This window comes from Antechinus flavipes, chromosome 4 (assembly GCF_016432865.1).
Source record: "Antechinus flavipes isolate AdamAnt ecotype Samford, QLD, Australia chromosome 4, AdamAnt_v2, whole genome shotgun sequence".
NCBI classification, from domain to species: Eukaryota; Metazoa; Chordata; class Mammalia; order Dasyuromorphia; family Dasyuridae; genus Antechinus; species Antechinus flavipes.
The window spans coordinates 187,751,880-187,896,058 of NC_067401.1; the positions used below are offsets into that span (position 1 = coordinate 187,751,880).

At 35.7% G+C, this 144,179-nt stretch overlaps 3 protein-coding genes and 1 pseudogene across 3 annotated transcripts in view; 2 read left to right on the forward strand and 2 right to left on the reverse strand.

Moving 5' to 3' along the window:
• Positions 1–9,953, forward strand: part of ZNF3 (zinc finger protein 3) — an 11,082-nt gene extending 1,129 nt beyond the window's left edge. The window contains exons 2-7 of the mRNA XM_051996063.1: positions 963–1,050; positions 4,715–4,834; positions 6,143–6,234; positions 6,503–6,629; positions 7,125–7,238; positions 8,064–9,953. Of these exons, the coding sequence (XP_051852023.1) occupies positions 4,780–4,834; positions 6,143–6,234; positions 6,503–6,629; positions 7,125–7,238; positions 8,064–9,142 (1,467 nt within the window). The 5' untranslated portion in view covers positions 963–1,050; positions 4,715–4,779 and the 3' untranslated portion in view covers positions 9,143–9,953. The remainder of the gene's footprint in view (positions 1–962; positions 1,051–4,714; positions 4,835–6,142; positions 6,235–6,502; positions 6,630–7,124; positions 7,239–8,063) is intronic.
• Positions 9,954–49,230: 39,277 nt separating this feature from the next.
• Positions 49,231–81,497, reverse strand: ZSCAN21 (zinc finger and SCAN domain containing 21). The gene is made up of 5 exons (XM_051996671.1): positions 81,466–81,497; positions 67,627–67,711; positions 61,559–61,933; positions 59,832–59,991; positions 49,231–51,051 (listed from the first exon to the last, which is right to left on the reverse strand). The coding sequence occupies exons 1-5, from the start codon at positions 81,495–81,497 to the stop codon at positions 50,276–50,278; spliced, it is 1,428 nt and encodes a 475-aa protein (XP_051852631.1). The 3' UTR covers positions 49,231–50,275.
• A 9,728-nt stretch (positions 81,498–91,225) lies between these two features.
• On the reverse strand, positions 91,226–111,958 carry ZKSCAN1 (zinc finger with KRAB and SCAN domains 1). The gene is made up of 6 exons (XM_051996056.1): positions 111,838–111,958; positions 104,606–105,121; positions 104,159–104,306; positions 103,043–103,131; positions 102,635–102,761; positions 91,226–100,465 (listed from the first exon to the last, which is right to left on the reverse strand). The coding sequence occupies exons 2-6, from the start codon at positions 105,029–105,031 to the stop codon at positions 99,576–99,578; spliced, it is 1,680 nt and encodes a 559-aa protein (XP_051852016.1). The 5' UTR covers positions 105,032–105,121; positions 111,838–111,958; the 3' UTR covers positions 91,226–99,575.
• LOC127561004 (40S ribosomal protein S15-like) lies at positions 94,834–95,249 on the forward strand (annotated as a pseudogene).
• Positions 111,959–144,179: the final 32,221 nt, after the last annotated feature.

Genomic DNA, 144,179 nt, shown 5'->3' on the forward strand with positions numbered 1-144,179 from the left:
CTCTGATCTCTCCCGTTTGCCTCCCCTATTTCTCTCCTCTTTTTCTTTGTCCTTTTCGTCTTTCCCCAACTCTTGGTGCGCACTGCCTTCCTTCGCCCTCCCCCGTGTAACTGTGGGGCTAGAGGAGAAGAGCCTGGGTGAGAGTTTTGCTGGATGAACCTTCAAAATGATATCTTCTTTGGGCCTCTTTTCAGAAATAACAGCGTTTAAAGAGCTATAATAACAATTAGTTTACAACTTCCAATACTGGTAGGAACAATAATAATCATTTTACAGGTCCATACTGGTGTAATAACAATTATTTTAAGATTTACAAAGCATTTTCTTTACCAAGGCCTTTGGGGAGGTAAGTTAAGCAAGTATTATTCCAGTCTGGATTTATAATGGAAATTATTGATAATAATGTAGAAATTGAATCTTGAGAAGCTATTTGACTTAAAGAAGCTCACAGCTAGCAAATAAATGTCAGAAACGAAGGTTCTAGCAACTCCTGACTTCTTTCCACATTTACACGATGATGGTAATTTAGGAAAATACTTCATTTTCTCATAAACTATTTGAGACCACAGAATCATGTCATGATAATAATTGCTTAGGGGGACCTTTTAGATTGTCCAATCCAACTTCATTTATAATTGAAGAAAACAGAGGGGGGAGTTAAAAAGCAATTAGTCAAAAAAAGAACTTTTTAAACTGTTGGATAAAAGCCTTGAATGTAACTTTACATAGGAGCACAGTAAGATGATTCCTGAATTCCAGCACTCGTTGAAATCCTGTTTTACATAAAGCTGGTTAGTTCTCATAAAATGATTAAATTTTAAATGAGATATAAATTATTATATAAAATGAGATAATATTTGTAAAGAACTTTGCACAGTGCATGAATCATAGTAGTTGCTGTAGAAGGGCTTATTCCTTTCCTCTCTTTTAACTGTATAAATACTGTTTTTCTTCTCCCCCAGGATTGTAAGCTACTGGAGAGCATGGATTTTCTATTGGTTTGGTTTTGAAATATCCACTGCAGCTAGTACAGTGCCTTGCAAAGAACAGGTGATTAATAAATGTTTGTTGAATTGAATTTCTTTGTAACTAAGATGGACACATCTCTAACAGTCTTTGTACCATAATTTTCTCAATACCAACTAATCCCTAATTCAATTAACAAGGTACTTACTCAACAGCTATGAAACCTGACATGACAGAGGTGTAATAGATACTTAATGACACTCAGTTGAAAATATACCCCCCTTTCCAAAATGACTAAAATTAGTTGATGTCTACTAGATACTATGTGACTTACTGATTAAAAATGAAATTAACATGACCTTTAATTTAGTTTGTTCTTACACAGCATATATACCAAACAGAATGAACATTTCTCAGGTAAAAGATTGGGTTTTGAATTTAGCATGACAGATTCTTTGGCCCCTTAACATCTGTCTAGGGGAAAGGTGTCAAAGGAAAGTATTGTGTACTGTTCTTGCTATCTGGTCATAATTCTCCCTATATTCAAGTATTGGGGATTGGGATTGGTAGGTGTATTTGGATCTGTACTCTGATCCCCCATGAAGATTCTTTGAGGCAGAGTATAGGTTCCCAGCTATTGGGATACAATCCATACTTTTGCTTCCATTGGAAAGTGGTGATTGTGACAGTGTAATGAGGAATGTATCAGAACTTTATTCTTTTATCTTAATGGGACTGTCAGCTTGAAATAATTGTTTTTGCCCTGTTCAAATCTCTAGATTTGTATCTCAGTTCCTCGTTTCCTTTTATCATAGACCCTTCTCTTTAAAGGATTTAACATTTTTTGTGTTGAAGTAGCTTTAGAAATAGAAGTGAGTAATGTAATGGAGCAGGCTGCAGGTTACCAGACAGGTAGCAAAGATTAGTTTTGTTTACCTTCTCTTTTAGTCCTGTGTGGAGCCTAAAGTTCATCACCCCTATTATGGTGGGAAGATCTCTTTAGCATGATGCTTCACTGGTATTAGAGAATCAGAATAACATGATGGGTAGAGTCAAGAAAATAAAGACTTAGATTCTGCCTGAGATTTAATGGCTATGTGGCCTTTGGCCTGTCAGAATCCTAATTTCCTTATCTGTAAATTATCTGCAATAATCCTTATACTTCCTACTTCAAGAGATGCTATGTGATCTTTGAACTTTGCCGACTTTAAATGATTTTGCAAACATGAGGTGTTATCCTAGTTCCCTGTCTAAATTAGGATATAAAAAAGAATTCTGTAAAGTAGATACCAAATCATCTCCTGAATATTTTTTCTCCTTTTGATGCTACATTAGGGGCCAGCAGATTGTAATGTGGAGGTAAAAAGTTTGTTTCTTCATTAAAAAGGAAGGGGACAGAAACTAGATTTCATTGTTTTTGGTATTTTTCACTGAGATGGCTGCCAAACCTGCTTCAGGTCCCAGTCCTAGCTATTAGGATTAAAATAAAAGACTCGGGTATAAGGGCAAAAGGCAGTCACGCTGAGTTGTAGCATACAAACATCTAGGAATAATCTTCCTTCAGGACTTGACTACCATTCCAATCTGGAATTGGAGGCTCTTGGAGATTGAAGCTTTATTCTGACAAAACATTTAGTAGTAGATAGGAAAGAAATTAATAGGGACCTAACTAGAAAAGTGTAGAGTCAGATATTGAATTCAGTAATTCAGAATAATCATTCCCAATACAGCTGTCTCTGGCACAATTTATTAGCATCAGCTAATACTCTGACACTGAAAAATTTGCGGTGGAGAAAGAAGGAAGATTAAAGGAAGACTTTCCCAACCAAACAAAAGTTATCAGAAAACTTTTTGCCCGAGAAGAAAAGGCTAATGCTGTTGTCCGTGGAATCTGAAAAGATCCTGTCATGTTTTGTATTTATGGTTGGCTTATAAAAGGTGGTTTGAATCCAAAGCTAAATTTAAAGGAAGATTCTTTAGCCCTTGGACCAGAAGTGGTAATTAATGAACTGAAAAAACAGGAACTCATAGAGTTCAATTCTAAACCCTTAATTCTAACATTTGTTAGAATTCTTGTGTAACCTAGAAAAGTGGTGGTGTTTTTAAAGTTATAACCCAAAATAACTTAATGAGGGGAAAAAGCTGATGAAATTAAAGAATTGATATCATTCTTTGTTTACATTTCAATGTGTGCTTGTTTTTACTTAATTCCACATAAACATTTTCATACATAGACACACTTTTTTTTTTAAATAGCTAGTAGTATAGTGTTTGTGCATTGGGTTGTTTATGATTTTTTATTCATAAATAATATTTTAAGTGGGAGTAGTGTGAAGCACACAAATCTCTTGGTACTTGGAATTGAAAAATAAATCAATTACTATTGATTGCTTTTTACTTTTAGTTTTAATTATAGGATTTAACTCCTTTCTTTAAGGAAAAGCTAGCTACAACTGCTAAGCCAGACTAACAAAGTCCCTTAAGTCTTGGTTACCTATAGATTTAGTGAATATGTAGATTGAGAAGATTTTATTTTTTAGTAGCAGATAATTTAGAAAAAGACATAATAAAATAATAGATTAACTCTTTTTAAAAGCTATTTTCCTTTCTAGCAGAAGCAGGGGTTGACCAGAGGCTAAGTTCCTTTCTAGCAAGTAGAGAAGGATTAGCTGGAGATTAAGTTGGTTTTTCTAGTTTTAGTGGATAAATTGCTTTTTTTTTTTTTTTTTTTTTGAGCTATTGTGCGTTGAATAATTGAATCTTCTAATGAAGGAGGGGATGGGGAAAGTGTGACAGCTAACTACTGATCATAAGTTCCTCTTTCCTAGTACACTTTCTGGTAATAGAAGGCACCATCTGTCCAGAAAGCACTTCTGGATAGAATTAAGAAAACTTGGGAGAAGCTAACAAGTCAGGTGACCTGCTTTGTCCAAATGAATTATGTTCAAAACAAGTTTTTTTTTTTTTTTAAATAATATATTTTAACCAAAAACACTAGTCAACTTGCAGCTTCCCTTTTCCTGACATTTTTGATATAGTGAAAAATAGTAATGAATTAGAAGAGTTGCACAATCTCAGAATTAGAAGAAATTGGAGAGGCAATTTAGCCCATTTGATAACTGAACAGAAATACCCTCTATAATATAACGAAAAGTGGTCATCAGGTCTTTTCTTGGAAGACCTCCAGTTAATCCTTTTGAGTCAGTGTGTCCTACTTTTGAATAGCTCTAATTGTTAGGAAGTTTTACAATACATCAAATTTTAAAATTCCCCCTCCCCCCATCATTTACCCATTGCTTCTAGTTCTAATCTCTGGGTTTAAACAGAATGAATTTACTCCTTGTAATAGTTTTCAAATACCTGAAGACAATTATATGTCTATTCCTCTTTAAGTTTTGTCTAGGCGTTCACATTTCCTTCAACTAATAATCATGAGGCATGGTTCTAAATCTTTTATGCCCTCCTGTGGATGTGCCTTAAATTGATAACCAAACATAGTACTCTACTAGTGGATTCAGCTGAGTTTGATTCCTTGCTCTGTAACTTGGCTATTGTGTAACCTTAAGTAATCAATTAATCTCTCTGAGCTTTCAATTTTCTTTTTTGCAAAATAAGTGATATCTATTTTATAAAATTATGCTGAAATGAAATAAGAATATAATTGTAAAGTATTACATAAACAAAGTATTCTGGAGGCGTCTCCTGTGATTGTCTTTCCTTAAACTTCTTTTTTCTATTTTTTTCCTAGTGTCATTAAAGAGACATTTCTTGTGTATTGTACTCTGGTAGAAGACAGCAGTACCAGAGCATCCCATGGAAACACAAGCTGATTGTGTATCTCAGGAACCTCAGCTCCTGCTTGAGAGTGGTGAGGAGCTTGATTCCGATAAGAGAAAACTTTATGCAGTATGATGAAGTAGAGAACAGTGGCAATGCAGAATAAAGGAGACCTCCAGGAATGGGCATTGAGAAGGTCTCAGCAGCAAGTATTTTAATTTAGAATTAGTTAGAATTCTAGGGCCTTCTTTTTATGAGATCTTGATCTTTTCTATTTGAATTAGTTAAATTAGGGAGCTGGAATCAAAAGAGAATCATTAGCAAATCCTGCTCCTTATGCAATCCTGCCCACTTCATTTCAAAAGAAGCTTGTGCTTTTAAAGAGCTGGATTCCTGAAATATGTAGGATTATTCCTTAAATTTACACACGAGTAGGAAATAGTTGCCACAAGTGTATTATGTTGAGTTTTGCCTACCGTGTGGAATATAAAAAACTCAGTTTTCATCTTAAATTGGTATAATAGTATTTACCCCATGGTGAACTTTTTCTTGTTTCCTTATTCATCATAAAAAAGCATTGTACAAAACCATAATGAGCTCGTATGTAGAGGTTTATAATCTAACTCATTGGAATACATGTGAATCTAGAAATTATGGAATAAAAATGGTGAATCATCACATAAAGTTCAAGAAATATTTGTATTGTATTACTCTTTGGAAGAAGAAAATTTTATATCTCATCCAGGCCTGGGTTAGTTGAAACTGTTAGCTTTCCTCTTTGGGAGTGGAAGAGAGAAAGATAAATGGGATAATCAGAGTACTTGGCAGAGCTTGAGATAGACAGAACAGAAATGACTTAAGAAAACTAAGGAGCATTGAACTGGTTTCTCTAAAGAACAGGCTGGGGAGAGAATAGAAGAAGAGAAATGAGATGGTCCAGGTGACCTAATAAAAATTTAGTATCCAAGGGCGTTTTTTTTGGACTTTAAACCTACTCCCCATCAGTTCAGGAAACAGTCACTGTAAGGACCTAAGTCAAAGCAGAATTTCCTTACCTCCTTGAGATATAAGAAAAATGATTGCATTACTCTGTATGTTGAAGAAGCAGTACAAAAGACTAATGGAAGTAATATAATCTTAATCTTTTGTTAGGACATAAGAAACACTAATGATAGTATTGAGTGGAAATAAACTTAAGAGGATAATTGAGGGATAGAACAGTCACATTTGTGCACTATATGTACTTTATAAAAGCTAGTTGAGGATTTAAAATGCATTACAAGTGAAATATGTAGGAAGAGAGATGTGGTCCCAATAAATTTCTTTATTTAGGTTGGGGAAGTGGCAGGGCAAAAATGACATAATAATTACTTCTTTCTTCTTCTCCCTCTCCCCCCAGCTTCACCTCCTCCCAAAGTTTCTGCTTCTCTTAGTAAAGGTAACCTGGGAGACCAGATGTTGGCAGCTGCACTTCTAAAAGCCAAGTCCCAGGTGAGCTTGGTTTATCTGTCCCACTCTTATCTAAAGGTGACTTCATCTTTTATTGAAAATTTTCTATCAAGTAACATCTCATTTTGGTTCTTGTTCAATGAGAAAATTCTGTATTTTGTGTTTTTTGATTCTTTTTCTGGATTTATTTCACCAATGTTCACTTTACCACTTTACCCTATCTAGAACTCTTTACCTAGTATCTCACATCATAATGCTTACAGTGTTATTCCATTACTTTAGAATTACATAGAGAAACATGTTTTTACAGGAACTGGTGACATTTGAGGATGTAGCTGTGTATTTCATTCGGAAAGAATGGAAACGTCTGGACCCTGCTCAAAGGGACCTCTACAGGGATGTGATGCTGGAGAATTACGGGAATGTATTTTCACTAGGTATAAAATGTTTCCCTGAAAAAAAAAAAAAGAGTAGCTTTCAAGTCACTGGAAATACTAAACAGAGTATTAGTTTAGTACCAATTCGAATCTTTCATCTTAGGGTCCTCCTAGAAAAGTTAAATATTAAAGTCCTTTAAAAAATGAGAAGGGCGAATCCTTTCCATGTGAAAATACACTGAACATTATTAGGCTCCAGCTAATTTCTTAACCTTCCTCATAAATCTGATTGCCTATAGGAGAACTAAGTCATCTTGTTCTGCCTCTAATATAATTGTCTCTACTTAAACACTTCCTACTAGAGATAAACTTAATCCTTGTAGAACCAGATTATAAACTTGACCTTACCTCAATTTGCTCTTGATTACATACACTCAGTATCTATATAAATTTTTCTGCCATCTGCTCGCTTAGGTAATGAGAATAGGATTGAATCCTGGGACAACCAGTTTGAACATCACAAATTTGCTATCAAATTTCTTTCCTTATGGGCAGGCTTTCCATTCCCAAATCCTGAGATAATCTCTCATCTGGATGGAGAAGAACAACCATGGGTCCTGGATTTGAATAGAGCTGAAAGCCAGGGACTCCAAAGTGCCTCTTGTATAGGTGAGTAAAGGATCCACAGTTACCCACATTTTAATTTTTAAAACAATTTATAGACCTAAAATGCTAATTAGTTCATTCATAATTGTCTCCTTTGCATTAAACTTCCTGTAAAAATTTCATGGTAAAAAAAATAAAAATAAATACAGAATGTAAATCATTGAAGTTTCTACCCTGACAGGTTTAGTGTACCCTTATAACCAGCCTTAGAAATAGACATAACTATCTTTTTATCACCCCTTTGTTTCGTATATATGGGGTGGAAAACTGCAAGCAAACCAAAGACCAGGTTTTGCAGTAGAGCTTGATCTTCCTTGGTACAGTTTCCCCATTTCTGCTTCTTATTAATTTCTTTATCTCTAGGACCCTGTGATACTTTTCCTTACTACTTATTAACTACTTTTCCAGTTACAGCCTCCCATAATCATTTCTCTATTCTTTTTGATTCCTCCCCTGGGTTATTCCTACATCTTGATAGAGTCTTCATTCTTTTTTCCAGTTTGGCTATTTGTCCCTTGGCTTCTCTACCTAATAGTTTCATTAGTGTAGCCCACTGCCCATTCATTTCCATTTTTGGGTTGGTTTTGTGTGCTCATATAGATACTTCTGCACTTTGGCAGCCTTTTCCATCCTTATTTTCCTTATCCCTGAATGTCCATATCACTGTTTTGCCCTATCTCCCTATCTCTTTTGTGAAACTTTTTGACAGACACATAAAAGCCATATATGTTCCTGATCCCGCATATATTGACACCTGATTTTTCCTTTTCTTCTCTTTTAGTTTCCATTCTTTTCACTAAAAAGAATGTTTTCTGTTTATTATGTCAGATGGTGAGACCAGAACTAGGAATGATCAAGAAATTTCTGAAGCTGCAGAATCACATGGGGTGATACTGGGAAGATTTCAAAAAGATGTTCCTTCAAGTCTCAAATTTGGAGAAACTTGTGAATGGCAAGATGATTTAGAGAGGCAGCTGGGAAACTCCGTGGAGGAAAGATTGAGGAGAAAGATGGGAGATCTTAGACAAGTGATAGTTGAGGATCAGAAAAGTCCCACAGGTGAGAGAGTCCAACAGTACAAAGAATTTGGGAATAGTTTTAGTCTTAACCCAAATCTTGTTATACATCAAAGAGGTTCTATGGGAGATAAACCCCATAAGTGTGATGAATGTGGTAAAAGCTTTAATCGAACTTCAGACCTCATTCAGCATCAGAGAATCCATACAGGGGAAAAGCCCTATGAATGTAATGAATGTGGGAAAGCCTTCAGTCAGAGCTCACACCTTATTCAGCACCAGAGAATTCACACTGGAGAGAAACCTTATGAATGTAATGACTGTGGGAAAACCTTCAGTTGTAGTTCTGCCCTTATTCTACATAGGAGAATCCATACTGGAGAGAAGCCCTATGAATGTAATGAGTGTGGAAAAACTTTTAGTTGGAGTTCAACCCTTACTCATCATCAGAGAATACATACTGGGGAAAAACCTTATGAATGTAATGAATGTGGAAAAGCATTCAGTCGGAGTTCAACTCTTATTCATCATCAAAGAATTCATACTGGAGAGAAGCCCTATGAATGTAATGAATGTGGGAAAGCCTTTAGTCAGAGTTCTCATCTTTATCAGCATCAGAGAATCCACACAGGAGAGAAACCCTATGAATGTAGGGAATGTGGTGGAAGATTCACCTATAGCTCAGGTCTTATTCAGCATCAGAGAATACATACAGGTGAGAATCCCTACGAATGTAGTGAGTGTGGAAAAGCCTTCAGGTATAGCTCAGCTCTTGTTCGTCACCAGAGAATCCACACAGGAGAGAAATCTTTGAATGTGGTGACTATGGGCAAAGGTTCCATCAGAGTTGCTGCATTAAATATCAGAGAATCCATCCATATGAGAGAGTGAGAATCTTGTGCACCACTAAACACATTTAATGCAGAAAAATGTTTGGTTAGAGCTTGTTCTTAAGAGTCCTGACAGACTCCATCCTGAGGAATATTCTTTGAACAAGAAAAATGTGGAAAGTTTCCTCTTAATTGGAACTCTTTCACTGTAAAATAAAGCGTATTGGGCAAAACAACTCAACCTTAATCCCATCAAGGCCAATGAAGAGAGGCCAGCTATCTAAGTAGCTTTCCCCAGGATTGGTCTCAGTAAGTAAAACTTCCCAAAGAATAGTTGGTTGAAGCATAGAAGAGGGCTCTGATTCTGATATTGCTTGGAAAGGAGTTTACCATTCACCTTTATATATGTATAAATATACAAGAGAGGAACTATTTTGGAAGATTTCATGGTCTCATTTTGGCAAATAGATTGTAGAGGTAAAGATATTGATATTGGGAGGGGGGTGATAGGCTGTATCTCAAAAGCTAGTTTTTCTAATAATTAAAAGGATTTCCTGCTATACCACTAAAGGAAGTAGGGGGAGGGTAACATAGGTCCTGAGGAATATGGTTATCACCATTCAGAGAAGAAAAAGTTTGGGTTTCCTTGCTCCTTTGGGGGAATATGGAAGCAGCTCTTTTTCTTGAGCCAGGATGGCTTTCCAAGCTAACTAGATTGTTTTCCCTCAGTACAAATGAAATGCTGTTTCACTTTTTCAGTCTGTTGAAACATGTTTCAGTGTGATTGGATGAATATGAATACATTTTTATTGAGGATTCAAGGATTTCTTCCCTTGCTGCCCATCCTCCAAATAAATAAGAAACTTTTACTACCTGTGGCTATGGATTTGACCTTTAAAAAAATTAATCCAGTTTGGCCATATTCATTGTCCCTCATTTCTTTATTCCTTTTCAGACTTCCAGCACCTGTCATTTGTTTCTTGTGTTGTGTACAGAGCATTGTGTGGGCATTGGGAAATGTAATCAAGGTTAAGTGAGCTATCACTAGCCCTGGAACTTAGCCTTGTAGGAGAGAGAACTACATAACTATAATCTGTGAAGAAGTTACCACATAATATACTTGGATGTTTGCAAAGTACTTAATATGATCTCAGATTCATAACAGTCCTCTGTGGTAAATTGCTCTGATTGAAAAGGAAGAAATTAGCTGAGAGAAGTTTTAGTGTTTTGCCTATGGTCACATAGCTAGGGTCAAAGAGAATTTCAAGTTGCATTTATGTCATGTGCTATGTTCATATGCTTGCAACAAAATGCTATAGAATTGGGGCTAAAGGGAAAAGCATCTGGCAGAGAGGTGGAAATGAGAATCCGGATCAGAGAATTTGTCTAGGAAAGGTGGCATTTGAATTGGGCCAGAAAATCTGTGTAGGATTATAACAAGAAAAAAGGGCAGATAGTCTAGGCATAGGAAATAGCATTAGAAAGGTACAAGTGGGAGTTCCAGAGAGTGCTGAAAAAGTAAGATTGCCGAGTTGAGTATCGCTTCAAATGCCAAACATACAAGGTTGAACTTTGGGGTCAGAGAGAATCACTAAAAACTTGATGCAGCCAAATCTATGCACAAGCAAATATTTTAGCAGAATTACAAACAATGGGTTAGGGTGGGAAATAGTCTGGGTGAGTTGGTGAGGGCCTATAAAGGTGGCCGTGAACATAGGAAATGTATTTGCAAGGTATTTCAGAGATAGGATTTGTAAGACTAAGTAACTAATTAGATGTAAAATGGAAGGGAGAGAAAAAAACAGAAAATGAAGTTCTGAACACTAGAAGCTGCAGGAATAGGGGTTCTACAGATAGAAATAATGAAGCTAAAGAGTAACTAGGGGAAAGAATAATATTCTAAGAATATTAGAATATTCAAATTTCAATATTTTGAATTTGAGGTATTTGTAAATACCTTGTAAGAGCTACATCTAAAACTCCCAGATCAGAATCAGAAATAGAGATGTATAGATGTGGTAACTGAAACAGAGGACGTTGAAGGTAAGTGTTTAAGGAGAATCAAAGTAGGGAATATGGAGGTGGCAATTGGGGTTAAGTGGCATGTCCATTATCAGGCAAGATTTGAACTCGGTCCTCCTGACTTGAGGGCCAGTGCTCTCATCTACTGTACCACTGTTCTGTCTGACTTTTAAAAGAAAGTATTTTAATAGCTTATAATTCGATTCCTTTATAATTCTGTTTTATATATTTAAAAACAAGGGTCCATAGATTTTGCCACTTTCAGACTGCCAAAAAAGGGATCTGATGATGATCAAAAAAAAAAAAAGGTAAAAAACCTGCTTTTAAGGGATGGAGTCAGGAGTCAGATAAGGACTGAACAAAGATTATTGATTTTGTGAATAGCAGTTCTTTGGTAACCATTAGAGCTTATTTCCAGGAAAGTGTTGCTTTTGGAGAACATTGGGAGACTTTGAGCAAGTAGATATGTTTTGAGAAAAGATGACAGAAGAACATCTAGAGGATAGGCTTTTTTTTTTAATTTTAGGATTTATAAAGATTGATTTTCAATGATTATGATAATAGGTAGCTGTGGATAAAAATAAAGGTAGGCAGTTTTGAAGGAGTCACTAGAGAAAGAAGCCAAATAAAGATTGGGCGGGAGAGATGGGTTAAATTTTGGAAGAATTAGAAGGAAGTGATAAGTAATACATTTCTATTAAAGGTTTGTTTAAAAAGTATTTTCAGTCTGTCAGGTTGAGGATAATACAGACTTTAATAATTCATGGAAAAAATTGAAATAGCAGGTCATACTGAAAGGCTTTTCACAGCCTTGCTGTGGTTACATGGTACTTATTTTCTTAGATCTTGACTCTAGGGTTAGTGTAGAGATCATCAAAATTGTGACCCTAAGAGGTCTTAATTGGCATCCTGGGAGACTTGTTAGTACTTCTAGTTCAATCTTTAAAAGAGAGATGAAAGGGGCAGCTAGTTGGTGTAGTGGATAAAGCACTAGTCCTGAAGTCAGGAGGATCTGAATTCAAATCTGTCCTCAGGCACTTAACACTTACTATCTGTGTGACCCTGGGCAAGTCACTTAACCCCAATTGCCTCAGCCAAAAAAAAAAAAAAAAAAAAAGCTTATTTCCTTTATTATTCCTTCAGGAAGGTTAACCTATATGAGCCACAGGACTTTTGATTGAGAATATCCATTCAAAACCACTCTTTAAAAAGAAGCTTCCTTTTTCGAAGGTCACCCAGTTTAGTCCTATCATAGAGATTGGAATAGAACCTATATCGCCATCTCATTCCAGTGCATTCCAAGATACCATCTGTACATTCAGGGGCACTAGGAAAGGGGAATCTAATAGCCAGGCTGTGCCTTATGTTGGTAGGGAGTATCATCTTATCAGAGGCATCCTAGGCCTGTCTTTAGATCCCACTCAACATTTTGATTGTGGATGGAGTGTGAAATATCACAAGACAGATTGGCCCTAGACATGGTCCTAACCATGCATTTACAACCTAAAGTTGTAAATGGTTTCCTGTTGAAGTACATGATTTGTAGAATTGGAAGTGCAAGTGAGTGAATCTCACTTTTTAGGGCCTTCCTCTTCCAATTAAGACTCCTGGCATAGTAGGCACAGTACTAAGATAAGATGTAGAATGAAGGGACATTTTCGCCATTACTGTGTTCCTACCTTGAATTTACACCTCCATTGTGGAGTGGGGGAAAGAACCTAGTTGATCCCACAGTTCTCAGAATTCAACCATACAGTGCACTGGGTTGGAGTGGGCTACTTTCCCAGCCCATGAATGAATGTGAGATATTTGGTTTCATGCAGGAAAAGTACGGCAGCTTTTTGAGACTAAGTGTAGGCTGTGAGAGAAGAGAATTAAAGATAAGTTGGGAAGATAAAGGAAAGAATTTTTTGCGATTACCATAATGCCTCTTTCTCCTTTCTTGACACTTTCTTGACACTCTAGTGCAGACCATCACCATCTCACATTTGAAGTACTGCAATAACCTGCTGGTGGATCTGCTAGCCTCAAGTCTCTCTCTACAATCCATCCATCATTCAGTCACTATGGTGATTTTTCTAAAGCCAGATCCATTCACATTACCTTCTGTCTTTGTGCCCATTCACTGAACTCCAGTGGCTCTGTTGTTTCTAGGGTCAAATACAAAATGTTCTATTTGGCATTCAAAACCATTCATAATCCAGCTCCCTCCTAGCTTTCCATTTTCTTACACCTTACTCTTGACATATGCTCTTTGATCTGGCAACACTGACTTCCTGGCTATTCCATAAACAAAGATGCTCCATCTCTTGGCTCTGAGCATTTTTTCTAGTTGTCCCTCATGCTGGAAATGCTCTCCTTTTTCTGCTCCAACTAGTCACCTCCCTGGGCTCCTTTAAATACCAACTAAAATGACATCTGTTATAGGAAGCCTTCCTAGACTTTTCTAGAGCTTTCTGTTAACTCCTATTTATTCTACGGATAGCTTGCTTCACATACAGTTTGCATGTTGTCTCCCCCATTAGACTGTACAGTCACTGAGGACAGGAACTGTCTCTATCTCTATTTAGTACAATGTTTGGCACATAGGTGCTTAATATTAATTGATTGATTGAATTTCTCTGAATATGAAATAATGTTCCCTATCCAATATCCCAAGTGTACACCGAATATAGGAATTGCAGGTACTATTATGCCTAGTGGGTTTTGTTTTATCTATACACAGTGATAAGAATCTCTTGGATAAGGATATATATGGGGTGTGTTTCACAGAGAGGAAAATACATCTCAGATGCTTTTCAGAGAAAAACGTTCCAAATTCCAATCAGTCAGTGTACTATTCAGCTCTCAGATTGGTTCTATAGATGCAGTCATGAAGGGTGTATTCAAAATTTTTTCATAAATTCCCACAAATACAGAATCAATCTATTAATTAGCTCTGAATCTTTGTCTTGATTTATTAACTGCTCTCCCATAAATTCTCCCAGTATAATAGGCTCAAATATCAATGCTACTGGTAATGTTAATTGTAACAAATAGCACAAACATGCACAATTATATCTTATATAGGCATATATGTTACCTATATAAGATATGTAACTGCTGACTTCCTCAATGATCAATGAACCACAGACTAACCCAGTTTTTTCAGGATAGCAGTTGATGTTTCTTTTCTCATGATGTGTTTTCCATAGAATAAGTGTCAAATTCACTTCTCTCAAAATGTTTCATCAACTCTTTCTTTATAATAGCTTTTTGTTTTTCAAAATACATGCAAAGATAGTTTTCAACATTCACCCTTGAAAAATATTGTGTTCCAAATTTTTCTTCCTTCCTCTCCCCATCAAGTCATATTAACATATCAATATATAATATAATATGTAATACATATACATAATATATATAATATTAACATTAACTCATATTAACAATATGAGTTAAATATGTGCAATTCTAAACATTTCCACATATTATGCCTCAGTTTCCCTGAATTATTCTGCCTCAGTTTCCCTAGTGGCAATACCCCCCCCTCCCCCTTCCTGGCCATTAAGACTGAGATAATTAGGGCTGGGGAGCTCTGTCCACTCTAGCATTCCAAAGAATCACAAAACTCCAGATGGCTTAACTCAATGTTTAGGCATCTTTCTGGCTCGCACATCCTGTGTCCTAGCTTCTTCAATCTCAACAGAATTTATGATCCTTTCTACTTATCCCCAACCTGTCAGAACTGAATTTATGGTCCTTCCCTGGAACTTCCATCCACCCAGTGCTCTGCATCTGCTGCACTACCACTACCACCACCACCACCTTCCCAACCCTCTACTCCCGCTTTTGCTTCTCTGACCCCTGGAGTCCTATGTCTCTGAAATCCCTTGCTCGTCGTTGAAGGCTTTGATGTAAGGGTCCCAACCGGCCAGCTGGCTTTACCAGTCCAAACTTTCCACTATTAAAATATTAAAACCCTCTAATTTCTGTCTTGCCTCAGTTTCTCCAGCATTACATTTCCATGCACCAAAAAATCAGCAGATTAAAAAGGAAAAAAAAGATTAAAAGGAAAAAACAAGCAAGGAAACAGTAAAGGTGAAAATACTGCGTTGTGTTCTATATTTAGTCCCCATAGCCCTCTTTCTGGATTCAGATAGTTCTCTCCACAATATCAATTGGAATTGCTCTGAATTACCTCATTGTTGAAAAGAGCCAAGTTCACAACTGATCATCAACATACTCAAACTCTTTCTCCTTAGGAAAATTATCTTAGTCATTTCTCAGGAGCTTCTCAAACTCTAGTCACAAGGACAAGATTCTGCCCTTAAAATCAAGTATCCAAGTCTGTGGGAGTTACACATACACATTCTGGAAACTGCACCCTAAGAGACTTTTCCAGGGTACTTCAGATATGTGTGAGATGCCCTTTCCCAAATTAATCAGAAACATTTTTAGATAGAAAGCATTTATTTAGTCCTTGCAGGGAAAGGCGCAGCACATTTAGGAGGCATCCCATCTCCACCATGTGCTTGACCTGCCCAGCAGGAAGTAGAACACCCAATTAAATAGAAAAAGGCCCAAGCCTTTTTAATTGGATAGTATCAGCTTCCTGTGGGTCACATCACTACCTATAACTTCACTAACTTCCTGCCTCCCAGGGTTCAAGACCTCATCTTCTGGCTCTGGGAATAGGGATCATGTGACTTAGTCTCAAACTGAGAAAACTCCATCCATTCAGTCCCATTCAGATGAAAGCACCAAATTGAAAGGAAATAGGACTGAGCCCAGAGTATTTGGCAGGGAATAGAGGGGCTGGTTATAAATGGATATTTCATCTCATCAATACAATTACCATATTACTGCAGACTGTGACCTATCATGCCTTCTCTGTTAATCTTGTTCATATTCTCCTATAGATAATTCCTAAAGGATCTATATCCAGGGTGCTAGAAATTTTTAAATTTCATGTCAGCACATCAACTTCCTGTCTGTTATGCTTTAACATTCAGTGCATGACCACCTTTTCCAATCATACATGTCCTTGACTATATCACTGACATAAAATTATACAGCATTACCAGGAGAGCATATGTATTTAAAAGAAACTAGGGCTTTTGTGCCAGAAAATAGCGTGGGATTGTAAGAAACAAAATATCTTACCAAGAATTCCATTAATGCATAAGATTTATTTTACATTCTTGCAAGAATGGGTGCCTAGGTGAGTAGCATTTTATTTCCTGTCCTAAGCAAAAGTCCCCATTTAATTTGGATGTTAATAGAAGTTACTTCACATGAATCTCTACCCCTTGTTACATAGCCAGTCCCTGCCCCTAAGGAACTTCCATTCTGGAAGGGGAGAAGTTAATATGAAGAGGACTAAGGGCAAAGAACAAAAGATTCTTTTCAAATCTCAGGCCACCAACCCTGATTACAAAAGTCAGTCCTTGTCCTGAAGGAGCTTATGTTCTTTTAGGGGAAGATAACATCTATCCTTAATTATTCCTTGATGTCCTTGGGGGTTTCAGTTTTCCAAGTTTTATTACTCCAATCTAATTTTCATGATGTGTGGGACAAGACCAATGACTCAAATAAATCAATAAGATTTCTTAAGGTAATGGAATACCTGGGTGAGAGAAAATACAGGACAGCCAAAATAATGTAAATTTAAGAGCGTTTATTCTAGCTATCCAGTTATTAAGCCCCTCCAGAACCAAACTAGGAGAGTCAGCCCGGAGCAGTTTCAGAGACATATTTAAAGGAAGAAAAAAAATCCACAAAAAATACTCTGAAACATTTATCACAGTAAAAATTCCATTCCAGACAGGCGGCAAGGTTAACAAGGAGACAATATTTAAGTTTTATATTTGTCAAGTTGTCAAGGTCTTAAGGCAGCATATCTAGGGGCTGTGTGTGCCTGCAATTGGAAACAGAAATTACCACCTGCGTTAGGGAGTGAAGAGCTGGCAACATAGTTCTGACTGCAGACAGAGCTGAAACCAAAATAATGTTCTCATGGTTTCAGGAGTGTATAAGCAGGTTGGGGAGAACATCCATTTCACTCTTCCCTTTTACTTGTGACTTTAGGAACTGGACTCATCAGAGACCAGAGGGGAATAAGCGGTCCTGGCAACAACTTAACGGCCTGGATCCTCTTCCTGATACACGTGGCTAAGCAATCAAACGAGGGGCAATTAGTAGAGCTAGCAGAAATAGAGTAAGGGGGTCTATCAGGGAGGTTATGAGAGGTCACCCAGGGGGACCAATTAAAAAGTGACTGATACCAGGACATCAATTGTAATCAGGTGGTCCTAGATTCTGACTGTAAATAGAGACTCCCTTACCACCCCAGAGTTGTTAGCATAAAAATGGCTAGCTTTCCGGAGGGCCATACATAGCCCTCCTTGTTTAAGATAGAGCAAATCCAAGCCCTGATGATTTTATAGGACTACCTCTGCTAAGGAGTTTTAAGGAGTTCTCCAGGAAGGATATTTGATTTTCTAGGTCCTTTATGTCCTAGTGCAACCATTACCATGGATCAAGGCAGCTGTCTCAACAGCCATGCAACCCGCCATTCCTAGTCCTTCTAGAAGGGAGATAAGAATAGGAGCAGCTCTCCTTGCCCTATCCAATAGACCAAAATATTCTTCAGTCCCTTCCTCAGGGTATAGCTAAACCTGAGGGAGCATGTACACCACTAAGCAAAGCTCAGGGGAGTCTTCCAAAGCCAAAGTGTATTCACTGATACAAAGGGTTAGTTCCATGGTACATACAAGATAGGACCCTGTTGGGCCCGTATTAGGGAGTTTACAGTGTTTTTGTATGGGAGAACCTCAGTAACCACTACACAGTGCTTTTTGTATGGGGAGTGCTCCAGATTATAACCTTCAGATTTGATGCACCATGCCTCACCCTGCACCCCTCTCAAAGTTAACCTGGGAATGTGGGCAGTGCACTCTTGGGGCAGGTTCTCGACTGAAAGTGAAAGATTCAGGATGGAGTGGGCCTCTATCCCCCAGGTGGCACCTATGCCCACAAAGTAGGGGGGGATGGGTCCAGGCAGAGCCAACAGCTTGTGGTGAGGGTGGTGCTGATCAGGTTAATCAGCCAGTATATTCCATCAAGGGCTGACATAAAGATCTTATAGGGAGACAGCGATCCTCCGGAGAGTGGAGGCTGAAGGGATGTGGGGACAAATGTCGTGGTTTCCCCTCCCAGATGAGAAGTGGTCATGGTTGGTTTCAAGGGTAAATGATGGGGATTAATAACTGCATTAGGGCCTATGGGGATACTTTCTCTCGGGAGGGTCCTTTGGATTGTGAACAGGGCTTCAAAATCTCTTCCTGCCACATAAAATACTCCAGGTCCTTCCCAATTCCCAGGCCTCATTATACCATCCTTTCATTGTGACTGCAATGGGATTGCAGGTGCCTTCCTTCTGACATTGTGGTGGTGGTGTTAATCTATGTACCTTAATGGAGGAGTCCTTACCTCCCTCAGCCAATCTGCTATGATCTCACAGCTCCATGATCTACAGTGGTACTGGCCCAACCCCTGACACTTAGATGGTCCATCCGCTGGGTACATATAGTACTGGGTTTTCCCCAATCCTTTCTCCATGCTCAAGGACTCACATCTGTATGAGGGGAGGACCCTGTTCCCACACTCCCTTCCCTTAACTTGGAGGGACTGGTTTTTCATGAGTGTTGTAAAACAATGTCGGTGGAAAGGGGGAAATTCCAAAAGCTTCCCAAGAGCTGGGATAGGTCCAGATAGAACCATGGCTGCCTGTAAGTCTCATTTCAGGCCTCCATCTCCCTCCTCCCCTCCCCCCCCCCAGTAGTTCTTATTAGGTTCCACACATATTTATGGGGGAAGTAGTGCCTGGGCTTCCCCAATAGGGCAGGGAAAGCTAGAGGGAAGATATGAAAATACCCTCTTCCTGAGTCGGGTCCTGCAGGTGTGTTGGGAGCAGGGCAAGGCCTTACATGCGAGTGACGGATCCATGCCTTACGGTCGGCCACCTTCACTGCTGAGGGATTGGAGAGGATTGCCTGGTGAGGGCCGGTCCAGTGCGGTTCCAATGTAGAGCCATGAGGAAATTTTCTGGCCAGGACCCAATCACCGGTTGGAGGTCTAGCCAGCGGGCTGGGGTGGGGGAGATAGGAGAGAGGCTCGATGGAGAGCTTTGACCGCTGCCCAGGTGTCCTGGAGTCTGTAGGGACTTGAAAAGGGAATCATTAGTAACATCATAAGAGCCGTCCTGCCTCATGGGAGTAGAGCTCCAAATAGGCTCCTACCCAGGTCTCTTCAGTTCCCAACCAGAGCTCAGAAATGTGCTCTTTAAGTGTCCTGTTTTTTTGCCTTCTACCTGACCCGAACCCTGTGGTCCATAGGCACAGTGCAGGAGCCATTTGAATCCGAGAGCTTGTGCCAGGGACTGAACAACAATAGAAAAAAAGCCCAGCCATTGTCAGACCCGAGGGAGAAAGGGGGTCCAAACCAGGGGATAATTTCAATCACAAGTTTCTTGGCTACAACCAAAGCAGATTCAAATTTTACAGGAAAGGCTTCGGGGCCAACCTGAGAAGGTGTCAACAAAAAGCAAAAGATAACAATGTCCTTGAACCTAGGTTTCTATGTCTGTGAAATTGACTTCCCAGTGTTTGCCAGGTGTGAGTCCTTGGGGACGCAGAGCAAGCACAGTGGGGGGGTGGGCAGAGTTCGCTTTGGCACAGGTCAGGCATCAGCAGGCAGCAATCTCAGGGATTTCATTCCAGGCAAGAAAAAGAAACAGCAAAGCAGATCATATAAGGGAGTCCCCCCCCCCTCCCCCCCTCCCGAATTAGAGAGTGCATTTTTTAAATAAAAGATAGCTCAAGGCTTTTGAAAGAATCACACATTCTTTTGAAGGGTGCCGCCAACCCTGGCCATCAGCTGGGCCAGGAGGATCTTGAGGTCTATATGAGGGTCAGTTGCCCATAGATTTTATTGAACTCCCCCTTATCTTGAGTTTGCATATTTACAATTTATAACCTTAAATTATATCAGTCCTAATGAACAGGAGCAAGGTTTGCAAACAGTGGAACTGAGGCAGAACAATTCAGGGAAACTGAGGCAGGATCATTTAGGGAAACTAAGGCAGAACAATTAAAGGGAACTATGGCATACCATTCCACACTTTCTCTTCTGAATATTCAAATCATTGAATTACCTTCCCCTAAATACATGGAAGGTCTCAGTACCATAATTTTGACCAACCCTATTTGAGGCAAATAAACCAAAGTAGAACTACAAAAATGCAAGGACTTATATGGCAAGGGCAAGTCTCTCCCTGACAACCCCAAAGGTTCCCCGTTGCAGCATGACAGATGGAACACCATCTCAGCCAGAGAATCCAGTTTGAGATAGACAGTTCACTGTGTTAGGTGGTCTACAGTCATTTGTGCACTTAACTCAGTCTCTGCTTATATAGGGAGTAGTAGGGGTCACAACAATCGTACTGCCCATTCAGGGGGGCAATCCGCTCCAGGGGAGAAGAGTGAGGCTTGGAGTAGCTCCACCTGTCCCTGCCCAGAGGAATAGATAGGGCTGCTACTAAGATACAGATTTCTGAGCAGAGTTATGAGAGTATGCACAGTTAGACCATCAAGGCAGGCAAACTCCGAAATTTTAGAGGCTTGAAACGTCCTTTGAGAAAACTGAAATACTAATTAAGAAACTGGGGTTACAGGACTGGAAACTGCCAAGTCCCAAGGTGCCTGATTTTTGGTGGTTTTTTAAAAAATTAGTCCCCAAAACTGAGTCTGCCAGGGCAATTCCAACAGAAAAAGGGGTTTCAAAGTTAAAACATAACTAGCAGTCACATCCCAGTAGGTTTAAGCAAAAAACTGCTTAAAGAACTTCCAGTTCAATCTGAACTAGTGAGATAGGGAATAGGGCAGAGTGAACAGGAAACTAGGGGTTCCCATTCTTCCGGGTATTTTTGAGAAAAATCCACCAGTTTCCCCAATTTCCTATCTCTTTCTCCCTCCTTTTCTTTAAGGCAAATTGAATCCTCCAAAAAAGCAAATAAATTGTCAAATAACTATCCCACATATAAATCCCAAGAGTGAATTCCTATACATATCATAGAGTTTCCTAAAAAAATCTCTCAAACATGAAAGCAATAGTTAGACAATTTTAACAATTTCCACACCAAATCGTAAACACACAGTAATAAATAACCCAGTCAGGGTTTAACAGTTATTCATCAACCATTTTTCAATTCCACATATCAGTCTATCAGAAGCAGGGGGCAAAGCTTCTCATTCAAAAACTGCTTTATGCTGATAAGGGGCGAAGACAGTCTGAGGCAGAAAGACTGGTCCACAAGGATTGCTACAAGATGTGGGGAGGCCAAAATAGAGTGGCCAGCAGTTTCCCATGTCTTTACATAGGAAACATGCTTGTCTCACAGGACAGGCAAACAGCTGTCAGCTATAGTCCCAATAAAAACACAGGTTTCACAGATCACTGTTAATTGTCCTCTCATCATTTAGAAACCTTTAAAAACCTCAATATCCATGGACACAAATATCCAGTAATAGATAGATGACCAGGCTAAGTACTCATTTGCCTAAGTATTTAGGATATAATGATTACATATAACCAAATTGGAAACTGCAAGGTTTAACATAATTGAATTGCATTAACAAATTCTATTGACCATTGGCTCTGATTAGGTACAGGAGAAAAAAAAAAACCCAGGGATGTGACAATAATATAATATGAAAACTGATTCTTCAGCACATACAGGACACAGCATAAAGCCTTATGCCTTAACCCAGTTTTACTCCAGTAACTGTCCCAATCAAGCATTAAAACTCGCAATAAAAATTACAAACTCAAGAAATTTTATCTCCAATAACAAATCCCATTAACCAAAGTTTCAGATAAATCTCAAACAGGACCTTATATTGATAACAGTAAGAAATTTGTCCCAGTAAGTTCACAACTCATCTTTCATACCTAAGTAGGCAGTGTCATAAGTCTAACACTTTAATCATTTTGCTTTAAAATACTCAATACATAGAAAAATTCCAAATTGCATATTGCCCATAATAGAAACATTTTCAAAAGGACAACAAAAAAACTATTATTTTCAAAAGCCCTTTTTAAATGATGGGTATAATCTCAGGATACAATCAATACAATCAATTAAAACTTATACAGAATATCCTATACAGGAAATCCTAATACCACATAAAAGAATCTGAAAGATTCTTTAAAATATCAATTAAACTTTTAGAAATAACTACCAAATTATAGATCACATCTAGACCATATATTCCTTAACCAAGGAAACCATTACATATCTAAAAAACCCAAATATTCAATCAAGTTAAAAGTAGGCCTGTCTCTTTAATATCACAGTTTGCTCCTTTCAGCCAAGAACCAGCTGGCTGCAACTTGATAAAAACAAACAAACAAAAAACCAGGCTGAAACACACTTAATGGAGTGGGGTTGGGGGGTGGGGGGTGGGAGGGAGGTTGAAGAGGGAGAAGGGAAGGCAAGCTAAATCTGCACAAAAGATTCCCTCCTGTTTCCCACTCAAGTTTCCCCACAGAAATCCTTCCATTAAAATCTTTACTTTTCCTCTTCTTACTTAACTCTTTCCCCCTCAGCTACATATTTTAAACAAATTCTAACAACCTTTCTAAGTAGATGCTCCATTGATAAAGTAGCAGAAGCAATGTGGAGAGGGAGGTGAGTTGAATCTTTACCTTTGAAGACAAAAGATCCTCTCCCATTTCTCCCTCCCCCACCTCTTCTCTTCCTTGTTCCTAAAACCCTTCAAACCTATACGTACTCCTACAAATCAATCTTTTATAAATCACTGTCATTCTCTTTTCCTTTTCTCTTCAAACGTTTTAAGGTTCACAATACAGTGAATAGCTAAATAACTACATAAAACCCACATGTCCAGCAAAGCATAACTTATAATGTTAACAAAGTACCCAGTGTTTCAGAAGGTAGTACACTGAAGCAAACCAAATACAGTTTTTTCTTTTAAGTTTTTCTTCCTTTTGCCTGAGTGTTTCAAGGCCACTATAAAGTTTCTTTTCCCCAAGTGGCTTCAATCACATAAGGTTTTTATTGTCATTCTCTCTAGCAGGCTTTGAAAACCTGCTTTTCAGGGGAAAACTTCCTTACCAGTTTAAAATAACCAAGCTTTTCTGCTCTTTTACTTACAAATTAGTACAATAGGTTAAAAAGTTTAAAATCAAAAGCAAATTTTTATACTAAGCACAGTTGCAACATTGAAATAACCAATTGCCTAAACTAGGAAAACATTTTTACAGTTAAAGGTACTGATAAAGGCCTCATTTCCAAATTATATAGAGAATTGACTCTAATTTGTAAGAAATCAAGCCATTCTCCAATTGGTAAATGGTCAAAGGATATGAATAGACAATTTTCAGATGATGGAATTGAAACTATATCTACTCATAAGAAAGGGTGTTCCAAATCACTATTTGTAGAGGGCTGAAACTCTGAATCAGACAAGAGAGCACTTAAGGCTACTTATTTGATGTGAGACAATGGCTTTATTTGCATATATTTGGATCATGGATCTCCTCACCATTGGTGTTTGCTGAATGTTTGGTAGTAAGATAATCATAGGCAAGGATTGGAGACTGGAGGGAGAAAAGTGAAAGACACTTGGCAGCAGGACGAGAAGGAGAGAGGCTGGAGATTCCAGACTCCAGAATCCAGGTCACATCTTTGGCAAGCCACCTGGCAGCTTGCCTGCCTCCTTCACTTCTCCCCCTAAAGACCAAGGACTTTGATTTATTCTGTCTCTGGCTGATCCTGAGGCTCTCCAGGGAGCTAGCCTGTACTTTACAATTATTGATCAGAGAAATTCAAATTAAGACAACTCTGAGATATCACTATACATCTGTCAGATTGGCTAAGATGACAGGAAAAGATAATGATGAATGATGGAGGGAATGTAGGAAAATTGGGACAGTGTTGGTGGAACTGTGAATGGATCCAATGGATCTCCATTCTGGAGAGCAATTAGGAACTATGCTCAAAAAGTTATCAAACTGTGCGTACCCTTTGATTCAGCAGTGTTATTACTGAGCTTATATCCCAAAGAGATATTAAAGAAGGGAAAGAGACCTGATTGTGCAAAAATGTTTTTGGCAGCCCTTTTCATAGTGACTAAAAACTGGAAACTGAGTGGATGCCTATAAATTGGAGAATGGCTGAATAAATTATATGGTATGTGAATGTTATGGAATATTATTATTCTATAAGAAATGACCAGCAGGATGAATACAGAGAGGACTGGAGAGACTTACATGAACTGATGCTAAGTGAAATGAGCAGAACCAGTAGATCATTATACATTTCAATAACAATACTATATGAGGATTAATTCTGATGGACGTGGCTATCTTCGGCAGTGAGAGGATCCAATTCAGTTTCAATTGATCAGTGATGAACAGAACGAGCTACATTCAGAGAAAGAACACTGGGAAATGAATGTGGAGTGCTTGCATTTTTGTTTTTCTTCCCAGGTTATTTTTCCCCTTCTAAATCCGATTTTTCTTGTGCAACAAGAGAACTGTATAAAAATGTACACTTATATTGTATTTAAGATATACTTTAACATGTATAACATGTATGAGACTGCCTGCCATCTAGGGGAGGGGGTAGAGGGACGGAAGGGAAAAGTTAACAGATTGCAAGGGTCAATGTTGAAAAATTACCCATGCATATGTTCTGTCAATAAAAAGCTATTAAAAAAAAACTATATATAAAAAAAGAAATAACCAATTGCCAAATTTCTTAATCATTGTTCTTAAAACTTAACAGAGCTCTTTAAATCAACACAACAGACAGACAAGTCACAAACACAGAACACAAATCACACAGAACACAAATCACACAGACATAGGGGGCACAATTACAACATTAAACAAAACATTTACATATATATATACATATGTGTATATATGTATATACATATACAAATTAGGGGCTATTCAGAAACCTTAGAATAAACCTGAGGGAAGTTGTTGCAGCTCGAGAGTCTTGCCTCCCAGAATCCAAACGGAACCCCTGTTTGGTGCATTTCTCTGCCTTCATAGAGAATGCCCAGAGAACCAGAGAGTGCAAAAAGGCACTCAGAACCAGAGTTGTGCCACTGGCATACAGAACCAGATAGACACAAATACCCTTAAACACAAAGAGACAGTAGACAAACAATTTCGGAACACAACAGACAACCAATTAGCCAGGGCACTCCGACAGCATCCTGTGGAAGTTGGTAGGCATTACTATTGTTGCATCCAACAGAACCACCTACTATCCCAGAGTACTCACCCAGAATTGAACCGGCTCCCAAAATGCTTGAAGCCAATTGAGTCAAATTTATGTTTCCTAACTCAGTTCACAGAAGGAGGTTACTGTGGTCTGGGGCCAAGGACCATCTTCTCAATGGCCATCCCCTAGAGATGGTAATCCCCATCTCCCTCCAGGGAAAGGGACTGGCTGTTGAACAGAGCCAAAGACTCTCTTGCTGGGGAGCCTCCAACTGAAATACCCGGCAAGAGAAAATATAAGACAGTCAAAAAAATGTAAATCTAAGAGTGTTTATTACTAGCTGGCCAGCAACTGAGCCCCCCAGAACCAAACTAGGGGAGTCAGCCTGGAGCACTTTCAGACACATATTTAAAGGAAAAAAAAAAAACCCACAAAAGTTGCTCTGAAACAGTTATCACAGTAAAAATTATATTCCCAGACAGGTGGCAAGGGTTAACAAAGAGAAAATATTTCTTTAAATTTTATGTTTACCAAGTTGTCAGGGTCTTAAGGCAGCACATCTAGAGGCTATGTGTGCCTTCAATTGGAAACAGAAATTACCACCTGCATTAGGGAGTGAAGAGCTGGCAACATAGTTCTGACTGCAGACAGAGCTGAAACCAAAATAATATTCTCACGGTCTCAGGAGTGCATAAGTAGGTTAGAGACAGTGTCCATTTCAGTAAAATCAGAGAGGAATTTTATTATGATCTCGAGATACTTCATGAGCAGTTAGACAAGGAGAGGTGAGGCCCAGTTAACAGACAAAAATTATATAGGGGCCTGGGGTACACTCTCTATAGGCTGGATCTTTGCCCTGATTAGTCAGGACAAAAGTCAGTCACATTCTGTCATAAATGAGAAAAAAACTTCTAACCCAAACACATCTTTAGGATAACTAAATTACCTTATATGGGAGTGTCAATGCCCAGGTAGCCCCAACTTAGTCTCACAAAAAAAGGGGCTACTCCTTATAAACTACATGATCTCTGGAGAAAGAAACATGCCCCTGGGATACAGCTGACCTTCACTCAATTTTTAGAACTCTTGTTCTAAACAAGAACCATCTTGTGAGATAGCTTTCACAGTTCACTTCAATAACTGGAAACAAATGCATTTTTCACAATTTCCCCCCTTTTCCCTTTTTTAATAACTTGATTTCCACATCTTTTTCAAACCCCTCAGATGTGGCTAATTTTTATATCCCGTCTCATAAAAGTTTATTAATCCCTACATATATCTCCGCTAATTCTTTTGATAAGGCTGTACTGAAGGAGTAAAGCTTCTAGGGTCGACAGCACTAGGGAGATCCCCCTGACCTTGGTGGGACTTCTGTCCTAACAATCTGTCAGTGATTCTAAAGTCTTCTGGCTTTGGAATCTATTATCCCGAGTCCCCCCCAACCTTGGAATGCTATTGTTCTGGTAATTTGTTTGTCAATGACTGTAAAGGTCCTCTGGCCAAAGAATATAATAATATTTCTTCCCTTTGATTTTAGGGAAGATATCTTAGTGATCCTGAGGCCCTCTGACTTACAAATGCTATTGTTCTAACAAGCTGTCAATGATTTCAAGTCTTCTGGCATTAGAATAGTTCTACAAACATTACTGACTCTCTGTTGGTCAGTGATAACCAAATTCCTAAGACCACTCTTCAGTTCAACTTTTGGGTCATAAAATTAGCACAGCAGTGACATGAAGAACTGGATAAAAGGGTCTTCTTTCTCTTGGTTCTTAGCTAAATTCGTTTGAAACTTAGCCTGCTTCAATTGGCATTACAATTATAATAAACTTTGCCCCTTGACTTGGATATGGGTTCAAGCCTGCAAATTCTTTTGAAACATCTGGTGATACCAGTCTGCGACCTTCAATCTTTTGGGATCTCTTCCCCAACCTTAATAGTACTATGAGTGTACTCTGGTGTAATTTATCCATAATATTTACTCATAAAAGTAGGAATGACGCAAATCCAAAAGTAGATTTCTAGTCTGGAATTCACTTACTTTCCTTAACTTAATTCTTCCTAATTTTTTTTTTAATTTTTTCATTGAATAAAGGTAAAAGCAATAGCCAATTGGGTCGGTGCACAGGTACCCACTCAGTTCCCAAGGCAAAGCAGATTTGAGAGTGCTGTCTCCACAGTATCCCCCAAGGTTTGCTTGGGGTATGTTCATCCCTGAGAAATTGCCAGAGCTACTCTCAGTTACATTCCAGACATGGATTATTATATGCTTAGGCCAAGGAACTTTTACAATCATTGACAGATTGCCAGAAAAATAGTATTCCAAGATTGGTGGGGAAGGCAGAGACCTCAGATCATAGATTCCAAAGCCAGAAGACTTTAGAATCACTGACAGATTGTTAGGATAGAAGTCTTTCCCTCCCCCCAAGGTCAGGGGGAATCTCCCTAGTGATGTCTCCCCTAGAAGCTATACTCTTTAATTCCCCCTCTCAATCAAAATTCCCCCAAATTCATTTGGGATGTGCCACTACAATCCCTAGATTTTGGAATCTTACACCCTGCCAGGAGAGGTAAGCTGATTGATCTCCAGAGTAGTATAAGCATTGCTTATTTTGGGAACAGGAGGAATTCACTCTCATGTTCTTTCATACCCAAGAGAATGGAACTATCTGGGTGTGAGAAAACCTGTAGCATAGATGTAGAAATTATTTTTTGTTCAGAATCTTTACAAAGTCCTTTATCAATTCTACCCAGGCATTGGGGTCTTATCACTTGCCTTAAGTTCTTAACTTGATTCCAAATCTTCCTAAGAGATCTATATTTACTTATTACCAAATTACTCTTTGATCTGCTTTTTCTAAATATCTAGCTCTTATAGCAAATCAAACATTATTCCAAATTGGACAGTCAATTCCATAAATCTTCTTTTTCTCTATCTGGACACAAATACTTATTGTACCTACTTATCTATGGTTAGTCAAGCTTCTATAATTCCATAATTTGAAAAGCATTGTATGGAGTAGTATTGACAATTAAAACAATCAGAGACTCTCAGAATAAGAAAAAGCAAAAAGGGGGTTATTAGGATCTCATGAAAAAGGGTATTTCCCATCTGACAATGTGTTAGCAAAAAAAGTACAAAGCATAAATTGCAAAATAGCAGATTAAACAGAATAGAACCCTCATCCCCCACCCCTTGACCTTTTCTTCCATTGTTTGGTAGAGTCCAAATTTACACCCTAAACCCTGGGAAATCTATCTCAGAAACAAAAGAATGCAATAAACTCTTAAAATTTCCCTGGAGAACTGCTATACAAGCAGATATCCTTGGATAAAGGAATTCAAAGCCATCATCATCTTTAAAAGAAGCACTTAAATATCAAATTAAGAAGTGGTGGGAAACAAGAGGTGACAAACACCTGCAACTTTTTTAGCTATAGCTCTTTGTTATTATAAAGCCTGTCACAATATGATATAATTTAAGGCTGTAATCCCTGAGAGTGTCTTCAGTTAATTCCACACAGCATCAAAATGAATTGTGGGGTATGTTTTCCAGTGATATTAACCCAAATCTTAACTCAATGTTTCCATTCTAAGCCCTGAATATTATCGTAGCAGGGAAGTAGTATTAAGAACCTCCCCCCTTTACAGGACTGATGGATTCTTTATAGGGAATCTGCTCAGACACTGGGTAATTTGGGATTTATTCATCAATCAGTTCCAGTTCCTTCCTAAACAAATGGGGCCTAAAGTCCTTTGGGATATGGTGTGATATCTTCTGAAACTACTTCCTGCTGAGAATAGATGTTGAGCTGGTTCATTATAGAGGGCCAGGAGGTAAGAATCCATTCTAGATCTTAAATCTTAGAGTAACTTGGCTCACCAACATCTCTTTTCTTAATAGCAGAAACATGTTTGATAATACTATAAAATGAGATTCTAGTGAGTGAAACAAAATGCAAACACTACTCAATAGACTAAAGATAAACTTTGAACTTAGGGCAGGAAAGAATGTCCAAAAGGAGACTAAAAGCTTTTGGGAGAAGAGTACCTGAGATAATGGTATAATAAATTTTACACAGATATGTATCTCAACTATTTACATCTCTAAGTAATCAAGATTTTGTAGTAGATTTTGTTAGACTATAAGAATTTTTTTTTATAATAACTTTTTATTGATAGAACTCATGCCAGGGTGATTTTTTTACAGCATTATCCCTTGCATTCACTTCTGTTCTGATTTTTCCCCTCCCTTCCTCTACCCTCTCCCCCAGATGGCAAGCAGTCCTTTACATGTTGAATAGGTTACAGTATATCCTGGATACAATATATGTGTGTAGAACCGAACAGTTCTCTTGTTGCACAGGGAGAATTGAATTCAGAAGGTATAAATAATCCGGGAAAAAAAACAAAAATGCAAGCAGTTTATATTCATCTCCCAGTGTTCTTTCTTTTTTGTTTTTTTGTTTTTGTTTTTTCTTTTTTTTCTTAGAAGCTTTATTTTTATTTATTTATTTTTTTAATTTTAATATCTTTTTATTGATAGAACGCATGCCAGGGTAATTTTTTACAGCATTATCCCTTGCATTCATTTCTGTTCCGATTTTTCCCCTCCCTCCCTCCACCCCTTCCCCCAGATGGCAAGCAGTCCTTTACATGTTGAATAGGTTACAGTATATCCTGGATACAATATATTTGTGCAGAACCGGACAGTTTTCTTGTTGTACAGGGAGAATTGAATTCAGAAGGTATAAATAACCCAGGAAGAAAAACAAAAATGCAAGCAGTTTATATTCATTTCCCAGTGTTCTTTCTCTGGGTGTAGCTGCTTCTGTCCATCTTTGATCAATTAAGGTTCTCTTTATCGAAGAGATCCCCAGTGTTCTTTCTTTGGGTGTAGCTGCTTCTGCCCATCTTTGATCAACTGAAACTGAATTAGCTCTCTTTATCGAAGAGATCCACTTCCATCAGAATACATCCTCAAACAGTATCATTGTTGAAGTATATAATGATCTCCTGGTTCTGCTCATTTTACTTAGCATCAATTCATGTAAGTCTCGCCAGTCCTCTCTGTATTCATCCTGATGGTCATTCCTTACAGAACAATACTATTCTATAACGTTCATATACCACAATTTACTCAACCATTCTCCAATTGATGGACATCCTTTCATTTTCCAGTTTTTAGCCACTACAAACAGGGCTGCCACAAACATTCTTTCACATCCAGGTCCCTTTCCCTTCTTTAGTATCTCTTTGGGGTATAAGCCCAGTAGAGACACTGCTGGATCAAAGGATATGCACAGTTTGATAACTTTTTGAGCATAGTTCCAAATTGCTCTCCAGAATGGCTGGATGTATTCACAATCCACCAACAATGTATCAGTGTCCCTGTTTTCCCATATCCCCTCCAACATTCCACATTATCTTTCCCTGTCATTTTAGCCAATCTGACAGGTGTGTAGTGGTATCTCAGAGTTGTTTTAATTTGCATTTCTCTGATTAATAATGATTTGGAGCATATTTTCATATGTCTATAAATAGTTTCAATTTCTTCATCTGAGAATTGTCTGTTCATATCCTTTGACCATTTATCAATTGGAGAATGGTTTGATTTCTTATAAATTAGAGTCAATTCTCTATATATTTTGGAAATGAGGCCTTTATCAGAACCTTTGATTGTAAAAATGTTTTCCCAGTTTATTGTTTCCCTTCTAATCTTGTCTGCATTTGTTTTGTTTGTACAAAAACTTTTCAATTTGATATAATCAAAATTTTCTATTTTGTGGTCAATAGTGATCTCTAGTTCTTTGGTCATAAATTCCTCCCTCTTCCACAGGTCTGCGAGGTAAACTATCCTATGCTCTTCCAATTTATTTATAATCTCATTCTTTATGCCTAGGTCAATTTTGACCTTATCTTGGTGTACAGTGTTAAGTGTGGGTCAATGCCTAGTTTCTGCCATACTAATTTCCAATTTTCCCAGTAATTTTTGTCAAATAGTGCATTCTTATCCCAGAAACTGGGGTCTTTGGGTTTGTCAAACACTAGATTATTTAAGTTATTGGCTGTTTTGTCCTTTGAGCCTAACCTATTCCATTGATCAACTTAGACTATAAGAATTTTAATAATGTACTTTGTATCAAACCTATAAGCATTTAAGGCATATATATTTGTGGTCCCGATCAATTATATTGAAGAGTTCTAACTGAATTCTTTCGCCTAGCCTCCTGATTATCACACTCTTTATCTCACTAAAAGAGCTGGACTTCAACAGGTCATCCATCCTACAAGATCCCATTTGATGAAGTTTGAACTAATTGAAGATGTAGTGAGTTGAGTCAGATCCCTGAATGTGGTCAATACAGCTGTCTAATGCTGGTCATTTGAAGGTGAATTGCTCAAAGTCTAGAGGAAAGCAAGCTTAACAGAACTAGAAAGAGAGAGGGTGAGAAAGCACTAAGAGCAGAATCCTCATTCTTGGGAGGTGTGCTTGAAAATTCTGTAAATAGCTAGTCAGGCATCATCTCTTTTAATAGAGATTATACCCCAAAAGCAATTTTTAGAAAGGAGGAATCCCATCAGAATAAAAGAAGTAATCACAAAGTCCTTCATGAACAGGTCTTATACAAAATAGTGATAGAGATTAATCCCAGACTTCTGCATGAGGCATACGTGTAAAGCCTCTGCCAGTATTTTTCTTTTCTTTTTAGGTATTCCCCTTCTTTTGCTAAGATCTGTTGTAGAATGGATTGGGAAAGTATAGATTGGCCAGCAGCTTTTCAATATAAATTATTCAAAAGAAAATGATGTAAATTGCATCCCCTTTAACTTTGGGGGGGCCCCAGTGTAAACTGTGTCCCTTTTGGGTGAAGGGTGCTCCTGATTCTCAAACCCTCCCAGCCTCTGGGACAACTCCCAAAAAAATTAATCTCATTCAACTGGAAATCTTGACTTGGGGCATAGTCACTCAAACTGCTCCCCAGGTCCAGGCCAAAACTAACCCAATATAATTAAGGATTTGTCAACCCTTCTTTGCTAAATGCCCTTCTGGACTTAGCCCACTGATGAAGATATTTTCTTCTCAGTGTAAAGCCATCTTTGCTAAATTCCAAATGATGAGTTTATCTGATAAGAAAGTTGTCTTCTTAATGCAAATAAATCCCCTTTTGCCACAAATTTCAGGTTTGTGAATTCTTCCACAAATAATTTGCAACATCAATAGAGGGGATCAATTCTCACACCTCATCAAAAACACTATGCAAACAAATGTTATTCCCACATTGTTACTGATGTTTATAAATAAACAAATAAAAGTGACTTTCTCTTTGATGTAACAAAATATTCCATAAGTTACATCCCTCTAAGGAAATTTGAGTGCAGTTTCAATAATCAATAAAATAATAGGTCCCACAGACATTTGTATCAATTGTTTTTGCATTTATACAAGGTTCTTTGAGGACCTTATTTCATACAGACATATATTTAAGCAACAGATAGATGACTAAGCCACATTATTCATTTATCTAATTATAAGATATAATGACTACATGTTTTTCCTTCCCTTCTCCCATCCTATATTGACAAAAAGTATTTTTTGGAGAGGGAAAAGTCACCACAACTATTTGATACATTGGAAAAGTCTGAAAAATGAGCACTATGTAACATGTGAATATCTCACCTCCACAAAGTGGTAATTGAAGGTGTTTTTTCACATCTCTTTGAGTATTAAGTGATCTTTATAATTTTATTATGTTTTTAAATTTTTAAATGTCAATTGTTCTTTCCACTTAACATTATTGTAGTTACTGAGTATACTGTTTTCTTGGTTTTGCTTATTTCACTCTGCATTAGTGGTTGTATAGATCTTTTCATGCTTTTTAGTATTTATCACATACATCATTTCTTACAGCACAGTGGTAATCCATTACATTCATGTACCACAATTTGTTTATAGACATTTCCCAGTTGATTGATAGGAATCTATTTGTTTTCCAATTCTTAGCTATCACAAAAAGTGTTGTTATAAATATTTTGAAATATGGGGACTTTTTTTTTATTGATGGTGAATGAAATGGAGTGAGATCTCTCAAGACAGTTGTGAAAATCAATTTCCTTCTAGCCGAGTTGGAGTAGGTCTGAACAGGTCGTTGGGCATTGACTCAAGGACATATCTAAGTCTCCTGGGTAGTTCCCTCGTTTAGAATGTAAGACCCTCAGCCAATGAGGATGAGGGTCAGGTGTGGGAAAGGTAGGTATTTGCCTTAGGGACTATTTAAAATGTCAAACCTGTCCCAAAAGGTGCCTCCTCCTTTTGACTGCTTGTTCAACTGGAGGGACACCTGCTTCTTGTGAGAATGTATAATAACGCTTCAATTTTCTCCTAGAGATATCTCCAGCTTTTTTTATTAAATGGTGATCACTCATTGTTCTGAGCCACACAATAGCTTCCTCAGGTTATAAATTCTAAAATGGAGTCTCAGATTCAAAGATTATAGACATTTCAATCATATTTATTATTATTTTATAATTCAGTTTTATTTGCATAATATCAAATTGTTTTCCAAAACAGTTGTACCATTTTATAGCTCCACCAACATATTAATGTGCCAATTTTTCCACAACCCCTCCAATATTGACTATTGACATTTATTTATTTATTTTTTAATTTTCAGGGTATAAGGCAAAACTTTAAAGCTAGTTTGATTTACATTTCACTTATCATTAGTGATTTGGAGCAATATTTTTCATGTGGTTGTAAATCCTTTGTAATTCTTCTTTTGAGAGATGTTTCTAACTTTTTGATTTTCAAATCTATTAAAAAATTAGCTGTTAGCCATAATATATACATATGTATGTGCGTGCGACAGTGACCCTTACTCAAATTAAAATCAGAGACTCTCAAAGTAAAAAAGCAAAAAGGATTTATTATGATTTCATGGGAAAGGGCAACTCCTAACAAAGTGTCTTCAGTAAAGAAGTACAAAGCTGCAAAACACAAAATTTATAGACACTAAAGGCCCTTCCCCCTTTTCTCTCATTGTCTGGCTGAATTCAGGTTTACACTCTAAACCCAGAAATCTATCCCAGAAACAAAAGGATACTAGTAAATAATAAACTCTTTACCCATCAAGTACTTAAATGCTAATTGGGAGGTAGGAAATATCTTTATCCAAGACAATCCAAACACCAGCAGCTTTTTAGCTATAGTCAACTTGTCATTGCAGTCTCAAGTCACAATTAGGGCATAGTTCAAGACCACATTCCCATGAGAGGTCTTTACTCAGTTTATCTCATTCATATGTATATATTTGTGTATGCATGTGTATGCGTGCATGTGTATGCGTGCCAGTGTTTATGTAGAGAGAGAGAAGGAAGGAGGGGAATAGATAGGGATAGATAGAAAAATATCTTGTTACCAAACCATTGTGAGATAAATCTAATCATTTAATCACTTCCTTTCTTATCAACATTAGTTTTGTGTCTGCAGAAGCTTTGTATCAAGTAATCAAAATTATCTATTTTATCATTTATAATTGCCTCTAACTCGTTTGGCCAAGGATAGAATTGTGAAAGGTTTTGTTTCTCTTCTTATTTTTTTTATAGTATGATTATTTTTTATTTTAGCAAATTTCATCAAATAAGTGTGTGGGTCAGAAACCATTAATAAAACAACTGGATAGATCTCTAGAAGCAAAGCAAAGTTTATTTACGTTCTCGCGAGAATCGGGTGTCTCACCATCGAGCAGACAGTCGAAGGGAGGAAGCACCGTAGGGGGTAGGGTCGGCGCTTTTATCCCTAACGCAAATTCCCCCTCCCACCACTGACCCTCATCCTTATTGGCTAAGGATCTTACATTCTAAACACGGGAACTATCCAAGAAATTGAAATTGACCAACAAGTACATAGTTGCCCATATTTGGCTGAAATAGGGAGGATAACAAGAAGGGGACTTAAGTATGCCTTAGGGGGCTAACAGGGAGGGGATAGCAGGAAGACTAAGTATGTCCTTAAGATAGCAGGGAGGAGACACTTTGCAGGGAGGAGACACTAAGTATGCCCTTGACCTTAAAGTCCTTCAAGCCTACTCAAACTTTGAAATAGATGAAGCCTTACTCGATTTTCACAACTGTCTTGAAAGATTTCATTTTATCCCGTTCATAAGGGATTTTTCTTCTTCTTCTAGATAAATCCTCCTCTCCTCTCCCCCCCCCCTGCCACTTGATCAAACTCTAGATTATTGAGTTTTGTTATTTCTGAATTTCCATTTAGAATTTTTCATTTTTATCTCTTTAACCAATACCAGATGGTTATTTTATAATATAATCGGAGGTCTGGAAGTCTCCCCTTCATTCTTTCTTCTTTTCATTGTTTTCCTTGGTAATCTTTGATGAGGTCTTCAATGCTAGGTGTGGTTAACCACACCTGATTGATTCCTGAAGCAAGCAGGAAGAAGGCTCTATTACTGAGAGATCAGTTTAGCTCCATGGTCCCATCCTTTGGGGAGATCTAGTCTAGTATAAAAGTCAAATTCCTGAGACCCACCTTCTATAGAGGTTTGGAGCAATCTCATCTTCTGAGTCAGGAATCCCAGTCATGCCCTTGAGGTTAAATTTTCTCTATAAAATCTACCTATGGGCCATCCCAGGTGACTACTCTCCTTTGGGTCAGTCTGCCACAACACTCTACTTCACGGTGTCTTTCTCCTTCCCACTCCCTTCCCACCCCCATGCCCTATGATATTTCTCCTCACTCCACTATGCTTCTCAATCCTGCTTCTCACCCTTATAGCGAACATTTTCAGGATGTTAAGTCCCTTTCAGGATTTAGCCTGCCAGCTAAGGGCATGCCCTAACCTGATGGGATGCTCCCTTTCTGTTGGGTAATGGTGAATTTCACTGAGGAACTTGTCATTATATAGTCTCCCATTCTATTTCACATTTATCATTCCTGGTGTCTATTGTATCCGTTATTTTATCTGTAACCTATTCCCCTAAATAAATCTACCTTTTGCCAAAGAGAATGGCCATTGTGAATTCTTCACAAGATGAAATTCCAGCTTTTGGTACCTAACATCATCTATTGTCTACATCAACATGTTGGTCCTCAAACCACATCAATGCTTACATAGATGCTTTTTATGATATTAAAAGAAATGTCTCCATATGCCTATACTTCAAAAGGTTTTTTCCCTGCATCTATAGAGATAATTATGTAATTTAGAATGTTTTGATTTGTAATATGATTAAATTGATTATTTTCCTATTGTTGAACCATCCCTGGTATAAAGTCCACTTGATTAAAATGAATGATTTCTTAGATATATTTTGACAGGATTTCATTGAACATTTTTGAGTCAATGTTCATTAATGATGTTGGCCTGTAGTTTTCTTTCTATAGTTGCCCTATGATGTTTTATCTTTCTTTTGTTTAAGTATTAGGATTATATTTACCTCATAAAAGATTTTGGTAGGATTCTTTCCCAATTATTCCTTTTATTTCTTCTAGTTTTATGGTGATTTCACCTTATTCATTTCTTATTTTATTGATTTTGAATTTCTGCTCTCTTCTTTCTAATCATATTAGTTATGAATTTATTTTGAGGATTTTCAAAGAACAAGGTTTTTAGTTTTATCATTTCTATTTAAAAAATAGAAATTTTCCAAAATATCTATTTCTCCTCTAATTGTTAATATCTTCTCTTTTGTGCTTATTTTAGGTTTCATTCATTGGTTTTCTGGTTTTTAAAAAATATATATTGAACTCATTCATCCTCTTGCTAATGTATGATATAATTTTCCCCCTAAGAACTCCTTTAACTACATCTCAGAAATTGTGCTATGTCATTTCATTATCATTTTCTTTTACATTGTTATTAGTTGTTTCTGAGATTTATTCTTTAACTCACTTGTTTAAGATTTCATTAAGTCTCCATTTGGGTCTCTATCTTTTGTCCCTGAACCAATTTCTATTTTTATTGTATTATACTCTATAATTTCTGCCTTTTACATTTATTTGCAATGTGTCTGTGTCCTAGTCAGTTTTTGTAAAAGTAAAAAAAGAAAAAAAAAAAGATAGGAACTCTAACTAGTTCTAGCTTGGAAATTCTAAATCAGTTTCTTCTCAAGAATTGCTAAAATGAGCCAATCCTGTTCTTATTATTAATCATATAATCAGGTCTGTTCTCCCAAACAATCCTTTTTGTATAGAACAATGTGAAGCCAAAGTCCATTGTTAATCCATTTACTGTCTTCAACCTCTGAGACTGTTTTGTTAGCATATTTGAAACAACCTAGACAGAAACTCAGTTTTCGCAGGATGTTTTTAAGACAGTCTCTTGTCACTTTCTAGATCTCAACTTTATTTCTCCCTCCACCCTCTGAGTTATAAAAAGTCATGTTTCCCCAAAAGCAAGTTGCTTAAGCATTTAACTCTGCCTTCCGTAGTTGTTGGTAAGCCCATGAGCAATTTCAAGTAAATAAATGACAAACCTTTGTAACCTGTGATGCATATTTATGTCAAGATTGTTCTGTGTTGCTAATCACTATGCTCTCCCAAATCTATTTCGTATTGATACCATGGTGCCTTTATTTTCAAATCACAAAGAAATATATATGCTTTTTTTAAAAAAAATAACTTTTTATTGATAAAACCCATGTCAGGGTAATTTTTTGCAGCATTATCCCTTGCACTCACTTCTGTTCCGATTTTTCCCCTCCCTCTCTCCACCCCCTCTCCCAGATGGCAAGCAGTCCTTTACATGTTGAATAGGTTAGAAATATATATACTCTTTTGCTGTCCCACTTAGATGGCACTTTAATTTTCTAGAAACCTTTAAATTTCTTTAGAAATCTGTTCAATTCCACATTTTTCTTGTTTTATTTTTTGTTAGACAACTCCAAAACTGAGAGGAGATCAAAGTCTTTTATCACTACTGAGTTGCTAAGTCTTCTTGAAGCTCAGATAATGTTTCTTTTATGATTTTATGTGGTAAGGCTTTGGAGGCTGTTTATTATTGTTTGTGCTTCCTTTTGATATAATATAGCTTCTAGGGGAAACAGCAATAATTTTAAGGTCCTTTGACCTTAGGGGGACTTCTAACAAGCTGTAGTGATTCTAAGTCCTCTAAATCTGAGACTCTGACATCCTCCATCCCCAACTTACTGTTTTAACAATCTAACAAACATTACTGTTGGTCAGCGACAACAGTCTGTAACACCCAAACTTTTGGGGTCCCTTCTCACCTTCAACATTTAGTGGCCTGGTATGGGGAGAGTCTGGCTATTTCTGGATTGATTCCCTCCCAAGGTAAGCCCCCAATTTTTTTTCTCTCCCTCAATCCTATAGCTGGGACACCCCAAGCCACTGGGAGAAAGCTTGTCTGGGTTGTAGTGAGTTTTATGCTCAGGAAGTTTTTCTTGACTGGGGCCGCCCATGCTTGGAAATTCTTGCAATTTTTGGCAAAGTTCCTAGAAACAAACCTCTAACTTCCAGCCTCCTTTGCATCTTCTTTGTTTAAAGACCCAACATTGTCTATCAGTTTGTTAATCACTCCGTGAACTGTTGTGTACTTTGCTGGGCATGACAGGATTTTATACCTAATATTAATTATTGCCAAGCTCCTGTATGATTCTATTCAAGGTTCTGACACAATTGCCCTCTAATGGGGGCCCTGAACAGGCCAAGGGGAACAGGCTTGCAGATTCAGCTGTTCATGCTGCTGCCATTTGCTCGTACTATGGCACCTTTAATTCCTCAGTTCCCTGACTCTCACACCCCTTTCATATAGCTCTTGGTAGAAGGAAATGAATATATTCTTTTCTCCTCTGGGTGGTTTCAAACACTCTCAGGACAGCTTCTAATCCCAGGGGCAAGTCAGTGGAAACTTCTCTTTGGCTTACACCAAGCTATTCACTTGGGAAAAAAATGTTCTCCAATCCTTTGAGAAAACTATCTTCACTGTTCACAAGCTGGAAGAAACAATTAAAGAGATCTGTCACATATGCCCAGTTTGTGCCCAAGTAAATTCTGAAAAGGCTGTTAAATTCCCTTCCCTCTCCCCAACCCTGAAGCCTGTCTGGAGCAAGGGTGCATATTTGGGGAGGACTGACAGATTTTACACATATACCCCCTTTCAGAAGGCTTCAAACTGCTTTTGTTTTTTGTTGATACCTTTACTACTTGGATAGAAGCCTTCCTATGCAAGGCTATTCAGAAAGCTCAGGAGATATTAAAGTGTTTGCTAAAAAAATCATACCTCACTTTGGTCTGCCCAGCCCTTTGCACAGCCACAATGGCCCAGGGTTCACTTCTTAAATAACTCAAAAGTTGGCTGAGGCTCTTAAAGGTGACCTATGGCCTCTACTCTGCCTGGTGGCCTCAGTCTTCTGAAGGTGGAAAAAATGAACCACACTCTCAGGCAAGTCCTTACTAAACTGTGCCTGGAGATTCGAAAGAACTGGATGCAAACTCGAAGGTTTGTCCAGCTGAACTCATGTTTCTTGAACTAAAAATGCTATTCCTGTTACTTCTTCTCCCTCAAAAGTTCCTGAATATTCCATAGAGGACGTGAAACTAGTCTTCTGCAGGTCTCCTAGAAACATACTGGATAGAGAGAAGGGTGAAATTATCTGTGTCTTTCTTTTCTTCATTTTCTTTCTTGTTATTTTCCACTTTTTCCAGGTGTACACTCCAAGGATGAGAGGTTTCTCTTAGTATTTTCTCTCCAGCTCTCTTGGTGTCATTCTGTGGGCTCCTGCCAGTGGGGAGATAACTTCTTAGTGTTTAGTCAGGCTAGGGAACTTTGTGGGCAGTGAGGGCATTCAGGACTGTTGGGTGTGCCCTCAGCATCCTCAAGGTGGCCCATACATGTAACTTGATGCATTATTTGCAAAAGCCTTGATGCAGATAGTGTTCCCCTTGAACTTTTGGGGAGATGGGAGGGAAATTCTGAGGAGTTCTCCTCTAGGATAGGCCTGCCTCAGGGAATCTAGATAAGTAGTTTCATTCTGTTATGTTGGTGGGACTAGCTGCACCCTCTAATGAGTAGAAAATTAGCCCAGGACCATTCCTACTTAGCTTTAATTTAAGTGGTCTCATTCAACTGGGAATCTAGGTCTGGGGGCAGTAATCTTATTCAATTGAAACTTCAGTCTCAGATTTCCTATTTAAAAATGCAATTTTAAACTCATAACTTGCAAAGGTCCGAAGTGGCACAGCTGCCTACCTGGACCCTTACCCACTGTGAAGAGACACGCTCTTCTCAGTGTTAACACCTCTGTTTATTCTCTGTGCCAATAAAATTTCCTTTTTTGCCACTAATATTTTAGGTTCATCAATTCTTTCACTTTGAACTTCCACCAACCAGAAGGGGATTCTCACATCTCAATTCTCTGCACTACCACTAACTGTATTAGCCCCATTCACAAATGTCACCATCCCCACCCTAGATTCCACTCTTTTGTACTAGTATCTCTCCAGGGGAATAACTTTAACCTATCTCCTGTCTTCCTGCTAGAAAAGATCTCATACCCACATAATAATTGTAGGATACCCATTCCAAGATTATTCTGGCAAACTCACTCATAATGCTTCTATACTGTTACGCCCCTATGAACTACTCTATCCTGGTAGCTCCTCTTTGAGCTACTCTTAATGCCCGTTCATCAACCGCACAGCTAGGCCACACTTACCCGTCTTCGGGCACCAACCCAGATCCCACAGAGACAGACCACCAGGAGGTAGGGGTGAAGCGAAAGAGAACTTTATTCTTAGATAGCACATATTTATACCCCGCTGAGGTTCTGGGGGAAGGGGAGGTCCTCTAGGAACTAGGACAGGCAGGTCATAACAGGATTGGCCAGAGAAGGAGGGAGGCATGCTAGGCTTTGAGAGCACTAAGGAGGGAGAAGTGGTACTTGGGGTCAGACACCACCTCCTGGGGCTAAGTCCCACCTACACATAGGACTCACCTGCGCCTCTGAACCTCTCATCCCTCAGGTCCTCCCACATGCCTTGAATTGCATTCCTTGCTTCTAGAGGCTTTTTAACCCTTACACTACACCAGCTTCTTTAAAGCTTCTTCATAACCTCCTGAAAATTAACATTCCTATTGGTAGATTTATTTCCTCCAGGCTCCAAGCTATGAACTGCCAACTATTTATTCCCTATGAATATCATTGCCTAACTGATTCTGACACTCGGCACCCCTCTGAATGCTGCTACCATCTTCAAGTTACATGTCTCCCCTTCTCAATATGGACCCCATCAGGCAGAACCAGTTCTACACCCCTTATCAGCATGAAGCAGCTCCAGAAGATGAGATCTCTGTTGCTTTGTCCCAAATGAATTTGGGATGCAACTTCTTAAGAGGATATATGATGTAATATAGCTTCTAGGGCAGACAGCAATAATTTCAAGGTCCCCTACTTAGAGGGCTTCTATTCTAACAATCTGTCAGTAATTCTTAAATCCTCTGGCTTTGGAATCTGCCCTGAGGTCTCCCAACCCCCAACCTATTGTTCTAACAATCTGTCAACAAATATTACTGTCTGTTGGTTAGAACCAAATTCTTGAGACCATTCCTTGGTCTTAACTCCTAGGACATAAAATTAGCCTATAACATGAAGAATTAGATAAATATGTTGCCTGTATGTTTGCTAAATTCTCTTGGAATTTAGCCTGCTTTAATTGGCATTAAAATTACAATAAACTTTGCCTCTTGACTTGGAAATGGGTTAAAGCCTGCAAATTCTTTTGAGATACCTCGTGACACCAATCTGTTACCCCAACATAGACGAATAAAAGTAATTCATTTAACTTAAGGCAGCAATCAAATGGTGTTAAATATTTGTTACCAAATTTCTCAGGTAAAGATCTGATATACACACATCATTCCCTAATATATTTCCTAAGAAGTCAAAGGATTAGACTAAGCAATTTTCAAAAGAAAAAATTAATAATCATATGAAAAAATCAATCAATAACAATATGTGAAATGTACAAGCCAATTTATCCAACACTCGATGAGAATAATTAGGTTGTGAAAAGACAAGTAGTAAAAAAAAAAAAAAAAAAAGCCTCTTCTATCCCCAAAGAGTAGTGTTAAATGGCTATATGCCCAGAATTTATAGAACTCAAAAAAGACTTTAAAAATCAAATGAGATTTCTAAAATATATAGAGAATTGAATCAAATTTATAAGAATACCAGCCATTCTCCAATTGATAAATGGTCAAAGGATATGAACAATTTTTACACAAAGAAATTAAAACCAATTCATATGAAAAGGTGCTCTAAATCATTATTGATCAAAGAAAGGCAAATTAAGAAAACTCTTGAGACACCACTACACATCTCCCAGATTGGCTAAGATGACAGGAAAAGGTAATGATAAATGTTGAAGGGGATGTAGGAAAACTGGGCACTAATACATTGTTGGTGGAGTTATGAACTGATCCAACCATTCTGGAGAGCTATTTGGAAAAGGCTTATCAAACTCTGCATACCTTTTGATCCAGCATTGTCTCTACTGGGCCTATATGAGGAAAAAGGATCCATATGTGCAAAAATGTTTGTGGCAGCTCTTTGTGTAATGGTAAGGAACTGGAAAGTAAATAGATGCCCATCAGTTGGGGAATGGCTGAATAAGTTATGGTATATGAATGTTATGGAACATTATTGTTCGGTAAGAAACAATCAGCAGGATGATTTCAAAGAAGCCTGGAGAGACTTACATGAAGTGATGCTAAGTGAAATGAGCAGAACCAGGAGATCATTATACATGGCAACAAGATTATATGATGATCAATTCTGATGGACATGGCACTCTTCAACAATAAGATGATTCAAACCAGTTCCAATTGTTCAGTGAAGAAAAGAGCCATCTATACCCAGAGAGAGGATTGTGGGAACTGAGTATGGTTCACAACATAGCATTTTCACTCTTTTTGTTGTTGTTTACTTGCATTTTATTTTGCATCTCTTTTTTTCTTGTGCAGCACAATAATTGTACAAATATGTATGCATATATTGGATGTAACGTATTTCTACCATGTTTCACATATACTGGATTACTTGCCATCTAGGAGAAGGTGTGGGGGAAGGAGTTGGGAAATTGGAATACTGGGTTTTGCAAGGGTTAATGTTGAAGAATTGTTCAAGCATATGTTTTGGAAAATAAAAAGCTTTAATTAAAAAAAAAAAGAGCTTTGATACAATATAACAAGAAATAATCAAAGAAAGTTATCCTTAAGTGATAAAACATAAGGGGAAAATAGAAATAGAAAAAAATCTACCAATCACCACCTCAGAGTTCCTATAAGGAAAACACCATACGAACACTATTGCTAAATTTTGAAACTTCCAGATCAAATACAAAATTTTACAAGAAACAACCAAACCCCCCCAAAAATCCAATTCAATTATGTTAGAGCTACAATTAGAATTGTACAGAATTTATTAGCAGCTACAATAAAAAAAAAAACACAGGTTCTGGAATATTATATATACACCAAAAGGTCTTGACTTGTGGCCAAAAATATATCCAGTGAAACCAAGCATAATATTGGGGGAAAAAAAAGATATTTAACAAACTGGGAGATTTTCAAGATTTTGTCTCAACTAAAAAGAAAAATTTAAGGGAAAAAGTAACCAAACCCACATAACAAGGGATCCAGGAAGAAAATGTCCAGTTACCACATTTGTCAAAGGAGACCCAAACTGGGGATCTCCTACATCCATCTCAGCAAAAATGTTCCTTCCCTAAGTTGTCTTTCTCTCCTAAATAGCAACTGGTATATCTTTATGGATCTGCTGAGGGGACCCCTAGTATAACATTAATCTAGCTGCCAATATCAAGCAGCCCTTTATATATGTGGTGTTTTTCCTCCTTTCCAAGCTAGAGTGGCTCAGACATATTTCCTCCTTCCCCCATTCTTGCCCTTCAGTTAAAACAGATCAAATTGGAGGGGGGTGGGGGTGGGAACTTCAGCCCTTGTTCTAGGGCAATGACTCCCATTTAATGCTTTGTGATGATGGTCCAAAGAGGTCACAATACGTATTTTTTTTAATGGCACTTTAAAGCAGTAAATAACTGTCTATTATTGTTATGTTTAAAGCATATAGGTTTGTTTTTGTAGAATTCAAAACTATCATGATAGTATATGCTACAAACTTGGTATTCACATAGGAATATATCAGACTGTTTCTAAACATACTAATTGTAGTTTCTCAAATCATATTGTTTTCAAAACATCTCATAATTTGAATACATTTGACTACAAATTGATTTTCAATGGCTGTTCAGATGCCTAGGGTACCCTCATTTGTATTTTACATATTCCAGTTGAATAGATTGCATATTCACCAATTACTTATAATCACACCTCATTATCTGTGCAATTGTATGATCAAGATGTTATGAATGTTTGCTTTCTTATGGCACACATATCAGATTGTATGAAAATTATCATTGCTATAAGAATTAGCATATTACATCACATTGCCATAAATCTACAGAAACAAGCCTAACATTGCTTTTCATTTCGGTATTAAGACTGTTTTATAGTTTAACCTTATCGTCTATGTAACTTTGTTAGAGGCAATTAGATGGCACAGTGTTGGACCTGGAATCAGAAAGACCCCAGTTCAAATATAGCCTCAGATATTTACAAGGTACAAGTCATATAACCTAAAGCTCCCTTTATCTCCTCAGTTACAAAAAAGAAATAATGGCATCTATCCAACAGAATTGTAAGAATCAAATGAGATATTTAGATTTTCAAATGAACTTGGCAATATTAAGTCAATTTTAGTAGTATAGCTAAGAATGAATTTAATGTTCCAGTGGTAAAAGAAAAGTCATTTCTGAAGAGATTCTTACCTTATAAAGGTTATAAATGTTGTTAAAAACAAAGGCAGGGATGTTGAGGTTCTAAAGGTCCCTAAAAGTTTGAGGTTGCAGACCTCAAAAGAATCTGTAGGCTTGAACCCATCTCCAAGTCAAGGGGTAAAGTTTATTATAATTATAACACCAATTGAATCAGGCTAAGTTCCAAAAGGATTCAACAAAGAACCAGGAGCAAGAAGATAAATTTATAGGAAAAATATAAAGACATGAGGTGTTTTATGTCACCGATATGCTAATTTTATGGCTTAGATTTAGAGTTCTCCCTCTAAGTTCTATCTACCTACTTAGGGTTCTATCTACCGAATAATCTAGTCCTCACCTTACCATTTGTCTCAGAAACCTGTTATCTTTGACCAATAGATTGTTATCTGGCATTCAGCAACATTTGTAATACTATATTATAATATTCCCAAGGCCAGGAGACTTTAGGATCATTGAGAAACAGATTGTTAGATTAATAGCACTCCTAAGATCTGGCATGAGGTCTTGATGGATTACTTTTTATAATAATTCTTATAGAATTACTAGATTAATTAATATATAGTAATTATTTACTAGAATTCTTATAGAATGTCTCACATAAAATATCTGTAATTATTTTATAACTAAGATGTTATAATTTCATATTTTATTTTATATGTATATATACTTATAGGTAGAATAAAATTTTGTTATGATTATGTAATATAAAATTTAATTTGAAATTTTTGGGGACAAAAGTTGTCTAGTTATTTTAAGCACTTAGATAAATCTAGGAGAATATTCTAAATGATTTACTAAATCCCTTGGAGGTTCATATTTTTTTTTTTTACTGTTGTTGAAAGGAACAGAAAATGTTGGGAATTATTGTTCTAGTGAAACTAATTCTAAAAGTCCCCCAGATTTATACAAAAACAAGTAGTTGTGAACAATTAGGTATAGTTGTGCTAAGTGGGTGAGGATGTCCTAATATTGGCAAGATAGAAATACCTTGTTTCTAAATCTTCTGATTAATTACTAATCCCATGTGTTAACTATGAATCATCTTGGTGATTCCATGTTTCAAAAACCAAATCTAAATTTCCTTATGGGAAAGGGTTTCATCATCATTTACTTATTTAACATGGGAATGGTGACATTATGCCACCTTTCATCACTCTCAAGAGCACCTAAACACTCACATTTCACCAACTGACTGGCCCAGGCATATGAGTGGTCTGAGCTGGGAAAGGCCCATAGTTAAACAATGATCCTATTCAAGCAAGGCTGTCCCCAAAAGGCAGAATCTAACTGCATGTAAAGCAAGCTGGTAAAGAGGAATAAGGAGTCCTAGGATTCCTTATATATTTTTAGGAAGAAAGTACAAATCTGGTCCTCTAAGCCCATTTCTTTTGAAAATTCCTATTTATGGAGTCAAAGTGCACAGAACTCTCCATTTTGTCTACCTAGAAAAGGATAAAGGGCAATTCCATCAAGAACTTTCCATTGATTCAATTGAATGTAAGAGCTCTAACTCTCCTAGACAATGCAGTTCTGCACCTAATAAAAATATGAACTCTCCCCATTAGCTCACACTCTTATTAGCTATTATTTATTCACAATCCATCAATCCTCTGTCTCTAGAGAAAGAAGCTTTAGAAAGTAATATGGCGAAGAGGGAAGGAATAGGATAAAATTTTGAGTTCCCACTTATTACTCCTACTCCTAGTTTTCTCCCTTGCAGGTCTAATCTTGGCAGGATTTAATACATTTACCAGAGAAATCTCTAAAGCAATGATCATGCATAGCCTACTAGTCCCTAACTTTGTGAACACTTTTTTTGTTGATGCATTGGCCAGTCCTCTGCTTTCCCCTTCAATTTTTTAAAGACTAAAAACTTATTTAGCCATCCCTTTAATCACTCAACTTTGTTGTTTATTGTTGGTGAGGTTTTATTTGGCAAAGCTACTGGAAAGATTCTCCAGCTCATTTTACAGATGAGGAAACTAAGGCAAACAGTGACTTATCTTGAATCACACAGCTAATGTTTGAGGCCACATTTGAATTTGGGTCTTCTTAACTCTAGGCATTGTAATCTATCCACCATACTGCCTAGCTCTCCAGTTGCCTAATAACTATTAATAAAAGCCAGTGAATAATTCTACTATCCCTATTCAAGGACATTAAGCATGTATCAGACCAAACTCACAGAATGAATGGGAGAATCTATCCCACTGAAAGGGTTCCTCTTAGACAAAGCTTTTGCTTCAAAAAGTCAAAATCCTATATCTGACCATTCTATCAATCAAGACTCCCTGTCTGCCGAGAAGAGAATATCTAGGAGAAGAAGCTAATCAACACTGTCAAATGCAGCAGAGGGATTTACAGGATCAGGACTGAGGAAAAAAGGCCATTATTTGATTTGACAGTCTCATTCAAAAGTGGGCTGTCCTGTTTCATCTGTGATATAACCAAGCAAATACTGTTATTAATCTCAAAGACTTTATAACATACCTCTCTTCTCATTCCCTAGCTCCCAAATGCTCCTCTCTCCTTTGCTCCATTGATCTTATTCCAATCACTATTCTAAACAAGATGACCTTGCCTTCACTTAACTACGATAAGAAGGATCCAGGACTTTTTTTGAATACAAATTTCTTGTATTCCATTTTCCCATAATTACTTAATCTATCCATCAGTCTTGGGTTATCTAATCCATTTCAGTGAACCCTTACCATTCCTCAACTCCCCATCCAACACATTTGATTCCCTGCCCAGTCACATTCAATGGTTGATAATCACTATGATGTACAAAGTGCTTTCCTCACAATAAAACTGAAGTTTGTGATGCATGTATTCTCTCCCCATTATCCTTAAGAAATTAAGGCTCTGAAAGGCTAAAGGATTTACTTAAAGCCACAATCTTAGACCTCTAACTCTATTGTAAAACTATTTCTGTGTTGCTAATATAAGTATTGTTAAATGTTTGCTCTCCTCATTTTAATCAATATATTCAAATTTCAAGAGGTTCATTCATTCTACCGAGATCTTGGATCTGTAATCCAAGTTTCTGTGACAGCAGATGGTAATGACTCAGTATCTAAACTATAATACTAGGATTCAGCTATGCTCACTTATATCCTGGTTATGTTTTTGATCATTATAAACACAATCTTCCAGGTCAGTCTCATTAAAGTGTGGTAACAAATCCTAGGTATCAAAGCTTGTTTCCCCTTTTCTCCCAGTTCCTCTAGACATCCTAATTTCTGTTCACCTACCTTTTTTTGAAAATTTGTACAGATTTCTTGATTGCTACATATTTGTAAAAACTTCAGACATGCCATCTGTCCCATCCCTCTGGTATTTATTTATTTTTATTGCTTATGCTGCTTATGTTTTGTGTCATCCTCATTCTGACATCCCAGCTGTTTCTTCTGGTCCATTGCTGTGCCCCTGATGCAGTGGTTAACTGAAAATGCAATTACAACTATTAACTTTCTAATTAAAAAAAAAAGTGTTGATGTATATAAAATACACACACACACATATAACATGCATACACATATGCAATATATATTAATACACACAAATATAAACAAACACACATACACACATGTATACTTGTGAACTCTTCTTCCAATGCCTTAATATGGCATGGGATAACTCTGGGAGTCTCAAAACCTATACTAACATGGTATAAGTTCTTGTAGGCCCTACATCAATCTATCATCCAAGGACAGCATAAGTATGTTCAAAGATGCTTATCAGCAAGGTTACATCTTTGCATGCCTACAGTGTTACATATTTTTCTGGCCACAGCAACTTTTGAAAACCATATACAAAGTTGAGGGGTTGCAATCTTTTCAATGAAGAGGTTGAGGTTGTGATATGCATCAGTAAAGGGAGTATCCATACTAATGATATTTGAAGTACATGACACAACAGTTAAACACAAAAATTTTTATGACTACTGTATTTAAAGATGAAATATGCAGAACAAGCTTTAAAGGGAAAAAAAAAACAGGTTAGGTACAATGTTATTTTTTAAAAAATTAATCCTTATTTATTAAAATTGCTCTTTAATCTAATCTAATTCTGGTTTTATCTCACCTTGGATCTTAGCATCATATCTATCCTGAAGTGAGTACATGGTTCCCAGATTTCAGGCCACTGAACCCTATAGGGTTAACTATATTAAGAATCTTGTAACTTCAACAGTTATAGGATATGACCAAATCATATAATCATATGATTGCTGTGAACAACTAGTGGCTTCTCCATTTTCTTGCTGTATAATTTCCTAGTCTTTCTAGTTCTCAAATGGCATGAGGAAGAAACTGCAGCCTTTATGTTTGTATCTTCTCTCCCTGTTTATTTTATTTTCCTCTGGTCTAGTGATAAAACATGCAAAACATATCTATGTCTGAGAAATAAATCCTTTGGATCAAAAATGATCTTACACTTTATTCTTCAAGGATTAACCTTACTCCTTCTCAACAGGTACTTTTAGCTACTGGCTAAGATCTTCTAGCATTTTCTAGGCAATGATGCCATTACCAACTGCTACACTGATATTCAGGAAAGATAAAGTAGCAGAAAAGAGGGGAAGAGTCAAGATCTCAAAGGTGTAGTCTAAAGTGAAATAAGCATTGATTCCCTTGGGTGGTAGCCAGAGGTCACTAGTTACAAGGTAGTATTCTGTTTGGGGGTTGTGTTAAGCTTTTAGTGATTCTTTACTGATTCCCCATCCTAATTTCTAAAGGAAATATAAAAGTAAGGGGATTGTGTATGTATGTTGGGGAGAAATGGAAATAGGATGTTTAAGACCTTTCTGCTTTTGACCATTACAGCTCAGATCTGAGGGCCTTCTCAGACCCATTAACCAGAAAAATAGCTATTCTCTGCTTAGTCTTTGTTTCTGGGAATTTTCAATTCTTCTAGCTTTCATGTAGTACTTATTATGACTGAAGTTTAAGTTACCAATTACATCTTTCTTTTATTTATTATAATGTAGAGTTTTTCTCCACTGATTCCGCTTTTACATTTAATAAGGAAGAATCAAATTCTGAGTTTTCCCCATATCTACCATGTTTTTCTGCCTTCGGCATGTGTACTCTCTGATGTTGAGAAAGGTTTGATTTAGTACAGAAGGCTTTCTCACATTTATTACAATGATAAGGCTTCTCCTTAGAATGAATTCTCTGATGTTTAATAAGATTTGAACTATGACTGAAGGTTTTTCCACATTCATTACATTTATACGGTCTCTCTCCAGTGTGAAGTCTCTGATGTGAAATAAGACCTGCTTGCTGACTAAAGCTTTTTCCACATTGATTACACTGGTATGGTTTCTCTCCAGTATGGATCCTATGATGCTGAATAAGGCTGGCTTTGCTTCTGAAAGTTTTTTCACATTCTTTACATTTATAGGGTGTCTCCCCAGTGTGAATTCTCTGATGTTTACTAAAGTCTGAGCTATTGCTGAAGTTTTTTCCACACTCAACACATTTATAACATCTCTCTCCTGGGCAGAGTTTACGATGGATTAAATTTGAGACTTCTCTTGACCCACTCTCTTGGAAAGAGTATTTCCTTGTTCTCTCTCCTATAGGTTTTTCCCACTGCCTTTGTAATGTACTCTCATGATCATGTGTGTCTTTGTAATTGTTTTTCTCAGCAACATCACCTATGAATCTTCCTGATACCACTGCTGGAGGTTCTACTTTGGATATTTCATTTTTAGGTGTTGACTCTTCATTCTGAAGCTTGGACTGACAATCTGAAACAATAAATAGAATAGGCACATGTCAGTTCCCTGTGCAAGGAGAAGACAACTAACGGACTCTGCCCTCTAATTTGAAAGGTATTTGAATTCAGCTCATAGTATGTATATGGATGAAGACATAAGGTTTTAGCCATAAGCTCTGTCTCCCTTGTTGTACTTGTTGTATTTAGAAATCAAATAACTAAAAAAACTATGGGGGACGGGTGGAGAAGGATAATGTGATTATACCACTTATTCCTTGAAACAAGAACCTTGTTATGTTGTGTTTAATTGTCCTGTGGTTAGGGAGGGAAAAAGGTGTGTTATAGTGAACCTGGATGGTTAAATAACCCGAAAACAAATAATTTGGGGAAAAACTCCCTATACGATAAGAAAACTAGGGAAAATGAAAAGCAGTTTGTCAGAAATTAGGTTTATACGAATATCTGACAATACATACTACAACAAACTTAAAATGAGTATCAGTCATGCCATTAAAAAAGCCATAATAGAATCAGATCAGATCCTTTTAACTGCGTGGTTAGAATTCTTAACTAAAGAAGGAATGCAAAGGGATCACAGAAAATAAAATAAATCACTCTGATTGTATGAAATTGAAAATATATCCATTAGGAAAGGAGAGAGGGCAGGGAAAAATTTATATAAAGCATGTCACTACATGCTAGGCACTTTATTAAGTGCTTTTAAAATATATCTAATTTGATTCTCATAAAAACCCTTGGGAGTAACTTGATATCTCCATTTTACAATTAAGGAAACTGAGGTAAATTATGACAAAACTCAGGATTACAAAGTTAATAACTATCTGAGGTCAAATTTGAACTCAAATCTTTCTGACTCCAGTTCATGCACTCCATATGCAATCTAGATGCTTTAGAATAAAGGAAATATCTGAATCAAATATTAAATATTGCTGATTAATAAAGTCTGATATCCAAGAAATATGACACTAACACAAAAGCATAAAAACAAGAATTTCCCCCAATAGATAAGTGGTAAGAGAACAAAGAGAAAAAACTAATTAAAAGATTTGTAAACTATTAATGACCATATAAAAACAAGACAAAATTAATAATAAGAAGAATGCAAATCAAAGTAGTTCTTTAGGTTCAGGAAATTGGCAAAGATGACAGATGGAAATAGTTCATGTTGGAAAAGTTGTAGAAAGAAAGGCATATTATTGGTCCAACCATTGTGGAAAGTAATCTGGAAATTATGCAACAAAATATTAACAGCAACACTTACAGCAACTATAACAGCAACATATTTATGATGTTTATTAAGGGACCAAATCAGTATAAATTAGGGAAAACATAGAAGAAATGGTTGGCTGGTTAAAAAAAAAACCTTTTTTTAGGGAGGTTGAGGGAGACAGAAATAAGGAATGGAGACTCGTTTACCCAGTGAAATAATCTACTACATAACAAGAATTTCTTTTTAGGGATTGTAGCTCAGAAAGACCACCCTAGGAGACAGAGAAAAAAATCAGCTAATTAAGAAATAAAAATGCTAAGTATCACTAGCCAAATTAAAAATTCTGTTGGGGGCTGGAATACTGGCCAAAGGAAGAGGTTTGAGTTAACCCCTCTACTCCCACAACACCAAGTGGGGGGTTACATAAGACCTGGAGAGTGTGGTCTGGGACAGCTATGTGTCAGGAAGAGATTTAGGACTTTGGCAGGAAGCTTTTGAGACCCCATAAACTTCCTTACTGATTGCTTTTATCCTTCTGTAGTATGGACTGTTGGAAATGTCTTTATTAAAGGAACTGTTTATCTGAACTCTTAAGCTCCAAGCGACTGACTCACTGTACTAGTTGTAGAACCATGATCAGGTTAACACCCATAGAAATTATAAAACACTCAAAAATGAAATTTTAAAAAGATCTTTAACAGAAGGAAGACTCTTAGGATTTTCACTTTTGATAAAGTTGTTAAAAATTCAAAAATTATAAAAATAAGAATTTTTGTGAGGGAAATGGTTCAGGGTAAGTTATTTCTACTCAAGCATGAAATTAGAACTAGGTTAAAATTAAGCATGGCTTATTATAATGAAAGATTAATGGGAAAGGTATTAAATTATACCTTGGTGTTAGGATTCTTACAAGGTACGAAGTTAAGTTGTCTAATTTTATCATGGTACTTAACAGTTCTCTAGCTCAGAGTTTACACCTTTAAGAGATCATATATAAGGAGCTCCCACAAGCCAACTAGAGAATTTGGGAGATTCACAAGTCATAGCTCCCACAAGCCCATTCTCGGAGGAGGAATTGTCAGATCCATTTGTTATTCCACCATTGTGCTGGCTGGAGGCTTTGGATTCAGAGGGAAATCAAGGCTGAAGCTGGCAGAGGCAAAGGACTAGTAACAAGAGCTCTCGAAACTAAGGAAAACTAACCAGGCTATTTTGAAGGAGACAATAAAGGACTTTAACAGTTGGCTGTATTTGAGGTGATTATTGATTTGAACTGAAAGGAAGGAAGCCCCACAAGAAACCTGTTCCCAGAGAACAATTATATTTTAGAGAAGAGAACATTACACTTAGGTATTATATAAATAGAATTTCTATGCTAATTTATATTTTATATATATATATATACATACATACACACACACACACACACACATATATATATTTATGTATGTATATGTGCTTATTAAGTTTTATGTGTAATAATTTTAATAAAAATTACCAAATTTTCTGTGGTATGATAGAAAGAGCATTGTCTTAAGAGACAGAAAACTTGAGTTCTTGTCTTAAATTAGCTAACAATTAACTCTCTGACTTCAGCCAAATCACAATTTCATTGAACCTATTTCCTGAGCTACAAAACAAAGTCTCATAAGGATGTTGTATTTTTTGTAAAGTATAAAATAATGATGATTATAAATTATACCTAAGGAAAATATTGTCTAATTAATTAGTTAGAAAACAATTAAAACAATTAAATACCTATTAATTGTCAGGCACTATGCTAGGTTCTGGGCATAGAGGCAAAAAGAAACCTTCTATTTGGTGAAACGTAGTCACTCATACAATTAATATATAGTAAGCTATATGGGAGTAGGGAGTTAGTATCAGTTAGGAAGATTTAGAAAGGCCTTTAAGGCAATAAACCTTGATGGAAACTAGACTGAGGGTGAGGAAAGAGTACATTTTTAGCAACATGAAACACTTGTGCAAAAGTAAAAAGAAGGAAAATGGAATATCACGTGCAGAAAATAAATTTAGTTACTAAACCAAATCTGGCTGCAAAAGATAAAGTAATATGTTAATAATCCTAGGAAATAAGCTAGAGAAGAAATGTGAAGGTCTTTAAAAGCCAAATAGATGAGTTCATATTTCTTCCTAGTAGAGAAATGATAGTCAGAAATACTTTTTAGGCTATCACTTTGGTAGTTATGAAGAAGATAAATTAGATGCAGAAAGACCAATTATAACTGGTAATAGTCCAGGAAAGAGGTGATGAGGACTTGAAAGAGGGTGATGGCTGTGTAAATGAAGAAACAGGTAGAGAGGCAAGAAATTTAAATTAAAAAAGAATTGGTATATAATTTAATATGAAGAGAGACAAAAGAACCGAGGACCACTCAATTAATAAGTACATATTAAGTATTTACTATTGTAGACACTATGAGGGTGTTAAGTACACAAAGATAAAAAAATAAAACTACTCCTGCCCTTAAATAGTTTACATTCTGTTGAAATGACTCTTAGGTGTTATGAGCCAGAACTTGAAACAAGGTGTTAACTCACTGGAATTGATAGAAACAATGTTTATGTTTACACCTTCCAGAGTTCCCACATTAACTCACACATTAAAGTTCACAAGTCTGGAAGATTTACAAATTACACCTCCCACAATCCCACTTTCAGAGGAGGGGTCAACCTTTGGGTTCACACTTTTAAGAGATCATATATAAGAAGCTCTTAGAGCCTCAGTCAGAAGAGTCAGTAGAGGAGTCAGTTGGAGAAGATTGAGAACAAAGGATTCAGAAGAGGAGAGGCTGAAACTGACAGAGGCAAAAGACTAGCAACAAGAGCTCTCGGAACCAAACCGGACTATTTTGGAAGAGACAATAAAAGACTGAATTTTTATCAGCTGGCTGCGTTTGAGGTGATTATTGATCTGAACTGAAACTAAGGCTGCCTCCAGAAGCCCCCTGAGAAGCCTGCTCCCAGAGAACCATCATATTTTAGAAAAGAAGAACACTACACTTAGGCAAGCAAAAAGATAGTGGTGGTCTTGACAGAAATGGAGAAGTTAGGAAGACAGGTACATTGTTGGAGGGAAAATGAAGTTTTTTTTGAGTTTGAGGTGTCTGTGGATTATCTATTTTGAACTGTGCAATACTAATAAGTGTTTCAGGGCTGTGGCTGAGGTAAAAGGCTAAGAAAGCATACATATATGTGATATTCATTTGTATAGAGATGATAAATTGAACCATGGAGGAGAGAAAAGGAGAGAGAAGGAAGGAGAGAGGCAGGGAAAGGGAGAAGGAAAGATTGAGAGGAAAAAGAGAAAAAGGAGGGGAGAAGAGAAGAAGAGGGGAGGGGAAGAGAAGATTAAGAAGAGAGTCCAGGACAGGGTTTGGGAGTATATTCAAAGTTTTGGCTTGGATAATGATCCAGCATACATTCCAGAAAGATGATCAAACTAGTAGAATAATACTATAAGTATCCTAATACTGTCACAGAGGGAAACATTATAAGCTCAGACCTTGGAAGCCTTGGTTAAATCTCCTTAATTTATAGTTGAGGAAATTAAAGCCTGAATATGCAGGAGGTGAGGTCAAGACAAGACTGAGAACTAAGAAAAGGCTATTGGAGAAAAACTAGTGATTTTTGTGAATTTTTTTGTTACTCCTTAACTGAAATTACTGAATCCATGTAGTTCTTCATTGATTCTCTGGGATTCCCTAAGCAAGCCATCATATCATCAACAATTAAAGACAATTTTGTCTCTTATTTGCCTTTAATTTCTTTCTCTTGTCACATTATTATGGCCAGCATTTCTAAAACTATGTCAAATAATAGTGGGGAAAGGGTCCATTCTTGTTTTATTCCTGCATTTATTCAGACAGATTCTGGTGGATTCCCACTGTAAATAATAGTAGTTTTTGGTTTCTGATACGTGTGTGTGTGTGTGTGTGTGTGTGTAGTCATACTAAAAATGGCCCTTCTATGTCTATGTTTTGTAAGATTTGTTAACATAAGTGTTACACTCTAATATAACAGTATGAAATATTTTGTTTTTTTACTTTAATTTTATTAGGAACTTGAGAGACATTAATAAACATGAACAGCTCTACTTTGTTTTAAATATATTAAATGTGTTCATTGATATAAATATATATAATCTTTCTGATGTTAAACCACATTTGTGTCCTGAAGATTGTTTGTTATTGTTCATTTAATTAGTCCTCATTTGGGGTTTTCATGGCAAAAGGTGATTCCTTCTCCAGATCATTTTACAGATAAGGAAATCAAGGCAAGTAAGATTAAGTGATTTGCCCAGAGTCACATAGCTAGTAATGGAGACTAGATTTGAACTCAGGAAGATGTTTCTTCTTGACTCCAGGAGCAGTACTCTATCCACTGTGCCACCTAGCTGATCATCCTGAAGATATATACAACTTAGTTTTAGGGAGTATTTTTTATATGTTATTAAAATCTGTCAGCTAGGATTTTATTTCAAATATTCAATTAATATTCATTAGTGATATTGTTTATCTTACTTTGTTTTATCCTACCCTTGGTTTAGGTATCAGGAATATATCTTTCTCATAAAACAATCAAAGATAAGAAATGGAAGATAATTTTGCATCACCTAACATATCCCTCTGATTTTTATAGTAAAAAAAAAAGTGAAGTAGTATGATTTATTTTGCAATTTTAAGAATAAAGCTATAATTATTTTTAAAATATTTGCTGGAATTCACTTAAAAATCAGTCTGAATGAGAAAGTTTTTTCTTGGGTAGTTGAGTTCCTATACAGAAAATCAGAATTATTTTTTTTCCCTGAAAGTGAATTAAGATTTCTAGTTTTTGTTCTGTCAATTTGGTATTTACTTATTTTTATTGTTGAAGTTTTTTATTTTCAAAACATATGCAAGGATAGTTTTTCAACACTGACCCTTGAACAACCTTGTGTTCCCATAATTTGGCTTTTTTAAAAAAAGCTATTTCTCTATTTTAAATTCTTAATTTTGCTGGGATATAATTATGGATAATAGATTCTGACAATCCTTTTTACTTTTTGTTATGATTTCAACTTGTTTTTCTATTATTTTAGTAATTTGATTTTTTCCCCCTCTTTTCTTTAATATCTTGGGGTCAATCTGCAACACATATTTATAGAGTCTGCAACACAAGACTTATAGAGACACAATTATAAAATACTTCTCAAAGAAATAATAATGGAAAGCAATTTGGAACTATGTCCAAAGGGCTATAAAACTGTGCATACCCTGTGATCCAGCAATATCATTATTAAGTCTATCTCAAAGAGGAAAGGACCCACATATACAATAATGTTTTTAACAACTCTCTTTGTGGTGACAAAGAATTGGAAATTGAGGGGATGCCCCTTAATTGGGGAATGGCAGAACAAAGTATGGTATATGAATGTAATGGAATACTATTTTGTTATAAGCAATGATAAACAGGTAGAGATGCTGAGTAAAGTGAGCAGAACCAGAACATTGTACAGTAACAGCAACATTGCATGATAAGCAACTTTGAAAGATTTTGCTTTTCTCAGTAATATAATGATCTAAGATATTGATAGATATGATAGATAGAAAATGCTATCCATATACAGAGAAAGAATTATGAAGTCTGAATGCAGATTGAAGCATACTATTTAAAAATTTTTTTTTGTGTGTGTCTCATGGATTTTCCTTTTCTGACTTTTCTTTCACAACATGACTAATATAGAAATATATTTAATATGATTGTACAGGTATAATCTAAATCAGATTCCTTGTTGTCTTAGAGTAGGGGAGAAAGAAAGGAGAAAAAAATGGAAATCAAACTCTTACAAAAGTAAATATTGAAAACTATCTTTACATGTAACTAGAAAAAGCAAAATATTAAGTGAAAAAAAGAAATAAAGAACAATTTAAATAACTTGGAGGAATATTAAGTGCTCATGACTGTGTTGCCAATGTAATACAAAAAATGATGAATCTACTTGAATTAATTCATGGATTTAGTGCTATCCAATGGGAATACTTCATAGTTAGACATAATTACAATAAAAATTATTTACAGGAACAAAAGGTCTAGAATCTCATGAGAAACAGTGAAAAAAAGATAGTCATTGGGGGAAAAGTTTTTTAAACTTCATGTTACATATCTTGTTGAAACTAGACATTTCAGGGGTTGTGATGTGGGGCTATCTAATATGTGAGGAGAAAGAATATTATTGGCAGTGGGAAAAATTTGTACAAAAGCAAAGAAATGGAAAATAGAATGTTATATATAGAGAATACCAAGCAGCTCAATTTGGCTGTGTAAGAAAAAGTAATATTCATAAAAATTATTTGATACTGGCTTTAAAATAAAAAAGATCAATGAGAAAAGGTTTGAAAAAGAAGACTTTAGTCTGCATCCAATAACCTAATTCAATAAACTATTTGGGAAAGAACTCCCTATTTGACAATATCTGCTAGAAAAATTAAAAAAAAAACAGTTTGGAAAAGATTAGATTTAAATAAAACATCAATTGGATTTAATAATTAAGAAATTACTGGGGAAGGCAATTTCAACTAAGTGATGAAGGTGGAATACAAGTTGCATGAAGTGGAAACATGTTGAGATCAAGCACTACTATTTACTAGGTAGGGAAAGTCAGTTGAAAGGTTGTACCCTAGAGACTGGGCCAGATACAATTTTGAATAATCTTATAAATCTATTTAAGATTTATCAGGATTTCTAAGCTCCTTATATTCTCTGCAAGACAAGACAGAGAAACCGGTCTGTATAGAACTGTATGCCTATGTTTGTAATACTACCAAGAGAAAATAAACATGATTTGTAAATGTACCAGAATTTATAAAGTAGTAACAAATCTTGAACATGCATGTTGCAGTCCTTAGAATATAAACAGAAAGAAACTTGTGTATTGACAACTGCAAGAAGATCCAGTCTTTCTTTCATGACATGTTTCACTAAGTGAATGTACCTTAGTGTGCAACTATTTCCTTTGAACACATGTTTCATGCACTTCCTTTAAGCAATTTATATCTTTCCTCCTTAAAATCACTTAGACTACCTCAAATAGCATCAGTCAGTGATATCCATACCCCATTCTTGCCTAAAATGACAACTGGCACTTTCAGAATATTACAAATCCCTCTTTTTGCTAAGAAGAATTCTTATGTTCTCTCACTGTCAATACTGCTACCTATAAAGCAGACCTTTATCTCTACTTTACCTTCCAGTATCTCCAGCCTATTTGTTCCCTAGCAAAAATAAGACTTATAACTACCTCCAGATCTTACCCAACTCCTTGCTAAGAGCAAGGAGCTTCCTTGGTCACTTCCAAAGTCTTCAAGTATGAAATTTTAATATTCAATCCTTCTGTAATTGTCTGATACATGGACATCTTATTTTTTCAACTAGATTAAAAATTTCCTGAAAGCACAGATTCATCTTACACTTTTATTTTTGGTATCCTCCACAGTGCTGGGCACATATTAGGTCTCAAGTACATTTACCTACTCTAAACCAACCTACCCTTCCCTCTCCTCAAATGAATCCATTCTCACCAATCTTTTGGACAATATGAGGCTCCACAGATTCACATTTCAACTGGCTCTCCATGGCTTGAATCCGAATGCTTGATGACTTCCTTAATGTCAATGGAGCTGGGAACAGGGGTGTCACCCCTTCCCAGAATAATGCTTGTTCTTGGGTATGGGCTGAGACCTAGAAACAATTAGGTGAAGTTAAACTTATAATCAATCAATAAGTATTAGTTAAGTACTTACGACATGTGAGGCACTACAACAAGCAATGAGAATATAATGATAAAAATAATAGAGGAGATACAAACATTACCTACAAATGCATATATGTATATCTTTTTAAAAAATATTTTTAATTCATATTGCTTTATGAATCATGATAAGAGAAAAGAAATCGCCCAATCATTCTTTAGTATGAGATTATTTAGTTTCCAATTATTTTTTGGTCTACTTTTCTGTGGCTTTTTATTGAATGTAATTTTCAATGCATCATGGTCTGAAAAGGATGCATTCACTACTTCTGCCTTACTGCATTTGAGTTTGAGGTTTTTATGTCCTAATATATGGTCAATTTTTGTATAAGTTCCATGAACTGCTGAAAAGAAGGTGTATTCCTTTCTGTCCCCATTACATTTTCTCCAGAGATCTATCATATCTAATTTTTCTAGTATTCTATTTATCTCTTTGACTTCTTTCTTATTTATTTTGTGGTTTGATTTATCTAATTCTGAGAGTGCAAGGTTGAGATCTCCCACTATTATAGTTTTACTGTCTATTTCTTCTTGCAGCTCTCTTAATTTCTCTTTTAAGAATTTAGATGCTACACTACTTGGTGCATATATGTTTAATATAGATACTTCTTCATTATTCATTCTACCCTTTAGCAAGATATAGTGCCCTTCCTTATCTCTTTTGATTAGATCAATTTTTGCTTTAGCTTGATCTGAGATCAGGATGGCTACCCCTGCTTTTTTGGCTTCACCTGAAGCATAGTAGGTTTTGCTCCAACCTTTTACCTTTAACCTGCATGTATCACCCCGCTTCAGGTGTGTTTCCTGTATACAACATATTGTAGGATTCTGGCTTTTAATCCATTCTGCTAACCGCTTCCTCTTTATAGAGGAGTTTACCCCGTTCACATTTATGGTTAAAATGACCAATTCTGTATTACTTGCCATCTTGTTAACCCTGGTTTATGAGGAGAAAAGAAATCGAACAAAAGGGAAAAACCATGAGAGAGAACAACAACAAAGAGGCACAGAAAAGAGAAGTGAACATTAACATGTGTTGATTTACATTCAATATCCATAATTCTTTTTCTGGATGAAGATGGCATTTTTTATCTAAAGTCTATTGGGATTGTCTTGGAAGATATATGTATATCTATTAGTGAGTACATTCAGAATTCATATAATGTGGTTTTGTGAGGGAGTACCCCAATAGCTAGGAGGCCCAAGAAAGGCTTCTTAAATAAGATGGCAAAACCATTTGGAAAACCAGTTTAAAATCTGAAAAAAGATCTCAAGGAACAATGCTCAGAGACAAAAGGCACTAGAAAAAGAAACCAGCTGCTTTCAGTCAACAAAGTATCAGGGAAACAGAAGAGACAAAAACCTAAATAGTTTTTTCTTAAATTTAAAATGTTTTAAACTCAGTAACTCTGTCCCAAACTCTGTGCCTACATTCCCTCGTTGCAGTCTAGAAGTCTACACCCTTGGTCTCCAATAACACAAAATCATTCTCTCTACCTGCTGTCCTGGTTCATCCAGTTCTCTCTCCAAATCTTCCAGTAACATCACTACCTCCTCACCACTTTCAGGATGTCGTTCCTGCAACCATATCTGGAGCTCCTCTGGCAGGATACTCAGGAACTGCTCAAGCACCAGCAGTTCCAAGATCTCTTCTTTAGTGTGCATCTCTGGTCTCAGCCACTCACAACAGAGTGTCCGCAGTCGGGTCAGAGCCTCTCGAGGACCAGGTGTCTCCTGGTAGCAGAGCTGTCTGAAGCGTTGCCGCCAGATCTCCTGGTTGGGGTGACTGTTACTTTGCAGACTAGATTCTTGCTCCCAAGTGGGATCATCTTCCACCTTGATTATTATAGGCCCATCCTGATCCTGTAGAGCCTGGGGAGAAAGGATGGCAGTCTCTTTGGATTCTGCAGTCATCATACAGGCTTATAAGGTGGTCTCCCTCCAGACAGGATCTGTATTGCTACTATCAAATTCCAATTGTCCTTTAGGCACCTAGAGATTCCTGAAGAGCTTCTCTTTATGATATTCTTTAAGGAAAAAAAATTCTTATTACTAAAGAGTAGCTGACATTTATTAGTATATATTCACACCAACCTCACTAGACCTTCCACTTTATAAATGAATGATCTTAGTTGAACTTCAAAAACAATTCTGATTTCTATTCTCTTTGAAGCTACTACAAGTTCAATTAATTCAAAATGTATTAAATAACTCCTATATGCAAAGTACTCTGCTAGTTTGGGATATAAAAACAAATGAAAAAAGTCTCTACCATGAAGGAACTTGTGTTTCATTGAGAGAGACAGCCTATCAACAGAAGAAAACATTATGAAGAAAGAAAGAATTCTATATTTTGTATAGAAAATTTTTATGGCAGATATTAAGGATATAGAAAATTGATTAGGGCTTCAGATTTTGATCTTTTTATCGTTTTATAGAGGAGAGAGCCTTTGAGCAGAAACCATAAAAAAGGCTAAGGATTCTAAGATGTATAAGTGAAGAAAGCACACATCTCAGACTTGGGAGTACCTATTTAGAGATATAGAAATGATTACAGAATGCCAAGCTTAGTGAAGAATGAGGAGCCCAATTTAGCTTGAAGACAGAATGTGTAAAATACGTGATGTGAGTGAAATATGTTTAGAAATGCAAGCTGGGAGGAGTATTTTATCCTACAAACTAGAAGGATCTGGAAATTTTTAAGTAGAGGAGTGGCATGGTCTTATCTAAGATTACTTTGGCAGATTAAGGAGAATGTTTTAGAGAAAGCTAAAACCAGAACGAGTAGAAAAAACTTTCATAGGAGGGATGTCCAAGTACAGGTAGTAAAGGGCTTACCTATGGAAGAAGAGAAACTAATAATATAAAAATAACAAGAGAATGGAGAGGCAAGGAGGACTCAGAGGTTACAAATCATGAATAAAAGAATGGTGATACCCTTGACATAAATAGAGAAGTTTTGAGAAACACCTATTGTAAAAGTGTTGTATAGAAAATTTTTATGGCAGATATTAAGGATATAGAAAATTGATTAGGGCTTCAGATTTTGATCTTTCACAAGTTTTCCTTAACTAAGTTAATTGAAGATAACTAAAAGTTTAAAAACAAATAAAATCAAGATTAAGAAAAACTGCAGAAATACCCTGTGCTGCCACATAGGCAGAGTACCAGGACAATTCACTGAAATCAGTATTTGTAGCTGGCTTGACAATTTCATAGAGAGTTACTTAAACAAGTTACTTAAAAAAAAGATAAAAATTAATTTGTGATATTTGCTTTACTAAAACACAATAAAAATGTGTAGTAAAGGGCCATGGATAAACAGACCAAAAATTAATTATAAACTAATCAATCTAATCCTAAAGAATGAGCAAGTCAAAAAACAAATCACAGAAACAATAATTTCATCCAGAAAGTACAATAATTTGACAACATACCAAAACTTATGAGATGCAGCTAAAGAAGTTCTTAGGGGACATTTTATATCCCCAGATGCTGACATGAGTAATATAAAGAAAAAGGAGATCAATGAATTGAGCATGCAACTAAAAAAGCTAGAAAAAGAATAAATTAAAAACCTCCAATTGAATACCAAATTATAAATTCTGAAAAACAAAGGAGAGATTAATAAAATTGAAAGTAACAAAATTTTGAACTAATAAAACTAAGAGTTGGTTTTATGGGAATATCCTCCAACAAAACAAATAAATCTTAGGTTAATTTGATTAGAAAAAGGGAAAAAGCAACAAACAAATTATTGGTATTAAAAATGAAAAGGCTGAACTTACCATCAATGAAGAGGAAATTAAAGCAATAACAAGGAGATATTTTGCCTGTCTGCCAATAAATCTGACAATCTAAGTGTAATAGATGAATATTTTAAAAATTTAGATTGCTCAGATTAACAGAAAAGGAAATCAAGAGTCCCATTTTAGAAGAAGAAATTGAACGAGGCATCAATGAACTCCCTCAGAAAAAATTTCCAGGGCGAGACAGATTTACAAGTGAATTCCACCAAACACTTAACAATTCCAATACTATATAAATTAATTGGAAAAATTAACTAAAGAAGAGGGTCTACCAAGTGCTTTTTATGATAAGATACAATGCTGATATCTAAATCAGGAAGAACCAAAACAGAGAAAGAAAATTATAGACCAATTCTCCTAATAAATATTGATGCAAAAATCTTTTTAAAAAACTTTTTTTAGTTTATTTTAGTTTCTTCAATATATGTAAAGCGGATTTCAATATTCACCTTTGCAAAACCTCCCCTCTCTCCCTCCATGTGATGCAAAAAAAAAAAAAAAATTAAAGCTTTTTATTTACAAAACATATGCATAGGTAATTTTTCAACACTGATCCGTGCAAAGCTTTCTGTTTCAAATTATCCCCTTCTTCCCCCCATTCCCTCCCCTAGATGGCAGGTAGTCCAATACATGTTAAAGATGTTAAAATATATGTTAAATCCAATATATGTATAAATATTTATACAGTTATCTTGCTGTACAAGAAAAATAAGATCAGGAAGGAAGGAAAAAAAACCGGGAAAGAAAACAAAATGCCAACAAACAACAGAAAGAGTGAGAATGCTATGTTGTTGTCCACACTCAGTTCTCATGGTCTTCTCTCTGAGTGTATATAGCTCTCTTCATCGCTGAACAATTGGAATTCGTCTAAATCATCTCATTGTTGAAGAGAGCCATGTTCATCAGAATTGATCATCAAATAGTCTTTTTGTTGCCATGTATAATGATCTGATTCTGCTCATTTCACTTAGCATCAGTTCATGTAAGTCTTTCCAGGCCTCTTTGCAATCATCCTGCTGGTCGTTTCTTACAGAACAATAATACTGCATAGCATTCATATACCATAATTTATTCAGCCATTCTCCAACTAATGAGCATCCATTCAGTTTCCAGTTTCTTGCCACTACAAAGAGGGCTGCCACAAACATTTTTGCACATGTGGGTCCCTTTCCCTCCTTTAAGATATCTTTGAGATATAAGCCCAGTAGAAACACTGCTGGATCAAAGGGTATACAAAATTTGATAACTTTCTGGCATAGTTCCAAATTGTTCTCCAGAATGGTTGGATCCGTTCACAGTTCCACCAAAAAAGTCAGTGTCCCCAGTTTTCCTACATCCCCTCCAACATTCATCATTATCTTTTCCTGTCGTGTTGCAAAAATCTTAACAGATTATTAGCAAAAAGATTACAGTAACTTATCACCAGGATAATACATTTTGACCAAGTGGAATTTATCCCGGGAGTGTAAGATTGGTTCTACACCAGGAAAACTATCAGTATAACTGACCATTATCAATGAACTAAAGTAACAGAAATCATATGATCACCTCAATGCAGAAAAAGCATAATGACAAAACACAACATCCATTCCTAATAAAAATATTAAAGAACAAAGGAATAAATGGAGTTTTCCTTAAAATAATATGTAGCATATATCTAAAATCATCAGCAAGCATTATATACAAACTAGAAGTATTCCCAATAAGATCAGAGTGAAACAAGAATGCCTATCAACATTATTATTCAACATTGTACTAGAAATGTTAGCTTTAACAATAAGAAAAAAGAAATTGAAGGAATTAGAATACACAATAAGGAAACAAAACTATCATCTTTTGCTGATGATATGATAGAATATTTAGAATGCTGGAGAATCAACTAAAAAACTACTAAAAACTATTAACAACTTTAGCAAGTTGCAGGATATAAAATAAACCCACATAAATCACTGGCATTTCTATAAGTTCTATATGTTACCCACAAAACTCAGCAGCAAGAGACAGAAAGAAAAATTCAATTCAAAATAACTAGACAATATTAAAATATTTGGGAGTCCACTTGCCAAGACAAAGCCAGGAATCATGAATCTAATTACACTTTTCACAGAAATAAAGTTAAATCTAAACAATTGTAAAAATATCAAGTGCTCATGGGGGCAAGCTGAGCTAATATAATAAAAATGACAATTCTACTCAAATTAAGTCATTTCTAGTCATATGAAAAAATGCTCTTAATCATTATTGACTAGAGAAATGCAAATTAAAACAACTGTGAGGCATCAGGAAAAATTAATTATAAATATTGGAAGGGATGTGGGAAAATGGAACACTAAATACATTATTAGTAGAGTTGTGAAATGATCCAACCATTCTAGAGAATTTATATTAAAAAAACTACAAAACTGGGCATATCCTTTGATTCAGAAGTCTCACTAACTGGATCTGAATATCAAAGAGATAATAAAAAAGGGGAAAAGACCCATATGTGCAAGAAAAAAAAGCTGCCTGGGGAATACTATTTTTCTGTAAGAAATTATGAACTGGCTGATTTCAGAAAAGCATAGAAAAACCTGCATGAATTGATGCTGAGTGAAGTGTGCAGAACCAGAAGAACATTGTACAAAGTTACAATAAGATTATGTGATAATCAATTGTGATAGACCTGACTATTCTCAACAATACAATGATTCAAATTAACTCCAATAGATTTGGGATGGAAAATGCCAATTACAAACAGAACGAAAACGATGGAGATTGAATGGGGATCAAAGCACAGTATTTTCACCATTTTGTTTGTTTTCTTTCTCGTCTTCTTTTTTTCTCCCTTTTGGTCTGATTTTTCTTGTACAACATGACAAATATGGAAATGTTTAAAAGGATTGCACATATTCAATCTATATCACGTTGTTTGCTGTGTTGGGGAGGAAGAGGTAAGAGAGGAGGGAGAAAAATTTAGAACACAAAGTTTTACAAAAAGGAATGTTGAAAACTTGTGGAAAAATAAAATATTATTAAAAAAGAGAAAGAGAGATTACCTTCCAACTGCAGTGCATGTAGTTTGTATATATCTAGTTACTTAAGCTGTAACCCTGTTCAAATTTAAGCTAAGTCCCTTTGTATTCCCAGAGCTTGGCTTCTGCCTGTATATAGTGTTTAATAAATAACTGCAGACTGAACTCACTTCTCAATGGTCTCTCTGCCTTTACTCTTTCCCCACTCCAACTACCAAAACGAATTTTCTTTTTTTTTTTTCTTTTTCGCGGAGGCAATTGGGGTTAAGTGACTTGCCCAGGGTCACAAAGCTAGGAAGCATTAAGTGTCTGAGGTCAAATTTGAACTCGGGTCCTCCTGACTTCAGGGCTGGTGCTCTATCCACTGCGCCACCTAGCTGCCTCTCCAAGATGAATTTTCTAAAAGGAAGGTTTTACATGTCATCCAAATGCCCAGTGGTTCCTTATTCCCTACCTCGGGATCACACATATACGTATAGGGTTAGAGACAAGTGGCCTTGCTCGGCCATTTAGTAATGTGAGATCTCGCCTAGATTCTCTTACTCTGCCCAGTCCTCAGTTTCCACATTTGTAAACCAACCCTTCCCAGAACCTCACCACCCTCTTCTCTGCCCCCTCCCCCTCCCCGCTCTCTGCTCTCACGAGAAAGGATGAAGAAGAAGGCCTCTTCCTCACACCTGCCCCAAGCCAGTTTGGAGGCCCGCAGGAGCTCAGCTTCGCGTTTCCCGGAATCCCAACCACTCACCAGCTCCGAAAAGATCCTCCAGAATCCTAAAGAACGGAACAATGCCGAGCTCACAGAACCGGAAGTTTGGAAGAAGAGATTCCCTCTCCAAAGCGCAAGGCAGACAGGCTTGCCCCTCTCTAGGATGAGTTGGAGGACTCCATACCTCTATGGTACTCTATCTTTGGCCATATGGGAGACAAAGGAAACCTGAACTTCCTATTAGTTTTGTTGAAAAACTTTGTGGCCAAGCAATATTTTTTTTATTTCAGAAATTCTTAACGTAGGATCTGTGAGTTATATTTTAATTTAAGATTAAACATTTATTTGTTGGAACTAACATTTATGATCGCTCTCTCATTCCTATCCTTGAATGGTATTTTTAAACCCTCAAATATGCATGGCCTGCGGAATAAATGCCTCCCAAAGAAGGTCACCTTCTGGTTGTTAAGCCCATCACATTTCTGGCAAGAGGAAGATAGCACAGGTATAGGGAAAACTTAGACGTGGAGTTGGGGAATACAGAACTAAGAACAGAAAAGGGTAGATGACATCACCAGTTTGGGATTCACACGATTGATGGAAAGTTTAGTCATGGGGGCTAATAATGACCTTTCTTCTCTCATGAAACTAAGAAATGGTCATTGTTTGAGTCCAGGTGAGATAGTAGCCCAGACTTTTGGATGACAAACCAGATGTCCTTGAAGGATAGCTTGGTGGAATAAAAATATCAGGCCCAGCTCCCTTTCAAAATTTTACACATGTTTCTCCAAGACTGTGTCACATCACTCCCAAGAGCTACATTTCTAAGATGACTACATTCCCAAGGCCTGATGGCTTTCTTGAAAAATATTGTGTCTCTACTACTATTGGGGTTTCTACTACATTATTCCTAAGGCTGGGTAGTCTGAGGGTTATTACTACAACATTCCTAAGGCTTGCATTATATCACCTCTAATATTTTTCATTTTCCTCTTTTGTATTGCACATCTAATGAGTGTAAAGTGCCTGAGAATTGCTTTAAATTGCATTTCACTAGTAATTAATGATTTGGAGCTATTTGATAACATCTTTCTTTGAAAACTGCTTGTTCCTATTTGATCATTTATCTAATGTGTGTCCTATTTTGCCCAATTCTTTATAATCCCATTTTTTACTATAAAAATATAGCAGAATTGCAGTAGCACTTCTTTTCAGTTTCCTTTTCTGGATCTAAATCCAGGGTAAGCTTACTAATTATGAATGCCCAATAGGATTTTGTCCTGGGTCTTTTTCTCTTTCCTAGAGGCTTCAAACTTGTAGCCAGGAGGGAATAATTAGCCTACAAAAGTAGGAATGAACCAGATTAAAATGTAATTGTGAAATACTTAACAAAATAAATAAAAATACAACATAGATAACATTAATTTGTAGTTTTCTGAGTCAAAATACAGTCAGCAAGGATTCCTTTTTATTTTAGTTTAATACTACTGCTTTATACAATTTCACTTGGTGATTCAATCAGCTCCCCTGATTTAAATTATCATAGACTTATTTGAAGCTTATTTTGGTATATAGTCTGAATTAGTCTGTATCTAGTTTCAGCCAGACTTCTTTCCAATTTTCCTAACAGTATTTGTTGGATAGTGAGTTCTTGCTCCAATAGCTTGGATCTTTGAATTTATAAAACACTAGATAACTTAATAAGTAATTGTGCTCATTTGCTTCTGTGTACCTAATCTATTCCGCTGATTAACCACTCTATTAACTTATACCAAATTGTTTTGATGATTACAACTTTGTAGTATAGTTTGAGAGCTGGTACTTCTAGGCCCCTTTCCTTCTCACTTTTTTTTTTTTTTTCATTGATTTCCTTTATATTCTTAATCTTTTATTCCTCCAAAAGAAATTTGTTATTATTTTTTCCAACTTTTTAAAGTAATCCTTTAGATAGAACACTGGTCTTGGAGATCCTGGGGTCAGCAGGAACTGAATTCAAATATTATCTCAGTTACTTTACACTTCCTAGGAAGGCATATCACTTAATCCCAATTGCCTCATAAAAAAAAAAAAATAATAATAATCCTTTGGTGGTTTGGTGGTTTGGTTTCATTGGTATGACTTAGATAGCAAAATCATTTTTATTATTTGTCAAAAAGTGTCTTGTAATTCTTTTCATGTATTGCCTCTAGAATCCCCAAGTATTTCTTTTTTCTTTTTAGGTTCAGAAGAACCTTTATTGAAAAAGGTAGCCTAGTTTGGCTTCTGGGTTCTAATCAAACAACTAAGAGGCAATTAGATGGCACAGTGAATAGGGTGTCCAGCCTGGAGTCAGGGAGATTTGACTCTGATAGTAGTTGTATAACTGAACAAGTTTCCAAATCTCTTTCTGACTCTCAATTGTAAAATGGAGATAATAGTACCTATCTTGCAGGATTGTTGTGAAGATCAAATGAGACATTTGTAAAATGCTTAACACAGTGCTTGGCACATAGTAGTCCATACTATAAAATTGTATTTTCTTTCTTTTTCCCTTCTCTCCAGACTTCAGAATAAACTAAGAGGGGAGGAGAACCTGGACTAATGAGCAACCTACTGATTCTGAAAATAATATTTCTGTGACATGGTCCTGCATGAAAAGATGAATTCTGAACTTTGAAAAAGTAGCCCACCAAAACTATTTTTGAATGTTTGGGGGCAAGAGAGCTTGGTAGTCCTTTGTAAATTCCCTGAGATATTTCTCATGAACTTAGAGCTTACTCTAGAGCAGAGGTATAAAACAGCAAATGTGCCTAAAATGTTGTTTGACAATATTTAATAAAACATAGATAAACAAAAAAAATCAAATAAACAAACAAAAAAACATAGATAGCAGCACATTTTAAAAACAAAATCAATATGTTGGTGCATAAGGAGCTTTATGAATAGATTAGTGGCTCCCATTTCTATTTGAGTTTGATGATATTGTTCTAGAGAGCCAGGCAGTTAAAATCAATTTCTTGGCTCTAGTATTCTTTTTTGAGACTAACAATTTGATGTTCTTCTTTTCTTTTTCTGATCAAATTAACTAAAGATTTCCTTTTTTTTTTTTAATAAAACCAACTCTTAGTTTTATTTATTAATTCAATATTTTTCTAATTTTCAATTTTATTAATCTCTCCTTTTATTTTCAGAATTTCAAATTTGGTATTTAATTGAGCGCTTTTAATTTGTTCTTTTTCTAGTTTTTTTAGTTGTAAGCCCAATTTATTGATGTTCTCTTTCTCTATTTTATGCAAATAAGCATCTAGAGATATAAAATTTCCCCTCATAACCACTTTGTATCCCACAAGTTTTGCTACATTGAATCATTATTGTCATTCTCTTGGATGAAATTATTGATTATGTCTATGATTTCCTGTTTCATCCATTTATTCTTTAGGATTAGATTATTTAATTTCCAATTAACTTTTGGTCTATTTTCTCCTGGCTTTATATTGCATGTGATTTTTATTGCATCATGATCTGAAAAAAATGCATTTACTATTTCTGTCTTTCTGCATTTGATTTTTAGGTTTTTGTGCCCTAATATATAGTCAATTTTTGTATAAGTTCCACGAACCGCTAAGAAAAAGTAAACTGCTTTCTGTCTCTATTCAAGTTTCTCCAAAGATCTATCATATCTAATCTAATTCTAATCTTTTCTAATATTTTGTTTACCTCCTTAACTTCTTTCTTATTTTGTGGTTCAATTTATATAGTTCTGAGAGAGCAAGGTTGAGATCCCCTACAAGTATAATTTTGCTGTCTATTTCTTCTTGCATCTCTCTTAACTTCTCCTCTAGAAATTTGGATGCTATACCACTTGGTGCATATATGTTTAGTATTGATATTGCTTCATTATCTATGGTGCCCTTTAGTAAAATATAGTTTCCTTCCTTATCTCTTAATTAGATCTATCTTTGCTTTTATTGGATCTGAGATCAGGATTGTTACCCCTGATTTTTTTTTTTTTTTTTTTTTTTACTTCACCTTCTAATATTCTTAAAAAAAAAAACTCAAAAAAATTTTTGGAATAAAATAAGCATGCTCATAATATAGTATAATTAAAAAGTGATTATTCATAAAGCTGCAAATCTATTATGCACAATTTGCTATTCTTTTCAAATATACAATAACATTAAATAAATTTCTTTTTTTCCTTCCCTCTCTTCATGGCTACCTTTAGATACACACACATACACATGCACACATGAATATGCATTCATACATATATATATTATTCTTTACATACTCCTATTTATCAATTCTTTCTCTGGATACTGATAGCATCTTTCTTCATATGCCCTTTTAAGTTAACTTGGGTTTTTATAATGGACAAAATAATTTATTTGCTCAAGGACATTCCTTTTTTTTTTTTTATAGAAGGCCAAGGCAGTGGGGGTTAACTGATTTGCCCAAGGTCACAGAGCTAAGAAGTATTAAGTGTCCGAAGTCCGATTTGAACTCAGATCCAACTGACTTCAGGACAGTGCTCTACTCACTATACCATCTAGCTGCCCTTCAAAGATATCCTTAAAAGAATATTGCTGTTGCTGTTACTGTTTACAATGTTCTCTTGGTTCTGCTCATTTTGCTCTTTATTATTTCATGCAAGTCTTTTCATGTTTTTCTAAAATCATGAAATCATTGAGCTCATCACAGTAGTGTTCCATCACAATTATATGCCATAATTTGTTCACCATTTCTTGATTTATGGGCATTCCTGCAATTTCCAGTTCTTTGCCACCACAGAAAGAATATTTTAGAACATATTAATTCTTTTTTTCCCCCCTAATAATCTTTGGAAATAGACCAGATAGTAGTATTGCTGGGACAAAGGATATAGGTAGTTTAGGTATAATTTCAGCTTGCTTTCCAAAATGTCTGGATCATTTCACAATTTCACCAATAATGAATTAATGTCTCAATATTTCCACATCCTTCCCAACATTTGTCACTTTCCCTTTCTATCATTTTAGCCAATCCAGTCGGAATAAATTGATAACTCCCAGGTTGTTTTAATCTGTATTTCTCTAATCAATAATGCTTTAGAGCATTTTTCATATGATTATAAGTTGGAAAACTTATTGGAAAACTACCTTGCCATATTTTTTGATCATTTATCGAATGGGAATTCATTCGTGTTTTTACACGAATTGTTTTGACAATGTTCTTTATATGATAAACTGTCTGTAAAAATTTACCCCAAAATTTCTGCTTTCCTTCTAATCTTGGTAATATTTATTTTATTTATATAAAACCTATTAAATTTAAAATAATTGAAATTATCCTAATTTTGCTCTCTATCACTTGTTTATTTACAAATTATTCATCTATCCGTAAATATGACAGGTAATATGTCCCATGTTCTTAAATTTTTCTTGTAAAAATCTCTCTTTAAATCTCAGTCAGGTATTCATTTTGACCTTTGTAAGGGTCAGGAGAGGAACCTCACATAGTGTAAGAGGAAGTAAAGAGGCCTTGATGCCTGAGGCACCTGGATGTGATCTCTGCAGCCAGCACTGACCACCTAGTGAGCAGAAGCTCTGGCCACATTGAGAATGCACCATCAACGGAAGATGTCTTCTTCCCTTATTGGCTATATGCATGTGACCTCATAGATCCTGTATAAGCAATGGAGACCAGGAAGTAAGTGGAGTTCAACAGGAGTTCAATAGGAGTCAGCGGGATTTTAGTAAGAGTGCAGCATGTGAACACATGAAATAAAATATTGTAACCACAAGGTATGGTCTAGGTGCTCTGTTGGACATGAGAACCATTGCTTGGAGAGTCAGTGGCCAGAAATCTCTTAGGGGCTATGATTGGGTAAGATTTCTGAAGGCCTGAGACTAGGCAAGACTGGCAATCAGTAACTCTGGGTGGGAGGTTACAGACCTTATCTTGGTAAATAGTATTTCCACCATGCTGTTTTCCAGTTTTCCCAATAATTTTTCCTAAGTAATAAATTCTTATCCCAAAATCTTAAGTCTTTATACTTGTTAAATATAAGGTTATTATATTTATTTGCTAGTGTAAACTGTATGTCCCATTTATTCCATGGAACTGCCTTTCTATTTCTTAGGCAGTACCAGATAGCTATGATAATTGCTATCTTATAATACAATTTAAGATTTGGTATTGTAAAACCTCCTTCCTTTATACTTTTCCAACCCCCATTATTTTGTTTAGTATTCTTGACTTTTTGTTTTTCCAAATGAATTTTATTATTATTTTTCCTAATTCAATAAAATAATTTTTGGTAATTTAATTGAGATGACAGTGAAAATATAAATTTGGGTAAAATGATCATTTTTATTAGATTGGTTCTGTCTCCCTATTAAAAATTAATATCTCTCCAATTATTTAGATCTAATTTTTTATAAAGTTTTTTTTAAAATATAAGTTTGTTTTTTTTAGTTCCTGGGTTTGCTTTGGTGGGTATATGTTTATATATTTTATACTGTTTAAAGTTATTTGAAATGGAGTATTTTTTATTATAACTTTTTATTGACAGAACATATACATGGGTAATTTTTTTACATTATCCCTTGCACTCATTTCTGTTCCGACTTTTCCCTTTCTTCCCTTCACCCCCTTCCCTAGATGGCAGGCAGTCTTATACATGTTAAATATGTTGTAGTATATCCTAGATACAATATATGTGTACAGAATCGTATAGTTCTCTTGTTGCACAAGAAGAATTGGATTCAGAAGGTAACAATAACTTGGGAAGAAAAACAAAAATGCAAGTAGTCCACATTCATTTCCCAGTATTCCTTCTCTGGGTGTAGCTGATTCGTTCCATCATTGATCAATTGGAACTGAATTAGATCTTCTCTCTGTCGAAGATATCCACTTCTATCATAATACATCCTCATACAATATTGTTTTTTTTTAATTAAATTAAATTAAATTAATTTTTTTGAAAAAAATTTCTTTACTACATTATCCCTTGCACTCACTTCTGTTCCAACTTTTCCCCTCCCTCCCTCTACCCCCTCCCCCAGATGGCAAGCAGTCCTATACATGTTAAATATGTCACACTCATACAATATTGTTGTTGAAGTGTATAATGATCTCCTGGTTCTGCTCATTTTAGCATCAGTTCATGTAAGTCTTTCCAGTCCTCTCTGTATTCATCCTGCTGGTCATTCCTTACAGAACAATAATATTCCATAACGTTCATATACCACAATTTACTCAACCATTCTCCAATTGATGGACATCCTTTCATTTTCCAGCTTCTAGCCACTACAAACAGGGCTGCCACAAACATTTTGGCACATACAGGTCTCTTTCCCTTCTTTAGTATCTCTTTGGGGTATAAGCCCAAGTAGAAACACTGCTGGATCAAAGGGTATGCACAGTTTGATAACTTTTTGAGCATAGTTCCAGATTGGTCTCCAGAATGGCTGGATGTGTTCACAATTCCACCAACAATGTATCAGTGGACCTGTTTTCCCACATCCTCTCCAACATTCCACATTATCTTTCCCTGTCATTCTAGCCAATCTGACAGGTGTGTGGTGGTATCTCAAAGTTGTCTTACTTTGCATTTCTCTGATTAATAATGATTTGGAGCATATTTTCATATGTCTATAAATAGTTTTAATTTCTTCATCTGAGAATTGTCTTTTCATATCCTTTGACCATTTGTCAATTGGAGAATGGCTTGATTTCTTATAAATTACAGTTAATTCTAAATGGTCAAAGGATATGAACAAACAATTTTCAGATGATGAAATTGAAACTATTACCACTCATATGAAAGAGTGTTCCAAATCATTATTGATCAGAGAAATGCAAATTAAGACAACTCTGATACCTGTCATACCTGTCAGATTGGCTAAGATGACAGGAAAAAATAATGATGAATGTTGGAGGGGATGTGGGAAAACTGGGACATTGATGCATTGTTGGTGGAGTTGTGAACAAATCCAACCATTCTGGAGAGCAATCTGGAATTATGCCCCAAAAGTTATCAAACTGTGCATACCCTTTGATCCAGCAGTGTTTCTATTGGGCTTATATCCCAAAGAAATACTAAAGAAGGGAAAGGGACCTGTATGTGCCAAAATGTTTGTGGCAGCCCTGTTTGTAGTAGCTAGAAACTGGAAAATGAATGGATGCCCATCAATTGGAGAATGGCTGGGTAAATTGTGGTATATGAATGTTATGGAATATTATTGTTCTGTAAGAAATGATCAGCAGGATGAATACAGAGAGGACTGGCGAGACTTACATGAACTGATGCTAAGTGAAATGAGCAGAATGAGGAGATCATTATATACTTCGACAACGATATTGTATGAGGATGTATTCTGATGGAAGTGGATTTCTTTAACAAAGAGACCTAAGTTTCAATTGATAAATGATGGACCTCTAATGGATGAAGCAGCTACACCTAAAGAAAGAATACTGGGAAACGAATGTGAACTATCTGCATTTTTGTTTTTCTTCCCGGGTTATTTTTACCTTCTGAATCCAATTCTCCCTGTGCAACAAGAGAACTGTTCAGTTCTGCAAACATATATTGTATCTAGGATATACTGCAACATATCTAACATATATAGGACTGCTTGCCATCTAGGGGAGGGGGTGGAGGGAGGGAGGGGAGGGAACAGAAACGAGTGCAAGGGATAATGTTGTAAAAAAATTACCCTGGCATGGATTCTGTCAATATAAAGTTATTATTAAATAAAATAAAATAAAATATTAAAAACAATTAAAATTAAAATAAAAAATAAAAAAAATAAATTACAGTCAATTCTCTATACATTTTGGAAATGAGGCCTTTATCAGAACCTTTAACTGTAAAAATATTTTCCCAGTTTGTTGTTTCCTTTCTAATCTTATTTGCATTAGTTTTGTTTGTACAAAGGCTTTTAAATTTGATATAATCAAAATTTTCTATTTTGTGATCTATAATGATCTCTAGCTCTTCTTTGGTCACAAATTTCTTTCTCCACAAGTCTGAGAGGTAAACTATTCTATGTTCCTCTAATTTATTTATAATCTCATTCTTTATGCCTAAATCGTGGATCCATTTTGATCTTATCTTGGTGTACGGTGTTAAGTGTGGGTTCATGCCTAATTTCTGCCATATTAATTTTCAGTTTTCCCAAAAGTTTTTGTCAAATAGTGAATTCTTATCCCAAAAGTTGGGATTTTTGGGTTTGTCAAACACTAGATTGCTATAGTTATTGACTATTTTGTTGGGGTATTTTTTTTTAAACTATCTCTTCTTTAAGAGTTTTATTTGTGATATATGGGAATACTAATGGTTTATTTGTTTTTACTTTATGTCATGATACTTTGATAAAATTATCAATTGTTTTATTTAACTTTTTAATTGAATCTTTGGGATTTTCCAAGAATATCATCATATTTTCTACAGAAAGAGATAGTTTTATCATCTCATTCCCTATTCTGATTCCTTCAATGTCTTTTTTCTTCTTTTTTGTTATTGTAGAATTTCCAATACAATATTGAATAATATTGGTAACAATAGGCATACTTGTTTCACACCTGATTTTACTGGGAAGGCCTCTGGTTTATTCCTTTTTACATGCAATGTTTGTTGATGATTTTAGATAAATGTTTTTTTTTTTTTTAATCAATGTAAGAGAACATTCATTTATCTAAAATCATCACCAAATATTCCAATACTTTTAAGTGTCCTATTAATAAAAGAGTGTTGAACTTTATCAAAAGCTTTTTCTGAAGCTATTCATATGATTCTTTTTTTTTTTTTTTTAAATAACTTTTTTGTTGACAGAACCCATGCCAGGGTAATTTTTTACAATATTATCCCTTGTACTCACTTCTGTTCTGATTTTCCCCTTCTCTCCCTCCACCCCCTCCCCCAGATGGCAAGCAATCCTTTACATGTTAAATAGGTCACAGTATATCCTAGATACAATATATGTGTGTAGAACCGAGCAGTTCTCTTGTTGCACAGGGAGAATTGGATTCAGAAGGCAAAAATAACCCGGGAAGAAAAACAAAAAGTCGAGCAGTTTATATTCATTTTCCAGTGTTCTTTCTTTGGGTGTAGCTGCTTCTGTCCATCCTTGAGCAACTGAAACTGAATTAGATCTCTTTATCAAAGAGATCCACTTCCATCAGAATACATCCTCATATAGTATTGTTATTGAGGTATATAATGATCTCCTGGTTCTGCTCATTTCACTCAGCATCAATTCATGTAAGTCTTTCCAGTCCTCTCTGTATTCATCCTGCTGGTCATTTCTTACAGAACAATAATATTCCATAACGTTCATATGCCACAATTTACTCAACCATTCTCCAATTGATGGGCATCTATTCATTTTCCAGCTTCTAGCCACTACAAACAGGGCTGCCACAAACATTTTGGCACATACAGGTGCCTTTCTCTTCTTTAGTATCTCTTTGGGGTATAAGCCCAGTAGAAACACTGTTGGATCAAAGGGTATGCGCAGTTTGATAACTTTTTGAGCATAGTTCCAAATTGCTCTCCAGAATGGCTGGATGTGTTCACAATTCCACCAACAATGTATCAGTGTCCCTGTTTTCCCACATCCCCTTCAACATTCCACATTATCTTTCCCTGTCATTCTACCAATCTGACAGGTGTGTAGTAGTATCTCAAAGTTGTCTTAATTTGCATTTCTCTGATTAATAATGATTGGGAGCATATTTTCATATATCTATAAATAGTTTTAATTTTTTCATCTGAGAATTGTCTGTTCATATCCTTTGACCATTTGTCAATTGGAGAATGGCTTGATTTCTTATAAATTAGAGTCAATTCTCTATACATTTTGGAAATGAGGCCTTTATCAGAACCTTTGACTATAAAAATGTTTTCCCAGTTTATTGTTTCCCTTTTAATCTTGTCTGCATTAGTTTTGTTTGTACAAAAACTTTTCAATTTGATATAATCAAAATTTTCTATTTTGTGGTCAATAGTGATCTTTAGTTCTTCTTTGATCATAAATCCCTTCCTCTTCCACAGGTCTGAAAGGTAAAATATCCTATGCTCTTCCAATTTATTTATAATCTCATTCTTTATGCCTAGGTCATGAACCCATTTTTATCTTGGTGTACGGTGTTAAATGTGGGTCAATGCCTAGTTTCTGCCATACTAATTTCCAATTTTCCCAGCAATTTTTGTCAAATACTGCCTTCTTATCCCAGAAACTGGGGTCTTTGGGTTTGTCAAACACTAGATTAGTAAAGTTATTGGCTGTTTTGTCCTTTGAACCTAACCTATTCCATTAAGGAACTAGTCTATTTCTTAGCCAATACCAGATGGTTTTAGTAACTGCTGCTTTATAATATAAATTTAGATCTGGTACAGCTAGGCCACCTTCATTTGATTTTTTTTTTCATTAATTCCCTTGAAATTCTTGACCTTTTGTTTTTCTATATGAACTTTGTTATTTTTTTTAGGTCATCAAAATAGTTTTTTGGGAGTGTGATTGGTATGGCGCTAAATAAATAGACTAGTTTATGTATTGTCATCTTTATTATATTTGCTCGACCAATCCAAGAGCATTTAATATTTTTCCAGTTGGTTAGATCAGACTTAATTTGTGTGGAAAATGGTTTGTAGTTTTGCTCATAAAGTTTCTGATTTTCCCTTGGCAAATAGATTCCTAAATATTTTATAAAATCAGTAGTTACTTTAAATGGAATTTCTCTTTGTGTCTCTTGCTGTTGGATTTTGTTAGTAATATATAAGAATGCTGATGACTTATGTGGGTTTATTTTGTATCCTGCAACTTTGCTAAAGGTGTGGATTGTTTCTAATAACTTTTTAGTAGAATCTCTGGGGTTCTCTAAGTATACCATCATATCATCAGCAAAGAGTGATAATTTGGTTTCCTCATTGCCTATTCTTATTCCTTTAATCTCTTTCTCAACTCTTATTGCCAAAGCTAGCATTTCTAATACAATATTAAATAGTAATGGTGATAGTGGGCAACCTTGTTTCACTCCTGATCTTATTGGGAATGATTGCAGTTTGTCCCTGTTATATATGATGCTTACTGCTGGTTTTAAGTAGATGCTACTGATCATTTTAAGGAAAAGTCCATTTATTCCTATACTCTCAAGAGTTTTTAATAGGAATGGATGTTGGATTTTATCAAATACTTTTTCTGTATCTATTGAGATGATCATATGGTTTTTGTTCATTTGATTATTAATATGGCCAATTATACTGATAATTTTCCTAATATTGAACCAGCCCTGCATTCCTGATATAAATCCTACTTGATCGTGGTGTATTATCCTGGGGATGATTTTCTATAGTCTTTTTGCTAATATCTTATTTAAGTTTTTAGTATCAATATTCATTAGGGAGATTGGTCTATAATTTTCTTTCTCTGCTTTCAACTTACCTGGTTTAGGTATCAGTACCATGTCTGTATCATAAAAGGAATTTGGTAGAACTCCTTCATTCCCTATTTTTTCAAATAGTTTATAAAGCATTGGGGCTAATTGTTCTTTGAATGTTTGGTAGAATTCACATGTAAATCCATCTGGTCCTGGGGATTTTTTTTTAGGGAGTTGATTAATAGCTTGTTCTATTTCTTTTTCTGAAATGAGACTACTTAAGCAATTTATTTCCTCCTCTGATAATCTGGGAAGCCTGTATTTTTGGAGGTAGTCATCCATTTAGCTTAGGTTATCAAATTTATTGGCATAAACTTGGGCAAAGTAACCCCTTATTATTTCTTTAATTTCCTCTTCATTGGTGGAAAGTTCTCCCTTTTCATTTTTAAGACTACTAATTTGATTTTCCTCTCTCCTTTTTCTAATCAGATTTACCAAATCAATTTTATTGGTTTTTTCATAAAACCAACTCTTAGTTTTATTTATTAGTTCAATATTTTTTTTACTTTCTATATTATTAATTTCTCCTTTTAATTTTAGAATTTCAAGTTTTTAATTTGGTCTTTTTCTAGCTTTTTAAGTTGCAGGCCCAATTCAATGATCTTCTCTTTCTCTATTTTATTCAAGTAAGCCTCTAAGGATATAAAATTTCCCCTTATTACCGCTTTGGCTGCATCCCATAAATTTTGGTATGATGTCTCACTGTTGTCATTATCTTAAGTGAAATTATTAATTGTGTCTATAATTTGCTGTTTCACCCAATCATTCCTTAAAATGAGATTATATAGTTTCCAATTACTTTTTGGTCTATTTACACTTAATTTTTTTTTGCATTGTGATCTGAAAAGAAAGCATTTACTATTTCTGCCTTCCTGCATTTAATTTTGCGGTCTTTATGTCCTAATATATGGTTAATTTTTGTGTAGGTTCCATGAACTGCTGAGAAGAAAGTATATTACTTTCTGTCACCATTCAGTTTTTTACAGAGATCTATCATACCGAATTTTTCTAATATTCTATTTACCTCTTTAATTTCTTTCTTTTTTGTTGTGTAAGATTGAGATCTCCCACTGTCAGGGGCCGAGACCTAGTCACTGGGAACCTTAATCAGAGACTGCCTCTTCCAGCTTTCCCGAGCCGGACAGGGCTTCGGACGTCTCCGGCCCTCCTCGTGGAGACGTGAGGAGGGAAATACCAGACAGAGGAGCCGAGGTGGATAGACACAACAATGTTTATTGATGTTGCAAGTCAGCGGTGTCTCCCGCAAGCCATCCCGAGTCCATTCCTTTTATAGTCCTTTTCCCTCCACCTGTAATTCATCTAGAGGGGCAGGGACTCCTCCCCAATCCCTCTCCGAAGGAGGAGCCCATCCTTTCTGTGCCTCCCCTGCCATGGGCCAGATTCCACCACTTCAGCGTGGTAATCAAGGAATCCTGGGTTAGGGTGAGTCCTGGCACAAAGGAGTCCTCAACTCACTTCAGGAGGTTCAGGTCCAGGGCCCCCGACATCCCACTATTATAGTTTTGCTGTCTATTTCTTCTCGCAACTCTCTTAACTTCTCCTTTAGGAAGTTAGATGCTATACCACTTAGTGCGTATATGTTTAATACTGATATTGCTTCATTGTCTATAGTACCCTTTAGCAAGATATAGTTTCCTTATCTCTTTTAATTAGATCAATTTTTGCTTTTGCTTGATCTGAGATAAGGATGGCTACCCTTGCTTTATTGACTTCACCTGAAGCATAATAGATTCTGGTCCAGTCTTTTACCTTTATTCTGTATGTGTCTCCCTGTCTTAAATGTGTTTCCTGTAAACAACATATTGTAGGGTTCTGACTTTTGATCCAGTCTGCTATCCACCTCCTCTTTATGGGAGAGTTCATCCCATTCACATTTATGGTTAAAATGACTAATTCTGTATTTCCTGCCATCCTAATATCCCCAGATTATACTTTTCTTTTTCTTGCCCTCCTTCCCTTCTTCCCTAGTATTAAACTTATTGGTCCCACTTGCATCACACAGCTCTCCCTCTTTAGTATCCCTTCCTCCTCCCTTTGAGTCCCTTCCCCTTTCTTGTACCCTTCCCTTATTACTCTTTTTCCTTTTCCCTTTTCCTCTCCCACTTTTTAATGAAGTGAGAGAAGAATCTCTGTAAAACAAATATGTCAATTATTTCCTCTTTGAGCCAACTCTGATCAGAGTAGGATTCACACACTGTTCCTCCCCTCTCTAAGTTCTCTCAGATATGATAGGTTTCCTTTGCATCGTTGCATGTAGTTTCCCTCTTTTTATCTCCCCTTTTCCCTTTTTCTGAAACTATCCCTTTTCCATTTATACTTCCCTTTTTTATGTTATATCAGTAAAATCAAATTATACATATGGTTTTTATGTATATCCATAACAGAAGTACAGTTCTCAAGAGTTCCTTTTACCTTTTTCTACTTCTCTTGAGTCCTGTTGTTGGAGATCAGATCTGATTTTTCTTGTGCAGCATGATATTTGTGGAAATATATATAGAAGAACTATATATTTTTAACATATATTCGATTACTTGATGTCTAGGGGAAGGGGTAGAGTGGAAAAGAGGGAAAAAATTTGAAACAAGGTTTTACAAGGGTGAATGCTTAAAATTATCTATGTTTTGAAAATAAAAACCTTTAATTAAAACATTAGATAAAACATGTATTTCTTCCTTTATTCCTTATTAAATATAATTTTTCTTGCATTATGAATTGAAAAGGATACTTCTAATATTTGTGTTTATAATTATAAAATTTTAATGTGTTTATATATTATATTAATGTGTAGGTATGTGTGTGTATATGTATATGTGTATATATCTCTTTCATATACATATATATGTGAAAATACCATGAATTGCTGAGCAAGACGTGTATTCCTTTCTGTTTCCATTCAGTTCTCTCCAAATATTTATCATATCTGGTGTTCTTTGATAAGTAGGTAGCACCAATGAAAATCTCTCAACTTTGACAAGTTGCATCAAGTGGTTTCCCCCAGGGGCTTTGACAAAATGATAAAATCAAGCAGGCTTTCTAGGTGGCTGTGGTCTAAATCAAGTGTATCCTCCCATTTCCTTGGGTCATGTAGTAGGTAACATGGCTTTTGAGTAAGAAGTATGGTGGAGGAACACATGTCACAATGTAATAGGCATTCCAAAGCTTTTCACCACCCATGGCTAGATTGACCTAAGCAGTGACCATCTGTGTCAGAGTTGCATCCTTATTTACATCTTATATCTTTTTCAGCTTCTTACAGAATAGGCCAATTTATCCAGTTTCAGAAGTATTTGCACTATTATAGCCATACTCCAAGCTTTCCCCCTTTTAAAGTGTGCACAGAGCATCAGTGTTCTTGTCATGATAATAGAAAGCCCCATCAATAAGAGGGTCATACAGGATATTGATAACATCAACATTTTTAAATCTTTTGGTCAAGAACTACAACAATTGCATATCTCTGGCTTTCACTTTAAAGATACTTTGCAAATATGTATATGTTCTGGAGCTCCCGGAAATTTGCTATAATCTCATCCAGTGTATCAAGACACCTTCTTTATTCAAGATAAACTTTGTACAAGATTATCTCTTTCAATTTTGGGTGTGGAGGTAGAATAGGGCAGAGAGTTGGATGTACTATAACTTATTGATGCACACCTAGTAGCTGCACTATATAAGGCATTTTTTTTTCATGTCAAACATCTTATCCACCTCTTTAGGGACTTCAGGGAAAAGTATGTACCTTAAATACCATTCTGTCACCAGTACATTGACAGGGGTGGGAAGAAATTCCCCCATAATATTGTTGATAAATTAAATGCTATTTTTCTTTCCCTCTTCTTCCAGTAGGATACAGGATGCAGGAAAAATGCTGTTTTGTGTGGATTTCATATCATTCAACTTTGCTGATGTCTAGTTTTTAGTTGACTAGGATTCTCCATTTAATCCATCATAATCTGCAAAGAGTGATAGTTTTTTCCCTCTTTGCTTATACTTATTCCTGCAATTGCTTTCACAATTATATTACTATATTCAATAATAATTGTAATAATGGATATCCTTGCTTTAGCTGTGACATTATTGGTAAGGCTTCCAGTTTATCTCCATTACAAATAATGCTGTTTTAAAAATTTTAGATAATATTTATCATTTTAAGGAAAAATACATTTCTAATCATTCTAATTTTTTAGAAAAGGAAATGAGTATTGTGTCAATTTTTTTCAATATAATGAAATTATATTACTTTTTTTTATTAATGTGGTCAATGTTAATAGTTTTTCAAATATTGAGCCAGTCTTGCGTTCCTGATATAAATTTGGCCTGACCATAATGTATCCATTTGCAAACATTTTATTTAGAATCTTTTTTGCATCAATATTCATTAATTGGTCTACAGTTTTCTTCTATTTGGATTCTCCCTGGTTTAGGTATCAAAGACTATTTTTTCAGAAAAAGAATTTGCATTATTTACCTCCCCCTTCCACTCCCCAAACAGTTTATGTGGTATTAGAATTGTTGTTTGGTAGAATTTCCCTGCAAATCCATCTGGTTCTGGTTGGAACCACCACCACCAAAGATGCTACTAGAATCCTGTAAAAGATGCTATGAGAATAAGGATACATCATGGAAGATGAAGAGCAAGAAAAAGCCATTGGATACATCAAGATCATTTATGGACCTTACATGGAGTAGTGGGGGTAACCTAGATCTGCAGAGATTTAAGGAGGATAATGAGGAAATTACAGCACTTTTAAAAGATGTTTGGCAGCATAGAAGGGAGATGAGGGATACCATGATAAAGCAAATGTTGTTTATTTTTTAAAGATATGAGCAATGTGCTTTTAAATTTTTTTCCATTTAAATGTTTTTTTCCAATTACATGTAAGGATAGTTTTCAGTGTTCACTTTTATAAGATTTGAATTCCATTTTTTCACTCCTTTTCCTTTTCTCCTTTCTTCCCAAGATAGCATGTAATTTGAGATAGGTTATTAAATGTTTCTATATTAATCATCTTGTTAAAAAAAATCAGAACAAAAGAAAACAAAAATAAAAGTAGTATGCTTCAATTGGCATCGAGATTCCACAGTGCTTTTTCTAGATGTGGATAGCATTTTACATTATGAGTCTTTTGGAATTATTTTAGATCATTGTATTCCTGAGAAAAGCTAAGTCTGTCAAAGTTGATCAATGTACAGTGTCGCTGTTACTATGCACAACATTTTCCCTGGTTCTGCTCACTTAATTCAGCTTCAGTTCATGTAAGTTTTTCCAGGTTTTTCTGAAATTCACTTCATCATTTATTACAGTACAACAGTTTTCTTTTACATCTATAGACTACAATATATTTGGTTATTCCCCAATTGATGGACAACCCCTCAGTTTCTCATTCTTTATCATCACAAAACAAATTTGTACAGGTGGGTCCTTTTCTAATTTTTAATGATCCCTTTGAGACACAGATCTAGTAGTGGTATTGTTGGAGCAAAGGCTATGCAGAGTTTTATAGCTCTTTGGACATAGTTCCAAACTGTTCTCCAGAATGGTTGGATTAGTTCACAACTCCATCAAAAATGCATCAATGTTCCAATTTTCTCAGATCGTCTCCAACATTTGTCATTTTCCTTTTGTCATATTAGCCAATCTGAGGTGGTTAACAGAGTTGTTTCTTTTAACCAATAGAGAACATTTTTCATGACTATAGATAACTTTAATTTCATCTGAAAACTTCCTGTTCATATCCTTTGACCAATAACCAACTGGGTAATGACTTGTTATTCTTATAAATTTGACCAAGTTCTCTATATATTTTTAAAATGAGGCTTTTCTCAGAAGTAAACATTGTTTCCCAGCTTTCTACTTCTTTCTAATCTTGGTTGCATTGGTTTTGCATAAGCAAAACCTTTTAAAATTAATCAAAATAGTACATTTTTTTATTTCATAATGTTCTCTCTTTTTTGGTTACAAATTCTTCCCTTCTCCATATATGAGTGGTAAACTTTCTTGCTCTTCTAATTTGCTTATGGTATCACCTTTTATGTCTAAATCATATACCCATTTCAACCTTATCTTGGTATATGGTGTAAGATGTTGCTTTATGATATTTTCTGCCATACTATTTTTCCAGCATTCCCAGCAGTTTTTATTAAAATAGTGGGTTATCCCAGGGAAGCTGGACTCTTTGGGCCTATCAAACAGTAGATTTCTAGTCATTGATTATTGTGTCTTGTTTACCTAACCTATTGTACTGATCCACCACTCTCTTAGTATCAAATAGTTTTGATGATTGCTCCTTTATAATATAGTTTTAGATCTTGTACAGACAAGCCACCTTCTTTTGCATATTTTTCACCAATTCCCTTGTATTTTTCCAAAGGTGTTCCAAATTATTTTTTTCTAGATCTATAATTTTTTTTGGTAGTTTGATTGGTATAGTACTGAATAAGTAAATTAATTTAGGCAAAATTATCACTTTTGTATTATCTGTTTACCCATGAGCATTGATATTTTCTCAATTATCTGATTTTATTTGTGCAAAATATTTTGTAATTGTGTTTATACAGTTCCTGAATTTGTTTTGATAGCTATACTGCCAAATATTTTTGTGTTCTACAGTTATTTTATTTTTAATTTATTTTTCAATCATTTATTTTTCTAAATACATGCAAAGAATTTTCAACATTCAACATTCAAAACCTTGTGTTCCAAATTTTTTTCCTTCCCTTCTCTCATCCCTCCCCAAGACAGCAAACAATTTGTATATAGGTTAAATGTACACTTCTAAACATATTTCCATATTCATCATGCTGTGTAAGAAAAATAAGATCAAAAGGAGGGAGGACAAATAATAAAAGATGAAAATATTATGACCCACATTCAGTCACTGCATTGAGTGACACTTTCCATTACAAGTCTATTGGAATTGCCTTGAATCATCTTGTCGAAAGAAGCCAAGTCTATCACAGCTGATCCTCATATAATTTCTTGTTACTGTGTATTATGTCCTCTTGTCTTTCCAGGCTTTTCTGAAATCAGCCTGCTCATCATTTCTTATAAAATAATGTACCTTCATATATTATAACTTTTTTTTCCCTTAATCTCCTTTGAATATAGGTCTAGTTGATGTGTAGATTTATAAACTTTTTGTGATTTAAAATTTCTTTAAAGAATGGTTGTACTTCTTCACAGGTTCAATAATGTACCCTTTTTATGGTGTCTTTGGACAGACCCAGTAAAGACACTGATAAAAGGGGTATGTGGAGTTTTATGTCCCTTTGGGCAGTTCCAAATTCCTCTTCAGAATAGTTGGATCATTTCATAACTACCAACAATGCAGTAGTGTTCCATTTTCCCCACATATCCTCCAACATTTATCATCTTAACCAACCTGAGAGGTTAAGATAGTATCTTAAGAGTTGTCTTAATTTGCATTTCTTTATAGTGATTTAGAGCATTTTCATATGACTGCAAATGGCTTTAATTTCATCTGAAAATTGTCCATTCATATCCTTTGAACATTTATCTATTGAAAAATGACTTCTATCCTCATTTGAGACAATTATATATTTTCAGAAACGAGGTCTTGGCCTACTATAAAAATCATATCCCAGCTTTTTGCTTCCTAATTTTGGCTGCAATAGTTTTATTAGTGCAAAATCTTTTTAATACAATCAAGATTTATCTATTTTGTATTTGATTGTTCTCTAATTCTTTTTAGGCCATAAATTCCTTTCTCCACAAATCTGACAAGTAGATAATCCCCTTGCTCTACTAATTGTGATCTTATCTCAATGTAGGTGTTGTGTTGGTCAGTTCCCAGTTTTTGCCACTGTTTTCCTATTTTCCCAGCAATTTTTGTCAAAATGAGTTCTTATCCCCAAACCTGTAGTCTTTGGGTTTAACAAACGCTTAAGTTACTGTAGCCATTGTGCATTGTGTACCTAACCTATTCCATGGATCCACTATTTTATTTCTTAGTATCAAATGGTTTTGATGACTACCACTACATAATATAGTTTTACGTCTGGTACAACTATGCTATTTTCCTATTCCTTTTTTCTGAGGCAATTAGAGTTAAGCTACTTGCCCAAGGTCATACAGCTAGGAAATGTTAAATGTCTGAGGCTGGAATTTGAACTCAGGTCCTCCTGACTTCAGGGTTGGTGCTCTATTCACTGCACCACCTAGCTGCCCCTATTCCTTTGAAATTAACCTTTTTGTCCTTTTAGATGAATTATTTTCTAGCTCTATAATTTCTTGGCAGTTTGGTATGGCACTGAAAAAGTAGATTAATTTAGGTAGAATTGTCATTTTTATATTAGGTTGGCCTACCCATGGCCAATGAGTATTCTTTCAATTGTTTAGAACTATTTGTGTGAAGCACTTTTCATCTTGGCAGGTAGACTCCCAGATACTTTATACTATCTAGTGTTTTAAATGAGATTTCTTTCTCTTGCTTCTGGGCTTTGTTGGTAACATATACAACTGCTGAACTTACATGGGTCCATTTTATATCCTAAAACCTTTCTATAGTTGTTACTAATAGTTTTTTTTGGTTGATTTTCTAAGTATATCATTTTATCACCTGCAGAGTGCCTATACTAATTCCTTTTTTTCCTCCTCATTGTTATAGCTAACATTTCTAGCACAATATTTAATAGTAGCGGAATACTACTTGTTTGGGCATCCTTGTTTCATCTCTGATATTATTGAGGAGGTTTCTACTTTATCCCCATTATATGTTTGCTGATACCTTTAAGAAAACTCCATTGATTCCATTTCTCTTTAGTATTTTTAATAATGGTTGCTATATTTTACCAAAAACTTTTTTCTACATCTACTGAGATAATCATTTGTTAATTTTGTTATCGAAATGGTCAATTATAACAATAATTTTCGTATATTGAACCAGCTTTGCATTCCTGGCATAAATCCAGCCTGGCCATAGCATATAGCTATGTTTCATATTTCTGGAGTCCATTTGCTAGCATTTAAACTCTTCATTAGGAAAATTAGTTTTCTATTTTGAGTTTCCCTAGTTTAGGTGTCAAGACTATTTATTTTATAAGAGAAATTTGGTTTCTTTACCTTTTCCAATTCATGTGGTATTAGAATTATTTTAAGTGTTTGATAGAATTCTCTTGCAAATCCATCTGCTTCTGGATGGAACCACCACTCCCAAAGATGCTACTAGAATGCTCAAAAGGTACAACCACAATAGGGACATCATGGAAGATCAAGAAAAGGCCACTGGACAGCTATCAGGATTTTTAAGAACTTTCCAAAAAGTAGTGAGGACAATCTAGACCTGCAGGGATTTAAAGAGAATAACCACAAGGAAAGCAAAGTACTTTTAAAAGATGTTAGGTAGTAAGGAAAGGAAGTGAGGGGTGCAAGATAAAGCAAGTATTGTTAGCTTTTTAAAGATATGAATAATGTGCTTTATTGAAGGTAAAGAGGGGAATTACTGGATGGGAACAGATTGAAATTATTGCTGAAGGACATAATATACCTAGGAAGTGAATTTCTTCAGGTATCAGTGGACATATCTAGGATATAAAGAGGATAGCTATAAAGACAAGGATATATTGAGGCCAAGAAAAAGGTTCAAGAACCAGTTCAAGGTTTTGATTTCAGAAATTGGGAGATTCTTAGTGGAAGAATGGAAATTAGGATCTTGGGTTGGTATGAAGAATTTCTTCAAAGAATCTGGTGAATAACTAGTTTTTTTCAACCTATTATTGTGACAAGGGCATGACTGATGGACAGCATGAATCTAGTGAACCTTCTAGATTTTGAATCTCATTCTAATACTACTGAAGTTCAAGAGCTGAAGAAACTAAAGGAGGACAATCTAGGTTTGGTGTAGCAGGCAAAGCAGAAAATTAAAGGGCAAGGCAATAAATTCTGAAGAGAGAGATCCCTTGATGAACTTGTGTCAACTTGAGGACATTATCAGGACTGAGAAGCCAGGACTTGGGGATGAAAAAGACCTGAATTCAAATGCTGCCTCAGATATCAGATGTGTGACTTAGCCAAATCACAACTTTTAAGCCTCAATTTCCTTCTCTGTAAAGTAGGACTAATAATAGCATCTCCTCCCACATTGTTACAAAAACCAAATGAGACAACATATGTAAAGTATAAAGATTATGTCTAGCTATTCAGTGTTAACAAGGGATATGTGTATGTTGCAACTATTCAAAGAGACCTACTCAAACCAGCTTTTAAACATCACTTTCATCCCAACTGTCCTATGCAGGAAATAGCACTTGTGATTAGATTGAAGTGAGAATAAAGGGCAAGGTAGAGAGAACAGGAGTCAGGACCTTATTCTGCATATATACATACACAAAGTTTTGATCCCACCTATGATTATAATTTTTGAGGAAGTTTCATGTGCATTCCATGCAGATTAGCACCTATTAGGCAATTCAGAATTGTCTATATTTCTATACAACACATATAATGAACATCTATTTAACATTCCTTATATATTTACGATAGCAATAACTTAGTAGCATAGTTAATGCTACACCCTCCCCCCAAATAATGCACCCAAATACACACTATTATAGCTATCTATATAGTGCCTTAAGGCTTGCAAAATACCTTTAAAATATTACATTTTAACATTGCACTTTTTTTTTTTTTTAAAGATATGCTTTACTTTTATTCTCTACATTCTTGAGAACTAAAAGGAGCCTTCTTCAAGGATGGTGAAATTGTAGTCTTGAGAAGTGAGTTAGCCAGATCATTAAAAAAATTTATTATAACAATGAAGTTAATATTGAGTGGGGCAAAGAATGTAGAGAAAACTGACTTCTACTTCTTTAAAAACAAAAAAATTTAAGCGAAAATTTAAGTCTGAGAAATTTTCAAATTATTTGAAACAATATAGCAAAAAATGGAAAAGTTTCATAAACTGACTACAAGATAGTAAGAATGTAACTATTGATCCAAAATCAAGAGCATTCCTAGAATGGGATAAATGAAACCATTCTACTGAGATTAATCAATTCTGCAATTTTCAGTTAAAATGTTTTTGTTTTTGTTTTTGTTTGGTATTTTTGGTGGAGAGGGTACATGGGTAAAATTATTTTTAATAATTTTATATTTGGGTGAGAATATAGTGTTTATCTTCTACAGACTATTCTCATTTTCATTCTATGAGAACATTTTTATGAATGAGCATGGAGTCAGAAAGCAAACTGTCCAAAATGTTATCTAGAGGTCGAATATTTATTACATTTGACTGACTAGTACCCAAGTAACATAAAAAGGAGAGATACAATCCTTATAATCTTCATCCACAATCTTACCATCATATTTAATTTTTAAAAATAAGAAGAATCTTTCCTTCCCAACACAGATTAGTTACAAATCATAATCTTATCAGAGTTACTCCATGGAGAAGTAATTATTAGTACTCAATCATGCAGATTTAAAGAAACTCAACATTGGTGAATTAAATATGTAGAAAGTACATATCAAGCACCTGTATTCTTTAGATCCTACTGCAGCTTCTTCTGTAAATTAATGTCTTTCTTACTTTGGATTTAGTCTAAATTGCAAAACTGGGGATTGAAAAAGCAGAAAAAATTTTATCTAAGAGTAAAAACTAAGACAAATCTTCAAATAACCACATAAATCAATATATTAGACTTCCCATTATTGACTAAGCTAAAAGTGTGTATATGTCTAAAATTAAAAAATAAACTTATTTTTAAAATAATTACTGAATCTTACCTTCCCACCCCAATCATCACACACATATGAAAACCAAAAATTTTAACTCACCCATCCTCTTTTCCCTCTCCCTCACCCTACTTTTTGTTTTGCAAACACTACTAACTGCAAAAGATTATACCAAACATTTTAGCTTTTGCCAGTATAAAGATCAACATATTAAAAACATCTGGCTGCCTGTAACTAACTAGGGCAGAAGGCAAATTAAATGTTTAAATTTAAAAATGCTTACATATATTCTTTCATCTGCTCCCAAATGCCATTGAATTTTATTTCAGTTCTCTCCTTAATACCCTCCCCTCCCCCCTTCCCCACCCCAAGTAAAATCAGCATGCAGGGCTGTTGGTTCTCAGGTAGATTTCCATCCTTGTGAAAGATGGTAAACTGGAGCTGTACCAGCTGCCTAGCTGTATTCTTCTCGATTTAATGGTGATTGAAGCTCAGAATAGAGAATCCACACAAGGGTAAAAATACATGTTTTCAATCATTCATAAAATCCTTTCCCTCTGAATGTGTCTTCAGTTTTATTCCTCTAAAGAATTATACGCAGTTAAGTAATTATAGAAAGAAAAAAAAAGTTCTATCTAGAGATCAATGAATGTTATCAGTGATATAATAACCAATATAGGGGCAAATTTCTCAAAAAATCATGAAGATTTTGTGGAGTTGCAACAGATAATCTACAATTTCATTCTTTACTGGAAAACAAATGGAAAAGCTTAAGTTCATCTATTCTAATACCTTCATTTTACAGAAGAAACCCAAATTAAGCAATTTGCCCAAGGTCATACAATGAACTCAACATGTGGATGTTTGATGCTGAAGGGAAAAAAAATAGATTAAACAGACTTGCTTTAAATAATTTTAAAACTTGCTGTGAGCTGAAAAATTTGTAAATTTAATTGAAAAAATGTACTTTGATAAATTTATCGTATAAATAATTTGATAAATTGTTTTCAGACATTGCAGGAAATTATCAAATAATTGCTTTGAAATATTTAGTTGACATATTTTCTATAGTTATTTCTTGGAAAAAATTTGTCAGATTAAAACACATAATAACTAAGCTGAGTTATAAATCAGAAGCCACCCAGAGATCTTGGATATAAAGATCCTTTACACAACCTATTCTGCTTAAAACAAAAACTGGTACACATCAAAATATGGTTGCTCCCAGCAAAGGCAAAGAATGATGAAAAATTTAAATTTGTACTTTGTTTTATAAACCGATTCTCTTTTAAGTTTGCCTAGGGACAAAGAGCTTATTTGAGACTGACTGCTGTAAAAAGATGATTAATCCCAAATTTATTAAGTAAACAACCAGCAAAAATGAAAATAAAACTTACACACCTAACCCTTCCCCCATATTCTTTTCCTCTTTATTTCCAATATGCAATATTCTCAGTATGTCCATAAAGAAACCTTGCAAAATGACTTTTGAAGCCTTCTCTAAAAGTCTGATGGCAGCTGCATGAGGATTATGTTTTAATCTAAGATTCTTTAAGCAGAAATATGAAATTGTTGGACTTTTATAATTTCTCTAATACTTCCTGATATTTCTCACCTTTCCCCAGCAAGTCATCAAAAGACACACTTCATCCACTGGTAGTTAAAAATCTGACCTCTGCTGAGACATAGAGAAATTCCGCCTATTTAATTACCAGTCATATCTGGCTATTTAATAGACCTTTATCAGTCTCCCTAACTTGACTGACAACAAATACTATTAAGCTCTTGCTTATTTTAGCTTCTTTACTTCCATGGAGGGGCAGCTAGATGGCATAGTCGATAAAGTGCCAGGCCTGAACTCAGGAACACTCATGTAAGAGTTCAAATCTGGTCTTGGACATTTACTAGCTGTGTGACCCTGGGCAAACTCTGTTTGCCTCAGTTCCTCATCTGTAAAATAAGTTGAAGAAGGAAATGGCAAACCACTTTAGTATTCAAGAAAACTCCACATGGGATCATAAAAGAATCGAAAAATAACTCAACAAAAACTGCTCCCACTGAGTGTCATGTCTTATTGTCTACAATCACATCAATTTTTTCTTCACTGCTCCAAACCTCTGCTGTTAAAATTTTGGGGAACAAGAATTAAACAAAACAAAAAAACCCCAAAAACTATACAGATCTTGACCCCATGGGGCTAACAGAAGAATGATACAAAACAGATCCTAACATTATGGTTACAAGTAATATACAGAAAACACTCAACATTTGTAACTTTTAAAAGTTCTACATTGTTATATCCTCATGGTCTCATTCTTTCTCTTAGTGATTGTTTAAAGTTTGAAGTTTCTAAAATCACTAAGACGCTTTTGGAAAGTAAATGCTTCAGATCAGTTATCTCAAATTTCAGCTATGTGTTTGTTTCACCTTTGTAGTATTGTTTGCTACTACCAGTAGATCTTTTGCTCCAAAGCCTTATTTAATCCAATTAAATCTATCATTCCAAAGGAAAAAAAAGACTGCATTAAGAAAATATATGTAGGGTCCAGAAGCAACTTTCTTTCAAGCATCTATTTTAAGTTTTCTAAAGGTGGCTTACTGTTGACTGCTATTATCTTTGGATGAAATTGTTTTCTATTAAAGAAAGATACAAACTTAAAAGACTAATAAGACTGTTTAGGTTTAGCATTAGTATCAGGGCTCAGATGCCTGCCACATTTTTCACAATTATATGGTTTCTCTCTCCAGAAGAAATTATCTTATGTAAGATAAGGCATCAATTATCCAAGACCCATCTCAAATTCCTCTATGTCAGAATATATTAATATAACATGTTCCTTTATCAAAATATTTAAGTTCACTAAATATCTAAATGTTTTTCCTGGATTCTAGCTTTCTGCCAGACTGGAGACAAATCACAATTTCAGAATACTAGCAAATTGAATATTTTCTTTTCCTTCTTCCTAGCAGAACTGGTGCAAAACATAAAATAAAATCTTTTGAAGAATTTCATGGGGTCAACTATAAACAGGACCTTAATTATATAGTGCTGTAATGTGATAATTGACTGTTTAGACAGTTACTCCAAAATAACATTTGGGGAAAGCAATTTTTTCCTGACAGTAGACAAGATGACAAAAGTGGAGCAAAAGAAGGAAACCTTTTCAAAGTTCACCTACCACAGTATAGACCTGGATAAGTTGCTGGACATATTTTATGAACAACTCATACAGTTGTATAGCTCTTGATAGCACCAGTGATTCAACTAGGGTCTGTGGCACAAACAGCATTCCATCCTGAAATACCTGAGGAAGGCCGACAAAGAGACACTTTCCATGGAAAGCCCAAGATAATGAAGGTACACCTTTGACATATGATTATCCTGCCCAAGATGGTGGGAAGTATGGTGGATGTCTAACATGGCAAGTCTTTCAGTCAGGCCCGAGATGATCAGATACTATTTGGGAGAATTTTCTAACACCTACAAGCTTGTAGCCAGCTGGGTACTGGAGCCACTTACTCAATCAATTTCATCCTTCTCAACTAATCCAGATCCTAACAATAAGAAGGAAAAAGTACTTAAAAAAACAAACCAAAACCAAAAAACCCAAAACCAAATTAACACTTTGGTGCTGAAGAAGAGTCCTCCAGTCTTTTAACAACACCATTACATATATGATATCTGATGAACAAATGTCCTAAGACACTGCTTCAGACAGTGGCTAAGGTCAGCAATACCTTTAGAAAAAGTATCTCTCCCCGTGGCTCTTCTCCCATTTAATGAGTTTTGTTCTATCTGGGGCAACTGCTAAGCCAGTAGGACAAACCCAATTTAGTGAGAAGTCTCAACAAAATGGGAATCAACTGGTCTCAATTATAATAGTACTTATTTTTAAAGACGAGGATATGGCTATGAGCCAAAAAAAAAAAAAAACCAAACAGCGTTGAGAATTTTAAAAGTCCTTTCTATACTGTCCATGCTGGAAATCTGTTCTGATTAGTATCCAGCTGAAATTTCTGATTAATTTGTTACTGTTCTTGTATAGCCCTTAGAATACAGGATGATGCAGTCTTTGCTCAAAAGAAGCAATGTCAAACTTTCTGAATTATCAGTTTGGTCTGTTAACTCTAGTTGCCTATCTTCATAGTTACATTGTACTTAGGAGTTCTGCTTCAATAGATTCTCAAAGTATCTCTTCTCCCCTTTTGTTGAGTCCTTGACTTCAGTTATTCTATAAAATCATCACCTATGTATTCTGTTCTTAGGTGTCCAACTCAGCTGTGTTTAAGCATTACTTTTGTACTATTACAATTGGAGATATTCATGGACTTGATTAATGATAATCTGAGCTTGCTAAATTTAGCTTGGGACAAGATTGCTCACAGATGTCATTAATAACTTGGGCTCAAGAAATTCTAGCACAACAGGTGTTAGAAAAGCTCTACATTAATTCAATTTATTTGATGTGGAATTTGGTACTATATTAGTGCCTGATCTTCAGCCTCTCATAAATACTTGCTGTCTTTTTCAATTTAGTTTCCAACTTCTTGGTTGCATTCAATGAATTCTTGACAACGTAGTCTTGTAGAATTCAGGATTAGTTTTCTTTAGTTTCTTGAACTAATATTATCATTGAACATCATGTGTAAGGTTTCCATGCTATAGACTTGTACATCTTGACAAGTGTTATGCAGATTATGTGAAGCAGTCCGTTTACATGTTGTTTTCCATGTCAAATTAAAGGATCACATTAATAAATAGCTCTACATTTTCCTGATGACTTTTTCTATAACTTATGATGAAAGTCTTGATTTATTGATATGGAAATATCTGCTAGTGTTGTATTCCATATTTGTATTCTGAACTAACAATGAGCTTAATAACTTCATTCTTCTAAAAGATGGAAGAACAGTTAAAGAACTCTTAAAAGAAATCTGGCAATAAAGTAAGTTGAAGGTTGCTGAAGCAGAAGTAGGATCTTTATAAGGAAATGACTATTCTATTTTAGAATTTGTAACAAATCCTAAATACATAAACAATTCCAGTGAGGAAAAGAAGAAGGAGTGATTTAAAGAGAATGATGTGGATGCAAAGCAACAAATTAATTTTTCGAAAGGACATGTATAGAAGATAGAACCAAAAGGAGATGCAAGATATTAACATTCTTATAAGAACAGTATTAAGAATCCTAAAGTTTAGAATGAGCTGAAATTGATGAATGCTAAAGACCAAAAAAAAAAAAAGTTTTGGGTTTTTGGTTTAGTAGAATGAGAAGAGGGACCATAATGGGGACCATGATAAGGCAACTACAGAGATGATAAAGAGAAGGCAGATTTAATTGATATTGTTTCTGTCTTCTTGCCTAAGAACAATCTTTGTACCAGAAATAATATCTCAAAACATTGTTAATAGAAAGTTAAAAACCAAAATGAGACAGTGAAAACACCTAGGTACTCTTGTTGAATTTATGTCACTAGATCTAGATAACCTACAACCTGAGATATTAAAAGAGCTAGAGCTGGGCCATTTTTAGTTATTTCTAAAAGAACACAAAAAGCAGATTTACTCATATTTTCTGGAAGGAAAGAAAAAGAGGAGAGGGAAGGAAATCTGAAAAATATAGGTTGGTGAACTAACCTATTCCTGGCAAAATTCTATCATATAATCTAAAAAAGAGGTAATGATCACAAAGTAGCCATGACTCCACCAAGAATAGGTCATACCAAACATACTATTATTAAGGTGGTTTTGCTTACTTGTTTTAAGAAACATACTAAACTGTTACAAGCATAAAACACTAGAGTTTATCTAGACAAGCAAAACATATGACAAATCCTCTCAAGGTAACCTTGTGAAGATGTAAAGTTGTAAAATAATTAATGGTGGTAAGATGAATTCAGAACTGGTCGAATGACCAGACCTAAAGAACTGGTCATTGTTCAAGAAAGAAAATCTCTAGAAATGTCCCAAAGATCCATTCTTAGCCTTGTGTTATTTTACTTTTATTTTCAGTGACCTGAATAAAGAGTAAAGGTGGTATATTTGTCAAATTTATAAATGCCACAAAACTGAGAGTTAGCTCTCATGGTGGTAACAATCAGGTTCCAACAAAATATTTCTACAAAGCTATTATGATGAATCAAATATGTTAAGGAAAGGAACTGGAGCTGCTGGTGACTAATTTGCTCTGGCAATACAGGTTAATAATGGCTCTGGAACTTAATAGTTTTAGAGAACTACCTAGAGCATTGAGACGTTAAGTAACTTGCCCATACAACTAATATGTGTCAGAAGAAGGACTTGAATCTAGATATTTCTGGCTGAGGTCAACTTTCTCCTATCCATTGTATCACACTGCCTCTCATAAATCTATTAAGAAATTTATTAGACATAAGTCTTACAATTGGGTTAAAAAATTATCTTGACAAACACAAAGTTAATAAAAATAGTAGTTTGAAAAAGATCTTGGGTTGTAGAAAACTGAAAGCTAAATATGATGGGTAGTGTAACACAGACCAAGTTGATATACTCTCAGGCATCAGTGAATGACAGTGGTCATACTTAACCAACCACATCTGGAGGGCACCCAATTGGCTATGTTGTTCAGGAAGCTAACATGGGAAAATTCTGCTAGAATCTTATCAGTGACAATAACCAAAGAAAGCCAAAGTCAAGTGCTTCACTTAACTTTTTAAAGGTGATGACATATTTTAAATATATATTTAAATAATGATGTCTATGAAGTCTTCTGGCACTTAGCCAACATTTTATATATTTTAAGTAGGCATTTAAACAATGCTTTTCCTTCTATGCTTAATGAGCTCAGGGAGAATAGCAGTCTATAGAGTTTTAGAATTTTTACAGCAATAATTGGTGGTTTCTGCATTAGTTAGGCTATGCTGTAGTACTTTAGCAGGGCTCCAGCTTCAGTATGGGAGTCCTGTTAAGAAGTCAGTGAGCACTTATTAAACAAGGAACACAATAATGTCATCACACAATAATTCCCCCATCAGGTCTTACTAAGGCTATTAGGTAGGAGATTAGTTCCTTAGAATCTTGTTGGGGAGATAAGATTTACTACATTCAGGAGACAATTAAAAGACAGTGTACAATCAAAAGCTAAATTGTATGAGACTATAGGAATACTATAGCACTAAGAATTCGGAAAACGGAGAAGTATTATCATTTATAGAATTTCTCTGTGATGAGGATGGAGTCAACTATACTCCTATGGGGAACTAAGAGTCGAGTCATATATGCTCTTCAGGAAGAGATAGAAGTCTTTGGTTTGATTTTGATCTGCATAGCCTTAGATCTCTTCAGCTTTGGCATCCCACCTTTGATAACTTATGTTTTAGTTTTAGCAGCATGTCCCAGCCCAGGATTCTATAAGTATCCTTCTTTGGGTCATGATGTACAAAAATGATGTTGGGCAATCATTGCTTGCTTTGCAGGAAAAAAAAAGTCTCTCAGTTCAAGCCAATTAATCAGTAAGTATCCTTTAAGCACTTACTATGTGCTAGGCACTGGGGATACAAATCTCAAGGTTGGTGGTTTTCAGCAATTACACTGGTGGTTGCAGACAGGGATCCTTTATTTAAACAGGTTTGACCAGCTTCTTCTCAGTGTCCTCATTCCCAAAAAGTCTGATGTTTATTTTAACATATGCAGATATTCTTAAGTAATATCTATCTGACTAAATTTTCTTGCAGAGGGTTTTGTTGGAGAAATAAATACTCATAGCTTAAACTGACAAAGGCAGGACTGCTCTGATATATTTTTTAAGTGTGATTTGATTATATATTAGAGGCCAAATATTTTTCCCATGGGCACACATCTTTGAAATTATGGAAGTTAATGGGAAATTTCACTTTATACACAGCTTTTCAGGAATGCACCAAATGCATCTAGTGAGGTGGAGCTGTAATCAGAGGCTCTCTCTCTGTTATGAATTCTATGATGTAGGGTAAGAGTTGAGCTCCGGGTGAAGGCTTTCCCACACTTATTACACTTATATGGTTTTTCTCTGGTATGAATTCTCCGATGAAGAATAAGGTATGAATTTCGGTTGAAAGCTTTACCACATTCATTACATTCATAGGGCTTCTCTCCAGTGTGGATTCTTTGATGTTTTGTAAGATCTGAGCTTTGACTAAAAGCTTTGCCACATTCATTACATTCATAAGGTTTTTCTCCAGAATGGATTCTCTGATGTAGTATAAGATTTGAGCTATGACTAAAAGCTTTCCCACACTCATTACATTCATGAGGTTTCTCTCCAGTATGGATTCTCTGATGAAGAATGAGATTTGAGTTAAGACTGAAGGCTTTCCCACACTCATTACATTCATAGGGCTTCTCTCCAGTGTGAATTATCCGATGTCGAATAAGACTGGAACTCCTTGTAAAGCATTTGCCACATTCATCACATTTATGGGACTTTGTTCCTGTAGGAACTTCTTCCTGTGTAACAAGATTTGAACTCAGACTGAAACTTCTTCCCAATCCTTTGCCTTTCTCTCGATGCCCTCTCTCCCCTGTGGGTGGTTTCTTGTCCTTGACTGTCACCTGTCTAAATCCTGTCTTTTCTAGTTTCAGTTTCTCTTCTAAGTTTTTCTGTTGTCTTTCTAATCTGCTTTCCTGTTCACATGTTTCTCCAAATTCCCTTTGGAAACTTTCAGTTATTTTCCCATGAGATCCTGTTGCTTCCGAAATATCTTCCTTTGAAGTAGACTCTTCACTGGTTGTTCTACTTCCACAACCTGACAAACAGAAAATACAAATATTACCTATTTAAAAATTGATGAAGCACTCAATAATCAAATAATGCTGTTTATTAGAAGAACATGGCCACATCTTCAAATTGGCTTCACAAGGAAGCAAATGACAAGGCATAAGGAGGCAAAGGGACATTAAGTAGAAGTAATTTCTAAAGGTGCTAAAGGGAAAGTTAAGTCAATGAAGACGAGCTGCATAGATAATAAAAGAAGGTAAGATGGATAGATAGAAGGAACAGTCAGAAAGATAGACTGGGTGAAAAAAACAGGTATCTCATTTTTTCATTAGAGTGAGAGGAACATAGCCCATTAGGCAAAACCTGTGTGTAGAAGGGAAGAGAGATGGCTAGAAGAAAGGGATGTTAATATGGAAAAAGTGGGAATAAAAGTAATGAATAGGAAGTTAGGAGCTGGAATAATGAAAAAGATAAGAGTAAGCTGAAACTATTATGGCCATATTACATATTACAATACTAATTCCTAGAGTTAATATACAAGCACTATATATGTACATACATATATATGTATAAATACACAAATGTTATACACACTTATACATTTATTTACATACACATAGCTATATAAACTCATTTGCTTAAACAACATTCTATTTTGTTTAATCAAAAGTAATAATGTATATGCAATACTTTGTAAGCATAATGTAGAGCAAAGGGCAAACAGATTATTAAGTCTTGAAGTCTTACCTTTCAATAAAGTAATAAGGTAACATAAGAAAACAAAGATACTCATGAGCATGGTTTAACAATAGTTCAGTTTAGCAATAAATATATCACTAGGAATATTTTTACTTCTTATACTTTGCTCTAAAGCTTCTAAATAGCTATATTTGGCTTTAAGCCAAAATTAGTTGTTTATGATCTTAATAAAAATGTCTGTTTTTATAGGAAAAGTAAAAATAGATCATTTCTTACATCACTGATCTTCAGTTATACAGTAGGCAGCTAGGTGGCACAAAGGACTTTTGACCATTGGCACTGGAATAAAGACTACTGGAGTTCAAATCCAGTCTCAGACACTAGTAACTGTGTGACCCTGAGCACCTTACTCTTAGTTTTCTCAACTGTAAAATGGAGGTACATCAAATATGATAGGTACTTAATTCTTGTTTTCTTCTAGAAGCATAAGTATTGGAACTAAGCAACCCTAAACAGATATGATCACCAAGTAGCAACTCATTTTCAGGTATAGTGCTTAGAATAAGTTATCTCAGAAATTTAATTCAGTGACCAAAATATCATAAAGGCCAAACCAAGTGAACAGAAACTTAATCCTATTTTTACTTGCTCCTTTTCCCTGCTTCCATCTCTTTCTACTATGGGAGTGGGAATCTTAAATGTTTGCTTTCACTGCATGGTATTTCTTTGAGGTATTACCTTGTGGGAACATAAAACAATGTAGAAAATTAATTGTAAATATTTTAAATAAACTAACATTTTCTGTTGGTCTGGTAAAACATTTTAACTGTAAAGACTGTAGGAAAGGTGTAATACGAGAGGAATCTGACCAAGTGCCTTTAAATTTTTTCTCTGGACCCATAGCTTTTGGTAGGTAATGACATAAGGTTTGGAAATTCCAGGCAAAGAAAAGGAAATGAGGTATGTCTGTGGAATTATATGGCACTTTTCTAGAAAACTCTTCAGTGGGAGTGAAAGGCAATAGAAAGGAATTAATTAGTTGAATACATGTTGAAATGAGAAAATCTTTTAAAAAGTTAGTGACATGCTCTCAGGAGACTACCTGATGTATTTTGGGTCAAAAGGATAATTAATTTATCTGCTTGTTTCCTGTTAAGAGACAAAGAAAGGTTAGTAATGGTATTCACAATATAAAACTAGGGAAGGGTCAACTCTACATCACTGGAAGGATGAAAAAGATAAGGACACAAAAATACTAGGAAAATACTCTTTTCTCATCTTTACAGAGTGGTCTTAAACAGCATGAACAAATGCTTTTGTGACTTCAAAATGGGGAATTGAAATATCCTGCTTCTGAATGTGAATTCAAATGTGCTCATCTATGAATAAGCTCCTTTGGTCATTTTTCTGCTGAACACAAACACCACAACTAACAAATGAGAAGGCAAAGAAATCTTATCGGACAGTAATCTCCCTTTACACCTTCATTACTTCTTACCCTGAAAAAACATGTTCCCATAATTCTCCTGTTTATTGTCTCTACAGAGGTTCTTCCGAGCCAGGTTTTGACATCCCCATTCTTCCAGGATAAGAGACACAGCCATGTCCTCGATTTTTACCAAAGCCTGAAACAAAATAAGAGTCCCATCTCAGTTTTCATACTTAGTACAAATCTATAGAGTGCAGTCAGAGTAATTAAGATGAAGAGAAATCACAAATACCATAAAGGATCCTAAATGGATATGGGCTTTTGGATGGGAAAAAAGGAGAAAAAGCAATTAAGACATAGGAAGCTAGCCTAATCTGAGTAGGAAATGAGAATAGTAGGTAGGATCTATGGAAAAACTCCCAAAATAATAGAGAGGGGAAAAAAGTCTTAGTGAAGACAGAGGAGCCCATAACTCACCTGAGAATCTGCTGTGAATAGTGCAGAGGTCACGGCCTGGTCTCTAGGACTCCTCTCATGTGAAACAGGAACATGAGAAGCAGGGTAAGCTGAAGGAGAAAGGAACTGTGAGATCAGTTCTGTCTTAAAGCCTGCCTTGAATATAGAATACAAGATGACCCTATCCCACTACTTTTAACCTCCTCTCCTAACCTACAGTTAAGTATAATAACTCAAAAAAATGTAGAAAAGATATGATTTCTACCTATTTAATCCTTAAGTTTTAGGCAGTAAAATTCCAAAAAGGGATTAAAGGCATTTTAGACCTGGAACAGACTTGAAAAATAAACTAGTCCAAAAACCTCATTTTAAACAAGGACTGCGGCTCAGAAAAGTTAAAATGATTTGCCCCAAGTGTTATGACTCCCAATTGTTCTTTTACTGTCACAGGCTACTCTTGATTTCCAAGTCACAACTTTGAATCCACATGTTGGATCTAACCCTTGGCTCAAATTCATCCAGGTCAAGAACCAGAGGAGTTTTTTTTAATAATTGGGAAAATAAAAAGTGACTTTTTAAAATGTCTAAGTAGTAATACTCTAAAAGGAAAGATCACAAGAAAGAATGTTACTAAAGTCTATGTATTTGACTCTCCAATTTTATCTCTGTCTACCTGTCTGGCTTCCACTCTTATTGAATGTTAAACATTGAGAAATTTGGATAGAATTGGGATAATTTATTACAAAATGTGATAAGAACACAATGCAGCAATAGACATTAGTGATGATTTGGTCATCTATATACTATATGGTTATACAATTGCACTATGCATAAAAAAATAAAAATTCAAAATAGAAGAATAACTTTTGATGTTGGGGAAACATAAGCAGATCTTAAAAATTACTATAAAATTGAAAATGTTATAATTGTAAGGAGACTGGAAATAAGAAATAGAAAGTAAATCAGCAATAGAACTGAACCATTACAAAATTGAACACTTAAAGTATTGCACCTCAGTCTTGTGAATTCACCAAAACCAGTAACAATAACAATAAAAAAGGCATTACAGTTCAGGTCTTCTAATAACACTTTACAGTATAACCTCTATTTCCATAGGAACTAAATCTTGATCCTTACCATTCTGTTGTAAAAGACTTGGCTTTCTTGTTACATGTTTGATCTGAGGGGTTCGGTGCTGGAATTCAAAGCTTGAAGATCCATGTGCTGTTCCCAGTGGTACCATCTCCTGGGATAGCATTTCATGTCCATGCACATGGACTGGTACCTGAAGACAAGAAAATTGGGGCTTGTTAGGGAATTATGTGGTAATGAGATTTAAAACTTCACAGAAAAAGCAAGAACCATCCCCTCAAAATGCAGGACACAGAAATAGCAATAGATGTAAAAGTCAAGAAAACAGGAAAATAGGGGACACTTAGCATTCAACAAAGGAACTAGCTCAAATTTTAACTCGGTAAAATCTTTTAACAAGGCAACTTCCTATTCCAATGTCGAGCTGAATCCCCTTAGTCTCAAGGTTATTACCCTGCTCACCCAATATGTACTTCATTTCTTCTTTCCTACCTGCTGTCCTGACAAATCAAGCTCAAGATCCTCCAACAGTGTTACTGCTTCCTCTCCACAATCAGGACGGTACTCTTGCAACCAGGTCTGGATCTCTCTGGGCAAGACAGCCAAGAATTGCTCCAGCACCAATAGTTCCAGGATCTGTTCTTTTGTATTCATTTCTGGTCTTAGCCACTGATGGCAAAGTTCTCGTAGACGACCAAGAGCCTCCCGGGGACCAGAAGTATCCTGGTAGCAGAACTGTCTGAAGCGTTGGCGGAAAATCTCTGGATCAGAAGGGCTATTACTTCTTTGCAGGCTAGAATCTTGGCCCCAGAGGTGTTCCTCTTCATCTTCTTCTTCCACCTTTACTATCACAAGTCCTTCTTTATCTTGTATAGCCTGAGGGGTCATGACTGCAGCGTCTCTTGATTCTGCAGTCATAATTCAGGTTCAGAGTTTCCCCTCACTCTGATGGAATCTGTGAGGTAGACTGACACTGAAGATATTGGAAGTTTTTTTTCTGCACTGCTCCTGAATTACAAAAAATTCTTATTAAAAAAAAAGAGTAAAATGATTTATGTTTCTAGGACACCCAATATTTGTCCATCTTCACCAAGGGAATATACTAAGGGTAACAATTTTGATTAATTAAACTAGCAAACAACTGTGACATTAATATTTAATTTTATTTCTTTAGGTTTGTCCCAATTACATTTACCTGTGACAGGCTAGAAGACCTGTCTCATAGCCAAGACAAATTGGAAATCAAAACTTGAGACTAGACAAGGCACTAAGCTATCTGAGTGTTCCCAGGTAACTTTCTAACCTCTAAATTGCAAAATTGTAGCAGATCTGCATTAGTAGAGGGAGCTTCCCAATGGAGAATTCCTTACACCAATTAAATCACCAGTTTAGTTTCTACCCCCATCCCCTCTCCCCACTCCTCCCCTCCCTGCCTCCCCGAGCAAATTTTTCCTACAGTTTCTGCTGCCAATAAATGAGAAACAGTGCATTCTTTATGTGGACTCATTGTCTGTGCAAAACAGATATGAACATGCTTTAATCTGAGGTCCATGACATATGAAAAAACTGAAGCATTTATTAAAACATTTAAATCACTAACAATATACTCAAAAAGAATATATCTCTATATTTAAAGAAACATGAAAAATGTACCTTTCTCACTAAAATTAATACCAGAGTTGATAAGAATGTTCTTTTGTAACTTATCCTACTTTTAATTTAGCTCTACATTTCTTTCAAAGATTTTATATATATATATATACACACATACATACATATATATATATTTCTAGGCTTTAGGTCAGCCAACAAAACTCCTTAAAACAGCAATCTATAACTATGGGCATGACTATGCTAGGCTGCAATCTGCTAAGTACCATAATTTCCTATAAGGTTTAGCTTCCTTTTTCTCCCTCAAATTTTCTCTTTGATTTCTTTTCAAAGACAAAAGCAAGAAGAGAGTGTTGAGAGATATAAAATCTCTTTATATAGATAATCTGAATCACAGTGGTCCCAATGAGCAAGGATTAATTTTTCACTCTCTACTTAAAAAGAGACTCCCCTCTCAAACTCCACCCACTGTTTGAAATTTTCTAGTTCTTCATCTTGATGTATGCCACCTTCTCTTATATGCTAATGATATTTTTTTTGATCCAGGATCAAATACTCAATTATGTTTGATTTACTCTTCTATCCATCTAACATCCTTTGTTCTTCTGGGATCAGTAAAGGTCTAAGGGAGCAAAATCAGGTGGATATTGTTGAAAAAGTTATTTTGAGAGATAAGAGAAGTCGGTTAAGAGATGATATAATTCCATTTTATCCTGTATTAGCCAATTTTTTTAAACCATGTGATGCATACAGCAGGATCAGCTGTCTCTTATCATACCTCCGTTCCCATGAACAATTTTATAAGTACAAAAGAAAACTCAAGAGGACTTTGAAAGTTTAAGGAAGGAAGTTCTTTCTCCTACCTGATAAACCAACAGTATAGTTTCTGAAGATTCAATGTAAATAACTATGCTAACTTTTTCCCCTCAATAACAAGTGATAAGAATCCACTTTAAAATAATAAGTACCTTTACCCAGTTTAAGAGATGTACCTGTTCAGACCAAACTGCTTAGGAAGAATTTTATCTTCTCTTTTGTTAATCTCTCAGACTGAGTAGCTTTGAAAAGGATATATTAATGTTATCTGCTGAATTATCAGACACATTTCTATCAATTACCGATGGGCTGAAATACACTGAAGTAAGATGTCTCTGACTCCTGCTAGTTTATTGGCATTAGCTAGAAAAGATAAGAAAATTCATGCAACTATAGCTACCATATTTTGCATGGTATCAAGGCCAGCAAATTCTTTCTTCACAATGTTTCTAAAATCTGTTTCTTTCTATCCCTTTGGGCCTTAAGACTATTCCTAAAACCTGAGATTTTCATCGTTTACTGTTAAAAATCCTTCAGTAGCTCCCATGGTTTAAAGCCCAAATTCCTTAACTTTGCATTCAAGATCCTCAACACATGAAAAATAATTTTGTTATTTTGTTAATTTTCACAAACTTATGTCAATTCTCCAGAATCCTGTCAAAATAATGTCTACTCACTCTTTTTTTGAACATAAGCCTTGCATTTCTTCCTTCATAAACATTTTGCTCATCCTTCAAAGCTAAGGTCAAGTCATTCCTTTTAGCCCACAATGATATTTTTTCTTGGAATTGTAACACTAATTATTTATTGTTGGAAAGTATTTTTGAAGCACAGCTGCACTTAGAAGAATCGGGCTCCAATCCTACCTCAAGATAATTTAATAGCTGTATATTCCTACAGCAAGTCATTTAAGTTCTGGGAATTGTTTCCTCATCTATAAAAAGAGGCTACTTCTAAATCTTTACCACTTCATATATCTAGGAAAAGTATTTTTTAAAATCTTTAACTATCACATACATGGGAGTTATTATTGAAAACGTTTAGTTATAAAACATTTTTTCTCTTTAAAACATATTTGTAATTTCATTCGTACATATATAGAAGTTTCAGTCTACCTCTGATTCAGAAGATCACCTACCCGTATCTCTACTGCGGCTCAGAGAAAAGATTCGGAGACTTGTCCAGAGTAATATTACCAGTGTTTAACATTAGTATCAGGCACTTCTCTATGCACTACTCCTTATGGCTGCTTTTTAAATTAATCCCAACCTTTTTTTTTTTTTTAAAAACCTTTTTAAAAGGTTATTTACTTTTCTTATCAACTTTATTTACTATGTTTTATTTCTCCAACTAGATTTTATGCTCAGGAAAAGGGTGGAATGGAAGGTAAGAAAGATTTCAAAATTAAATTAAAAAAAATGTTTTAAGAATCTATGCATCAAGTACTATATTGGTGATGGGGTAGAAAGACAGACAGATTCTACTTTCAATGAGTTTATAATCTAAAAAGACAAGAATGCACTTCTGTGCAAGGTAATAAACAGAAGGTATTTAAAGGAATACATCACTATTCTGATGGATGACAGGAAAACATAAGAACTGGTTCATGAAAGGAATGATTTTGACATGCAAGGAAATGGGGAGGAGGAGAGGTTGGAAGCATCAGTTCTAGGCATGGGAAACTACATGAGTAGAAATCTTTCAGCTAGGAAAGGAAAGGAATAAGAAACAGAGGAAAAAAGCAGTTTGCTGGAATATTGATTATGCAAAGAGATAGAGAGTAATATGAGATTAGGCTGTAGAGATAAACTGATGCCAGGCTCTCTGTATGGCTTTGAATGAGAGAACAAGGAGTTTGTATTTTATTTAAAAAGACAATAGGATTCCAGAAAAGGATATTTTGTGTAAGAATTAGTTCTGAAACAATGCTTTATTCTGATTACTTAATAGCCTAAAAGGATGAAATGGTTAGGTTTTACTTAAGAACAAAGAAAGGGAAATGGGCCTAAACCTGACAGGTTATAGTTAGAATAGTTAAGAAGGGGACAGAAAAGAGTTACTGAGATAGTCCTACTGATTAGATTCTAAATGAATACAATACTGGTCTGTGTTAGGAAAATCTGGGATCAAAATTTCCCACAGATATTTGTGTGAAATTTGGGCAAGTGTGCTTCAATTTTCTCATTAGTAAAACAGGATAATTAATGCCTATAGTATTTACTTCTCAAGGTTGTAAAGTGGCTGAAATTAAATAATGTATATCAAATGCTTCAAAGTTCTATAAATGTCATTTATCACAGGCTGCCTCCCCCCCTAATATTCCTCACCTTGGCATTTAAAGCTCTTTATAATCTGATTCTAGCTTACTTTTCCTAATAATTTAATATTATTCTCCATTATCCTGCTCATGCTTCTTGATTTGAAGCTTTTCCTGATCCTCTTAACCTATTACTGTGTTCCCCCCCTCCTCAAATTATTTTGTGTTTATCAGTTTATGGATTGATTATATGCTTTCTCCCTTTTCTTGTTCCCTCTTTCCCTTCTTTTTCTTCCCAAGTTCCTTGATGGATGATTGGGATCTTTCTTTTTTCCTTCCATTTTTATTTCTGAAAACCCAGTGCCTAACCACAATACTTTGCATAGAGTAGGCCTTAATACATATTTGTTAAATTGACTACAACGAAGTGAGGGTAAGCAACATTAAATGATGGAGAAATCCAATAGTTTGAGGACTTTAAAAAGGCCATTTTATTTGCTTACATGGATTTCATCAATGAACAGTTAGCTTAGAATAGTAGAAGCAGAAATAAGATTATAATGGATTGAGGACTGATGAGTTGTGGGGAAGGAAAAGCCAGGAAAATAGGCTATTCTAGAAATTTGGCAGTAAAAGCAAGGAGCAATTGAAAGACAGCTTCAGTAAGATACATATAAGATATATCTACCCCCCCCCCCACATGAATCTGATATCACAATCAGGCACTTACTATTTACTGATTGCTTCCTGATAATTTCCATAGGAAGAGAAGCAAAGTGGGTAGGGGGATAGGAAACTTTGATTTAAACTTTCTAGATAACTAACTTGATTCAAGTTTGATTTGGTTGAGTTGTAGAACAAGATGCCTAAACCTATTCCTTTTGGGAGAATATTTTAAATAAACATAAATTTCTGAAAAAATATATATGCACATATGCATTTTTAAATAAAAGTTCTTTTTTGTTTATTCCAAAAAATCATAAAAAAATTCCTGAAATACAATGACTTGGCATTTCACATCCAGAAGAATAATTGATGAAGCAATTAACCACATTTGCAAATTTGAAGATTTCACTATTTTTCAGTTCACTTATATTCAAATGAAAATGGAAGACAAGGGATATAGTAGGAAAGACAATGATTTAAGTGTCAGGAAACCAAACCATTCTAGTGCTTCAAGTTGGTGTGACCTTAGGCAATTCAATTCAAGAAATATTTATTAAGTGTCTACCAAGTCCCAAGCAGAGTCAGGTATTAAGGTCTACAAAGAAGAGTAAGAATGAATCTTTCCTCATAGAATTTACTATTTAGTGGGGATTTAACAAAATAAGCTTCAGTTTTCTCATCTGTAAAATGAAGATATGTAACTGAATATCCTGTAAGATCCCAAAGAACTCCTACATTCTATCATCTCAGATTCTCTCTAGCTGAGATTAGAAAACTAAGAAACCAACTTTCCCACTGCATTACATACAAATGACTTATTGACTTTAGAGCTAAACATTTCCGCTTGTGCCAGAAACCAATTCTAAAAAAGCCAGTTCTTTTACAAACAAGTACAGAAAATTCACAAAGTTTTAAGATTCATAAAGTCATTTTATCATGTTAGAAGGCAAAAGCTAAGATTTAACATGAAAGCTACAAACATTTAGACCCAAATCAAAATATGTTAGAACATAAAAAGAATATGGAAATCAAGAATAAGCTAAACCCTTATTAAATTTTGAAATATTCCCAAAGATTCAGAAACGTATTTGCCAATTTAACAGTCACAATAATTAAAGTGAAAGTAGTAACCAGCAGAAAACTTTTCAGGAGAGTGAATTGATCTTTTGTATGACAAAACTTTTTTTTCATAATTGGCTGGCAAACAGCAACTGTTCCCTGTTTAGGTTGCACTAAATTTTCCACAGATCAATTTGGCAAGTGTTCATAAACTACCTACTATCTGTCTGGACCACAATAAATGCTTGCTTTGGTCCCAATCCATGTAATAGCCACTTTCTAAGATGAAAGTATCTTATTGTATATTTGTGAGGGTGGAGGGAAGGAGGAGGAGCTCCAAGTCGGCCGAACTCTTCATAGTTCTATTCACAAAATAATACGTCTACAAAGGTCTTTGGGAAATCATGCAATTCAATTTCTTCATTTTACAGATGGAGAAACTGCGATCTAAAGAGTCCAAAATCACCCGTCCGAGCTTAGATGACTACTTAGAGTCAGCACCAGAGCTAGAATCCAGATTCCATCCTCTGGGATCTAGTGCTTTTTATGCAGCACCGCCCTTCAGAATACAAACAAAACATCCAACAGAGACAGACATCAGTTCAACCAACCCCTAGTCACTGAAACCTAAAAAACCTTCAAAAAAATCCCACAACACTCAAACACCAAATTACTCATTAAAATACAACACTGGGTTCCAAAAACTGAAACAAAAAGAACGGGATTGTACCTGACCTTCCCATTTCACCTCTTAAGCCCAAATCACAACGTAAAAGTAGCAGAAGTGGTTTAATTACCAGTTTTGATGTATGCCAATTCAAAATCAGAGAAAAGGCCCCAGATAAAAAACAGTTCAGACCAACTCCTTCGAAAGAAGGGTTATCTGCTTTTTACACCTCGGTATCCTCTCTTCCCCCGACTGCCGTCCCGTAGTCGTTCCTAAGGTTGCTACGGAATCCGGAAGCCTGAGCAGGAATGACAGCTAGGTCCCGAAAGACCCACCGAGAGAACCGCAGGTAATCTTGAGGCTGACACCGCCCCTCCTTCCCATCCCCCAACCCCAGCTCGGATTCCTGTCCAGAATCGGACAAGACGCCCCTCCCCTCTTTCCAATCTCAGTCCTGGATCTCTCCTTTAATGCTCTCTGTCCTGAAGGATAGCCTCGCTGTCTGGCAAGTGGCCTCTCCGCTCACTGGGCCCAGGCCCAGCTCGGGTGGACTCCGCGAGGTGCAGACTCTCCGCCCTGCTCCCGGGCCCACTCGGCCACAGCGTACTCCCACCCCATCCCCCCCCCGTTGGGCCCAGACTTACTCACCGCGGACCCAGGGGCAGCTCTGGGCACGGTGACAAGGGAAAGAGCGCTAAGCCCTGGAGATAAGAACTACAAGAGTAAGAAGGACAAGAGGCAAGGCCCTACAGACGCCTAGAAAGACACAATGAGTCACAAAGGGCGGAAGTAAGTTAAGAACTTAGCTTCCGGGGCGGAACAGGAGCTCTGAGGATTCTCTAGGAATTCTGGAGGTTTGCACGTCTCTTTGGTTCTTTGGTTTGCCTATTTTGTATCTATAAATTTTTGGCCTCTGGGGCACCTAAGCCGGATTTCGAAGGAAAGGAGTCTTTGTTAACAATGAACTAACTAACTGGCTACAAAATAAATCCTCAGATAACCAACTAACAATAATAACAAATCCAAGAGGCAACAACAGAAAGGGAAGTATTCCAGATAACTACAACATGCATAAATATTTGGGGATCAAATACCAAAGCAAGATTTGTATGGAGACAATTAGAAAGTGTTTAAAAAAAATTTTTTTTTTACCAGCTTTAAGACCAAGCATTTATTAAGCAATTACTGTGTTACAGGTGTTTTAGAAATATTATCTTATTTGATCCTCACAACCTGGTCGATGCTGTTATCATCCCCATTTTATACTTGAGGAAACTGAGGCAAACAGATGTTAAGATTCTTGCTAGGGTTCACCCAGCCAGTAAAATGTCATAAACCCAGTTTTTAACTAATTTTTCTGACTCCCTGCCTAGTATGCCCTTTAGCAGTCAATAAAATAAGAAATGAGAATGCTACCAAAGAATGAATTGTCATTGGATGCTGTCCCAAATAATATGGAGTATCAGACTTCTGTCCTTTTTAGTGTTAGTTACAGTTTATCAAAAACTTCTGACTAACCATTTCATAGTCTACAGAGAACATATATATATATATATGCAATATTAACGATAGTAGCTATGTTTGTCATAGTTAACAATAATTAATAGTGATATGGTATATTTTAAAAAGATGTGAATTTTGAAATCCTAATAGCACCTCAACCCCTATTTTAAACTCTTTGAATATAGGGATAAATTATTTCTGTTTTCCCTTTATATCCTCAAATATCTGGTACTATGCCTGTATGGTAGGCACTTAATGTTGAAATAAGTTTTCAGAAGAAGAAATATTTTAATCTTTTTAGGCCGTGAGCATTCTTTCCAACTCCAACTCCCATTCTCACAAACAAATATCATCCAGACTGAAGCTATACTTCTTACCTCAGGATTCTAGAGTTAACCCTTGAGATTGAAATGATTCTTTGCCTGTCAATAAAAACCTATTTAAAAAAAAAAATAAATAAAACATTAAAAAAAAAAAGAAATGATTCTTTGCTAATACTATTTTCTTGAGTCCTATTTCAAAATGCTGTGTCTCAGTTTCCCTAAATTGTTCTGACTCAGTTCCTTGAATTGTTCTGCCTCAATCCCCCTGGTGGCAACCCCTCCCCTTCCTGACTATTAGGACTGATATAACTTGGGGCTGCTACTCTAGGGTCACAAACTGTAAATGTTTAATCTCAGATAAGGGGGAGATCTATTTCAGACATCCTGGCTCCTAAGTCCTAAGTTATCAAGAATTTATGTTCCTCATCCCAACCTGTCAGAACCAGATTTATGGTCCACTCCTGGAAACCAATGCTCACTCTACTCCTTCCCCCTCCCCCCATCTTTGTGTCCCATGATCACTAGAGTCCTGTAAAAAATCATTGGAATCTCACATTCGATACTGAAAGCTTTGAGACTAAAGTCCCATTCAGTCTTCTGGGGTCAACATGGATCCTGTTTTGGCCCCAGACAATCTCTCCCTCTCAGAAATTTAAATAAAATATTTAAAACTCTCTAATCTCTATCTTGCTCAGTTTCTCTGGCATTAAAAAAATGTCAATTAACTATTTGTGTCATTTAGCAATTAAAATCAATTTTTTTTTCAGAAGGATATTTGCTGAGATGATATCACAAAAATCTATCTTCAACACCTACAGGCATACATTCCCCTATACAATCTTGCTCCCTGAGGAGCATGGGCTCAATATTTCATTTTTGGAGAAAAAGGATTTTATGAATTTATTTTTTACCTTCTTAAAATGTGTGTGCATATGTTAGCATTTATTATATCTCCCACTACCCATAAAACTCTCACAATAAATGTACATAGTCCAACAAAATAAATTCTAACTGTTGTCATGTCCAAACAAATATATCTTATTAAAGTCTTTATCTCTGTGGCGGGTAGATGTGATTCATTTTCAGTTCTCTGGACTCCAACTTTATGATTGCTCTAATAAAGAGAATTCAAAAAATATTTTTTCCTTTATAATGTTGTTGTTGTATAAATTGTTCTCTTATTTTTGCTCACTTCACTTTGTATCATATCATAGAGGTTTTCCCAGTTTCCTCAGAAACTTTACTCATTTCTTATGGCACAATAATATTTCATTACATTCATATAGCCATTACACAATAGGCACACATCCTTTTTTGGCGGGGGGGAGTGTCAGAATTCAAACTTTACTTAGCTTCTTTTTTTTAATTATAGTTTTTTATTGACAAAACATATGCATGGGTAATTTTTCAACATTGATCCATGTAAAAACTTCTGTTCCGATTTTTCCCTTCCTTCCCTCCACCCCCTCCCCTAGATGGCAGGTAGTCCCATACATGTTAAATATGTTAACGTAAATACAATATATATATACATATTTATACTGTTATCTTTCTGTAATGAGGTCTAGATATGGAGTACCTAAATGAAATTAGGGTTTAGTTGAGGTATAGTGGCAGGTTTGGGGTATGGGGAGTCGAACAGAGCTCCCCTGCTACCCCCTTGGATTCAGCACAAGGATACCACGGTAAATGAGGTCTAGTAGTGGTGCCACAATAAAAGCATTTATCGGCCTGAAAAGCTAGATTGATAAAAGAGGTTTATTATGGGGTTTAGAAGCAAGATTAAAACATATTTAAGGAAATAGGCGAAGATAGAGACAAGGAGGGTACCGGACAGAAGGTCCAGTGGACAGAGGGTCCAGTGGACAGAGGGTCCTGACATGGCAAGCATGTTTGGGACCTCTGCAAAGAGGGGGTCCCAGCGTGGCCCTTTTATAATGGGAGATTTAGCTAGAGGGGTTTGTGGGTGTAGCCCAGAGTTGGCTCAGATCCAGATGGGGGCTGGGACAGGTTCGATCTTTTATTGGAATTCAAAGGGACCAGGATTTGTGAATCAAAAGGTAATTACATTAACTGGAGGGGAGAGGGGTGGAAGGATTGGGAATCAGAAAGATAGGAATCTTAAAGGGTCTACATCAGCTGTACAAGAATTTAGAAGGATTTAGAAAGAAGGTAAAAATAACCTGGGAAGAAAAACAAAAATGCAAGCAAACAATAACAGAAAAGTGTAAATGCTATGTTATGGTCCACACTCATTTCCCAGTATTCTTTTGCTGGATGTAGCTGGTTCTGTTCATTACTGATCAATTGGAACTGATTTGGATCCCCTCATTGTTGAAGAGGCCCACTTCCATCAAACTGATCCTCGTATAGTATTGTTGTTGAAGTCTATAATGATCTCCTGGTTCTGCTCATTTCACTCAGCATCAGTTTATGTAGTTCTCTCCGAGCCTCTCTGAATTCATCCTGCTGGGGTAGACATCTCCTCAATAGCTACTAAGAAAAGTAGCTCTCTTTCTATGTGGAGTGTAGGCTAAGTAATAGAAGAATTATTAGATCAAAGGCTATGTTCAGGTGAGGGGGAAAAAATAAGCATTTAAATAGCTACCTACTTTGCCTCAATTGTTCTCTAGTTTTAAAAATCACTTGTTGAAGATTTTAGCTTAAAAAGGCCAGACTCCCGTTGTGTTCAGGACCATCTTGATGTAATAGGACTCTGTGTGTATTCCCCGCCCCCCCCAGGCCGATCATTTTTGGGGGTGGGGTCTGAGTTAGAAAAACCCAGAATTTCAGCCCTTCCAGGGAAAATCCCTAAAATTCTCCCACCTGTACCTCAATCTCTCCCCACTCTCCCACTTGGTTTGTGTGAAACTCCTACCTTCAGTTGATCGGAAATTAGTCTGGCCTGGGAAACAATCATTTGAAAATTAGTCCCTCAAATTGCTCTCTAGCTACAGGCCATAGAAAACTAAATAAAATCAAAACTCTGTACCTCAATCTTTGCTAATTTTCTAATCAGGAGCTAGCCCACTGAGACAGTTCCTGGTGAAAATAAACCCATTTTTGCCCATTTAGAACTGTCCAAAGGGAAATGTCTCTACTGGGTCTGTATCTGAAAGAGGTTATTAAAAAAAAAAAAAAAAAAAAAAAAAAAAAAAAGAAAAGAAAAGAAAAAGGAACCCACATGTGCAAAAATGTTTGTAGCAGCCCTTTTTGTAATGGCAAGGAACTGGAAACTGCCAGTTTGGAAATTGCCAAACTTGGAAATATGCCCATCAATTGGGGACTGGATGAATAAATTATGGTATATGAATGTTATGGAATATTATTGTTCTTTAAAAAACGATCAGCAGGAGAATTTCAGAAAGACCTACTTACATGAGACTTACATGAACTGATGCTAAGTGAATAGAACTGATGTAATAGGACTCTGTGTTCTCCTGATCTTTGGGGAGGTGGTCCTGGGTTGGAAAAACCCTGAATCTCAACTCCTCCTGGCTACCTTCCTACCTGGTTCGAAAGGGAAATTTCCACCTCCACCTCCAATTGATCTGAGAATCACTTTGGTCTGGCAAACAATCACCACCCTTATTGATTTGGAAATTAATCCCTCACATCTGCTCCCTAGCCCCAAGCCATAGAAGGCTAAATAAAATCAAGACTCTGTATCCCAGTCTTTGCTATCTTCCTAATCAGGAAGCGGCCCATTGAGAGAGCTACTCAGTGAAAATAAACCTATTTTTGCCAAACCTCTTAGAGAATGACTGGGAATTCTTTCACAAAACCTGCGACACCAGCCTGGGGACTCCCTCAAAAGAACCAAGAGAACATTGTACATAGCAACAAGATTACATGATGATCAATTCTGATGGATGTGGCTTTTTTCAAAAATGAGGTGATTCAAACCAAGTCCAATAGACTTGTGATGGAGAGAGCCACCTGCATCCAGAAAGAGGACTGTGGGGACTGAATGTGGATCACAACATAATTTTTTCACCTTTTTTGTTGTTGTTTGTTTGCTTTTTTTCTTCTCATTTTTTCCTTTTTGATTTGACTTTTCTTGTGCAGCATGATAAATGGGGAAATATGTGTAGAAGAATTGTACATATTTGACACATATTGGATTACTTGTTGTCTAAAGGAGGGGGTAGGGAAAGGCAGGGAGAAAAATTTGGAACACAAGATTTTGCAAGGGTGAATGTTAAAAACTATCTTTGCACATATTTTGAAAATAAAGCTATTAAAAAAAAAAACATCTCCCCAAAAGCAAATAATCACTTTAGAAATATAACTTATGACTTCATTTACATGCCAACCAAAATAATTGTTAATCATTTAAGTCATTAAATTCAATTTGGAAACAAACAAACAAAATGCAACTGAGCTTCTTGAAGGTAGGGACCATTTCTGCTTTTCTTTTCTTTTCTTCCCTTTCTGCTTTTCCTCTATACTTAGCATGGCGTAATAGATGCTTTTAAAATTTCATTTGAATTTGAAGAACTCATCAATTTTCTTTTGTGTAGTGTAATTCTTTTGTGTACTGTAATATAAATAACTTCTACAATTTCTGTTTACGGTTTATTTGATAGGTTTACTCAGCTATTCACATTGATTGTGTGGTCAATATTTGCTGAAAGAGCTAAGTTGTCATAAGTATGAACTAAGTGGTATCCTCTTCTGGAGAGATATCAGCCATATTATATAGCCCAACTATGCATGTATATCTTACATTTTCAATTTAGATTTTATGTACCTACCATAAAATTTTATTAATTAGCAAAAGGGCAAAACTGTGTATGCATTTCATTTAATGTTTATAATATCTGGTTCAGAAGGAATCTGGTAGCTCAAAATTAATGTAGAATATTGGATAAAGGAAAAGAACAGTATTGAATTGTAAAAGCTTGGAAATAAATTTGGAATTCAGATGTTCCTGGAAAAAAAAATTGCAAACTGGTAAGAAAAGCAGGACAAGAGGGAGCAAAGAAAGATAAATTTAAAAATTTTCTTTTTTCCTTGGAAGTGGTCATTTGACACCTTGAATTTTTAAAGAAAGACATACCACAAATGAAAGTGTTGGGGTTCATGAAGTACAGCTTTTAAGGGAAATATAGGCCCTTGATCTTAGGAGTACTTTATTCTGATAATCTATCTGTCGATGATTTTAAAGTCTCTTGGTATTAGGAATTCTATAGTATAGTCCTACAAACATTGCTGATTGTTTAGATAAACAGTCTGCTTGTCAGTGATAACAGGATTTCTGAGACAAATGGTGAGGTGCATACCAAACTATTCCTCAACCCCACTTCTAAGCCATAAAATTCAATATTGAGGTGCATACCAGACCATTCCTCAGTTCTGTTTCTAAGCTGTAAAATTTGCATAACAATGACATGAAGAACCAGATCTCTGTCTTTTCCTATAAATTTTTCTTGCTCCTGGTCCTTTGCTAAATCCTTTTGGAACTTAGCCTGCTTTACCGACATTACAGTTATAATAAACTTTGCCCCTTGACTTTGAGATGAATTCAAGCCTCCAAATTCTTTTGAGAAACCTCGTGACACTGGGCTGCAACCCCAACCTTTTAAGGTCTCCTTTGAACATCAACAAAAGTAGTGGAGGATAAGTGTAACCTCCCACCCAGAGGTAACTGATTGCCAGTTTACCTCTAATCTCAGGTCTTCAGATGTCTTTGGCCACTCCCACACCTAGAAGTGGTTCAATGTTCAACAGAACACCTGAACACAGTGGCTTGCGAACTCAAGACTTTATTCCATGATCATATCTTGGACTACTCCTGCACTCTTACTGAATTCCCGCTGAACTCCCATTGAACTACTCCTATTTCCTCTTTCTCATTGCTTATATAGGGTCTATGAGGTCGGACACACAGCCAATAAGGGAAGGAAACACGTTGATGATGGTCCTCAATGAGACCAGAGCTTCAGCTCACAAGGAAGTCTGTCCTGCATGCAGAGATCACATCTGGATGCCTCAGGTATTAAAGCCCCTTTACTTCCTTTTATATGTGAAGTTCCTCTCCTGACCCTTACAGATAAGTTGTTAAAAAAGGAAATCCATATCCTTGAATAAGTTGTTAAGGTAACTCCACTCATACAAAAAGAGGAGAATAAATTGAAGAAGCTTGCTGAGTAGGTCTGTTAGTTCAGTAAATGATTACTTAGCTTACAACCATATTTTTAAAAATCCTCCAAATCATTAATAATCAGAAAAATATAAATTTAATCAATTCTGAGGTTTTCACCTAAGCAGGTCAAATAGATAAAGATTACTTTTTTAAAATGTTGGAAGGTCTTTGGAAAGTCAGGCATAAGAATATGTGATCAGGTGAGGGGAGTGAGGGAAGGGGACAGGGGAAGTGAAGGGATGTTGCAGATTGGTTTAACCATTCCGGCAAATGATTTGGAAAAGCAAAAATTTTCCATATTGTTTGTTACAAAGACCTTAATGTTGGAAATTTAACTTCAGCAAAAGTAAAGAAAAAATAAAAGAATGATCAAATAACCATATGTTTTTATTTTTTATTAAAGATTTTTATTTATAAAGCATATGCATGGGTAATTTGTCCAATATTGACCCTTACATAACTTTTTGTTCCAAATTTTCCCCTTCTTCCCCCCACCCTCTCACCTAGCTAGCAGGTAGTCCAATACATGTTAAATATGTTGAAATACATGTTAGATCCAATATATGTATACTTATTTATACAGTTATCTTGTTGCAAAAAAAAAAATCAGATCAAGAATGAAGAAAAAGAAAAATTGAGAAAAAAAAACAAAATGCAAGCAAATAACAACAGAGAGAGTGAGAAAGTGCTCCACACTTTGTTCCCATGGTTCTCTCTCTGGGTGTAGATGGCTCTCTTCATCACTGCATAACTGGAAATGATTAAATCATCTCAATATTGAAGAGCCACGTCATCAGAATTGATCATCATATAGTCTTCTTGTTGCTGTGTATAATGATCTCCTGGTTCTGCTCATTTCACTTAGCATCAGTTCAAGTAGGTCTCTCCAAGCCTCTCTGAAATCATCCTACTGGTCGTTTCTTACAGAATAATAGTATTCCATAGCATTCATATGCCATAATTTATTCAGCTATTCTCCAATTGGTGAGCATCCACACATTTTTCAGTTTCTGGACACTATAAAGAGAGCTGCCACAAACATTTTTGCACATGTGGCTTCCCTTTCCCTCCTTTAAGATAATCCCAGTAGAAACACTGCTGGATCAAAGGGTATGCACAATTTGATAACTTTTTGAGCATAATTCCAAAACTGCTCTCCAGAATGGTTGGATCCGTTCACAATTCCACCAACAATGTATCAGTGTCCCAGTTTTCCTGCATCCCCCATCATTCATCATTATCTTTTTCTGTCATCTTAGCCAATCTGACAGGTGTGTAGTGATATCTCAGAGTTGTGTTAATTTGCATTTCTCTGATCAGTAGTGATTTGGAGCAACTTTTCATGTTAGCCATATCTTTTTTTTTCTTTTTTTTAAATTTATTTTTTAAATAGCTTTTTATTTAGAAGTTATATGCATGGGTAATTTTATACCATTGACAATTGCCAAACCTTTTGTTCCAATTTTTCCCCTCTTTCCCCCTACCCTCTCCTCAGATGGCAGGTTGACCAATACATGTTACATATATTAAAGTGTAAATTAAATACAAAATAAGTATACATTTCCAAACAGTTATTTAGCTGTACAAAAAGAATCAGACTCTGAAATAGTGTACATTTAGCCTGTGAAGGAGATAAAAAATGCAAGCGGACAAAAATAGAGGGATTGGCAATTCTATGTAATGGTTCTTAATGTTCTCCCATAGTTCTTTCACTGGGTATAGCTGGTTCAATTCATTCCTGCTCCATTGGAGCTGATTTAGTTCCTCTCATTGCTGAAGATGGCTAGTCTATCAGAATTGATCATCATATAGTATTGTTGTTGAAGGATAATGATCTACTGGTCCTGCTCATTTCACTCAGCATCAGTTCATGTAAGTCTCTCCAGGCCTTTCTGAAATCATCCTGTTGGTCATTTCTTACCAAACAATAAATATTCCATAATATTCATATACCACAATTTATTCAGCCATTCTCCAATTGACGGGCATCCACTCAGTTTCCAGTTTCTGGCCACTACAAAGAGGGCTGCCATAAATATTTTTGCACATACAGGATCCTTTCCCTGCTTTGAAATCTCTTTGGGATATAAGCCCAGTAGTCACACTGCTGGATCAAAGGGTATGCACAGTTTGATAACTTTTTGAGCATAGTTCCAAATTGCTCTCCAGAATTAGCCATATCTTTTTTATGTGGTTTGATACAAAAAAATGGAAATAATGTAGGCACCAGTCTATTGGAGAATGATTAAGCAAATTGTGGTATGTTAATATGATAAATTATTAGTGTGACATAAGATAATGAATATAAGTAATGCACAGAAATAGAAAATAGAATTTTGAGAATATATGTAGTTAGAATAATATAAACAATAAGGAATGGAAAGGGTGCCAGACTTGGATTTAGATGCCATAGATATGAACCCTGTCTTGGATACTTTGGATCCTATGGTCTTAGTTTTCTATCCACAAAATGAGGGAAATAGATTTGATCTCTAAAGTTCCTTTTGGTTCTAAATCTATGAGCCTTTTAGCACCAACAATCAATTCAATTTTAATGAATTGTAATGAAAAATCTTGACTCTGGAAAAAACAGTAATGAAGCTCATCTTCCTTTTCTCAGAAGAAAAGTGGAGACTACAGAGATGAAGTCATATATACTGTCAAAAACAGCAAATATGTCAGTGTTTCTTAGTTAAACATGTCTTGATGTTTTCTTTGATACATGGAAGATTCTAAATGGATTAGGATGCAGAAGTCAAGCAAAGCAAAGTGTCTACATTTGTTCATTTGGAGGGGAGTGTGTAGGGATGAATCATTTTTATGTCAATAGAAGGATAAGAATTAAATGTATTTTCAGAACTCTAATGTCTTCAAGTATTACAGAGAAAGAAAGATAAAACAGCAGAAGATCTGGAAAGAAGGATTTTGATGGTTTTAGAAGGACAGAAATGGAAGAAATAGAAGACTATATTGGGGATGAAGGGAAGAGGAAGCAGAGGAAACACACTATCTCATATAATAGGATACTTATGTGAAGAGTACTCACAACATAAGATAGGGTGAGAGTACAGGCATCTCATGAACTTCACTTTAATCTGAATCAGAAAGGAAAGTTGAACATAATTACTTATACACGGAACACACATCTGCACAGAGAAATAATGCTATAGAAATGCATTAACTCAATAGGGAAATAGGAGAGGCCAACAAAGGGAAAGAGTGAAAAGAAAACAGGATAGATCAGGGAATAGTAATAATCAAAACAAAGCCCATTGTTAGAAGAGAGAATAGGAAGAGAATATTATAAGGAAAGGAAAAAAAGACAAATATTTGGGAACAGAGACAAAGTGAGAGAAAAGGAAGAGGAGAAATAGAGCAAAACCACTTGGCTTCATTTGTAAATCACAAATGTTAAGGAGATTTCCCTTTAAAAAAAAGGAGAAGAAAAAATACAAAGGAAAAGGATGAACGAAAACACAGGACATAAATAACAATCATAACTGTGAATCTAAATGGGATGAATTCACCCATAAAATGAAAGTAAAAAACAGAGTTTATTAGAAAGCAGATTTGAACAATTATGCTATTTACAAGAAACAAACTTGAAACATAGTCACATAAAGTGAAAAGGAAATGTTAACACAAAATCTATTATGATCAAGCTGAACTCAAAAGGCAGGGGCAATAAATGTGATTTCAGATAAGGCTACAATTAATATAGATAGGATAAAAAGAGATAATTGAGACAAAGAAACTACATTAAACTTTTTAAAAATAGCTTTTTACTTACAAGATATATGCATGGGTAATTTTTCAGCACTGACCCTTGCAAAACCTTCTGTTCCAACTTTTTCCTTCCTTCCTCCTTCCCCCTCCCCCAGATGACAGTAGACCAATACATTCTAAATGTGTTAAAGTTCATGTTAAATACAATATATGTATACATTTATTCATACAGTTATTTTGCTGCACAAAAAGAATCGGACTTTGAAATAATGTAAAATTAACCTGAGAAGGAAATAAAAAATGCAAGCAGACAAAAACAGAGGGATTGGAAATGCTATGTAGTGGTTCACACTCATTTCCCAGAGTTCTTTTGCTGGGTATAGCTGGTTCTATTCATTATTGCACAAATAGAACTGACTTAATTCATCTCACTGTTGAAGAGAGCCACATCCATCAGAATTGATCATTATATAGTATTGTTGAAGTATATAATGATCTCCTGGTCCTGCTCATTTCACTCAACATCAGTTCATATAAGTCTCTCCAGGCTTTTCTGAAATCTTCCTGCTGGTCATTTTTTACAGAACAATACTATTCCATAGCATTCATATACTACAATTTATTCAGCCATTCTTCAATTGATGGGCATCTATTCAATTTCCAGCTTCTAGCCTCTACAAAGAGGGCTGCTACAAATATTTTTGCACATACAGGTCCCTTTCCCTTTTTAAAGATCTCTTTGGAATATAAGCCCAATGGTAACACTGCTGGATCAAAGGATATGCATAGAAACTACATTAAACTTAAAGGTAACATGGATAGTAAATCAATAGCAATAATTAATATTTAGGAAATGAATAGTTATAGGATTTAAATACTTAAAGGAAAAGTTAGTTCATTTGTAGGAAAAATAGAAAGCAAAACTATAATACCCCAGGAATACACTTTACCCCTTTCAGACCTAAGTAGTCTAACAAAAAGGCAAGGAAAAAAGTTAAGGACATGAATAGAACTTTAGATAAATTAGAGATAATAGATCACTAGCAACTGATGAATGGAAACAAAAAAGAATTTATGATTTATCTTGTGTTACTTATTCTGTTCTGCTCTAAATGAAAAGGGAAGGAAGCTATTTTCTTATTTACCCCCAAAACTCAAAGTCCACATGTAAAGAATATAGTAGTTTCCCTAAACCTGTTATGTATGAGAAGCCCCATGGAAACTCAAAACCCTTATCCAACCTGTCAGAGAAATACCATTAGTAACAACTCAAAACCCCCTTTGCCACTGTAAGGGAGTATGACTACTAGCCTCTAATTCCCTGGGAGTCTTCCTCCACTTCCAACTCCATTAATATGAATCAGCTCTAGATTCCTTAGTTCCTTCCTCTAATGCCTGGTTCTGCTACCATTCTATCTGTATAAATCTACCATTCTAAATTGGTTGTGAAGAGAATACTCTGTTACCTCTGGTGACAGAGAGGGTCATCTAGCTCCATTCAGAATCTTATTGGATTGTTCTGTGTTCAACCAACCTAGATTTTTTGTGTGAATCTGCCTTATTTTGAACTCCAAGTTTCTTTGTATGAAACTATGTTACTCTAATGAAACCTTTGTAAATTGTGTTGATATTGTCCTTCATGGAGTATTTTCCTCAGTTATATGATGATCAGTTTGGGAGAGGTGCTTTTTTTTTTGGGTAGGAGACAGTGGCATCTTCTGATTATAGCTCTAATGACTGTGTATCAGTTAAGTTATAAATGCTTTAAACCAACTCCTTGTATGGACATGCAAGATAGAAGGGGATAGAGTAGAACAGTGTTGGGATACAAGGGTAGGTATGATTGTGTTGGAGCCAAGATTTCTTTCTACAAAGATTTACTTCTCCCAAACTTACTCAAGCAAAAGCATAAAATTTATACCAGACTAAAAAATGATCAAGAAATACATGAGAAACTATAGTTAGAAACCTTTTCAATCCCATAAATGCACAAAAAGTCAACCAGCTACCTAAAAGAAATAGGAAAGAGAGCCATTGACAAAACTAGCATCACCTCAGTCTTTAGGGCTCTTTGCCCCTCTTGCCCCAGTTATCAGAGTGTTTGTAAAATCATAGTATGGGAAGGTAGCTTTGGGTTCATTAGAGACCAGTTTGGATACATTACTGATTAAAGAAATGCAGATTAAAATAAACTTGAGATATCCATATACCCTGCCAGATTGATTTTTAAAATGATAGAAAGGGAAAGTGACAAATATTAGAGAGTATATGGAAAAAATGGGACACTAATCATTGCTGTAAAATGATCCAACCATTTTGGAGAGCAAAATTATGACCAAAGAGTGAGTAAACTACCTATACCTTTTGTCCCAGCAATACTACTACTTGGGCTATTTCCAAAATGATAGGAAGAAAGGAGAAAGAATCTATATATTCTTTTTTAATAGCTTTTTATTTACAAGATATATGCATGTGTAATTTTTTCAGCATTGATAATTGCAAAACCTTTTTTATAATAAATGGAAGGGTATGGGTTCAGAAAAATACGGCAATAATTGTATGAACTGATGTAAAATGAAGTGAGAAGAATGGGCACAGTAACAGCAATGTTATATGATATTCAGCTGTGAAAGACTTGGCTGTTGTGATCAATACAATGATCCAAGAAAATTCCAAAGGTTTCATGATGAAAAAATGTTAATGACTTCTAGAGAGTGAGAAATTACAAATTGAAGTGTAATTTTCTCCTTTTGTTTTTCTTGCTTTTTAGTGAAATATGGCTAAAATAGAAATTATTTTGCCTAATTTATATATATAATTGATACATTGCTTTCTCAGTGAGCATGGGAAGGGTTAGGAGGGAGAGTAAGAATTTGGAAGTCAAAATTTAAAAATAAAAGAATGCAACAAATAAAAAAAATTAAAATATATATTAAAAAGACTATGTGCTAAAATTTGTGAACAGATGGAATGTTGATCTAATAAATGGACAAAACTCCTCCTCAACTGTGATTGAAGATTGACTGCCTGTCTTGGACTTTCAAATCAATGAATATTTGTGAAGTGAATCTATTTCATGAACTTTTTGTGAGAAAAGTTCTTTGTTAACTTTAAGGTGCTAAGCAATTACTACTTATTTCCTCTTGGAAAAAATAACTAGCCATCTGTACTTAATGTAAGTGAAAAAACAATAAGAATTTTTTTTTTTTTTTTACAGTACTTGAAAAGCCAACTCAAATAAGGGGTTGAGAACCATTGCACTTTATCCACTCCCAACAGTCTCACTTAATTTTTGCTACTGCTGTAATCACTGAGGCACTTAAATGAACGACAATCATCAGCTTAAAAAAAATTTTTTTTAGCACATACTCTCAATATATTGCATAGATTATTGCTATGGTCTCCTAACTGTTCTTCCTACCTTCAGTTTTCCTTTTTCCATCCCATCCTGCTTAAAGCCAATAATCTTTTTTTTTTTTTAAAGCACTGCTATCAATACTTTCATCATATCTCATTCTTTCTCAGGCAACTAAATGGCTTTGTATTTTTCCCTCTTTAGCATATTTAATAAGCTTCCTCAGGCAGTACTATAACCTTACAGTATTGTAGCTGGCCCCATGACTACTTATACCTCATTTTCTTTAAGCCTTCCAATATTTCTCCATTTTTTCATTTTATTATAGCTTTTTATTGACAAAACATATGCATAGATAATTTTTCAACATTGATCCTTGCAAAAACTTCTTTCCCAACTTTTCTCCTCCTTCCCTCCACTCCCTCCCCTGGATGGCAAGTATCCAATACATGCTAAATATGTTAAAGTATATGTTAAATACAAAATATGTATACATATTTATACAGTTATCTTGCTGCACAAGAAAAATTGGATTTAGAAAGAAGGTAAAAATAACCTGAGAAGAAAAACAAAAATGCAAGCAAACAATAACAGAAAAGTGTAAATGCTATGTTGTAGTCCATATTCATTTCCCAGTGTTCTTTTGCTGGATGTAGCTGGTTCTGTTCATTACTGATCAATTGGAACTGATTTGGATCCTCTCATTGTTGAAGAGGGCCACTTCCATCAGAATTGATCCTCATATACTATGGTTGTTGAAGTATATAATGATCTCCTGGTTCTACTTATTTCACTCAGCATCAGTTCATGTAGTTCTCTCCAAGCCTCTCTGTATTCATCCTGCTGGTCATTTCTTACAGAACAATAATATTCCATAACATTCATATACCACAATTTGCTCAGCCATTCTCTAATTGATGGGTATCCATTCAATTTCCAGTTTCTAGCCACTACAAATAGAGCTGCCACAAATATTTTTGCACATACAGGTCCTTTTCCCTTCTTTAATATCTCTTTGGGATATTAGCCCAGTAGTAACACTGCTGGATCAAAGGGTATGCACAGTTTGACTTTTCGAGTATAGTACCAAATTGCTCTCCAGAATGGTTGGATCTGTTCACAATTTTACCACAATGCAACAATGTTCCATTTCCCCCACATTCCTTCCAACAATTGTCATTTTTTCCTGTCATCTTAGCCTATGTGTCTCTCCTTCATTTTTGAAGCAGGCAATACTGATTGCTTTTGAGGTTCTGTTGTGTTTTGAGGAATTAAAGGACTCTTTGTAATATACTTTCACTGGAAGAAGTGAGAAAAGGAGAGCTGGCTCTTTGGCAGCCTTATGGACCTCCAATCCTGTTTATTCAAGAAAAGGCATGCCAAGAATATCACAGTGCATTCTACATAAAGCCAGGGTTTTAAACTGTTCTAATACAGTAGCTATTTTGTATTGGGAAGTTGTCTGGATGTTGAAAATTATTTGCACAGGGAGAGAGAAAGTCAGAGTACTATTTACCCAGACAGGGAATAAGTAGCCTTTTACTTTCTCTTCAGCTCCAGGCTATTTAAAGGCCTAAAAAATTTATAAGTCTGCTTGTTTGGAAAGCTAAGTTCAGTGTTTTTGGAATAGCACTTGGGTTTTTGCCTCATTTTGTGTATCATATTCATTATTAACACCTAATCAACATTATTAGCAATACTATAAATTTATATAGTGCTTCAAAGATTATATAACTTTTTTCACAAAAACCTCATGAATGTGACATATGTAGATTCAAATATCATTTTTTGGGAACAATGATATTGATACTGTCTACTTCACTGAATTACTGTGATGGAGTATCTTTTAAAAAGAAAACTAGACTAAGTACCATAAGAACAGAGGATGTCTTATCTGAACAGAAGAATTCTACTTTATTTTTATTTTTTAAAATTTTCTTAGCATTTTATTTCCTCCCATTTACATATAAAATAATTTTAATATTAGTTTCTTTTTTATTATTATTAAAGCTTTTTATTTTCAAAACATATGTATGGATAATTTTTCAACATTGATCCTTCCATAGCCTTGTATTCCAATTTTTCCCCTCCTTCCCCTCCCCCCCCAAGATGGTAAGTAAACCAATATATTTAACATTAGTTTCTAAAAGTTTGAATTCCAAATTCTCTCCCTTCCTTCCTCCTCACCTCCTCATTGAGAAGGCAAGTATACATGTGTAATCATGCAAAACACATTTCCATATTAGTCATGTTGTGAAAGTAATATAGACCAAAAACCCCAACCAAAACCTCAAGAAAAATAAAGTAGTTTAAAAAAGTATGTTTCAATCTGTATTCAGACAGCATCAGTTTATTCTCTGAACATGGACAGCATTTTTCATAAGTCCTTCTGAGTTGTTTTGGATCACTGTTGCTGAGAAAAACTAAGTCACTTGAAGCTAATCATCTTACACATGGTTTTTCTGAGAGCATCCTGTTCATTGTTTCTTATAGCACAATAATATTCCATCACAGTCACATAGCATAATTTGGTCAGCCATTCTTCAAATGATGGGCATCCCCTCAAATTTCCAAATCTTTGTCATTAGAAAAAAAATTGTTATAAATATTTTTGTACACATAGGTCCTTTTTTTTTTCTTCCTTTTTTTTTTTTTTAAATCTCTTTTGGGATACAGATCTAGTAGTGATATTGCTTAGGGCAAGAGATTATGAATTATTTCATAGCACTTTGGGCATAGTTCCAAGTTGTCCTACGAAATGATTGAATAAGTTCACAACTCCACCAACAGTATATTAATACCTCATTTTTCCAATATTCCTTCCAACATGGGCTATTTTCGAAACCTTTCTGCTTTATTAGCCAGTCTAATGGGTAGTATCTCAGAACTGTTTTAATTTACATTTCCCCACTAAATAATGACTTAGAGTATTTTTTCATATGGCTATAGTTTACTTCATTTGAAAATTGTTCATATTTTTTGATCATTTATCAACTAGAAAATGACTTTTCTTTTTATAAACCTTATTGAGTTCTTATTGGAGAAATGAGGTCTAGCAGAGAAACTTGCTTCAATTTTTTTCACAATTATAATTGCTAACTTTATTTCCCTCCATCCTATTTCCTCTCCCCCCTCCCAATTTATTCTATTCTTTCTTTCCTTTTACCCTATCCTTCTTCAAAAGTGTTTTACTTCTGACTACCCTTTTCCCAACCTGTCCTTCCTTCTATCACCATCTCCCTTCTTTTATCCCCTTCCCTCTTACTTTCCAGAAGGATAAGATAGATTTTTATTCCCAACTAAGCTTGTATGCTATTATGTATATTCTGAGGAAAGCAAGATTCACTCATTCTACCTCACCCCCCAACTTCTCCCATCTTTCTGTTTCTTGCCTCTTTTATGTGACTCCATTCTACCTTTCCTTTTCCCTTTCTCCCAGTTCATTCCTCTTTCTCACGCTTTAATTTAATTTTTTAAAGATAACAATCTTTCACATTCAACTCATACCTGTGCCCTCTGTTTATATATACTTCTTCTAAGTGCCTGAGACAATTTTACCTTTTTAAAGTTTTTTTTTTGTCAGTGTTAATTTTTCTTTCTCTTACTCTATTTGGCTAATTTTGCTTTACAAGGCATTTTTCTCATTGGCTTTTTGACCTATTCGGGTTTTTAAGCTATTATTTTCTTCAGCATCTTTTTGTGTGTATATGTCTCTTATCAAGCTTTTGACTTGTTTTTTCCTGATTTTCTTTCATCACTCTTATTTCTCTTCCCATTTTTTCCTCAACCTCTCTTATTTGATTTTCAGAATTCCTTTTGACTTCTTCCATGTCGTGAGACCAATTCGTATTTTTCTTGAAATCTTTGGATGTTGGAACTTTGACTTTGTAATCTTCTGAGTGCATTTTGATCTTCCTTGGTACCACAGTAACTTTCTATAAGGTTTTTGTTGTTGTTGTTTACTTATTTTTCCAGTCTATTTCTTGACTTTTAACTTTGTTAAAGTAGAGTTCTATTTCTAAGGTGAAGGATACATTCTCAAGCTTCAGGGTTTTTGTGTAGCTATTTTCAAAGATACTTTTAAGGGCCTGTAAGTTTTCAGTTCTTCCAAGGTGGTATGCTTTAAGGAGAGGTGTATTTACTATTCTCCTGGCCTATTCTCTGGTCTATAATTGACCACAAGGACTTTTCTGTCCTGGAACGGTGATGAGTCTCTACTAAAGCTACAAGCTCTGGTTTTATGGAGAAAATTTATCCTCAGGAATATGACTGGGATTTCTACAGAAGATGGGTCTAAGAAGTTTGACATAATTTGGATTTCAGACTGGACTATCTCCTTAAAGGGTGGGACCATGATGCTAAACTGCTCACTATTATTTCAAACAGTAAAAGGATCACTTAGGTGGCCAAGTACACATGTGCCAAAGTGTTTAAAAGGATTTAGCCACAGTTCAGTTTACCTGAAGGCTAATCATTCTGTAAAGAGCTAGGCAGAACAAAACAAAGTATAATCTCTTTAGTAAAGATTTCTGTTCTTGTGCTGGCCTGGCTATTTCTCCTGAGGAATTTTCTCTGCATCAATTGGGGGGATATGACACCAGCAGAGAAATATAACCATAGGTGTTTGACATGTTAACAGGACTTTGTTTCTATATAACAAAAATCCCCATTTGAGATGAGACTTTAATCAAAAGTCCATTGCTTGGAGAACTGGGAGAGAAAGAAGGCCAAAATTTTAGCAGCCTCTTTTGTGGCTGTATCAATAAACCAATTTCCTATGACTTGGTCTGTGCATATCAAATAAGTTTTAAAGTGTCACAGACACTTAGGACAAATAGGTATTACTCCCCATTAACTTAAACATTTGCATGGCTATAACAAAAAAACTGTAAGTTACAATTTTTTAAAAAAAAACTGTGCTAAAATTCTTTATTTTAAGTCATACTGCTTGAGTATAACAATTGGGTCTCACAAATGATTGCATCAATAGACAATTTGAAAAACTTAGAAAACTTATACAAACATATTTCTAATAAGATATTTCTTGTAACAGGCATATGACGTGGCCAAATATTCACCTACCCAATGATGGAAAAGTCATTTATTTAATGACACATATATAATTATGCCAAGTGATCTAAAATAAAACTTTAACACAATCTTTAATCCTAAATTTCAGATTACACCTGTATTTTCTTTCTTGTATAGGAATTTCACATTTCATACCAAACTCATTTCCTAAAGTTTATGATCTTGCTAGCTGCTAGAAAGCATAGGCTAACAAATCTTAAAATAAAATCCATCTAGATAAAATTTCACTGTATCAAATAACCCAAGAAAATAATTTTCCTAGTACTACAATTTCAGAAAGAACTCACGAACTCAGTTAATATCTACTAAAAAGATATTGGGGTACCCAGCATAAACTCTAGAAGAATCCAGGTTAGCCAGGACAGATTCCACAAGCCTTTCTAAGGGAAAGAAGAGTGGAAAATTGTACAGAGAGGAGGCTTTTTCTTTCTGCAGCTTTTCTCTAAGCCTTACAGGACCACAGAAGGCTTTTAACTACAAGCCAAATTTCAGTTCTATAATTCCAGAAATAACCATTATTTATCAAATAGTTTACTAAATTTCATAGCAAATGCATTTCCCTTTTGAGTTAGGGAAGATGTTAGAATCCTTACAAGCTGTTAAGTCATTAGAATTGATAGAGACAATAATTATCTAATTTAGCATGGTCTAGTATGATTGATCTGATCTTACAAGAAGATGTTATGGGTCAGAACTTGAAACAAGGTACTAAGTGGAACTGATAGAAACAATGCTTGTAGTCACACCTTTAGAGAACTCATATGAGCAAGAGGCACTCTGAGATAGACACAGAAGTACTCTGGGACAGACACAAGAGCACTCTGGGAGATACAGAAGCCCTCAAGCCCACCTCAGAGGTGGAGTCAGATTCATTCCATTTTCCACCTTTGTGCTGGCTGGAGACTGAAGGACAAACCTTTGGATTTGGAGACATTTGGAGGGAGATTTTGGAACCAAGCAGAGAGATAGGCCACCAAGAAAACTAACCGGGCTATTTTGGAGGAAGCAATAAAACATCTGAACTTTTAACACCTGGCTGCATTTGGAGTGATTATTACTCTGAACTGAAACTAAGGCTGCCTCCAGAAAACCTCCCCGAGAAATCTGCTCCCACAGAGAACCATCATATATTATATAAAAGAAGAGAACACCACAGGAAGATATAAGTCAATTAGTGCCAAACAACTTAATGATTAGTCTCAAAACCCCTAGAATCTGCTAACATGTTTTAGCAATTCCATAACTTCAATTAACTGCTTCTGTAGATCCAAAGTGGCCAGTTCTAGGTTTCCAGAAATATATCAGGTTTTTCTTAAGATACAAATGATTTCCAGATTTCTTCAAGCCACCTGGAAGCAGATTCTGTTTACAGAGAGAGGGGCAGTATCTCCTGAGGAGAAGCTAAAAGGGCCACATCCTTCTTGGAATATTGGAATCCTGAGAGGAGGATTTAGGACTTGGGATCTTCAAACTGAGGGGAGCTTACCTGGTGAGGCTGGACATAACCACAAGCTGCAGAGATCTAATCAGGACAGTCTTGGACCTCGAATCTCTCCTTCAAGGAAAGAAGCTTAATTTAGGAAAAGTTCAGGTTAGTTTGAATTGCAAAGCCAAGGGAAAGCAGGCTTTTTAATCTTAGATGGCCAGATGTTATACTAGTTCCTTTTGCAATATTGAGGATGCAAACATCCCTAAAAACCACAAAACACAGTCTCACCCTCCAATGGTCTCTCCCACTCCTATCTCATCCTCACAGCTGATGCCACAGATCCAGTATCCCAGAAAAGTGGGGTCCTCATCAGAAATGGCAAAATATCTTGATCCAGGGCATACCCTGAATAAGTTTGACTATTAGCCCCCAGTTTTTTTGCTGAGTGATCAACAAGCCTTGGGGAAGAAAGAACAAACTGGGTCTCCCCTAAAAATTCCTTTACGTGGAGAAATGGAGTTGTTTGCTGGACTTCTGATCACTCCCTACCTTAGCTGAGGCACGGGAAAAAACATTGGAGTGCACATTGCTTACCTTTTTGTCAAGAAGGTCAAGGTTTTCAAGCACCAAATAATGTGATCTATGATGTGGAGTTTGTCACCATAAATGATGACAGGCACCAAAAATTGGGGTTCACTCATGTGGAGAATTCTCTTTGGCATTAAATGGGACTGATTGGATGAAGTATTTCTCAGTATTGAGTCACATAATCCCTGTTCCCAGAGTTGGAACCCTGAGGGGATCATATGATCTCTGTAGGGATGAATTTTGAACCCTGGAATACAGGAAGTTAGTGAAGCTGCAGGAAGTGATGTGACCTGTGAGAGGCAGACCATTGGTGACCATTGGTCAAAGATGGTTACATCCTTTTAGTCTACTCAATGAGAAGGTTCGGGTCTCTTCCTTTCAAGTCCTAGACAAGCCAGAAGCTGGCCAGATTCCAGGAGCACATGGTGAAGTAGAGATGGGAAGAATCCAGCAATGACTGTCAGATACAAGATTCTTTTATAGGCTAACAAGAACGGTGACATAATGGGAGGTATATGGATGGAGATGACCTAATGGGGTGAGATACCTAGAATAAGGATGACATAATGGAGGCAGGCACCTAGGATGACATAATGGAGGGAGGTCCTTGAGAGGCTCCTAAATGATGTCTAAGATATAAGATCTTTATCCTATCAAACATTAGGAGGGAATGGTTATAACCTGAGGCAGAGTAACTGAGTTGGACAATTAAGGAAACTGGGTCAGGACATTAAAAGGGAACTGTGGCACAACAGGGAGAGTATATGAAAGACAAGTTCCTCAGTGGAACTCACAAATACCAGTGGAAAAGGAACACCCCATAAGGTTGGAGCATGCCCTTAGCTGGCAGGCTAAATCCTGAATGGGATGTAACACCCTAAAAAAGTGAGTTAGCTGTAAGGAGGAGAAGTGGGACTCGGAAACATAGTGATACCACATGAGATGGGGGAAGGAGAAAGGGAAAGACACCACAAGGCAGCCTGACCCAAAGGAAGATAAGTAATCATGGATTGGCCCACAAGTAGCTTTTATAGGGAAATTTAATCTCAGGAACATGACTGGGATTTCTACAGAGGGTGGGTCTCAGGAGCTTGATATAACTTAGATTTCAGACAGGACCTTTCCTCAAAGGGTGGGACCATGGAGTTAAACAGATCTTCATCAGTCCCTTGTCTGCTTGCCTCAGGGATCAAATTTTTTTTCAATTCCTCTGCTAGCCATACCTAACAATGAAGACCTCATCAATAAGCTTTGCCCCTGGACTGAAGATGGGTCCAATCTTGCAAATTCTTTTGAGATACCTCACTGGGCTAGAATTGGAGTCCCCTTGAATCCCAGCAGTTAACTTCAATCTTTTGGGGTACTCTGGAAACACAATATCTTTCCCCTTACTTCTCCATGCCACATGGTGTCCCTCTCCTGATAGCTAACTAACTTTATTAGGGTGTTAATGATGAGGGATAGATATGGGGTACCTAAATGAAATTAGGATTTAGTTGAGGTCTAGTGGCAGGTTTGGGGTATAAGGAGTCAAATAGAGTTCCCCTTCAACTCCTTTGGATTCGGTGCAAGGATACAGCGGTAAATGAGGTCTAGTGGCAGCGCGAGAGAACCCAGTAAAGGAATTTACAGGCTGGAAAAGCTCGAATGATAAAAGAGGTTTATTATGGGGTTTGGAAGTAAGGTTAAAGTATAGTTAAGGAAATAGGTGAAGGTAGAGATAAGAAGGGCACCAAAAACAAGGTTCCAGTGGACAGAGGGTCTTGGCATGCCAGGCATAAGGCTGGCATATTTGGGACCTCTGCAAAGAGGGGGTCCCAGCTTGGCTCCTTTTATTATTATTATTTTTTAAACTTTTTATTGACAGAACCCATGCCAGGGTAATTTTTTACAGCATTATCCCTTGCGCTCACTTCTGTTCTGATTTTTCCCCTCCCTCCCTCCACTCCCTCCCCCAAATGGCAAGCAGTCCTTTACATGTTAAATAGGTTACAGTATATCCTAGATACAACATATGTGTGCAGAACCGAACAGTTCTCTTGTTGCACAGGGAGAATTGGATTCAGAAGGTAGAAATAACCCGGGAAGAAAAACAAAAATGCAAGCAATTTACATTCATTTCCCAGTGTTCTTTCTTTGGGTGTAGCTGCTTCTGTCCATCCTTGATCAATTGAAACTGAATTAGCTCTCTTTATCGAAGAGATCCACTTCCATCAGAATACATCCTCAAACAGTATTGTTGTTGAGGTATATAATGATCTCCTGGTTCTGCTCATTTCACTTAGCATCAGTTCATGTAAGTCTCGCCAGTCTTCTCTGTATTCATCCTGCTGGTCATTCCTTACAGAACAATAATATTCCATAACATTCATATGCCACAATTTACTCAACCATTCTCCAATTGGTGGGCATCCTTAGGAAAAAGATTCTTAAAGCAAAACCACATGAGTGAAATCATGAGAGGAGATAAGAGATCATAAAAGACAAGACATAAATGTAACCTCATTCCAAGGTTCTCTGAACACTAATGTAATAAAGACTTTTAAATATAATGTTGTGTAGTCTTTTTTTTTTCTTCTGTAAAGGAAGCATTCTGTAGCATTCAGTATGATCTTTTGTCTATTTGCATCATCAGATCTTGTCTTCTGAGTTTTTTATTCTTTCTTATTTCAGATCATTTCCATTCAATAGACATTTATTAAGTGCCTATAACAAGCATGTTACTGAACTAGCAGATACAAAGTTTAGATAAGAAAAGGCCCCTGTCCTCATGAGCTTATAGTTTAGATCTATTTATTTTCTTCCACTATACATCTGCTAGACTATTATAACTTCTTCACTTGATCTCATATGGATAGTTACTTTCCCCTGCAAAATTTATAAGCCTATATAACATTTAAATACCCAAACCCCTACCTCATGATTTTCCTTAGCAAATTCAATTCACTTAGCATCTGGTCCCGCTCTTCCTGCCTGCTTTTTTCTTAGTTTCCAAAATCGATCTCCCTTTTCCCTTCCCTCAATCCATATACTCTTTATCTGTAAGAGGCATGTTATAAAGGACTATGCCTAGGTGAAGAGCTAATGATGAGAGATAAATGTCAATTCTCTGAGAGCCTCCACAGCTGTGAATCATAACATCTGAAGGAGTTGCAAGGCAGCCTTTACTGACACAGATGTTGCTTGTGGACTGGGAATGAAATAAATTGGAGGCAGAGGGAAGAGGAAAGAGGTCAGACAATGCAACTGCCTCTCAGTGGAGAGGTCAGAGAACAGCAACTGCCTCTTAGTCTTCTTGAATCATCATCATCATCCTCTCACATGAAGGGATCCATTCTGCTAGTCTGAGTTGGATCACTAGCAGCCACTAGCAGGTGGCTCCCATATCATCACAGCATGTCATCACATGTAAAAAATTTATTAAATGAATGATGATCAATCATTTCATTCCAAGAATGACAATGTTATTTATGTGTGTATATTAGCTCTGTGTATATCCATAATGCTATTTTATAAAATTTGTAAGCCCCTTGAAGACCCTAAAGTTATTTTTTTTAAACAAAGATGTGGGAAAGGAGTGGTTCCTAAGACCCCTTGAATTCCCTAAAAAAGAATAAAAATCAGAGGTCTTCTTATATGGGTCCCCAATAAGGTAAGGCTTTTTTTAGTCTTTGCCACAAAGACTAGACTTGATCCTCTAATCAGTGGAGGGTCACTCATGCTGGCAATGAAAGAAATCTGTGTTGATTAGCAATACTGATAAAATAATTGGTATTGTAAAGGAATTCCGCTAAGAAAGAAAGGTTGTTTATCTTGGCAGGCTCTCCTAACCTCCATTGCTCTGGTTGGTTTTTGGTTCCATTTTTCCACCCCAATTTCTGGGACTAGCATAGTTATAAGATTTATTTGGTGGATGGTCAGTTCTTTTCATGAATAACTACATTGTATGTGTATAGTTTACATTTGCAAGTGCACAATACTTCCCTTTTTATTAATAAGCTTGTGGAGCCAACACTGCTTCTTTTTCCATTATAATCTGCTTAGTAGCTGAAGCTGCCCAACTTGGTAGCATAGCAACAGGGAGATTGGAGACTGCATTAGAGCAAGAATATTTCTTGGCAGCTAAATGTTGTTGTGACTATTTCCTCCTCACAGTGGCAGGATCTAGTCAATAAAGTATTCACAACTTGGGGTGGAGGGAAAGGAGAAGTGGGCACTGTATGCTCTGCCCTATAGAGCCCTGGTGACTGTTTTTGGGCAGTTGTCCCATTTAATCCTGGAGTAATTAGGGGGAATAGTGAGTAGAACACTGTTGTTGGAATTAGGAAGACCTGAGTTGAAATCTGGCCTCAGCGATATAAATAGCTGTGAAATTTTGAACAACTCACTTATCCTGTTTGCCTCAATTCCCTCATCTGAAAAATGGAGCTAATAATAGCATTTACCTTTCAGGGTGGTTGTGAGGATCAAATGAGGCAATCGTTTTTTTATTTTTAATTTTTATTAAAGCTTGTTATTTTTCAAAACTGGGGACAATTCTTCAACATTAGCCCTTGCAAAATCCTGTACTCCAGTTTTCCTCCTCTTATCCCACATACTCCCCTAGATGGCAAGTAGTCCAATATATGTTAAATATGGTAGAAATATATGAAATCCAATATATGTATACATTTATACAATTATCATGCCACACAAGACAAAAAAGGAGAAGCAAAGTAAAATGCAAACAAACAACAAAAAGAGTGAAAATGCTATATTGTGAACCACACTCAGTTTCCACAGTCCTCTCTTAGGGTATAGATAGCTCTCTTCAGCAACTGAACAATTGGAACTGGTTTGAATCATCTAAATGAGGCAATAGTTGTAAAATGCTTATAATATAGTGACTGGAACATAGTAGAACTGTATAAATATTAGCTATTCTTATTATTTTGTATTAAGATAAGGCAGTTGCTGGCAATTAACTGTACCAAGTAGGACTGAGAAAGCTATTTGTAGTGGGGTGCCTGCCCATTAGCTGATTTGAATATGTAGTCTCATTTTGGAAAATGGTAACTACACTTTAAATCATAGGATTCAGTAGCAGTTGGGAAGCTCCTATGTCTCTGTATGTGTGCCTGAATATGTGTGTTTGTGTGTGAGGGGCAATTTTAGAGTTGAGAAGATCCTCAGAGGTCATCTAGTGATAATGATCTATTTAATGAGTGAACTTTTTCTACAATATTTTTGACAAGTGGTCACCAAGCCTTTGTTTGAAGATTTCTGCTGAGAACTCATTACTTCATAAGAAAGTCCATTCTGTTTTTGGATAATCCTATTTATTAGGAATTACCTCCTTACATTGAGCTTTAATATATGCCTCTTTAAATATTTGGAAATAAGATTCATGTGTCTTTTTTCCTTTTTTTTAATATTCTCAACAAATTAGATCTTTTCTTCAGTTCTTTTAATGTCATATTGTGCAGGTTTAAGATCTTTCACTATCCTGATCATCCTCTTCTAGACATGTCCTTCTTAAAATGTGGTGCTTAGAACTAAACTGAACTAAACATGCTATTCTAAATGTGGAATGACACTGGTAAAATATACATGTCACCATAGCCCAGGAAGCACTCTCCTTTTCTTACTGAGGCAAGAATATAATAGTGATAGTGCTAGGTCTAATATCAAGAAGATCTGAATTCCAATGTGACCTCAGACACTAGCTGAATGTCCCTGGATAAATCACTTAATCTCTGTTTGCATCTGTTTTTTCAACTATAAATAGCACCCTACTCATAGAGTGTGGATAAAATGAGATATTCATGTAAAATGCTTAGCATAGTTCCTGGCTCCTTGCAAGTGCTTTGTAAATGCACTTTCATGCTACAAAGGCCTCTAGCCTCAAGTAGATCTAGATTCATCCTTGAGCATGGAGGAGCTTAAATCCTAAAGAAAGAGGATCGATAATTTTTTGTAGTCTCTGCTTTATTGCTTCTACTTGGAGTTGCTTCAAGAAATCCCCCAATATGACAAAAGTATGACATATCTAGGTGATTCCCAAAATGGATTAATAGGGTCCCTTCTACTTCAGGTACTCAATATATAAAATAGATATCTAATATAAGCTGTCCACAATCAATGCCTCTCCTTCCTTTCTTTTCATTCTCTTTTTAACTCTCTGTAGTCTGGCTTTCAGCCTCATCATTCAACTGATACTGCTCTTTCCAAAGTTATCAGTGACCTTTTATCTGTTCATTCAAAATGCTCTTTTCTCAATTCTTATCCTTCCTATTTCTGCAGCCTTTGACATTGTCAATCATTGTCTTCTTCATATTCTTCTAAGACGTTTTCATGATACTCCTGTCTCCTGGTTCTCCTCCAACCTGTCTGACTAGTTCTCTATCTCCTTTGCTGGATCTTGGTCCAAGTCACACCCACTAATTGTGGGTGTTTGCCAAAGTTCTATTCCAGAGCCTTTTCTCTCTATACTATCTCACTTGGTGATTTCATCACCTCCAATGTATTTAGTTATCATTTCTGTGCTGATGATTCTTAGGTTAACCTATCTATCCCTATTCTCCAGATTCATTTCTCTAATGCCTATTGGACACATCAAACTGGGTGCCTATAGAAATCTTAAATTTAGCATGTCTATAACTGAACTCATCTTTCTCCTCAAATTCAGCCCCTTTCAAAATTTTCCCATTATCAAGATCATTACATCCCAGTCATCCAAGCTCACAACTACAGTGTTTCCTCAACTCCATACTTTGTCTTATCTCTCTCCATAACTTATCTGTTGTTAAGTCCTGTTGAATTTAATTTGCAAAACACTCTTCTCTTCTCCAACCCTGCCATCATCTTGGTACAGATTCATACTGCTTTAAATCTGGACTATTTCAATAGCCTTTTGGTTTGACCTCAAGATTCTCCCTGCTTCAGTCCATCTATCAGCTATAACATTAATCTCTGTAAAGTCGAGATTGACCATATCAATTTCCTATTCAAAAAAATCTTCCAGTGGCTCCCTATCATCTCCAGAATGAAATATAAAATTCTCTGGTGTTCAAAATTCTTCATAATTTGATTCCATAGTGGATAGAGTCCTAAGTTTACCAGCTGGGTGAAGCTGGGTAAATCACTTAGTTTCTGCCTCAGTTTCTTCCAATGTAAAACAAGAATAATAGTTTTTCCCCTTCCTTCACTCTTATCTTTCCTAGTCCTTTTACACTTTACACTTTCTTTCTTACCCTTCTCACACCCTTCCTTTCCTCAAATTCTATTATCCTCTGACAATGGCCTCCTTGCTTTTCCTTATACCAGTCAATCCCTCGCCCAATATGGTGTTTTTATCGACTGTCCCCTGGGTTTGCAATCTCTTTCTCCTCATCTCTGTCTTCTTCAGGACTTCTTAAGCCTCCTTTAACCTTAATCCTTCTCTCTTAAGACTATTCTGAATTGATCCTGTCTATATCTTATTTATATATAATTGTTAGTAGTTATCTCCCCTATTAGAATGTTTAGCCTCTAAGATGACAAGAAAAGATAATAAATGTTTGAAGGGAAGTAGGAAAACAGGGGCACTAATACATTGTTGGTGAAGTTATGAAATGCTCTAACCATTCTGGGAGCAATTTGGAACTATACCAAAGTGCTATAAAACTGTGTATACCCTTTGACCCAGCAGTGTCATTACTAGGTCTGTAATCCAAGAAAATCATAAAAGAGGGAAAAGGACCCATATGTGCAAAAATGTTCATAGCAGCTCTTTTTGTGGTGGCAAAGAATTGGAAAAGGAGGAGATGCCCATCATTTGGAGAATGGCTGGGAACAAGTTGTGATATATGAAGGTAATGGAACAAACTGTTCATAGAAAGGCCTGGAAACATTTACCTGAAGTGATGCTGAGCAAAACAAGCAGAACTAGGAATACATTATACATACAATAACAGCAAGAATTTGTGATGATCAACTATAAAAGGATTGGTTTTCAGTAGTACAACGATCCAAAATAATTTCAATAGACTTTGGACAGAAAATGCCATCTGCATTCAGAAAAAAGAACCAAGGAGATTGAATGTAAATTAACACATGCTTGGTTCAGTTGTTTTTAATGTTTTTTTTAATTCTCCCATGGTTTTCCCTTTTGTTCTGATTTTTCTCTCCTAACATAATTTATAAACCAATGTATATTAAAAATAAATAAAATTACTATAATAAAAAAGAGAATGTTTAGCCTCTTTAGAACAGGGAATTTTTTTTTTTTTTAACTTTCTTACCTTCGACATTTAGCACAATGTCTGGCACATGATAGGAATTTAGTAAATGTTTGTTTTCTTGACTTGGCTTGACTTAGTGCTTTCCCCTTGTCAATTTTACTTTTGTACTATCTCTTTCATAAATCCTTCTTTCCTCTGATATTGGTTACCACCCTGGTACAGGCTCCTATATCCTTATATCTAGACTATTGCAATAATCTTTTGGTTGGTCTTCTTGCTACAAGTCTCTTCTCATTCTATTCTATTATATACTCAGCAAACAAAAAAATTTTCCTAAAGCACAGGTCAAACTAATTAACATCACCATCTTCTTCCTCCCTGTCCTCACTCAAAAAACTCCACTGGGTTCCTAGTACGGGTAAGATCAAATATAAAACCTATTTGGCATTCTAAACTCTTCATAACCTAACCTCCCCTCTCTCCCTTTCCAGTCTAGTTATACTTTACACCTTGCTCTCTCCCTCTTCCATTCTTCCAATCTACAGTAACATCTGTCTTCTTGCTATTCTCTGAACTATATTTATCTTTTGGCTTTAAGTATTTTCTCTGTCCCCCATGTCTGGAATGATCTACCTTTTCATCTCCTTCTTCTGGCTTCTGTTAAGCCCCAACTAAAATACTCCAACTAAAATTCCTTCAGGAAGTCTTTCCCAATTCTTTTTTAATTTTAGTGCCTTCCATCTATTGATTATTTTCCATTTATCCTGTATATAGCTTGCTTTTACTTAGTGATTTTCATGTTTTCTCTTTGGTAGATTGTGAGCTCCTTGAAAATAAGGAGTTATTTATTTATTTATTTTTTAGAGCTTTAGCACAGTGCTTGGCCCATGGTAAGTACTTAATAAGTGCTTGTTGACTGACTGAGAAATAAATGTTTAAACACAAAAGATTCACAGCACACATTGACTAATAAAACAGTATATGTCTCCTATTATACTCTTGTGGTAGGTGAAGATTCCTTGGCTTGTGAGCAAGGATATCCTGGTAAACTTTAGGGCAACCAGCTCACTGGAAAAAAGAAACATAGGCCCAACACACTTTTGAATTTAATCTACATAATTAATATTTTCTCTATTACTTTCTTAACTCTAGACAATTAATGAAATAATAATCAAGCACTGACTTGTAGTATTTGCTGGTTTCAGAGTGTAAATGCTCACACTCAAAATTTAACCATTAGGGATGAACCTATGAAACTGTCTTTATCATACTCTTCCTTGTGTAACTACTAAAGATAAATTTTCTTTTATTCAAATAATGTTTAAGATTACACAAACTATTGGTATTAAAATTATGTAGTGGTTCATATGTACATACTTTTAACAATAAAGACAGGTACAAAAGTTTAAAATCTACATATGTATTTATGTATGTATACATAAACATATATTTTTATAATTCAAACAAGCAAAACAATTTTTATACTATCACTTGTTTCTCAGACTCAGTAGATAAAATTTATGCTCTGCTAAAATAATAACCCCCCCCACACTACATCTCTAGGCTGAAAATACCTTATGAAAAGCTATATAAATGGATATGCATACACCCAGACATACACACATATTTTCCTCCCTGCTTCATTGAGTCATATACTATCAATTAATTCATAAGATTTGCATATTTCAAACTGATTTTCAATTAGGATAATGCTAATTCATTAGCCAGATTTCAGCCTCCCAGAGCCCCAAGTCTTACTACATCACTATATACACTGTCATCTTCTTGAGCTAGATGATGACTATTTGACATTTTCAATTTTGTCTGTTCTGGTCTACTGAAAGGCAGATAATTGGTTTTCAAAAGGCACAGTGACATCATTGGCAGCAGCAGTACAAGTTTTATGGCCAAGGATCACTAAATCCTAAGTCTTTCTGCCAATCCTAGAACAGACTATTTTTACTTGGTAGATTCTGACACTCTGTTGCCTTCACTAGTCTATTTAAAATGCCATCCTCATTAAGTAATAGCGTCCCTCAACTGAGATTTGCAATGCAGAGGACATGTGAGAATGTTTTATTTGGTGCTACACAAGATGAGAGTGCTTGTCTCCAGAACCAAATCACCTGACCCCATTCAACTGGAAACAGTCTAATTTGACTCCGAATAAAATGACATTTTGAAAACCAGGTTAAGGATCCCTGCCTCATTAAAAAAATTGTTGAAGGCTGGAACTATAAAAGTGATGTAATACACTTTACCCTGATCCCATTTGTAGTACTTGCTTTAATTTATATGAGTACTTGCTTTAATGATCTCTCTACCCTGAAGTTAAGCAACTAACATTAAGCCATCAGTTATCACTGGCTGCCCTCTCATTGAATGAAATCTTTGTGTACAACCTATGAAAGGCCACCTTATCAAGACCATATATTCAATATGATTGCCCCTCATTACCAAACTTTCTCTTCATGGAGATAATAATCGTGTGTGTGTGTGTGTGTGTGTGTGTGTGTGTGTGTGTGTGTGTGTGTCTTAGTCTTCATTCTATTCCTACCATAATTACTAAGGAAATGGTGAGAAAACCAACTCAGATTTATTAAAGCTAGAAGCCTTATCCTTTGAA

What these genes read in the sequence shown, in the direction of transcription:
- ZSCAN21 (XM_051996671.1), bottom strand. Translation starts at nt 81,497, where the DNA reads ATGTCGGGGGCCCTGGACCTGAACCTCCTGAA. An exon ending in CTGGACCTGAACCTCCTGAA is followed by an intron (nt 67,712 to 81,465) that starts GTGAGTTGAGGA and finishes TGCGCTTTGGAG; the next exon opens with AGGGAATCTCTTCTTCCAAA. An exon ending in TCATATTGTCCAAAAGATTG is followed by an intron (nt 51,052 to 59,831) that starts GTGAGAATGGAT and finishes TTATTGTTTCAG; the next exon opens with ATTGTCAGTCCAAGCTTCAG.
- ZKSCAN1 (XM_051996056.1), bottom strand. Translation starts at nt 105,031, where the DNA reads ATGACTGCAGAATCAAGAGACGCTGCAGTCATGACCCCTCAGGCTATA. An exon ending in TTGATTTGTCAGGACAGCAG is followed by an intron (nt 104,307 to 104,605) that starts GTAGGAAAGAAG and finishes TCTTGTCTTCAG; the next exon opens with GTACCAGTCCATGTGCATGG. An exon ending in TATTCACAGCAGATTCTCAG is followed by an intron (nt 102,762 to 103,042) that starts GTGAGTTATGGG and finishes ATTTTGTTTCAG; the next exon opens with GCTTTGGTAAAAATCGAGGA.